The following is a 144179-nucleotide window of genomic DNA, read 5'->3' as shown; positions in this document are numbered from 1 at the left end:
TAAGCATTCTTAGGCTCTCTCCAGATAAACCGAATAGGTCTCTAACTTCCCCACAGCACAAGGGGTTCAAGTTGGGTCTAGGTACTGAAAAACACTTGACTTGTCCATTTTTATCCTCCCTTTCCTTCTTTCCTTTTTAGCCACCTCCTGCTACATCTGGTATGCCAAATCAGCTCTCTTGATACATTAGAAACTACTGACTGACAGACTTTTCCTTTCATGGTCTACTTTCTTTCTTTCTCCCTTTCCTTCCATTATCTTCTCCATAAATGGTAAGTTTCTCTTTCTTCTTCTCTTGTTCCATCCCCATTCTAACTTTCTCCCTGACTGGCACCAGGCTTGGCAACCTTCTCTGCCACGTGATGCCTGCCCCAGCTTTCTTTATCCAGCTCCTGTCACCTTTCTCCACTCAATAAGGTCTATTTGTGGTCCAACTGTATTTCTAGTTTCAGGCATTTTAGTCAGTTGGGTGTGCCTACCCCTTGAGTGAAATATGGGTTACTCCTACTTCACTCCTTTTCCTTGGGAGCCGAAACCAGAAAGCAACCGGATTTTAAATCCAGTCCTTTGTTCTCTCCTTGTGGGATGGTTTCTAGACTTGGTTCCATGGATTGAAAATTTTAGGTGTGCAAAGTCAAATTAAATCTTTCATACCTGTTGACATATACATCAACAGTGTCAACTTGATTGCCAAACCATTCATAATTCAGCAGAGAAAATGTTTTATTTCAGATACAAATTAATTTTCTTCTTAGTTAAAATGGGTTAGTGCCGATGCTACTCTGTATTTTATAATGTTTTTTACCAAGAGCATCAGTGGATGCCTCATCTCATTAGTCTTCCCGTAACCCTTGGGTAGTGAATAAATGGCCAGTGGAACTATGGTTGGATTAGTTCATTTAAGAAGAATTTTCCACAGGAATAATGACTTTTGCCAGTGACTGGAATTGTTTTCAATGGCCAAGCCACCATTTTCCACTGATGAACGTTTTTGGAAATTTCTTTAGATGCTCTCAGGAAAACCAAAAACTATTTCTGATCCAGAAAAAGGGATTGAATGTATAATTAAAATAGTCTTTGTATCCAAAATGATGCAAAGCCCATTTTAATTACATGTCATTGAGTCCTCTTTCTGGAATTGGAATGCCTTTAGTTATCCTTACAGAAGCTCTAAAGCTTACCCAAGGCCCTATCCCCACAATCCTACTTAGGCCCTTGCCCCTGTCCAGCTTGCCTGCTGAATCTCTTCACAAGTGAAAGTGATTTTTTTCCTGAATTACCTGGATAAGGCATTCAATATTCTGCATCACTTCAGCCTTGGTAGATAACATTCCTTTGAACCTGCTTAGTTCTTTAGCAAATTAAGACATCAACTTGATAAATCCACCGTTGATTAAACAACCTTTGGAATTAGTGAGAGGAGAAAAAAAAAGTGCAGATGATGCTTCTCTCCTGCCCTTTCAGAGCTGAAAATTGCTTCAAACTCTGATGGTGCAAAGTTTTGCCCAGTATTCTCAGTACCAGTCCCCAGAATGCACTTTATTCATTCAGTGATTCAGCTCTACTAACACAGCTCTCTGTTTTTCAAAATCACAGAATGATAGAAGCTGGAAAAGACTAGGAAGATCATTGACAAGTGAAATGTCCTGCCTTCACCTGTCTTTCTTTTCTTAAATGGATCTAGAGATGGAGCATCAGATGGTATTTTTTGGAAGATTGTCCCAGGGTTTTAGTAATTCAGCAATCCATAAATTCTTCCTTACGACCACTAAAATCTCTTTTGCTTTAACTTCAGTCAATTTCTTCTTATTGGGTGCTTTGTCCTTAAATAACCTCATGGAATTGAAGGAAGTAATTTAGTCCCTCCATAGTCTGGCTTTCTCCAAGCTAAATAACCCTAAATTTCTTTCACTGTTCCTTATGTAATTTCCTTTCCAACTTTTTTTTATCATTTTTGTGGCTCTCCTCTGGCTCATCTCCAGTTTCTCTAGTGGGTGGCAAAACTGGACAAGTGAGAGTCAGTCATTTAGGAGACTGCCAGTAAAGAGAGCTCTGGTCCAGGGGCCCTTGTCTGGGATAAAACATCCCAGCATACATGAACTGCACCCACTCTATTCTCTCTATTATGCCCAAGAACTTGAGTCATCTAGATAGAATGGAAAGAGCACAGGCCTGGGTGTCAGAAGACCTGCTTCTAATTTCACTTGCCTGCTGTGTGACCTTGGATAAGTCCCTGAACTTTGCTGTCCCTCAGTTTCCTCATCTGTAAAATGGGGATTCAATATCTATTCTCCTTCACCCTTAGATTTGGAGCCCCATGAGAGACAGAAACTGTGCCTGACATGATTGGCCCCTAATAATTGCTTAACGAATACCATTATCATTATTATTACTGCTGAACCATCACTCACCCCATTCCCTCATTCTGGAATGTTCCCCCTTCCCATTTGCTAAGCCGTATTTCTCCCATCCTTCCAAGGCCTGTTAAACACACACACACACCCCCAGCTTCAAACCCCCGAAGTCTTATTTAATGAATCCCCTATTATTCCAATCACATCACTCATCACAGCCCTCCTAACTGTTGAATCTGCATCTGTGCACTCACGTTACATGTTGTCCTCTCTAAACTCCAAACTCCCTGAGGGCAACGTCATGCCTTAGACCCCCTTATGTAAGCCCCCCCAGTGTCTAGTGCTGTCCATTGCCCAACTCCCTCCAGCACACTACAACTGCTCTCTATTAATCCCATACAGTCCTGGTGGGAGGCCACGAGCAGGAGATGATGGCTTTCCCCACACTTCCTCCTGCCTGGCCTTGCGCTGCCCTATGGATTTCCAGGGCTCCACGCACACTCCTACCTTGGGCCCTGTTCCAGCGGCCAACCCGGCTGTGGAAATGCACGACAGATAACGCCTCAGTGTTTTCAGTTTTTAGCTCTGTACTTCAGAGACCTCCAGCTTGTTTTAATTAGTGTCTTTGGGAAAGGACATATTTTAATTTTTTTTACAGGGAGTCCATTAGGATTTTCCACAGGGCCACCTGCAAGAGTTTGGAGCTTTGAGATGGCCAAATGGAGAGCTGAATATTTGATAAATTGCTTTGGCCTTCACAGACTGGGCAGCATTTTCAACCAAATGTCAAGTTAAAGTTTAATGATTGCGCCTATTTTTTTTCTCTACTTCCCCACCATCACCCACCCAGCTCCCTTCCCCTGAATATCTGGGAGGGGAGTGAATGTGTTTGTCGGGGTGAGGGGGGGAAAGGGTACAGTGGGGATACTGGAAATCTATTCTGAGCCAGCCTGGAAAACTCTTCTTCAAGGGAAACCCTTCTACCTTACAACCATCTGACACTGACAGTTACCAAGAGGAAGGGCAAATCAGATGCAGACTTCTACCATTTAAAGTTCTATATTGGGAGGTTTTTAACGTTCAAAGGTGCCGTAACCAATCTGTTCTTAATATTGGTTTTCCTTTCGAGAGTCCCATGCCAAACACTCCGTCAGCCAAAAAAGCATTTTCCTCTAATTTACAGGAAAAAGAGGAAGACAAAATCCCACCCATCCTTTTCTGGGCTGATTATTTTCCATGTGAAATTAATGACCTTCCCACAGTAGGGCCAATTCAGCCTGTTCAGATAATGAAATATTACGTTACCTCACAGACGGCAGTTAAAACGAACACTGAGTTTTGTGTGTTGCTGAAGGGTAGAAATGTCAGCGGTTGCTGGGTGGATGAGGCATATGTTCCACCTCAAAGTCATCTGGTCTGTCACTGGATGGGGGAGTTTTTGTAATATTTGTCCTGCACATTTTACCAGTTCACACGTTTCTCCTTGTTTAAAAGCTTTGAAACACTGGAACAATAATTCTATATTTCCTGAGTTCCTGTCAAACCCTTAATGAAATCAAATCTGTCACTTCCCAATAAGGAAGGCGTGACCCTCCATAAAGGGTGAATGTTAACTTTTGGGGAAGAGATGACTCGGCCCTGTTTTATCACCACCATCACCACTGTATCTTAAAAAATGACTCAAAACTGTTCAGGAACAGAATATTACCCAGGAGTAGTTGGTGGGGAAGAGAAATGGTAAGAGCCTAGTTTTCCAATGATAAATTAAAAATACAAGGATTCTTAACAGCTAAGAATATCATCTTGTTAGTTTCAATCCAGATTTAATAATTGAGTTTTTTATAGGGGCAGAGAAAGGCATTTTGTTTACTTTGTAAATCTGCTTTAAAGTAAATCTGATTTAGGATCCAAAGAAAAATGCAGTTTAGCTTCTGTTGGTAAAAGTCCTTCAAAATCTTCTTCAGTGGATGAAATCAGGCTGAGAGGCACTTGTTTATGATGGATGGAACATTGTGACATAGTCTCATTTCCTTATGCTAGTGTCATTGCTAAGAGAACAGAGAAAGCCTGCTGGAGGGGTTTGCTCATATGTTTTGACAGATTTTGACAGAGAGAGGTTACTTCATATAAGTTACTTGGCAAATGCAGTCTGTGTTTTGCTTATAAAAGTTATGGAAATATTAACACTTCTTAGAAACCAATATGGACTAAGCTTTAGACACAAACCCATTGTTTTGTGTGTTTTTTGTAGAGAACAATGGAAAATAGTATGGCTTACTGGAAAGAACAGAAGCCTGGGAGTCAGGGGACATGGGTTCTAATCCCAGCTCTACCATTTGTCTGCAGTGGGACCTTGGGTAATTAGTCAATCCATCAACCAATGGTATTATTGAGCACTTACAGTGTGCAGAGCACTGTACTAAGTGCTTGAGAGAGTGCAATGCAACAGAGTTGGTAGACATGTTCAGGGAGCTTGTCGCTTAGCTTCTCTGTGTCTCAGTTTCCTCATCTGTAAAATGGGGATAAAATATCTATTCTCCCTCCCGTCTTAGACTGTGAACCCCATGTGGAACAGGGACTGTTTCCTATCAGATAGCATTTTATCTACCCTAGCATTTAGTACAATGCCTGGCAAATAATAAGCCCTTAGCAAATAACATTTTTAAAAAATGAACAAATGATAGACTTTAAACTCACAGATACCCCTGCAATGGAGCAAATACAGATCTTCTTAAAGTTCCAGAATTGTGCACAAAGCTTCACTACACATTTTAAACCAAATTTCCCTGGCTCAGGAAGGTTTTGCAAATAAAGCAGCTCCCTAGTTTAAGCTGTTTCTTAGAATTTCCCTGATTTTTGTCACGCCAGCTTCACCCTTGTGTCTCCAGGGTCCATGTGATACCCCCAGAACAAATGTGTGGGCCTGTCTCAGGTGCCTCATGTGTAATCCTGCAGTAGGGGAAATCCTGCAGGTTTCCACTAGGCTGCCCTGGCAGAAGTGGAAGGAGAAGAAAGGAGGAAAAAGGGTGATTACTACTCTTTTCAAGGGTCTGGGAGTCAGCAGACCCAGGTTCTAATCCTGGCTCCACCTCTTGGGGGCTATATGAGCTTGTTCAAGTCACTTATCTTCTCTGTGCTTCATTTTCCTCATTTGTAAAATGGGGATTAAATACCTGTTCTCCCTCCCCTTTAGGTTATGAGCCACTTGAACAGCACTTACACCCATATACCCTGCCATCTCCCCTGTCTGTAATTAATTTCAATGTCTGTCATCTCCTCTCCTCTAGACTGTAAGCTCCTTGTACGCAGGAATCGTGTCTACCAACTCTACTGAACTGTACTCAAGGGCTTAGTACAGTGCTCTGCAAAAGGGAAGCACTCAAGAAATATCATTGATTTCTTGATTGATTAATCTTCTCCAGGACTTAGTATAGCATCTGGCACACAGTAAGTGCTTCTTAACAAATACCACTGTTATTATTATTGCTATTTTGACTATCACCCTTCTGTTTGCCCCGTCCCTCTGTTCTTCCTGTCTTGGCCACAGCCATAACTAATAACTGATTATGAGCTCCCCGAGGAGCAGGAACTATGTCTGATTCCCCCCTCTGTATTCTCTCCCAGAGCTTAGTACAGTGCTCTGCACACAGTAAGCATTTAATTAACACTATTATTACTACTATTAACTGAAAGCCTTTTACAGCCACACGCACATATGTGGTAGTCACCTAAGGCCCTGGACCAGGCTGGGTGAAGCCTGAGGAGTCCATATAGCTGATTCTGGCCCAGAAAATAAAATGATTCTTAGTTTTTGGAGTGTGCTGATGCCTAACCCCCTGGTGAATTAATCCTCTGTGACCAAGATTGTAGAAAAAATTCAGCCTTAATCACATGAATGGAAGACACGCCCCTCCAATTCAGGATCTCCTGGTTGGGTCAAACACAAACTTTAGTCAGTTCTCCTGTGAGGCATGCTTTCACTACATGTCTGGTTGGAAATATATTAGGCAATTAGGGAACATTCTTCCAACCCTGCATATCAATATATGCTGTTGGAAGAAATGGTTTTGATGTACAGGTGTGGTCTCAGTCAAAATGCACAAACAGCAGCACAGGCCTTCCTTAACATGGGTTTTATCAAGAATGGAACTCCTGCCTTAAGAGAATAGAATGCTTTTACCAGTAATTCCACCATTATTCCCAGAAAAAGATTCTCCCATTCCCACTGATGGCCTTTTTCTGAAGAGTAGCCTACTTCTTCCATGCAAAACTACCATCATTGTTATAAAGCTCACATTCATTTTATTACAGAAGAATCGGCAATAGTTTTCCAGGCTCCTTTGTCTTACAGGAACTAGGAAAGAAGAGAAACAACTGGGGACCCAGTGGGGTGAGGGGGTGAGGGGATCAGGGCAGGGGTGGTGGTGTCTTCTCAACAAGCTGGCAACTCAACCAAAGGGTTTCATGAGCTGAAGTTGGAAACCATTGAGGGTACACAACAACTTCTTAATCCCCTTGAAAATAAAAGGTTCCAGTCACCTTTTGTTACTTGGATTCCTTACCTCACAAAACGTGGTTTAAGATCTTCCTCTTCTGTCCTTTTTGCAGATTGGTTCCCTCGAATTGTTGGAAAAATCTGCTTGAGTACCTGCCACACCCCCTCCTCTGACCAGTCTGAGGATGGAAGGAGCCAAAGTGTACTTACAGGCATATAGGGAAGTTACACAATGTTTCAGTGCAGTGGCGGATCATTTAGCACTTGGCAAGGCTGTGAAAAAGGCCTGGGAGTGAATAAAAAAATAAATGGAAATTGGTTTCTCTCATTTTACACCTTGCTCTGTAAGGATGCTGATTACTAATGTTTTGCCAATGTCCATGGCTGTGTGATTAGGAACTCTTTAGGTTAGAAAAGTCAGTCACCTTTTAAATAGATTGGTGCCCCTCAAATGAGAACAATAATCCAGTTGTTTTAAAGCTGAAAACAAGCCATAATTTTGCACTGGAAGAGAAAACAGACCAACTTCTGTGCTTATATCAAAGGTCTTACTTATGTATGTCATCAGATAGCTAATCACTAAAGTATCAGTATAGGGCTCTACACAAAGTAAGCCCTCGATAAATACCAGTGCTTGACTAAATGATTCATCTTTGTTTACCATTCATGCACCCAACTGGGTGGCCCTACTTGCTAAATACATATTTAATTTCTGGAAATGAGCAGACTTTCCCTGATCAGTCTAGAATTTAAAATCTTTCCTAATTGTCATTGTAACCAAGAAAGCTAGTGATTTTTCTCAGGGAAACTCAGCAACACAAGTTGGAAAATTTAAATCAAGCTGGTTTGAGATTCTATACAGTGGGGAAGAGGGTGGAAGGGGTTGGAGGCTGACTGTTTGATATCCATCAGAAATGCCTATTTCTTAATGGTATTTGTTAAGCACTTACTCTGTGTCAAACATTGTTGTAAATTCTGGGGTAGATGCAAGTTAATTAGGTTGGACACAGTCCCTGTCCTGCATGGGACTCACAGTCTAAGTAGGAGGGAGAACAGGAGAACTGAGGCACAGAGAAGTTAAGTGATTTGCCCAAGGACACACGGTAAGCAGAACCAGGATTAGAACCCAGGTCCTCTGACTCCCAGTCCTGTGCTCTTTCCACTAGGCCATGTTGCATTTCATTGCACTGGAAGGATTCATGAAGGTTTAAGTGACTTTCTTTGGATGAAAAAAATTCATTTGGGGTGAAGAGGCAAATGTGAAAAACACAACTTCAAAAGACACATTTCAGAAATTTCTAAGCAAGTGAAAGCAGAGACTTCTACTGGAATGTCCACCTCAGCCTTAACTTTAATGTCTTCCCCACAACCCTGTAATTATCTCATAAACATAAGGCAAAGACAAACATTGACAACTGTCTTTTGCAGCAAACATATGGAAGTAATGTTTGCAGAGACTGGCGGAGTTCAGCTGCTGAGGCGGAGTTGGATTGCCATCTGCTGTTTCTGAGAAGTATTTCTTGGTGAGAAAATGTAATGACTCCTATCTCGTTTTGAGGGCTCTCCTGCATGAGGCGGTGGTTGAAGCAGTATGCTTTGGCAAAGGGGTCTCTTAACTTGCCACGGTCCAGTAATACTAAGCCTCCTAATGGCATGAAGATTCTCGGATGAACAGGTTGTGTCTACTATCGAAGCAGCGTGGCTCAGTGGAAAGAGCATGGGCTTGGGAGTCAGGGGTCATGGGTTTGAATCCCCACTCTGCCAATTGTCAGCTGTGTGACTGTGGGCAAGTCACTTAACTTCTTTGTGCCTCAGTTACCTCATCTGTAAAATGGGGATGAAGACTGTGACCCTCACGTGGGACAACCGGATTACCCTGTATCTATCCCAGCGCTTAGAACAGTGCTCAGCACATAGTAAGCGCTTAACAAATACCAACATTATTTCTACCCCATAATACTGGACAGAGAACGTGTCTTCCAACTGCGGTACATTGTACTCTACCAGATGCTTAGTACCGTGCTCTGCACACAGTAAGTGCTCATTAAATACCACGGCTTGTGATTAATTGATTGGGTGTACTAAAGGCAGGGATTTAGAGCCACAAGGAAGTATCTGTTCTGAATTGGCTTTTCTGTAAAAAGGGTTTGGAGATAATAGACTCAACTCATTCATCCCAGAATCTTCATGCAATCCTTTCCTTCCCCCTCCCAGGTTGTTTTGCAGATTTTGGCCTTTTCTGATTCCTCTCCCCCACCCCAAATTCCCCCCTGTATCTTCTCTGACTCCCCACACCCTGCTCTATTTAAAGTCTATGTTCGTAACTTCTATTTTCTTTTTCTATAGCTTCAGTGTGTAAGATTCATTCATTCATTCAATCATATCTATTGAGCATTTACTGGGAGCAGAATACTGTACTGAGTGCTCCAGAGAGTACAATACAATGATAAACAGACACATTCCCTTCCCACAACGACCTTACAGTCTAGAGGGATACAGGTTAAGCAGGTTGGACCGCATCTCTGTCTCACATGGGGCTCACACTCTTAATCCCCATTTTACAGATGAGGTAACTGAGTCCAAGAGAAGTTAAGTGACTTGCCCAAGGTCACAAAGCAGATATGTGGCAGAGACAGAATTAGAACCCAGGTCCTTCTGACTCCCAGGCCCATGTTCTATCCATTAAACCATGCTGCTTCCCCAGGGTCAATCGCCACCACCACCCCAGCCCACCCCCTGTGCCTAGATGTCCCAACCTCAATGGCCGCAAAACTGGGGCAGCCACGGGAGAACCAGAGTGGGACAGGTGAGAGGGAGGGATGGTGGAGGAGGGGGAAGGGGGTCCAAGGTTCTTCCCACCCCCAGGATTCTACTGAACCTAGCATCCCCCCATCCCTTGGGGATGCAAACCGGAAGCCCCAGCTAGATGGGGATGGAATGGGGACAGACAAGGTGGTGGTGTTAGTGGTGTAGGAAGAAAGGAGAATAAAGGAGAAATTGTGAGGCTCTTCCCTAACCTTTCTCCCTCTCAGCTGCATCATAAGAAAACTTCTCCCAACACATATGCCTCCACACCCAGCCTAGAACAATTGGGTTGAGGAGGCATCACTGTACCCCCAAAACCCAAACCTGCACTCTGCTGGCATAGTTGCATATGAAAGAAACCACCCCTCAATCCCACATAACGAGGAGGTTATGAACCTCTATCTAGCCCCTTCCTACCTGAGGTGTTCATTCAGGAGCCAGTTCAATATATACTATTACTCTGCAGATTCAAGGGTGAACTACCTTGACCCTGCTCTGCCCTTTTCTAACTTTTCTATGTCTTTCTGGAAAGAAGAGACCAAGGAGATCGCAAGACCATCATTCTGAAAACACCGAGATGAACCTTCCCTGTTGGCAGGATTTCTCTGGGCACAACACAAAGTTGAGCTTTTGGAGATGCCCCCAAAATCTCACTTAATTTTTGGTTAGCTTTGACCTTTTGACCTCTTAACTGCTTTCCAGCTTTCTCCATCCTGCTAAATCTGTGTTTCTGATTATTTTTCTCCAGATGGTTTAGTCTGTGTCTTCCCAGGTTGAATCTATTTTCTTATTTCTTGCCCATATATCTAAGTTCTCTAAGGCCCCTTGAATACTTTTTCTTTCCTCCCTAGTGTTCTTAACTCAATTTGGTGACATCTGTGAGTTTAATTAATGTTTTACTTGCCCATCCAGATTGCTAATGAAGATTTTAAATATCACTGGAAAAAATGCTAGAGTCCAAAGGAGATTATTGGTAGGGGGTCAATGGTCTAAGCATATGTGAAAGAAGGGAGGGGGAAAGAGGGAGAGAAAGAAATAGCCAGAAAGGGAGAGAGCAACTGAAAGATAGTCATTAGGTCAGGGGAGAAAGAGAGAGAAAGGGAAATAAATGGGGAAGAGGGAGAGAGAGAAATAAAGAGATGGGGAGAAAGAGAGATAGAAAAGCAGGTTCACAGGGGAGGGGTTAAGGCATACCCAGGAAGGAGAGGCACACAGGGTTACATACAAACAGAAAAGTCTGAGAGAGAGTCATTCACACAGAAAGTCAAATATGTAGAAACATAAGGAGTTAGGAAGATAGACACCAAAGCAAGAGGCAGAAAATGACAAATATATGTATATTGTATATATATATATATAGTAAGATAGACACAGACTGAGAAAGAGGCAGATGAGAAAGAGATACAACACAGAGAAACAAACTCATAGAGGCAGAGGCAGAGAGACAAAGACTTGGAGGAAGATTGGTGAAAATGTGTAACTCACTTGATGCATGAGAATAAATCAATCAATGGTATTTATTGAGTGCTTACTGTGTGCAGAGCACTGTACTAAGCATTTTGAGAGTACAACAGAGTCGGTAGACACATTCCTTGCCCTCCCAGTACTTTCGGTCTAGATGGGGAGATAGACCATAAATGAGTGAATATGTAGAGAGGGGAGAGAGGGAGAGAGTCTGTAGATGGTGAATGAGAGAGAGAGAGAGAGAGAGAGAGAGAGAGAGAGAGAATGAGTGGTATTTACTGAGCACTTGTGTGCAGAGCACTGTGCTATGCGCTTGGGAGAGTACAACAGTGTTGGTAGATCTATTCCCTGCCCTCCTGATTAGCTTGCATCTGCCCCAGCGCTTAGTATAATGCCTGGAACATAGGAAGTGCTTAACAAATGCCATTTTTTAAAAAAAGAAGATAAAGTCTGAGCTGAAAACTGCATAGGGCTGAAACCTGGAAAGAGAGGACTACATTGTTGGGGGCAGGTAGGTGGGGACACTGAAGGCCCCTGGGGAGGACAGGAAGTGGAACAAAGAGCAGTTTTGCAGACTGTATGCTTTTTGTCACAAAAGAGGTTTTAGAACTAACATAGATTTTGTCCTCCATGTTTAAGAAAGACATTTCTTTTTATGAAATAGCCTCCTGGATTTACATTTCCCAGAGCACAAAAACCTCTCAGAGGGAATGCTGCTTTATAGTGCAAATATTCCTTTATTTATTTATTTATTGTCAGTGTTTGTTCAGTTGCTTGCATGTCCCTTTCCATTTACATGTTTAATGCATCAATGTCTGCTTCGCTTCGTAAGCACCCAGAGAGGGTCTTTGTCTGTTTGACTTCCTTTGTAGAGGAAAAAGGACTTTGAATCTGTAGAGCAATTTATTTGCCCAAAGCACTTTTTACATATCTTGTTTCATTCTTTTATGGTATTTGTTAAGTGCTTACTCTGGGCCAGGCACTGTGCTAAGTGCAGGTTGAACACAGTCCATGTCACCTGTGGGGCTTACCATCTTAATCTCCATTTTACAGATGAGGTAATAACTGAGGCACAGAGAGGTTAAGTGACATCCTCAAAATCACACAGTGGACAAGTAATGGAGTCAGGACTAGAACCCAGGTTTTCTGACTCCCAGGCCCATGTTCTATAATAATGTTGGTATTTGTTAAGCGCTTACTATGTGCAGAGCACTGTTCTAAGCGCTAGGGTAGACACATCAGAATCAGGTTGTCCCACGTGGGGCTCACAGTCTTAATCCCCACTTTACAGATGAGGTAACTGAGGCACAGAGAAGTTAAGTGACTTGCCCACAGTCATACAGCTGACAAGTGGCAGAGCAGGGATTCGAACCCATGACCTCTGACTCCAAAGCCCGTGCTCTTTCCACTGAGCCACGCTGCTTCTCCACTAAGCCATGCTGTTTCAAAGGAAGCTTGGTGGAATGGGTCGCCTTTGGAGGTTTTTGAGGTGTGAGGGGATGTGGGCAGACAGAATGATGCTTCAGAAGAATGCTTCAGGCAGAGGAGTGAAGTAGAGAGTGGCGAAGGGAGAGATTGGAAACCAGCGAGTGGCAGAAGATTAGTTAGCTAGGAATGCAGCATCTGTCTTGGAGCAAAAGATCTCAGGAAGATTAGGGTACCGAGAGGGAGAGGGGCTCCAGTGTTTCCAGAGTTGAGGAGACTGGCCGTAGGTGATGGCCTGCTTCTCACATTCCCTTAAAACCAACTCTGGATGGGAGCTCCACTGAAGATATTTAACAGAAAGACTTATATAAGTAATTCAGCTCAGAACTACAGGTAGCCTTACTGTAAAGCTGCAAACCATGGGGATTAAAATATCTGCTCTTCTCTCTTAGACTCTGAGCCCACTGTGGGACAGGCTGGGTCCCACCCGAGTATCTCGAATCTACTCCAGTGCTTAGCACAGTGCTTGCCATGTTGTAAGCCCTAAACAAATAGTACTATTATTATTAAATCATGGACACCTTCTCAAGCAGTCAGACTTTCATGGAGCATTATACGTATTTCACCATTTTGAACCAGACACCATCCAAAGTTAAAATCTAATAACGAATCCAATCGTCACTCAAAATCCCCATTTTAGCCACGGCAAAATATTTTGAGCTTTTCATATTTGGAAAAATCATCATTTCTTGGATTTGGATAGAAGTCTCCAAAGCAAGTTGTTTAAAGATTCACAAGGCTTCTTGGACATCAAATAGCTCCTATAAAACAACACTGGGATGAGTCAAGGGAAATTGAATCAGAAACATAGGAATTAAATTCTCCTGTAAATACACATGAGCCTAAAAATTAAGGAAAAGAAAGCTTGGTAAAATGCATTTAGGGTTTTTCCAAAATAAAACTGTTTCAAAAGAAGTTTGAGATGTTCTACAGACTCCAACAACAGCTGCATTTTCTTGTGCCCTAAAAATACATTCAGTGCTTTTCTTCATCCTACTGACTGAATGATGGAGTTTTTTATTTTATTGAGTGTTACAGGGTGCTAAGCAATTATAGAGAGGACACATGGATCATCCTTATCTCCTGGAAGTTTACATTCTAGTTAAATGAGAGGAAAAGTTTCATCTCTGTTCCCTACTTCTGTCCACCACTCTCCTAACTCACTCCGAGTGGCTTCGTGATTCCTCCAAGTTTCAAGCAAATAAGGAGCCACTGTGAGCCAGGCACGAGGCCAGAAAAGCCTAGACAGGCACTGACTCACCAGGATTTTTCCATATCCTGGTAGACCAGTCTAATCCCAATTTGATATATCCTTGCATTTCTTTTCTTCCTTGCAGGCAGGGGATGTGTCTAGTGACTCTGTTACATTGTACTCTCCCAAGTGCATAGTATATGTGCTCAATAAATGTGACTGATTGATTCTTCCACCATCCTCAATATGCGTCTTTCATCCCCACCACCAAACAGTAAATTCAAAGCTATGTAATACTTTTTCTGGATCGAGGTGTCCGTTAGATCACTCCGTACCCAGGGGTAAAAAAGACCAGATATCCTGGATTAAGAAACTGGAGTGAATGGGAGAAGAGAGAGGATAAAATGCCGGAGATTACTGATTGAGTGCCTAAAAGTCACTGGCCATGAGTTTCTGCCAATTTCTGCCTTCTGGAGAGGGATGGGCTTCCAATGTAGATTTTTGAGGAGCGGGGAGAGGTGCATGGAACAGTCTTTCAGAAGCAGTATGAACTAGTGGAAAGAGTATGGGCCTGGAAGACAGAGGACATGGATCCTGATCCTGGCTCCATTACATGTCTGCTGTGTGACCTTGGGCAAGTCACTCAATTTCTCTGGGCCTCAGTTACCTCATCTGTAACATGGGGATTAAGACAGTAAGCCCCACATAGGACAGGTACTGTATCAACCTGGAATTGCTTAACTCTATCTCAGTGCTTAGTACAGTGCTGGGCACATACCAGATACAGAAAACAGAATGAAGTGTGGACTACAGAAGGGGGACAGTGGAGGCAGGGAAGTCAGCAAGCAGTTGCTGCAGTAATTAAACTGGGTTAAGACAAGGGGCTGAACTAGTGTGGGGGCTTTTTAAAATGGAAAGGAAGAAGGGGAACTCAGGAAATTTATGGAGGAAGAACTGAAAGAAATTGGCAATAGACTCAATTTAGGGATGTTGGGGGGCTTTTAGTGGTATTTATTACACTTTCATTCATTCATTCAATAGTATTTATTGAGCACTTACTATGTGCAGAGCACTATACTAAGTGCTTGGAATGTACAATTCAGCAACAGATAGAGACAATCCCTGCCCATTGATGGGCTTACAGTCTAATTGGGGGAGACAGGCAGACAAAAACAATAGCAATAAATAGAATCAAGGGGATGTACATCTCATTAATAAAATAAATAGGGTAATAAAAATATATACAAATAAGCAGATGAGCACAGTGCTGCGGGGAGGGGAAGGGAGAGGGGGAGGAGCAGACACTTATTATGTGTCGAGCACACTTCTAAGACCTAGGGCAGATACCAGTTAATCAGTTTGGAAACAATCCCTATTCCATATGGGACTCCCAGTCTAAAGAGGAGGAAGAACAGATATTTCATCTCCGTTTTACAGTTGAGGAAACTGAGGCGCAGGGAAGTTTAGTGACTTGCCTAAAGTCACATAGCAGACAGATGGCAGAGCTATGGGATTAGAATCCAGGTGCCCTGACTCTCAGGCTCATGCTTTTTCCACTAGGCCACGTAGAGAGGGAGGAGTTAAGGATAATTCCAAGGTTAAAGTCTTGAGAGACAGGGTGTTGTCAACTGTGATGGTAAAGTTAGCTGTTGATTAGACCCAGTCTAAACTGGAAATTCTGTCCCAAACTAGGATGCCATTCTCCCTCATTTAATAATAACAATTATTATTATGGTATTTGTTAAGCATTTACTATGTGCCAAGCACTGTTCTAAGCACTGGGGTAGATATAAGGTAATCAGGTTTTCCCACATGGGGCTCACAGTCTTAATCCCCATTTTACAGAAGAGGTAACTGAGGCACAGAGAAGTTAAGTGACTTGTCCTAAGTCACACGGCTGATAAGTGGCGAAGCCGGGATTAGAACCCATCACCTCCGATTCCCAAGCCTGTGCTCTTTCCACTTAGCCACGCTGCTTCTCTTCTCATTTGTGTCTAACTCTCAATGAAGGGACAGTTGAGTGAATTCCAAGCCACTTCCACAAATGATCCCAAGGCTGTGTCCACGTGGGCAGTCTATTTCTTTAAGATGCATTTTTGGAAAAGAATTCTTCTCCTTCAAATCTATGGAGCAAATCTGGGATAGAGGGGCAAATGTTATCTCCCAGATTGGCTGAGCACTGCAGTCTGGGGAGCTGTTTTCAGGAACGGATCATGCAAAAACCAACTACTGCCACCTTACAACTTAGAAAACGAGGTGCCACCGTTTAGACCGTCCTAGATTTTGCCTTGCCAGCCCGGCCCGCAAAGAATTTTCCATTCCTCTATCCTACTCTCACTAGCTTTCTTACAATTTTCTCCTTACATTTCAGCTTCTTAGTCTCTTACCAAGCTCTTAAAAAACAAAACCAACCAAACAACTTGTCCTCCTGCCTTAGCACATAAGTGCATTTATTAGCCCACTTGCCAGAACCCAAACACACAAAAAAATATGGCATTAATTAAAACAGGGCAGCAAATAGAAAAAAAGGAAGTTCCCGCAGGGCCCCAGCCTGCTCTCCCAAGAACATCCCCTCCAGCAGAGGCAAACCCTAAAAGGGACTAAAAACCAGATTTTTTTTTAAAAAAACGATCCTTTTTAGTGTAATGAAAACATTTATTGGTTCCAAAGAGCAAACCAGCGCAATATACTTAAGCACAAAACCCAACCTGTTGGAGGAAAACGATTCAGGCAGGAAATTAAGGAGACCTATTTGAGGACGTATACTCTATGAAAGGGAAAATACTGCACCTAATGAGGGCTGATCCATTTATGAATGCTTTTATTACTTACAATTTAAAGGACTACAACTGCACATTAAAATGACTGTTTTCTGCTCCACATAGCCCAAATATAGATCTAATCCTTTCATGAAAGAAATGTGTATTTTTGGAAATTATATTATTATGAATACTTGGGATAGCTGTCTTTTGGTTAGAAAATGTTGTGCGTGTGCTAATGCTATGAATTTATTATTCTTCTTGAATACTTGTTTTGTTGAGGCTTTTCTAAATTAGTACCTTTAAAATGAAAAACGAAGATTCTAAGTGCGGAACAATAACACGAAGCACCAAATACATCATTTTCTGCTTTAATATTTTTATAATCTGGTAGGGCACTCAACCCGAATTTACTGGATTTCTAAAAAAACAAAGCAGCTTTGCCTAGTGGATAGAGCAGGGACCTGGAGGTCAGAAGGACTTGCGTTATGGTTCTTGCTCTCCCACTTGTCTGCTGTGTGACCTTGGGCGAGTCACTTAACTTGCCCGTCTTTGGGCAGGGATTATTGCCGACTTGTACATCCCAAGCGCTTAGTACAGTGCTCTGCACATAGTAAAGCGCTCAATAAATACTATCGAACGAATGAATGAATGAACTTCTCTGTGCCTCACTTCCCTCAACTGTAAAATGGGGATTAAGACTGGAAGCCCCATATGGGACATGGACTGTGTCCAACCTGATTACCTCGTATCTACCCCAGCGCTTAGAACAGTGTCTGGCACGTAGTTAAGCGCTTAACAAATACCCTGAAAACAAACACACGCTCCATCTGTTACTAGGGAATTCAGCATTTTTGTAGTTCTTCGATATCCCCAGCAGAGGGCGCGCATGTAAACGAAAATAAAAAATTCATTCATTCATTCAATAGTATTTATTGAGCGCTTACTATGTGCAGAACACTGTACTAAGCGCTTGGAATATACAATTCGGCAACAGATAGAGACAATCCCTGCCCAATGACGGGCTTAAAGTCTAATCGGGGGAGACAGACGGACAAAAACAAGACAACATAATCACAATAAATAGAATCAAGGGGAGGTACATCTCATTAACAAATAAATAGGATAATAAAAATATATACAAAGAGCACAGTGCTGAAGGGAGAGGAAGGGAGGGGGGAGGAGCAGAGGAAAAGGGGGCTTAGCTGAGGGGAGGTGAAAGGGGAACGGGGAGGGAACAGAGGGCGGAGGGGGAGCAGAGGGGGAGCAGAGGGAAAAGGGGAAGCTCAGTCTGGGAAGGCCTCTTGGAGGAGGTGAGTTCTCAGTAGGGCTTTGAAGAGGGGAAGAGAGGCCTCCCCAATCACAGGGCCAGTGAAATCCTGTAAAACTGCTTTTTAGGTCAAAATAGGGATGCCCCCCTTCAGACTGGGGGACGTGGCAGTGTTGGTCGCCTTCATTACCACCTCCTTGGTGGTGTTGCTGGGCGGTTTAGCAAACTCCCTCCAAGAGCCTTTCCTGATCCCCCGCTCCCCTGCCTCCCAGGCAGCACCCTCTTTCTTGCCCTGAGCTTTCAGATCCCTTCCCAGCATGGCTTAATGGTTAGAGCCCGGGCTTGGGAGTCAGGAGGTGATAGGTTCCTTTCCCGGATCTGCCTCTTGGCTGCTATGTGACCTTAGGCAAGTCATTTCACTTCTCCAGCGCTTAGAACAGTGCTTGGCACTTAGTGCCTAACAAATGCCATCATTATTATTATCACTATTTGGAAAGGGAAGAGACAAACCGGCACCTTTCTTTTCATTCTGTCCCACCCTCGGAGAACGACAGGCAGATGGCCTGCTGGAAATACGACGTCTTGGGACGCTCTTGGGAATTTTCAGTTTTCCGTACTCTTCTGCCCCACAGACTTCGCTGGGTTTAGACGGTCCCTGAGAGAGTTGGTTGCTTGGGATGGGACAGTGATGGAGAGGTGATGGTGGGAATGCAAGGAGATTGTGAAAGTTAAAACTGTAGAAGCATCCACTCGTTGGGAGCAACACCTGGGAGAACAGGGACCATGGAGGGTAATGCAAAGGCTTTGGAGCAAAGAGGGTGGTTCAGGTCTCCCCTGAGAAACACTCTAGGACTAAGAGTTCAAATGGGCATCTGTGTGACACAGTGCAACACAATGTTTCATGTGTGCACGTGTGTAATGGTGAAATGATAATAATAATAATTGTGGTATTTGTTAAGCACTTACTGTGTACCAAGCACTGTCCTAGTCAGTTGGGTGGATACCAGCTAATCAGGTTGGATACAGTCCCTATCCCCCATGGGGCTCACAGTCTAGGGGGATGGGAGAATCAGAATTTAATCCTCATTTTACAGACGAGAAAACTGAGGCCTAGAGAATTTAAATAACTTGTCCAAGGTCACACAGGAGGCAAGTAGCAGAGGGAGATTAGGACCCTGACTCCCAGGGTCATGTTCTTTCCAAGATGGCTTTCCCACAGATAGAATATTCTTTCAATTCTTCTGGCTTTCTGACATACCCCAATTATAAACACCCCTGTTACCCTCAAGCCAGCAAGTTTAAGGCATTATAGGCTGCTGGAGGAGTCTCAAAATTTTGCAGAATTTAAATTAAAAATTGTGGTAAATAAGATTGGTTTTCACACTTTTAAAATCAAAATAAATTCACACAGCAAGAGTGGATTGGAACAGAGTATCATAGTCCCTTTAAGTTAAATAAAAGTGGCGATGCTCCAGTGAAAAGGAATAGATATATAATTTCATGCTTCAACTCAATTTGGTTTACTTGTGGATTTTTCTGGGTCAAACCCCAAATGAAACTCAGATTTTCCCTTCTTTGCAGGAACTCAACCTGCCAAAGCACAGTCATGTGCTTGCTCTGAATGGGGGCCATAGTGAAAAGAAAGATTAAAATAGCATGTGGTTCATTTTCTAAGCGTGTCCAGTGCCAGAGGTTATCATTATTTCTGATGATAGTATAAGTGATACCATTAACAGCCTTGTAAAGATGAAGTATAAAAAAGAGTTACCCCCTAACCTTCTCCATTCCTCCATGCTACAAGGCTGAACTACACCAATGAGAAAATAAATAAAATGGTCATCCTTTCCTGTTGGCTCACTATCAAGGTACTACTCTCCCTAGACTATCCCTCAGGCCACTAGAATCCCCGGGAAATGATTCTTGGCTGGGAGAGGTCACCCTGATTCAAAGACTACCTGTTCAACACCTTTTTTCTGTGGATTCGTCGATGATTTCCAAAACCAGTTTCCACCAGATAACAATAACTGTGGTATTTGTTAAGCACTTACTATGTGCCGAGCACTGTGCTAAGCCCTGGGGTAGAGTCAAAATAATCAGTTCCCACAGTCTAAGTAGGAGAGAGAACAGTTATGAATTCCCATTTTGCCTATGGGGGAACTGAGGAACTAATAATAATAATAATAATAATAATGTTGGTATTTGTTATGCGCTTACTATGTGCAGAGCACTGTTCTAAGCGCTGGGGTAAACACAGGGGAATCAGGTTGTCCCACGTGGGGCTCACAGTCTTCATCCCCATTTTACAGATGAGGGAACTGAGGCACAGAGAAGTGAAGTGACTTGCCCACAGTCACACAGCTGACAAGTGGCAGAGCTGAGATTCGAACTCATGAGCCCTGACTCCAAAGCCCATGCTCTTTCCACTGCGCCACGCTGCTTCTTAACTGAGAAGTTAATTGAGTTGCACGAGTGCACACAGCAGACAAGTGGCAGGGCTGGGATTAGAACCTGGATCCTCTGACTCCCATGCCCCTCCACTAGGCCACGCTGCTTTCCAGATCTCAGGGAAGAAAACAAAGCTGCAAGGTGCTGTCCTATCCACCTTTCACACAGTACCACCCAACTGAGCAATTTAATGATAAACAGCTCAATATCTTCCTAGCAGTCCCCTAAATCAACCAATTCTCTGTCAAAAGCTGATTCTAAACCCAGATAAGTGGGTTTGTATCACCCAGAACTACTAAAATACCAGTTTTTGTTTGCAGAATCTGATTGTCTAGGATTTGAAATATATCCAGCTAGGCAATTACCAGGGCAATGGAAATGTGGAAAAAAGAAGGGCAACTCTATGAAACACACATGGACGAATGGCAGAAAATGTGGCTCATGGTTAGGTAATCCCCGGTGATCCTATTTCCATGGAAAATAGCTTCCATTCTATTGTCTAGACGTTAGTATCAGTGGTCCTGGCATGTCTTGACAGCCGGCCATGCAAGGTGTTTTGCATTAGGGCCTCCAGACTCTTTTCCTGCCATCAGCTCCTTTAAAATCCACTTTGCTCTTATTTACCTCCATTACTGTTTTGAGAGGAGAGGGCTGCCTGCTTCCTCCTGTTTCTAGGTCTGAAACTAAGGTTTGGAAAATGCATCCCATTCCCCACCCCCACACACAAAAAAACAAACAGAAGAGGAGGTCCTTTGACCTTTGAGTAGGAAAATCACCAGCTCTAGTCTAATCTTCCTCCTCTCTGTCCCCCCATTCCCACTCCACCCCTAGTGCCCTGGGCAGTGGTGACTCTGGGAGTGGGGAAGGCCAGAGAGGATGGGAACTAGAGATACTGAGAGGCTTGCCATCGACGGTGGGGATGCAGGGGCAGCAATGTCCCATCTTAACCACACACAACATTTGTCAATATGGCTAGAGGCTGGATACCACTTCTTTAAACTTCTCCCTTGCCTTCCGCCGATGTTGTGCAGCAGATGGACTCTCAGGAGAGTCACTGCCACCAGGCATCAAGGCTGCAGTCCTGGCAGAAGGACAATTTCTCCCCTCACAATGGTTTGGGACATTCTAAGAGCCCCCAGAATTTTTTGGAATATTCTGTGAGAATACTGGCCCCTCACCCGATAGTGAGAGAGCGCTAATAATGATAATAATGATGGATTTGTTAAAGGACTTACTTTGCGCCAGGCACTGTACTAAGCACTGGGGTGAATACAAGCAAATCGAGTTGGATGCTGTCCCCATCCCACATGGGGCTCACAGTCTCAATCCCCATTTTACAAATGAGGTATCTGAGCACAGAGGAGTGAAGTGAGTTGCCCACTGGCTCACAGCAGACAAGTGACGCATCTAGGATTAGAACCCATGACCTTCTTCTGACTCCCAGGCCTACGTTATGCCATGCTGAGCTGTACCCCTCAGCTCCCCCAAATGGCCTTTCATTGGTCTTGCTCGGTAGCTGGGGCCTCCACAGAACTTTTGATTACATCCTGGTGGGAGTTTTTAAACCATAATGTCTTGGATAATGTCAAATAACAGTGGTCAGTAATTTTTAGCTTAGTTGGATGGTATTCAGCTGAACAGCACCAACTTTGATGCCCTGTTGGAGTCTCCCGGGGAGCCCCATCCCTTCTGAGAGTTGTAGCTGGTGTGCAGCTGTAGGAGGCGAGTTCAAGGAAAGGGATAGAGATGTGTGCCACAAAGCAAAAAACAAAACAAAAACTCTGGAGATTTGGGATCTTTTAAATAAATGAGCATAACTTTTGCCCTGTGAAGCAGAAAATTCTGGATGATTCCTTCTGCTCTGGCCATCACTTTAGGACACAGTGGCTCTAATGTTTTGTCATCTCGCTGGACCTTCCTCTGAAGCAGCAGTGATAGATCTGCAGGGGCACGGCTTTGGTGTTGAGGATCTCCTCATCTCCCTCAACTACCCATCTGCTATTTTGTCAGGGATAGTGGACAGAGAGGGGACACAGGTCATGAAGGCAGGACCAGGGACGGCAGAGGGCTAGGGCAGACTCCTGGGGAGCCATCCCTCGGCTTCCCCTACTTATTGCCTAAGAAGGGACCAGGATAAAAACACAATTAAGACATTGAGTTTGACCATTCATCCTGCCCCTCCTGAGGCTCCAGAGGGGGGAGGAAGCCCTCTCCTCCTCACTGTCCATGAGTCCATTTTCAGCAGGGTGACAGTACCCTGAGCTCTGGCACAATGCTATTTCTAATAATACCTTAGGTTTTTATAGCACTTCCATTTTTCTACATCATTTTCATATTACTTATCTCTTGTTCTCACAACATCCCTGTGAAGTAGGGAGAGGTTGAAATTGCTATCCTATTTTAAAGGTTAGGAAACTGAGGGCCAAAGTGGTGGGCAATCTTGTGGCCAAACTGGGATTAGAACCTAGCTCCCTGATTCCCAAAGCTACGCTCCTTCCAGTATGCTACACTGCTCATTGAAGTGGCCATTTTACAATAATAATAATGTTGGTATTTGTTAAGCGCTTACTATGTGCCGAGCACTGTTCTAAGCGCTGGGGTAGACATAGGGGAATCAGGTTGTCCCACATGGGGCTCACAGTCTTAATCCCCATTTTACAGATGAGGGAACTGAGGCACAGAGAAGTTAAGTGACTTGCCCACAGTCACACAGCCGACAAGTGGCAGAGCTGGGATTCGAACTCATGAGCCCTGACTCCAAAGCCCGTGCTCTTTCCACTGAGCCACGCTGCTTCTCCATAACCATACAAGTATGGTTAGGGATGCTAGTGGTAGAATTATTGCCAGGGTCCATCCCCTGCTCTGCTTCTGGCATAACCCCTGGGACATGCCCCAACTCACATGATACACTGGGTCTTTGGGTACACGCCTTGCACACAGATGCTGTGATCTTGTTCACGGGTCAGGTAGGTAATGCATTCTCCCTCGTATAAATTCAGAGAGGTGCCCTCTGCAGGCTTCCCGGAGGCTGTTCTCCACCTACACAGTGAGGAAAGTAGGCCTCGCATTAATATTTCTTGTTTTAAAACTTTAGGTGAGTGACAGTGACTTTAAAGTTCTTCAATTAGTTCAGATTTGTAAAAAATGTTCAAGGCAGTCAACCCCTTATGATTATTCACACATGGATTATCTACTTGGTGAGAAGCAGTATGGCCTAGTAGAAAGAACACAGGCCTGGGAATCAGAGGACCTGGGTTCTAATCCCACTTCACCATTTGCCTGTTGTGTGACTTTGGCCAAGTAATTGAACCGCTCAGTGCCTCAGTTTTCTCCTTCATGAAATGGGGATTCAATACCTGTTCTCCCTCCTACTAAGACTGTGGGACAGGGACTGTGTCCAAACTGATTATCTTGTACCTAACCCAGCACTTAGTACTGTGCTTGACACAGAGTAGGCACTTTACAAATACCACATTTATATTTTTCCTCTAGACTCTAAGCTCCTTGTAGACAGGGAACGTATCTGCCACTCTCTTGTATTGTACTCTCCTAAGAGCTTAGAATAGTGCTCTGCACACAATAGCACTCAATAACAGTAATAATAATAATGGTATTTGTTAAGCATTTACTAGGTGCCAAGCCCTGTTCTAAGCACTGGGTTAAATACAAGGTAATCAGGAGACACACACTCCCTGTCCCATATGGGGCTCACTGTTTTAATCCCCATTTTACAGATGAGGTAATTGAGGCCCAGAGAAGTGAAGCGATTTGCCCAAGGTCACACAGCAGACAAGCAGTAGAGCTGGGATTAGAACCCGTGATGTTCTGATTCCCAGGCTTGTGCTCTATCCACTACACATACTGCTTCTCACTGTTCAGGGAACACACCTACCAATTCTGCTGTAGTGTACTACCCTAATAAATACCCGTCCTCCCTCCTACTTAGGCAGTGAGCCCCATGTGGGAAAGGGACTATATCCAACTTGAATCTACTTTAGGGCAAAGTACTGTTCGTAACACCTTGTGAGCACTTCATAAATACCATAATGAATGAATTAATCCCCAAGCACTTTCTGCAATGTTTGCCACATAGTAGGCACCCAGTAAATATCATTGATTGATGAATTATTCACAACAGATTAAAAAAGAAAAACAAACTCAAGCCTGCCTTCCCCATCTGGAGCTGTACAAACCATGCCATGATCCCAACCTGCAACATTAACTCCCCAGTGGCTGCTGACTTGGGCACCTGGGTGGACTCCTGAGCTCATATCCCTTCCTGCCAGCCAGGACTTGAGCTCCCTCCTGTATTTTTGCATTAGAGTAGAAAACTGTTTATATGACTCTGGGTTATCTGTGCTACTTGTTTTCTGAACCAAGGCTAATTGGGATAATTGAAAAAAAGACTTGAGTACCTGAACCAAATTAAGTATTCCTCTTCCAGGGATAACATAATCCAATTAGGTTCAGTTATCTGAATTTTCAGTTAACTGGGGCAGTGGCTGTAGTTTGGCTAATTGTCTTTCTGGTGCTTTTATTGTTTTATATTTCTGTGTCACTATTTCTCTCCATTTTGTCAGCTGATTGAAAATGGGCTGTATTTGGTTTTTGAGAATCAAATTAAGGCATCTATAGCTTCTCTATCATTCTGCAGAGGAAATGTAAGTGGCAATTTACTTCTGGATGTTCTCTGATTTTTATATTGACATGCAAAAATAGTTTATTTGTTCTATGTGGTTCAATTGTTCTGCATTTATCTAATTGTATTCAGGAAAGCAAGTAAACTCAGAATTAGGGCTAGTCTTTAACTTCATCTCCTACATTTTACACATAAAGTTGCTCGTATTTTCCATTTCGCTGAGAAAGGAGGAAATGAAGTTAAAGAGAATATAAGGAACTTCATGATGAAATTGCTATCTCTTCCCTGGTTTTTCTCCCACCCCACTCTATAACAAGCACTTAGCTCTGTATGGTCAGTCAGTCAGTCGATCATATTTACTGAATGCTTACTGTGTGCAGTAGAGAACCAGCGCTTTCCCAGTAAAGAGCTTTGGAGGGTAAAGCACAACAATAAAACAGACTGGGGATGGAGTGCAGGAGGATGGCTTGGAGAGGGGCAAGGTGTGCATGAGACTGGAGTCTTGGACCTTCCAGAAAAGAGATTTCTTGTGCAGCTAGAAGCTGCAGAGAAAATCTGCGTTGCTGGTAGCAGGAGAAGCCAGCAGTTTCCAATAGAGTCACTCCTCCCATTTGGGTATTAATCTCATCCTGGAACACAGGGAAAACCAGGAGGTGGAGAAAATGAGGTTTCTTCTGGGCTCAGGAAATAGTCTGTCCCAGAAGACAGTAGGTAGAACTGAGCCAGTAAGCAATTCTGTGACCTACAATAAAAACAACAATAAGGATGGTATTTACTAAGCACTCACTCTGCTGGAGTAGCTATAAGGTAATTGGATCAGACAATTAATCAACCAATAGTATTTACTGAGCGCTTACTGTCTGCAGGGAACTGAACTAAGTGCTTGGGAAAGTACAATAAAATATAGTTGGTAGACATGACTAAAAGAAGACCATCCAGGTATTATATCTCCATTTTATGGATGAGCAAACTGAGACACGGAAAGGTTGAATGACTTGCCTAAGGTAACACAGCAGGCAAGTCGCGAAGCCAGGAAAAGAATTCCTGACCCCCAGGCCCTTGCTCTTCCCACTTCACCTCCTATGACCTCTGAGCAAAGGAGGACTTATCATTGATGGTGTGGGGAAGTGAGAGAAAGAAGACCTAGGGAAAGAAAAGTCAATGTTGTAGGGAGAAGAATGATTAAACAACAGAGGGACTCCCTGGTTCGGGCTCTTAACTGTGTCCATTCATTCAATTCATTCAATTGTATTTATTGAGCGCTTACTGTGTGCAGAGCATGGCACTAGCCGCTTGAGAAAGCACAATACAACACTAAACAGACATATTCCCTTCCCAAAATGAGCTGACGGCCTAAAGGAAACGTAATGGGAATTAAGTGCTTACTATGTGCCATGCACTGTTCTAAGCAGTTTGATGTCTTTCAGTGACTCCATGGTATTTTTTGAGCACTTACCACGTGCATGAGCACTGTACTAAGCATTTGGGAGAGTACACTACAACAGAGTTGGTAGACATGTTGCCTGCCTACTATGAGCTTTCCCTCCCAAACACTCAAAACATACTTTTGAGTTTCTTTCCGTCACAGGTTCTGATTTTGTAGGTATTCTTCTTTTAAACCCAAGGCAGCTAAGATCTTGGAAATGATTCGGTTGTGGGTATCCAGGTAGTAATAGCAAACTGACCTTGAAGGGTCTGGCTCTCCTTTCTATGAAGTCAGTTCTGTAAAGTCTGCCTTTGTTGGCGAATTATTGAACAGACCTTATGCTGTTGGAATATAGAATGAGATAAGTGTTTATTTTCTTTTTCTTTTGTAAATACATAATGGAAGGACACATTATGAAGAATCAGATATGCTAGAGTATGTTCTAAATTAACAACAGACCCCTGACTTGTAATAGCTGCTTAAGAACATTTATAGAGATCAGCTCCCCAATGAAATGTGAAATGAGAAGCTTGAACCATTTCCCCTGTAGAAAAATATAGAAATTTTATCTTGATCATTAGGAAATTACTGTGATTCCTCCATTATTGAGTCATTCATAACTTGCTATGTGTTGCAAAGAACAATGGAAAAACACTCTTGATTGCAACTGCAAAGGATACTTAGTTGGTTGGAAGTGATGTGGTGGAGGGGAAGAAGAAAAGTGATTAGGAGACAGGCCTGAAGTAAGTTGTTCAGTTCTCCCAGAGAAGACAGTTATGGAAGACCTTTTCCAGTTTCTCTACAGTGCTATATTTGCCTACTTCAGGGAGCAGAAAATCATATGCTGTTATGCACCAAAGAAAAGAAGAGTTTGAGGATATAAATTAGGTTAACTATATCCTAGCATGGCTCAGAATTGTATGCATTATGGTACTTGAATATTTTTCTCATTCTATAATTTCTTTGAATTGAAAACATGCAATTTTTCATCATCCAGGAAACTCTAATTAGATATAGGCACTCTTCTGCCTTCACTGTAATAATGAAAGAGAGGGAGTAATAGTGTTTTCAGAGACTTGGTCAATTTCTCAAGTAGAGCCTATTGTTTGGGCAGGAATTGTCACTATCTGTTGCCTAACTGTACTTTCCAAGCTCTTAGTACAGTGATCTGCACAGAGTAAGTGCTCAATAAATACGATTGAATGAATGAATGAATGAATGAATGAATGAATGAATGAATGAATGAATGAAAACTGCAGGAGCAAGTTACGGAAGCAGAAGTGACATGACTGAAAGGGTAAAGCCATTCGAATACTATTTCAGTCCAACTCTGATGCCTTTTTGAATATGAACCTGGAGATCTCAGAAAGGAGGTGATCAAACAAAACTAACAATAAAATAAACTATAAATTATATCTGAACATCAAGTGCTTCTTTTTTTTTTCCCCTTCATAATTCCAGTTCTTTGATGGCAAAAAACCAAACCTGCACCCATTTAAATGCTCCCAAAGATAAACATGCCAGATGCCCTCATCCAGAGCAGGTAGTGGAGACAATTAAAAGTTGGCCTGCTGTGAAGTCTCAGGGCCCCAGTGATTCCAGCTCATACTTTATAACATTTTTAAAGGGCAGTTGATTTTCCTGTTCCCTGGGCTGTTTATTAATCTACTGCTAAGGCGAGTTGATTGGCTGTTTCAATGGAAGGGGCCTAGATCTCAGTTCCCAAGCCTGACAAAACCCTGCTGCTACTCTTCCTTTAGTTTCTCTTCCCATAATTCTCCAGAGCTCAACAAAAATTTATGCCCGAAAAAGATTCTCTCCATCTCAGTGGATGCAAAAGGCTAAATACAACACAAATTCAGCTGCATTGTAATAAAAGCAGAGCCAACTTTAGGAAAAGATGAAACTTTAGGTTCTTATAGCAGTATCAACAGTGAATGGGCTCACTATTTTAAAATATATCTCATTTTTAAGAATGGATCAATAAAAATTACAACTTTTGTGTAACAAGGAAAAATTTATAGCTTTCAGAACTACTGCATTTCTTTGTTTATTCATTTAAAATTGACATTACCAACGTTGCACTGGAATCATCCTTGTACTGTTCTGTTGTTTTCACAAAAATATTGCAACAAAGCTCCTATTAGGTTTATATATGATTAAGTCTGTAGTTTATGAAACCTGCATGAAAGAACAGTGTTTATGTCTGGAAGAATACATCCTAAAAAAACCCCATATGTTTAGAATTCTTATGTTTAGAATTCCTTCTAAGGCGTCTGAAGAGGGTGATTATAACTTCCTCAAGCAAAACTCCCTCGGACAATATTGGTTGATAAAGTTACAAAAAAATGCAGCAACTGGAGTTTATTTGGGTGAAAATTAAAGAAATTCAATATGAATCTTTCAATGCACTCTACTGAAATCAGTTTTAGGGATATGAAGTCACTTGAAAAACTAACTGTGTCCATTATTAGAAAGCTATAAAAATAAAAAAGCTAAACCCTTATGGTACAATTATTAAAATGAACATTGACATGACCATTATGCTCATGTCACTATATTCTTAACCTTTGTGAATGAAAGCAGAGTATCATTTTACATGGCCTTTTTCATCTTTTGAAAATTGATTTATTAATTATCATTAGCCTATGAAATAAAGATTCTTGGGCCCATTTTAGAGACGGAGCAGCACTTAGTACAGTGCTCTGCACATGATAAGTGGTTAATGAATACAATTGATTGATTTAGGATAGGAACATCCTCTGCCAGCCAGCCAACCTAAACAATCCTCTGTGTTTCAAGAGGGCAGCTTTCTAGTCTGTTCACTGTGGACCTTCTTCTCCAACTCTTCCAAATGCCTTCTTCGATCCCATGTTACTGGAAGAACCCTCTGGGGCAGGTGGCTCACATTGTTGTCGTTTGGCAATTCCAGAGAGTTCAGGTGGGCCTAATTATTTCTTTCCCACTGGACGGAAGCTGAAGTGAAGTGTCGAAGTAGCGTGGCTCAGTGGAAAGAGCCTGGGCTTGGGAGTCAGAGGTCATGGGTTTGCCTCAGTGACTTCATCTGTAAAATGGGGATTAACTGTGAGCCTCACGTGGGACAACCTGATTACCCTGTATCTACCCCAGTGCTTAGAACAGTGCTCTGCACACAGTAAGTGCTTAACAAATACCAACATTATTATTATTATCATTATTATTATTCCCATAGAGCTGGACTTTCTTGTATCTCACCTGTGATATCTTGGTTTGGCCACCGAGTGGCAGCATGAAAAGCTTCAGTCAAACATCCCCTGTTACATTAACAAAATACCAACATTTTCCGAGGGAAGAACACAGTGCACTTTGCAATCATTAACTCGTTAACTGGACAGGAGTTGAGCTGATGTTGGTTTCTCTTGGAGGCCCTACGGTGAGGGGTTCTAAATCTTTTCATTCTATTTACTGGCTGTTTTGGAATCAGAAATGCCTCATCTGAAACCTGTGAATTTCAGATGGACATGGAGAGATCACCTTGCAATTAGCACTGTTTACTGGCTTTATAGTTCTTTATGGCTCAGATGTATAGTCAATCAACAAGAGCTAAATTCTGTTGGGTTAGTTGTCAAATACTAGTTTGAATAGCAGTAATTACTATAAAACTGAAATACTTCCAAGGAATAAGCCATGAGAGCCCATTCAGCACTTTTTATCTTCAGAATGCCTTTATAAATGTGAACTAATTAATTAAAATCAGCAAACCTGATACTTTTGAATAATCTTAACATATCCAGTTTGACCTCTTTATCCAGGCTGTGAGAATATAACTTTCCATTTTCAGTGTTCAGAGAAGCCAGCCCTATTCAGACAGAGATGGGAGGTGGAGCTTAAGCATTAATTAGAGCACAAAAATTAAAATTGACCTGCACCTTCACTTTCACATGGATTTTCATTTAAAAAATGCAAACAGGCAAATGTGGATGGCTTCCTCCTGGGCATGTGGCCCATTTTATGAATGGAAAGCATTCCAGTGCATTAACTTGGGCAAGTTGAACTTGCAGTACTATATGGGGTGTATGGGAACCCTTTGTATTGAATTATCAGGGATGTGCTGTCTGGCAATGATGATGAGACACTGAATGTGGTGTGGGGTGGGGAGAAGAACTGGACTGAACTCAGGAACATGGGCAGCCTTGGGGCAGTAATAATAGTAACAATTATGGTATTTGTTAAGTGTTTACTATGTGCCAGGCACTGGCGGAAGCGCTGGGGGAAATACAAGATAATCGGGTTGGACCCAGTTCCTGTCCCACATAGGGCTCGCAGTCTTAATCCCCATTTTACAGATGAGAGAACTGAGGCCCAGAGAAGTGAAGTGACTTGCTGCAGAGCCAGGATTAGAACCCATGACCTTCTGACTCCCAGGCCCATGTTCTATTCCCTAAGCCTTACTGCTGCTCAAGGCCAGCCACCCAAAAAGAGGTCGGAATGGGAAACCCTCGGAGGTGATAAGGGACTGGAGAATGGGGGATGCACGGCGGGAGAGAGTTTGAAGAACAGAAATTCTTTAAATTTCTGACTCATCACTCTTCTACCTGGAGCCAAATGGCTCTCTGACTCAGTGCCAATTAGAGCAGTGTGGAGGAAGTAAAGGAATTTCTAGCCCCATACTCAGCCCAGTGCTGCTGACCCTGGGGTCTGAAGCAACTGCCCAGGGTCCTTAGAGATGCAGGACCCAGAGTCGTCGATCCAACTCCCTAATGTCAATTTGGCCCTGATGGAGGAAAACATTGAGTTATTTTTCCAACGGGGGGTTGGAAAAATAATACTTCAAATTTTTAGAGCACTTTTATTTTTCCAAATCCCTTTAACATCAAATGAGCTCATTCTGTCCCAGCAAGTTCTCTGTGCAATAGAGGCAGGTATTATTACCCCATTTAATGGATGAGGAAATGGAGGCATTGACTTAATCAAGGTCAGTGACCCAGCTGGGACTAAGACACCAACCTTCCGAAGCCTAGACCCATATTCTTTCCATCAGTTCATTCGGCTAATATTCCCATTCAGGTCCATATCCCACACGTCTCTTCCAGAGTCAAAGCCTGAATGGATTTGAACAGAGACCTTCATGTGGGCATAGGTGACTTACGTAGTGTCAACGTTATTTGTCATATCCCATCTCAACTACTGCATCTGCCTCCCCACTGACCTCCCTGCCTCCCCCTCAAATCCATACCTCATCTGCTGCCCAGATAATTTTACTAAAAAACTGTTCTGCGTCCATCTCTCCACTCCACAAAAAACCTCCAGCGGTAGCCTCCACATCAAGCAGAAAGTCTTCATCATTAGCTTTAAGGTCCTCAATCAGTTCTCTCCCTAATACCTATCCTCACTCCTTACCAATTAGCACCCAGCCCACATATTTCGCTCCTCTAATACCACCCTACTCACTGTGGCTTTATATCATCTCTCTCGTCACTGACGCCTAACTCACATCCTCTCTTCCTCCCTGAAACCCCTTCCCACTTCATATCCAACAATCCACCACTCTCTCCATCTTCAAAGCCCCTACAATCTCATTTCATGACTAATCCCTCACCACCCCAACCTATTTTCTCTCCTTACTGTCACCCACTTAGTCCTACTCCCTAAAATCTTAGGTAATCACTCTATCCCCACCCACAGCACCTCATCAATCAATCATATTTACTGAGTACTTACTATAACTTCTAGATCACATGGCAAAGATACCTTTAGTTTACGGTTGATGAGGAATTTTTAAAATGGGGGCAATATATCATTTAATACTTGCAAGGAAATTCAAAATACTTTCAGGAAGCGGAGCCTAGTTGATAGAGCATGGGCCTGGGAGACAGAAGTACCTGGGTTCTAATCCTGCCTCTGCCACTTGTTTGCTGTGTGACCTTGGGCAAGTCACTTAACTTCTCCGTGCCTCGGTTACTTCACTTATTCAATGTGGATTAAGACTGTGAGCCCACGTGTCCAACCCAATTTGCTTGTATCCACCCCAGGGCTTAGTACAGTGTCTGACACATAGTAGGCATTTAACAAATACCACTAAAAAAATTAAAGCAAATCAACTATGGTTTTAGAGGTTTCACTTAAGTGTTTCCCAAGGCATAAAATAGTTGTTTCTCAGTCATGTTTTTTCTTACGATTTCCACCTAAGCACTAAATAGAACAGGGTTAATGCATATTATGAGCAGCATGGCTTAGTGGAAAGAGCACAGGACTGGGAATAAGAGGACCACAGTTCTAATCTCAGTTGTTCCAATTGCCTGCTGTGTGACCTTTGGCAAGTCAAATAACTTCTCTGGGCCTGGGTTTCCTTGAGACTGTAAGGTTCTTGTTGGCAGGACTGGATCTGCCAATTCTATTATATTCGCCCAAGCGCTTAGTACAGTGGTCTGCACACATTAAGTACTCAATACATGGATTGATTTTACAATGACAACCACTTTGAAAATATCACCCCTAAAGTGTCAGAAGAAATGGTTTGTCCACAAGACCGTACAGCTGGAATGAATAATATGGTGCAAGTTTTCCTTAACTTGGGATTTTGCAAGAACTTCTTTTTCTAACGTGGGGTTTTGCAAGAATGCAACCCTTGCATTGCAGAAAAACAGGGTATACACGTTCAAGGCCTCAAATAGATAGCCGATAGCTTTGTCAGCTCAACTACCATGATACCAAATAAAGTATAAATCCCTGTCTGAACGACACAGACACCCGCTTTCTAAAGAGTGTTTTTTAAGTATTTCTGTGTGCCAGGCACTGTACTAAGCACTGGGGTAGATACATGATAACCAGGTTAGACACAGTTCATGTCCCGCATGGGGCTCACGGTCTTAGTCCTCACTTTACAGATGAGTAACCAAGGCACAGAGACATTAAGTGCTTTGCTCAAGGTCACACAGCAAACAAGTAGCAGAGCTGGGATTTAGAATCCAGTTCCTACCGACTCCCAGGCCCATGCTCTATTCAGCAGGCCACGTTGCTTCTTGGAACTTTTTAAAGTATAAAGTTCTGACTCCAAATTTTGCCCTCAGAAGCTAGGCTCTCAAAAATGTAGTGCAATTTGGTTAAACCTGCTGATACTGTTATAATGACAGTAGGTTTATAGCCTTTCATCTGAGGAGCCTTACTGAAGCTTTGGGAGATCATTATGAGTGTTAATTTAATAATCCTCATAGCACACATATAATCCTCACTCACAGATGGCTGAAGAAAAATATGATTCTCCTAGAAAAGCAGTGTGGCTTAGTGGAAAGAGCACGGGCTCGGGAATCAGAGGACTTGGGTTCTCATCCCGGCTCCGCCACTTGTCTGCTGTGTGACCTTGGGTAAGTCACTTAACTTCTCTGTGCCTCAGTTCCCTCATCTGTAAAATGGGGATTAAGACTGTGAGCCCCATGTGGGACAACCTAATGACCTTGTATCTACTCCAGCACTTATAACAGTGCTTGGCACATAGGAAGTGCTTCACTAATACCATAATAATTACTATTATTCTTACATGCATGCCGATTGAGATGCAAGACAGGCAACGGTATTTAGAGATCATTGTTGTGGGCAGGGAACGTGTCTGCCAACTCTGTTGTACTGTACTCTCCCAAGCACTTAGTACAGTGCTCTGCACATAGTAAGTGCTCAATAAATACCATTGATGGATTGATATCTGTGGTTATATTTGCATAGGGCAAACATAATTGCAAATGGATAGAGAACCCATGTGTGTCTTCAAGAATTTATGGATAATGAATTGGCTCACTAATAAACCACAGAGAAATGAGTTAATATGATTTGTCAAAATTCATTATGGTAGGTTACATCCTAGGATTGATTAACGAGGGGGTGCTGGAATTGGACTGAGGCTTTGGGCAGAGCTCTTGATGGGCCAAAGAACCTGATTGACAGCTGCTACCTGCAGCTGCTCGTAGATCTGCACTTTCCTCTATCTTAACCCAACAGGCTCTGAGTGCTCTAGTCATCAAGGCAGCTGAAGGGTAAAGGAACAAGGCTAGGAGATAGATGGAAAAGTCAAAATGAAGTCTGTCAAGTAGGCAGATCTACAGACACCAAGCCTCCAGAGACAGATTCAGGTCCTGGAGTGGTGTGCCATCTTCTCTTTCTCTCTGCCTTCTCCCTTTATGTACAAAGCCATGGTGGGAATGGTAGGCACAAAAAATGAACTCACTCTTTTCCTTTAAGTCTGCCAACTATATATAATTTGTATGTGTTTGTTTCTCTGAATAACTGGGTAAAGAAATGCTCTGCCCAAAAAATTAAAGCCAAGAACCAACAGTATATGTAATGAAGCTCTTTTTACCACAAAACAACATATGGAAACATAATGCCCTTGTAATTGGGCTTTTAGTGGAGAGAGGCAGATTTTACTTTAAACAGTTCTGATGGTGTTCTTTAGGAGATGCAATCCCTGGCCAGCCAGCTGAGGAAACTAAAATAATGAGAATGGTTCTGATTTGTGGGAGAGAGTGTCTGTTCTGTGGCTGGTTTCATCCCAAGAAGACAACTGTTTTAGATTGAGAAATAGGTCTCTTCTGTAAGACACTAGGGGGAAAAAAAAGGAGGCAGGAAAGCAGATTCAGATATTAACAGCAGACAGGCCTCTGCTATGAAATACAAGAAGGCAGTTTAAATTGGAAACAGAGTTTGTTCTCTGGTCAGAGGGAAAAAATGTAGGAAGACACTTGGCAGAGGTAACTCAGAAGTTAGGAAAATGTTCATCATGCCCCAAATTGAAGCATTTATTGGAGAGAACCAATGATGCTTATGTCTATATTAGTCGATAAAAGTACAATACTGGAGAATGAAGAGTGAAATGTCACTGCTGTCTTCATTTGCCTTTTATTTCCTGAACAAAATTTGACTGAAAGCAGGACAAAAACAAAAAATGGTGGTTCAATTAATTGTTAAAGCCCAGGGAAAGTAGGAGGCAGGCGTGGATGCCATGTGACTAGAAGATTTCAAGTGCCGATTTATAGGTGCAGGGTTTTGCCCATTAGGCCTAAGTACGCGCTTTCCTGCCAGTCACTATGTAAACAAAAGGCTCTCATTGGCTGACAGTTGTAATACTCAAAAGAGGATGTGCTTGTTTGTTCTTGTGTGCATGTGTTGGGGGAAGAAACAGTGGTGTAAAGAAAGTGTAGGTGTTCAGGTGCTTGAGCAAGGAGGTATATTCATAGAGTGTCTCAAAGACAAAGTAGTATGTGGAAACTCCCTCATTTTGACTTGTTTGGTCAATATTCATTCATTCAATAGTATTTATTGAGCGCTTACTATGTGCAGAACACTGTACTAAGCGCTTGGGATGAACAAGTCGGCAACAGATAGAGACAGTCCCTGCCGTTTGACGGGCTTACAGTCTAATCGGGGGAGACAGACAGACAAGAACAATATGCCACTGAACAAGTATTTCCTAAATTCCCAAAGGGTTCAAAAGCCTTGTACTTTAAAAGATATATTCCATAATATAGTACTTAATTTGAAATGGTAAAATATGGTAAAAAAGCTGTTTTTAAACTATTTCAAAACCCTCGAATGGAAAAAAAAAACCTGTGTTTGTATCTGTCTCTTTTAGATTTTCCAGTCACATCTCATCTCTGTTAGACATTTTAGTTTGGAAGTCCCTCCGAGAGAGGAACTCCTCTTTACAATCTTGCTTTCTCCAATTCCCTGTACTTCTCTTCTCAGTCATCTGATGCAATGCTTTAATATTTGTAAATGCTCAAAACTATCAATTACTGATAACAATGATAATAATGGCAAACATCCATTTTCACTCACCTGGGGAGAGGTCATGTGAGAAATGGTCAAATCATGTGCCACCTCAGCAGAGTTACATAAAGTGGATATCCAAAGTGGCTACCCACCTGATCAAACCAAGGGATACACTCCATGACTACCCCTTATTTGATCAAGTGTTTGTTTCTCCAAAAGGAGATCTGTCATTCCTGAGAGAATATGGTTAAAATTCTATTCAGTCCAGGTTTTTGTTTTTTTTTAATTGAACATGAGTTACATAGAAAAGCAGTGTAGCCTAATGGCTAGAGTACCAGCCCGTGGGTCAGCGGACCTGAGCTCTAATCCTGATTGCCACTTGCCTGTTGTATGACCTTGAACAAGTCACTAACTTCTCTATGCCTCACTTACCTCACCTGTAAAATGGGGATTAAGAGTGTGAGCCTCATGTGGCATATGGACTATGTCCAACCTGAATAGCTTGTATTACCTCAGCACTTAGTATAGTGCCTGGCACATACTAAATGCTTAGCAAATACCAATAAAACCCCCCACCACTTGTTGAAAAATCAACTTTTTCCTTATTTTTCTTCCACTAATTTAGGTACTGAACCTTTGATAGGTTCATGACTGTGCTGTCAGAGTGTGGGGGAATATTAAATAGGAATGGTTCCTGGAGAATTTACAGTTTATAGAATGATAGGATGTATGGTTTCATGTTTTTGCTATTTAATTCATTATATTCCTTGCCAGGAACTTATTAAATATATAGGAGCCAGTACAAATCAACTTTTAATAAGTAAACTGAATGTTGGTATTTGTTAAGTGCTTACTCTGTGCAGAGCACTGTAAGTGAACAAGTTTTAATTTTTGAAAGTAGTAACATATTTGGGACATAACAGGGCCTAAAGAAGAATAGAAAAAGACTGAATGACTATAAAAGGTTCAGGAAAAAGCTCGGAAGAAACGGAGATTTGGTCGTAACCATATCTTACTAGTAAGCCTAAGGAATTCAGTTTTCATTAACTGTCTGACAAAGTGACGAGAACAAAACAGTCCTTTTGGTGCACTGGATCAGTATAAAGCAAAGCTTTCTGGGCCATGCAAAATCTAATGACAAAGCTAATACTCTGGCAGTGTGTATCTTAGGTAGAAAACATTAAAGGACACTTTAACCTAGAAGTCGAAAGTGGTACTATGGGAGTTTTCTCTTGCTAGATCCCTCCCCCAAAATACAGAATTCTCAAATACGAGGCATTTTTAATGTTCTAGTTCTGGAATGTATAACACCCTCTTCTTACATTTCCTCTTTAGTGTACTTTCAAAACGCTGCCAGCCCACGGGTTATACCAGAAGTATAGTTTAAGAGGAGGAGCAAAAAAAAAACCCAACAAGCCTTGACACAGCAATCTCCACTCTACCTTCCGTTGCCAGGGGGAAAACAATTTTTCCAGATAAAGAGAAAGCCACTTTCCAAGTTCTCCTGATTACACTGTAAATTCATTCAGCGGTGGGTTGATTATACTACTTTTGCATGTACGATGCTCTGCACACACAAATAATTCAATAACTGCTGTTGCTACTAATACTGATACTGAAGTTTGGGTGAAAGGAGATTTGGTCGATCAATCAAAACTATTTTCTTTAGTACTTACTTTGTGCAAAGTACTGTACTAAGCCCTTGGTTGAGCACAACAGACTCTATTTATCTTGACTCTATTGCCATTGCTCTTGTCTGTCTGTCTCCCCTGATTAGACTGTAAGCCCGTCAAACGGCAGGGACTGTCTCTATCTGTTGCCGACTTGTTCATTCCAAGCGCTTAGTACAGTGCTCTGCACATAGTAAGCGCTCAATAAATACTATTGAATGAATGAAAGTTAGTAGACATGATCCCCGCCCTCCAGGAGTTTACAGTCAAGCAAGGAAGACAATAAAATAAATTGGAGTAGAGAGAAGCAACAGAGTATAAAGACAAGTGGACAGAGTGCTACCCAAAGGGTAAGGCAATTTGAGTACCAAGTACTTGGGTGATGCAGAAGTGATGAAGTGACAATAGCCTCGGGGGATGGCGGACATAGGATGGGGCGTGGAGCGTGGAGAAATCCACTGGGGAAAGCATCCTAGAGGAGGTGTGATTTTAGAAGGGCCTTGACAACAGGGAGAGAAGAGGTCTGCCAGATGACACGAAAGAGGGAGTTCCAGGCAGAATCAGTTTACAGCTAGGCTGTAGCTGGACACCTCTCAGGAGGTGCCGGCAGCTGTAACTCCTGAGATACCCACATGCTGTCTAGCTTTCCTTTCCCCCAACTAAGCATCCATTTCCAGGGAGCTAATGGAGAGTAGAAAGATGCGGGAATGAGCTTTCTCGTGGGGTCCTCCAAGACCTTAATCTGGCTCTCTTTTCCCTGGGAAAATGAGAAACAATGTAACTGATATAAATGAGAAATCCTATAGTGTTGGTTCAAATTCTGCCTCCATCACTAGTTTGCTTTCTAAGAGGAGGGTTGCCGTCGGAGCATAACTTTCAGGATTGTTCAAGGAGAGGCTAGTCCAACCTGTTTGGGGAGAAGGGCCGGAGCATGACCGGAGAGTAGGAGAGGGAGTTTTACCTATGGGGGAAGGGATCTCTGGGGCTGTCCCAATCTGTTTTCTCTGTGATACTTCATCAGCCCAGGTCACTCTGCTGAATTCCAGGGACAGGAGGGTCAGGGGACCCCCTGTTGGGTCTTCAGTGGCCATTGCATTGGGCCAATTTTAATAATGGCACTGGGGGTCCTCATAGGCCTTTTTACGGTATCTGTTAAGTGCTTACAATGTACCACGCACGGCACTAAGCAATGGGGTAAATAGAGGATAATCAGGTTGGATCCAGTCCATGCTCCACATGGGGCTCACAATCTCAATCCCCATATTACAGATGAGGTCACTGAGGCCCAGAGAAGTGAAGTGACTTGCCCAAAGTCAACAGCAGACAAGTGGAGTCAGGATTAGAACCCAGGTCCTTCTGACTCCCAGGCCCATGCTCTAGCCACTAGGACATGTTGCTTCTCAGACTCTTGCAAGGCATCCTGCCCAGGCATGGTTGAAGGGTATCATCAATATGCTCTTGGCAATATTTCCAGAAATGCTTTGGTGTGCTAACAGTCAGTACCCCTAGGAGTTGGGCGTGATATTATGGACCACTAAGAGCAACCTCAAGCAGGGACCACATGGGTCCTGTTGTTAGGCCTTGCTGATCTAAGAAAGAATATTAACGGACTAAATGTGCAATGATGTGAATAATCATTAAAATTTCATTTTTGTCAGAATGTATCTATTTCTAACTAATAAAAAAAAACTTGATTCAAACGTGCTTGAAACTAAATGCAGCGTGGCTCAGTGGAAAGAGCATGGGCTTGTGAGTCAGAGGTCATGGATTCAAATCCCACTCTGCCATTTGTCAGCTTTGTGACTGTGGGAAAGTCACTTAACTTCTCTGTGCCTCAGTTACCTCATCTGTAAAATGGGGATTAAGACAGTGAGCCTCACGTGGGACAACTTGATTACCCTGTATCTACCCCAGCACTTAGAACAGTTTTCTGCACATAGTAAGTGTTTAACAAATACCAACATTATTATTATTATTATTTTTCTTCAGGCTAGATTGATCCCCAAGAAATGAATAGTTTATTTTAGCTGTTGTTAGAAACGCTCTCCAAACTTCTCAACTCTCAGTCCTATCTTCCACCCCTAGTTACATACTCTTTAGCTCCCAGATCCTTTCTTGTCTGAGGAAGTCTAAAGGGAACCATCTTCTTGACTTGTGGAGCAGTAGCAAAATCATAAGAGGATTATACATCCTCTTCTCGCATTGGATGATTCCTAATAAATCAGATTATTTACATTAAATAAATAGGTTCAACCAGAGGCACTCCCTTTACTACCTCGCCTCTCCCTATATAAGTGGAGAAATACATCAAGGACAAACCCCAAACTTGACCTATTTTTTTTATCCTTCCTGTAGCTCCAGCCGTGCTGTGGTATCGTATCCCATTTTGAATATTCCTCACATACTCCTCCCCCTGGCTGCTAGTCTCCTAACAGAAACTTTCCACTTACATAATAGAACGTTGAGCCTGCACAATCTGGCAGAATTTGGGAGTGATTGTTTTGCGAAGGGAAGGAGCATGCTGACATCAAAGGAAGAAAAAACAATCCTTATGAAGATATCTTCTCTCTCTCAAGAACCAAAAAAAGAGGAGCCTGTTTTCTTCGACAGTGAAGTCTATCACCTTTCAGATTATGTACAGATTTAAGAGTAGTGCTGATATTTTGCATCTTTATCTAGTTCGGTTCTGGGTTTTCACAGTTTACTAAGAGTTTACTAAGGGTGAGTGTGTAATGTGAAAGTACACCCTGGGGTGTTCAGGACAGCAAGAACTCTTGACTATACTGCTGAAAGGTATTTCTGGAGAATACTCTTTGACTGGAGCTCATAGTAGAAATTTTCAAAGATCCTTTAGCAGTGTAAAATGAGAGCCTTGCAGGAGATGGATTATTACAGTCCAACGTGGTCAGGGCCCCCGTCTAGTCTTCTCAAGTGGTGACATGTGACCTTGAGCATCTGGGCCTGGCTCATGTCTGAGCCAAACTGAAAGTGAGACTGGAAGAGATCATTTCTAGGTGGCACTCTGTGCATGCATGGCATATCCACGCATGCACAATTCTCCTGAAGGGCTGCTGGGAATTGCAGTTCCAACAGTTCACTGACACTGCTGCATGTATGTGAAAAGCCACATGGCAGCCTCCCCTCTGGCCAGAAACTGCCCTAAAAGGAAGAGCAGCGGGGGACTTGGGGGTTGTCTGAATTTGCCTTGTGCGGGGCTGAGTTTAGTTTTAGAGCAACTGACCTGGTTCCCTAGCTTGGGATCTGTGTGCTAGCCCAGTCTGAGCAGGCCTCTTGTGTAAACTGACAAATCTGAGGTTACGATGTATAGTCTTTATGAGTTTGGAGAGACTGCAATAAAGTAAATATAGTATTATCTTGATATTATAAGCCAGGTTTGCAGTATAATTTTTGACCAATCCATCATTTTAATCAACCTCCCTCCCCCTGGAAGTTTCCCATGAATAAATACAGCAATCTGGATTTTCTGGGCACTTGAGTGGAGGCTATATACAAGTGCATTGATACTTTTTTCAAGTTCCAATAGAATCAGTGTTCAGTGCAGCATTATTACTATTATTTACAGCTATAATTCTAAGAGATCTCGATGCGTTTTGGATAGAATATAGGTGGGGAGTTAGGGAACCTTCTTCTAACATTTCTCTGTTACTGTATGTGTTGTGGTGTCAGAAAAAGTAGTTGTGCACTAGTACATGGTGTGGGCACCCATCATATCCCAACTAGAGAGCAGGATCCGTCTCCTCAACTAGAGGTTATGGGGGTGGGAGAGAAAAAGAATATGATAGAGAAAGAAAAGGGAAGAAGATATGGGGGTGGGGGAGTTCTGATAGACCATAAGAAAGAAAATATGGGAGGGGAAACAATGATAGACCACCCTAAATCTAAACCCTTCTCCCAACTTCCCCATCTCTGTGGATGATCCCATCACCTACCGTACGGTAAGTCCACAACCTTGCTATCATCCCTGAAATCTCACTACCTTTCAACTCACATTCAAGCAACTGCTAAATCCTGCCAGTTCTTCCTACACTTTCCTGCCTCTGCCAATTCCTCTCCATCCAGGTTGCTACCACCCTGATGCAAGACTTTGTCATCTTTTTTTGTAATGGTATTTGCTAAGCACTTACTATGTGCCAGGTACTGCTCTAAGCGCTGGGGTAGATGCAAGGTAAACAGGTTAAACACAGTCCGTGTCCCACATGGGGCTCACAGTCTTAATCCCCATTTTACTAATGAGGTCACTGAGGCACAGAGCAGTTAAATGACTTGCTCAAGGTCACACAGCAGACGTGGCAGAGCCAGAACTGGAACTGGGTCCTTCTGACTCACGGGCCCATGCTCTATCCAGCAGGCCATGCTGCCTCTCCTCTGAGGCTAAACTGCTGTATCAACCTCCTCGTTGATCTCCCTGCATCCAGCCTCTCTCCTCTCCAAACTACAGCACGCACCATCTCCCCAAATGGCTTCCCATTTCCCTCTGCAGTATTTAAAAACTCCTCAGCTTTAAAGCTGTTCATCAGCTCTCTTCACCCACTCCTCTCTAATCCGTTCTCTTCATTCCTCCTAAGCCAACCTTCTAGTTGTACTTCACTTTTTGACTCTCCTGTCACCACCCCCTTGCTCACCCAGTTCCACCAGACTGGAATTCTTTCTCCCATCTGACAGGAAGACGACAGCTCTTCCTACCCTCAAAATACTCCTAAAATACCACCACCTCCAAAAACCCTCCGTCAACCCATCAGTCACCTCTAGCACTTACATATTTAGAGAAGCAGCGTGGTTTAGTGGAAAGAGCCCGGGCTTGGGAGTCAGAGGACATGGGTTCTGATCTCGACTCTGTCACTTGTCCGCCGTGTGACCTTGGGCAAGTCACTTCACTTCTCTGGGCCTCAGTGACCTCATCTGTAAAATGGGGATTAAAAGTGTGAGCCCCACATGGGACAACCTGGTTACCCTGTATCTACCCCAGTGCTTAGAACAGTGCTTGGCACATAGTAAGTGCTTAACAAATACCATTATTTGTGTGATAAAATTTACAATTTATTCTGATGATCCCATTTTTATGTAAAATAATGATGGCATTTCCTATGTCAACCCCATCAATCATGTGTGCTACTCGTTGGCAGGGAACCTATCTCGTTGTCTGTGCTGTACTTTTCCGGGTGTGTTGCACCAAGTGGGTGCTCAACAGATCCCTTTTTATGCTAGTCCATTAGACAATTTACCGAAATTAGACACTCTCTACATAAATGACTAAAACGATTTTGAGGAAACAGGTCCAATTACCGAAGGCCCCTAACAAGAGTGCAACTCAAATGGTCTCTGCGTCTTTTCTGAAGTAAAACTTGTTTGGTGAGAATGGGAAGTTAGGGTCTAAGTTACTTACAGAAAATTGGATCTTAAATTCCATCCTGGGACGTTTAAGCAGCGCCGAGCTGTATTTCTCTGGAGAAATGTGGCCTGACTGTACTTAGAGGTCTTTATTTTTTAATTTTCGAGAGATGAACTGGAGTTTCTCCAGAGTTGTAAGTGGCGGTGGGATTGGAGGAAGGGTGAGCTGACAATGGTGGCCAGGACCGGTTTGGGGGGTGTGGGCTCCCATTGCTCCATCTCGGCATTAAACGCCCATGTCGTGAAGACTATGAGCCCGTTACTGGGCAGGGATTGTCTCTATCTGTTGCCCAATTGTCCGTTCCAGGTGCTTAATACAGTGCCCTGCACACCGTAGGTGCTCAATAAAGAAGCAGCTCAATAGAGAAGCAGCGTGGCTCAGTGGCGAGAGCCCGGGCTTGGGAGTCAGAGATCGTGGGTTCTAATCCCCACCCCGCCACTGGTCAGCTGTGTGACTTTGGGCAAGTCACTTGACTTCTCTGGGCCTCAGTGGCCTCATCTGGAAAACGGGGGTTAAAACTGTGAGCCCCATGTGGGACAACCTGATGACCTTGTATGCATTCAATAGTATTTACTGAGCGCTTACTGTGTGCAGAGCGCTTGGAACGTACAATTCGGCAACAGACAGAGACCCTCCCTGACCAGTGACGGGCTCACAGGCTAAATGGGGGAATCTATCCCAGCGCTTAGAACAGTGCTTGGCACCTAGTAAGCGCTTAGAAAAAAAGATGGCATCTGCCAAGCACTTACTATGTGCGCTGGGGAGGATACAGATAGAGAAGCAGTGTGTCTTAGTGGAAAGAGCCCGGGCTTTGGAGTCAGAGGTCATGGGTTCGAATCCCAACTCTGCCACTTGGCAGCTGACTGTGGGCAAGTCACTTCACTTCTCGGTGCCTCAGTTACCTCATCTGTAAAATGGGGATTAACTGTGAGCCTCATGTGGGACAACCTGATGACCCTGTATCTATCCCAGTGCTTAGAACAGTGCTCTGCACATAGTAAGCGCTTAACAAATACCAACATTATTACGCCAGTGCTTAGAACAGTGCTCTGCACATAGTAAGCGCTTAATACCAACATTATTATTATTATTTCCCCAGTGCTTAGAACCGTGCTCTGCACATAGTAAGTGCTTAACAAATACCAACATTATTACCACCCCAGTGCTTAGAACAGTGCTCTGCACATAGTATGCGCTTAACAAATACTAACATTATCATTATTATTACCCCAGTGCTTAGAACATTGCTCTGCACATAAGCGCTTAACAAATACCAACATTATTATTATTACGCCAGTGCTTAGAACATTGCTCTGCACATAGTAAGCGCTTAACAAATACCAACATTATTATTATTACGCCAGTGCTTAGAACATTGCTCTGCACATAATAAGGGCTTAACAAATACTAACATTATTATTATTACGCCAGTGCTGAGAACATTGCTCTGCACACAGTAAGTGCTTAACAAATACCAACATTATTATTATTATTATTATTACAAGGTGCTCAGGTTGCCCCACGTGGGGCTCACAGTCTTCATGCCCCTTTTACAGAGGAGGGAACTGAGGCACAGAGAAGTGAAGTGATTTGCCCAAAGTCTTCGGCTGACGATATCATTATTATTTATTATTATTATTATTGTAACTACTATTGAATGGAGGTCAAGGGAGGTGGGGTCGCCCCTCCCTCGGGGGACCGAACTAGGCCCTGGCCGCTTCGCGCGCTTCCCTCCCGAAGAGGCCCAGCGCGCGCGCGAGGTGGGGGGGCGTCGAGCGCGAGACCGGAAGGAGCCGAAAGGCGAACGGCGAGGCCTACGGAAATGGCCGAGCCTTTCCGAAAGGCGGGGCGGAGATAGCCGAGGCCTATCGAAAGCGGCGTCGCGAGGAGGGAGGGAGGAGAAGAAGAGAGTGAAGAGGGGGCGGGAGAGAGAGAGAGGAAGAGGGGAGGGGGAGCGAGGAAGGGGAAGGAGGAAAGGGAAGGGGGGGGGGCGACGAGAAAGGAGGGGCGCGGCGGCGGCGGAAATAGCCGATGTGTTCCGAAGGCGGTGGCGTCCGAGTTGCCCGGATGTAGTTGGAGGAGCGGCGGTAGCGGCGGCGGGAGGAGGAGGAGGAGGCGGCGGGGGGAGGAGGAGGAGGAGGAAGAAGAAGAAGAAGAAGAAGAAACAGTCACGCTCCGCGGGGCCCAACCGGTCGCGTCATCTTCCCCCGCTCGCTGCTGCCGCTGTGTAGTCAGCGCCGCTGCCCCCGCTCCGTGTGTGTGTGTGTGTTTGGAAGGGTGTGTGTCTGTGAGAGAGAGAGTGCGAGAGTGGGGGGGCGCCGGTGGAGGGACATGGCCCGGCAGCGCTGGCGCCAGTAACGGAGCCGCGCCGACTCTCGCTGAGGTGGTGCCGCCGCCGCCGCCGCGGCTCCCGCCCGCCCCCCGCGGCCCCTCTCCCCCCGCCCCACGACACACACACACAGGCCGGGCATTGATGGTAATGTATGCGAGGAAACAGCAGAGACTCAGTGATGGGTAAATGTCGCTCTGTCTCCCCGCCGGGGCCGGAAGGTGTGTGTGTGTGTGGTGGGGGGGGTGGGGGTTCCTCCTCTCGGGCCAGCGCTGCCGAATCCGCCATTTTTGTTGTTAACCCCGATCCCGGCCGGGCGGAGGGGAAGAGGGCGGCGGCAGGGAGGGCCGCGGACGGGCCCCGTCGTCCCGGCTCCGTCCTCCCCGGGCCGCCGCCATCGCCGGGGGTTGGGGGGCCGTCGGGCCCGGGAGCGGGGAAGGCCGAGGCTGTGGTGGTGGTGGAGGGGGGGTGGGGGGGGCGTGGGGAAGCCCGTCGGCGGCGCCCAGCCTGCTCATATCGCCGTCCCTCTTCCTGTTTTTCAGCTGTCACGACCGGAGGGGCGACTCGCAACCGTACCAGGTACCGGCCGGGCCCCCCGCACCCCGCGGGAAGGGGCGAGGGGAGGGAGCGGGAGGGAGGAATGGAGGGAGGGAGGGTGAGGGACGACTACTCGAGCTCAGGCTTCGGCGGCCGCACTAGGCCCCAAACCAGCCCGGTCTCGTTCCGGCCCCGCTTTCCAGGCCGAGCCCCGAGCCCGCCGACATTTCGGCCCCACGTTTGCAGGCCCGGCCGGACACACTCGAGAACGGGGGCGCCGAGACGGGGCGGGGGGGATGCTTGAGGCCTGGACGTTTTAGGGGTTCGGCGACGGGGGGGGGGCACCGTGCACGCCCCCCCCCCCCCCCCATCCTAACCTCAGCCGCCAATGCTTCGACCACCATAAGGGCCGTCGCCCCAACCTCCCTCCCTCCCGCAAACGCTTTCAAAATAAGGGGATTTCGTTCCCTGGGCCACTCGGACACCTCCGTCGGCAGTCGGTTCTCACCCCGGCCCCGCCGCTTGTCAACTCTGTGTGACTTGGGGCAAGTGACTTGACTTCCCTCCTCCGTAAAACGGGGATGAAGACCGTGAGCCCCACGTGGGACCGCCTCTTTACCCCGTATCTACCCCCAGCGCTTAGAACAGTGCTCGGCACACAGCGCTTAACAAACACCAACATTATTACAAGGGTTACCCCGCGGGGTTGGGTGGCGGGTGCCTTGAAAATCTGATTTTTCTTTTTTTTTTGGAGTGTGCGTCGAGTTCACTCACTTTCTGTGGAGCAGGTATAGGTTGCCAAGTTAAGTATTAATGAAATTCCGAGTGAAGTGTTTTTCTGTTTCATCCCCTTTCTTTTGAATGGTGACTTTATAGAAGCAGAATCTGATAAGTGGAAGACAGCTGTCAGACGTCAGTTGCTGTGGAATAAATACTATCCAAATCTAGCTCTTAAAGAAAACGGGGAAAGAGCGAGTTTGTAGCCTGCTAATTCAATTCAGTGTGTGGTGGTCTTCTTTTGGGGTGTGTTTTTTGGTTTTGGTGGGGCGGGGGGGAGGGGGGCCTAGTAATAGTATTAGCATCTATTGAGCAACCACCTGGTGCCATACATTATACTAAACACTTGGGAAGAACAGAGTAACAAAGCCACGTGTTCTCTGCCCACCTGGAGCTTTCTACTGTAAGGAGGGTGGGAGAAACAAAAATTGTTACCCCTAAAGAGGGCACAAATAACATAAGTGTATATATATTTACACGCACACACACGCACAAGGGCTAAGCATGTAAGTGACTGTTTCTAAGTGCTAGGGTTACTTGAAGTGATCATTTGGCCTCTCCCAAGTTAAACACTTTATTGAAATTATCCTCTTCATTTTAGTTTACCTTTTACTAACTGTATTGCTTTTAAGCTATTTTTATAAATGCAAGGGAGAGTGGAGCTAGCCCAAAGTGTTTTCATTGAATGAAATACAATTCCAAATTTAGCAGTTGTCATGCCAAAATTGCTGGCAAAAACTTTTGCTCTGCAATTTTTCTGTGTTTTTGAAAAGACACCGCTGAATTGTAGATATCTCATTGTATTACCAAAAATAATGGAGTGGGTTGAAGGAAAGCTTTTTTCAGTGAGAACAGTGGTTGTCCAGGAGATGAAAATATTCAGAATGTCTTAAAACTATGTAATGTCCATTGAAGACAAAATATAGGTAGCTATTCTGAGGAACCGTATTCACAAAAGGTAAGTAACTGACTTGAAAAACAGTAGCAAACTGAGTTCATTGTATTGTAAACATTCAACCAATTTAGCAAAACGGTAAACTAGATGGTGATACAGTCGAAAGTAATAATTTGAGGTCAACGTGAAGGTTCTTTTTTTAATGATGTTTTACAGGCCCTTAAGTATTCATCAAAGAGTCACCCCAGTAGTGGTGATCACCGACATGAAAAGATGCGAGACGCTGCTGATCCTTCACCGCCAAATAAAATGTTGCGGCGATCTGATAGCCCCGAAAACAAATACAGTGACACGACGGGCCACAGTAAGGCAAAAAACGTGCATACTCAAAGAGTTAGAGAGAGGGATGGTGGTGAGTAATTTTAACTTTTTTCCTAGTTTTGCTCACTGAAACTTTGATTTATTAATGGACTCAATTTAACTGACCACTAACTAGTAATGATTTATTAAAAAAAAATTAACCAGAACAGTGACAGAAAGAAAACATTTTGACGAAGCCAATGTTTTTATTTCTTACTTTATTAATAATCAGGGTATTTGTGGACATTAAAAAAAAAAAAATTGGCTCATCAGAAGAGTTCTGAGTAGGGGCTTATTGGAACAGAAGGAGTGAGAAAGAAATAGGAAAGCTAACTTTTTTGTGTTTGAAATTCAAAAATTGGAGGGAAGATCCACTTTAATTTTAACTGCAAAATAAGAGATCAAGATCTTCAGTTATTTTGTAATCTTTATTTTGTTTATAATCTTTTGTTCAGCTGCCTTTTAATACATTTTGAAGGTAACATAGTCTCGACCTAAAATTCAGTCAAGTCTAACAAATGAAGATGTGGGCATTTGAAGAAAGTACTCATGGTATGGGTTCTGAAAACATTTCCTCATGTTGCTTCACATTATCTGGGTCCCTTGCCATTTCTTTTAAAAGTCTTAAAAAAAAAACTTATCTGGACACAGTTTAGTAAGTCTTAATGAACAGCAGGTCCCATTTATTCATTTATGTCTACCATTAGTTCAGTTTCTCTTTGAGTAGGAATTCAGTGATCCAGAAATCTGTGTTACCTGAATAATAGCCAGTTGGGGTAATCCAGGAAAATAAGGGTAGCTCAACAACTTGGATATGTGACTCTGTGAGGTTAGAGCTAAACCCAAGCATATACGGTTACCTGCATTTTTGATGACGTTCATTTAACTCTGTCCCTTTTTTAGTGTAGAATATTAACTTTCATAATTTTAGGTTTTTAATTGTTTCAGATGTTTCATAAGGGTCCCCTACTTAGGGACTTGTTTATGGCAGTGTGCAATAAACCCTGAATATATGCATAGAGCAGCTCATTTAAAGTTTAACCTTATATGTGTGAGGTTTTAAAGGAATCACCTGTTTTGTACTAAGGTGAAGGTTTGGGAGAGGCCACTAAATATATCCTCCATTTTTGTAGTGTTATGTTGTCTACCACAATTAAGATATTTAGCCTAGTGGAAAGAACATAGGCCTGGGATTCAGGGCATGTGGGCTCTAACCCCAGCTCTGCCACTTGTTTGGTATTCGTTCATTCAGTCGTATTTATTGAGCGCTTACTATGTGCAGAGCACTGGTATGTGACCTTGGGCAAATTACTGTGCCTCAGCTTCCTCATCTGTAAAATGGAGATTAAATACAATCAATCAGTGGTATCTACTGAACACAAACTGGGTGCAGAGCACTGTGCTAAGTGCTAGGGAGTGTACAGTACAATAGAGTTGGTAGACACATTCCCTATTCCTCTTGCTTAAACTGTGAGCTTCATATGGGACAGACAGGGACTCTTTCCGGCCTCATTGTCTTGTATCTTCTCAGTGCTTACTACAGTGTTAGGCATATAGTAAGTGCATCACAAGTACATTAGAAATGATTTCATAACAGAAAAAACTGAATAATTAGAACTGTTAATATTAGCACATTATTTTGTCAGACCATTTCACTTGCTTGAATCCTAGGGTAGACCCTTAGCAGAAAAAAACCCAAAAACCTGCCATCTTTGAGCATGGGTTCTTCATAAAGTAGCATTGGAGGCTCCAATGTTGGTGTCATTAATACTGAAATAAAATGTGGCTTAAGGACTTTATGTTCACCAGGAGGGATGGCTAGTCATCTTGAGTGTTCTCAGTTGGATTCTTCATTTCTTCACCTCAAAAAATAACAGAACCCCTTATCTTCCCACTCAAACCTCGTCTTTCCCCCACCTTTCCCCTCACTGTAGACAGTACCACTCTCCTCCCCGTCTCCAAGCCTGTAACCTTGACTCTTCTCTGTCTCATGCAACCCACCTATTTGATCTGTCACCAAATCCTGTCGATTCTGCCTTACAACATAGCTAAAAGCTGCCCTTTCCTCCCAGTCCAAACTGCTGCCTGCTCTGCCAGGACAAGCATTTATCCTATCCCACCAGTGGAAAGAGCATGGGCTTGGGAGTTAGAGGTCATGGGTTCTAATTCTGGCTCCTCCACTTGTCTGTGTGACCTTGGGCATGTCACTTAACCTCTCTGTGCCTCAGGTACCTCAACTGTAAAATGGGGATTGACTGTGAGCCCCACGTGGGACCACCTGATTACCTTGTATCTACCCCAGCGCTTAGAACGGCGTTTGGCACTTAACGCTGAACAAACACCATCATTATTATTGCTAACCTTCCAGTTTCTCTCTCCCCCCCGCCACCAACTCCAGTCCATACTTTGCTTCCAGATCATTTTTCTAAAACAAAAAAAATTCACTCCACGTCTCCCCACTCAAGAACCTCTGTTCATTGCCCATTCACTTCCACCTCACACCTTACCATCAGCTTTAAAGCACTCAGTCACCTTGCCCCCTCCTACCTTTTCTCACTGATCTTCTGCTACAGCCTACACTGCACACTTCGCTCTTCTGGCGCCAGTACACTCCATTGTACCTATCTCACCCCCAACCCCTTTCACAGTTCCTCCCTCTGGCCTGAAACTCCCTTCCCTTCCACATATGCCAGGCCACTGCTCTCCCCATTTTCAAAACCTTCACTAAGGTCATATATCCTCCAAGAGACCTTCCCTTATTAAGCCCTCTTTCCCTGACTCCCTTTCCCTTCCGATTTGCCTATACATTTGGATTTGTATCCTGTGGGCACTTGGTATCCACCTTTCCCTAAGCCCCCAGAGCACTCATGTGCCTTTTGGAAATTTTTGTATATTCAAACAGTGTTATTTATTAATTGCTTAGTGTGTGCAGAGCACTGAACTAAGCATTTGGGGGAGTAAAGTACAACAGTATTAGCAGGGACATTCCCTTGCCCATAACGAGTTTACAGTCCAGAGGAATTCTATTTCTCCTTATAAAACTCTAAGCTCCTAGTGGACAGGGAACATTTCTACCAACTCTATATTGTCCTCTCCTAAGTGCTTAGTACAGTGCTCTGAACACAGTAAGGTCTCAAATACCTTTGACTTAATAAATACATTTAATTAGGTTGGTAGTCTTCATGTGGAAGTAAACAGGTGGCTGTGAATACCTGGAAAGATCAATCTTTAATAGTGAAGGAAATCTTAGAGAAAATTACTTGAGCTAACTAGTTAAATCCTAAGGGAATACTTTGTTTTCCATTAAAAAAATGAACATGGTAGATTGTTCATTTAAATTGGTAATATTTTAATTTTGTAGGTGCATCATTTGTAGATATGAATAGATCTCTTGGCTGAGGACCCTATATTGGATTAATGTGTTGCAAATGCTACTTAAAGCAGAGTGGACAAGCATTTTGGCTTGAGGCCACATCTGGGTATGAAAGCCTGTGGTGGGCCAGGAATGCTCATAAAACTAGCAGAAGTTTCACTTCTCTTTCACCTGTCCTCTATTCCTGTGATGAGCGGGGTTTATAGCTCTGAAAGGGCATATACTCTGGACACCTCTCTCCTAGAGGTTGGGCAGTGTGTTTCACTTATGTGCTTTTAATGACTATCACGCACCTCCACTATAGTGCTTGGTGTTTATTACCGTGGATCTAACAAATGCCCATTGGGTCCAGGTGGTTTATTGAAATGCATGTGGTAGCTAATAAATCCTTCCTTCTGGTTTGGCAGCTCCAGTTCCTAGCATGCTGCTATGGCACTTGGGCGGGGCCAGGGGGAAGGTCTGGGGTGTGCATGTGCTCCTGGAAATGTTTTTTAAACTTTCTTGGTATACTAGTAATAATAATAATAATAATGTTGGTATTTGTTAAGCTCTTACTATGTGCCATGCCAAGCACTGTTCCAAGTGCTGGGATAGATACAAGGTAATCAGGTTGTCCCACTTAGGGCTCACAGTCCCCATTTTACAGGTGAGGTAACTAAGGCACAGAGAAGTTGTGACTTGCCCAAGGTCACACAGCTGACCAGCAGCGGAGCTGGGATTGGAACCCATGACCTCTGACTCCCAAGCCCGTGCTCTTTCCATTAAGCCATGCTGCTTCTCGTAGTACTAGTAAACAGAGGCCCTGTGGGCTGCATCACCCACTCTGGATTCCCAAGAAGTGGTGCCAGCCAGGAGGTCTGAATTATGTCAGGGACACATCCTTTTCCGGCCACTCCAGTAATGAAGACCTCGAGGGGTGATGCATCCTTTAGCTACAGGATGGTCATTCTTTCCCTCAGCCCCCTACTTCAGTTCAGTTGTTTGACTGCCCAAATGTTCAAGTTTGATCTGCCTTTTTTTTCCTCATGGCAGTAAATATTTGTAATGTCAATAACCTTAACTCAAGAGCACATTTTCTGAATGTACTACTTCAGATTTTTTGCGCTACTGAATTTAAGACATAAGGTAAAGTGTACTGCTCTTTGCCCTGAATTTAAATAGAAAGAACACTTCCACTGATCTTAGCAATCTAGTTATTGTGAAGTTCATAGGGGTGCCTACATCATGGGGGCAGTGAGGGTGATTGCTGATTCTCAGGGTCTGTCATCCAATTCTTTGTCAAAACTTGAGAGCTTCCAGTCAGGGCTGTTTAAAAACAAAAAAAAAACAACAAAAAAAACACCAAATGGTGGCTTTCTGGGCTACTGTGTCTTTGAAGCCCATCTTCCCCTGTAGTCCTCACCTCTCTTTTCACCCCTCCTCCTGCCCCTTTAAAATTTATATTTTCTTTTCTCCCTCTCTCACACAATGAAAAGTTTGACACCTGGTAAAGTTAATTTAGTTTAAAAGTTTTTTCTACATTTAAGGATTAAAGACAGTTACAAATCTGCTATTCAAGTTTTGGGACAGAGTTGCTGCTGTGTCTCTTCAGACACTTGAAGTGTCACAAGTCATCATAACATAATCCTAACAGTAGCCCACATGTGTGGTAGCCTCCTATCACCCTCCAAGCCACAGTGCATTGCAAGTGCTTTGATCTTTGTCTTCTAGAAGTTTATATTTTAAAACAAATGCCACAGTCTTGCACAAGACTGTACTTGGAGAAGATCGATAAACAGAATATATTAAATTGTCACTTGTAGTGCATCAGCTATTTATGCTTATGACATAGGAAGGATAAGGGTGGGCCCAGATCTTGCAAATACTTGGGGAAGCTTTGTGGAAGAGGTGAGGTTTCTGATTAAGAAGAAGGAGGAGTACTTAGGTGTTGAGATGGTTCATTTTTCTAATTGACCTAAGGCACTTAAGATTAATCAAGACATCAGTGTTTGGCTCATGTACATTGCCATTATGGTGCTAGATGAAAGGTTTAACTTAAAATTGTCTTAGAGAGTTACAGACTTTTGGGCTCTAGGAATTTACTCAAGTAAGGCAACTACTTGGTTGTAGGTATTTCTCAGGGTGGCTTTCTGCCTACTTTCCTAGATGCCATTTTGTAAACAAGGAGCCTAAATAAAAGGTAATTCAGGCAAATAATTACCTGTTATTTTCAGTAATTTCATTTAGTTTCTGAGCCTGCTTTGCAAAAAGGATAGGTATGGTGCTACTCTAAAAAAAAAAAAAATGAAAAAAAGTCCAGTGGATAAGCATTTAAAGCTACTGAAAATCATTGAGACTGTGTTTAGGCTCATTTGAGAACTCTAAATAAATTTAAACTATATAGTCCATGTGGATCTACATCTATTTCTAAAAGGCCAATTAATAAGTACATCCTGAAAGCACCAGAGATCTCTGCATTTTGAAAGCATTAACAATCCCTAAACATGGACAGGTATAGGCAGTTATGAATCTGGCCTTTTTTTCCTAAAACCTCAAGAGGAGATTGCACACCCTACTATCAAACTCATTCCACTGTTTTTTAAGAACTCTATCTTGAACTTCTTCCTTGTTTTGAATTGAATCTATCGTTCTGTAACATCAGCCATTTCCCCTTGATCTGGAGAAGAGCAATTGGTGGACCTTCTTTGTTTGATAACTATTTGAGTGTATTTCCTGAAGACCGTTCTGTCACTCCACAGTTTTCTCATATTCAAGCTAAATAATTAGTTTCTTTAGTCAAGATTTATGTTTTAACCATAACTGTCTGGCTCTCTAAATCCTGTCCACTTCTCTAATTGGTCATCTGTAAGTTCAGTAGTTCAGAACTGAATGCTCAGAGGAATCAGAGCCTGACTAGTGCTGAGTTAAATAGTGGCAATTACCTTATGTTCTTACTTTCTATGCACCTTTTAGAGAAAGCTTTAATTTTTTTTAATGTAATACTCCTGATTCAAATTTGGTAATTTGCCTTGTTTCTTAAGTGCAGCATTCCATTCAAGTAACTTAGTTGTAACGCCAGGTACACACTATACCTAATGGGGAAAAGTAAGAAGAAAAGTGGGAGGCATCAGGGAAAGTAGCATTTCAACAGTATAATGCCTTCTGGGAGCTAGCGGAAGCCTCCTTCCACCCACTGACCAGCAGCTCTGTTTCTTGGTCCCAAGTAGGCAGAACTCTGCTTCTGGCCTATTGACTACCTGAATCCCACAGTCAGAGAGATGGGACTAGAGTGGGCCTTTAGAAACATTTGGTCGCCCTTCTCTACCTTGAGGAAGGTTGTGGGGGTGGTGGTGGGAGTTACTGATGGATTTCAATTCAGGAGACCCTGGGTATGGTGGGGAATTTAGGAGTTCAAGCAGGTTAAGAGCCATCTTGTATAGGAATGTGGGGAGATAGAAGAGATAATTTGGACAGAATAAGTTGTCTTCCTCTTGCTTATGCCACACTTTCTAGAGTCAATCATACTCTTTAAGATTTATCTGAGATCTGACTTGTCATGGACAGACCTCTCAAGGTGATTGTTTTTTCTCCCTAGTTCCTTGAGGGCACTAAGAAGTACAAATTCTAGTTAAGCTGTAAATGAAATTGAGTTTTTTGCTTTGCACTGTTGATTGTAGTAATCTACATTTTTAACACCTGAACAGCTTCCTTTGTGGTGAGAAGCCTCTTTGAAGGTTGGTCATGTATGTATAAGCATGACAGAATTGACAGTGGAAAGGCAGGATAATGCTTATCTAAGTGGGGTACACCTATTTGGAAAGCCACTGATCAACCTCTGGTATTTCTCTTCCTTTTACTTCCCTTAACCACCCACCCCTCTCCTTTCAAATATGACCTGTAAGGTGCTTGGGGAGGACAGTTCAAGTTCAGTGTATTAAGTTAAAAGGTTTTGCCAAATCAGTGAAGTGGCAAATGGGTCTCTCATAGCCAAGGGGTAAGGCATTATGAGTCAGAAAACTGAAAGAATACTCTTTTACACTGCCCACAAACCTTGGAGCTATTTTTATTACCAGTTTATATGCTAGCAATTATGATTTCAATATAATTTATATATGTCTAGGTACCTCCAGGTAATGGGTGCATTTTTAATCAAATACTGTATATGCATTAATAACTACTTGTGTTGGTTTTGTTTCATGAAAGATTATGACCTTCCTGGTGGCAGTGTATTGTAACATGGACCAAGAGAGTATATGTAATTCAAGCACCTAAAAAATATATAGATATATATATATATATATACACGCGCACACACACATGCCTGCGTGCGTTCACTCTGTCATTTGATGCTGGGCCAGCTGTAGTGCCATTTGGCAACCTCAGTTTGCAGCTGTATTTTGGGAAAGGGTGTTAAGCTCTGGAGCATTCTGGATGGCTATTGAATCCATTCAGACAAATGATAGTAAGATGTAGAAGAGAGCACTGTCAAATCAGGTGGGTAATCAAGGCTGCATTATAAATATTAGTTGACTGGAATACTGTTCTCTTACAGAGATTTCAGTCTCAGAAAGTTAAATTATGAGCTACATCAGACAGTAGTATCTGAGTGTTTACTGTGTGCCAAACCCTATTCTAAGAGCTTGGGAGAGTGCAGTAGAGTTAGAACACGAGGTGTGTCATCAGAGATCTTACAGTCTAGCCGGGGACACAACCACAATATAAATTACGGAGAGAAGAGGAAGAAGAGAATGGAAAGGGATGTATGGATGAGTGTGTACATTGACACATGCAGAAGTGCTACTGCTGGTTGCAAGTGCATAAGCACAGAGGTTGTACCAAACCACTTACCTCATTTGAGGATATGGCCTGGGAAAAGAAAAATTATTAGGGAAAAATCTGGAGGAGGTGGGCCTTCAGATTTCCTTGGAAGAGGGGAAGATCTGTGGTCTGAGTGGATTTGAAAGGCTGGAGTTAGTGTTCCAGGCAAAAAGAGGCATCAGCAAGGCATCAGAGGTGGAAGAGATGAGAATGAGGCACAATAAATAGGTGAGCTTGAGAAGAACGGAGTATGTGAGTTGGGGTTTAGTGGAGGGAGAGAGTGGAAAATTCAGCTGAGAGAGCTGATGGAGCTCCTTAAAGCCTGTGGTGAGGAATGGGTAAGCATCTGGGGTTTTTGTGGCTTGGGAGATGTGCGGAATGATGTTTTTAGAAAAATGATCCCAGGCAGTTGAAGTATGAACTAGTGAGTGGAGAAATTGGAGGCAGGGGACAGTGATAAAGCCGATACAGTAGTCAGGTCAGTTAAATGACTTAAGCTAACTTGAGAATAAGTGTTAATGAATATCTAGCACTGCAAATTCTGCCCCTGTAGTCTTGTACTACTAGTGTTTGATAATCTGTTTTTGAACAGGTGATTGGTCTCTAATGAATGGGTAATTGTGTTTTAAATATAAACATATAATCCTTTTACCCTAAGGTCCTTTTAATACAAACACACTTCAGGTTACTGCATGATAATACATTCTGGAAATAAGGCCACTCTGGTTTTATAGTCTTTGTCAGGTTACAAAGGATATAACAGTCACTCCATGATAACAACTGGAGGATACAGCTTTTACGGCTTGATACACACCCCAGATTCTAGCCACCCCAGGTTATATTCGAGCTGGGGATACAGCTGATATTATTTGACACTTTAGTTAGTCCAGTACATCTTGCAAGATGCTGAACAGACCAAGAAGTTATCTCTCCACCCCAGCTAAAGTTTTAGGATTAAGAAGTTTTGAATCAACTTTAAAGAAAGGTGAACTTATTAAAACATGATAAAGTCAGGTAGAGGAAATCAGAGGTGTGAAGAGTGTTCACAATGAGTCAACCCGCTACCGGTAATTTAGGAGGACGGGATGGCTGTTATTAAGTCTAAATTGGACAAACAGTTTAATGATACTGAATGTAACAGTATGTAGAGCATAAAGGAACTTTGTATTTTTATTGAGGTTTTGGAATATTAATATTAAGCTTTGTAATTGGAAGCATTGGGTTACTAACATCTCTGTGAAGTTGGTGATTACTTGAGAAGTGAGATGAACAATATATGTGGAGAAACATGCCAAATATTTAGAAAAATAACTTAATATAAAAAATAAAAGGCATTATGCTTGAGATTAAAATAATGTTCAGAGATGAACAAAATCAGTAGAAATGGATTTGGGGCATATTGTAGATTAATATAAAATAATTAGTGAAATCAGGAGTCCCTACTTAGAAATCACATGGTTCGGGAGGTTGAGGGGGGGGCGAGGCATTTAATCTCAACATCCTCTCATCTGTTGTGGGCAGGTGGTATTGTCTTTGGCCTCAATTTTCCTAGCAGTTGCAGAATTTTGTTTCCAGTTAGAAGAACCACTTTCTCAGGCCCCGAGACCGTAGTGTCCATTGCTTACTGAGGTCATGGAAGAAGCCTTGAGCTGAAAGTGAATTTCAAACTGTTTATTTTTTCAGACAAAATTTATTCTAAAAAAAGAATTTTAACCTGAAAAATTTCACTCTTTCAAAACTGCATTTTTTTTTTATAGTAAATAGCTGACAGCTGGCAGGAACTTCTTAAAAATTCACTCCATGTTTTCAGTACTTTTAAATTAATACTGAAGTGAAACCATGGTGCTAATTAAGCAGTATCTTTAGTGATACTGGCATGATGTTCAGTGTTTACCCTATCAAGTTGGTCTTCATAAATGTTCTAAGTATCCATTATGGACTTAGTCATTTGTGGGAGAAGAAATCCACGCATTTTTTTTTGACTGAAACAATTGGTAGTTTGTTTGCCCTACTTTAGTATTCTGTCACGTGCTCACATTTCTTATAGTGGAACAAAAAATGGTGCTTGGCAGATATTACTACTTCATAATCATAATCATGGCTTCTGCTACATCAATGATACTTTTTGAGCACTTACTATGTAGAGAGCACTGTACTAAGTGCTTGGGAGAGTACAATAAAAGAGTTGTCAGGCACATTCCCTGCCCACGAGTTTACAGTCTGCACTAAATCTACTGAATGACTGGGCTTTGAGAGCTGTATCAGAAGGGGTAGGGTGGAGGTCTGGTACTGAGAGCCCTTCCCACCTTTTTTTTTCCCCCTTGGGCAATTGGAGCGCAGTGAACAGTGATGAATAGAGAGAATGGGGGCAGGAGGACCTGGGTTCTAATCCTGGCTCTGTCAGTTGTGTGACCTTGGAAAAACCACTTAACTTCTCTGTGCCTCAGTTACCTCATCTGTAAAATGGGGATTGAGACTGAGTCTCATGTGGGACAGGGACTGTGCCCAACCTGATTAGCTTGTATCAACCCCAGCGCTTAGTACAGTGCCTGGCACCTAGTAAGGGCATAAATACCAAGAAAAAAAAGGATGGAGAACCTGACGGTGGAAAAATCCCAAAGATCTAGTTGATTGTATGATTCTGGGCATTGGTCCTGTCACAGGAAATCCATGACCCCCAAAGATTTGGGGGATTCCAGGCTAGGTTGGGATTTTTCTAAGAAAACAGGTCTTTTTTTTCTTTTTTTCCTCTTTTCAGTGACCATGGCAATTGAAAACTGAATTGAATTTCTGGGACGATAAGATAATGAATCATACTCTAAGGGTGCCAAAAGTAACTATATCTCCTAAGATCTGGGACTCCGGAGGGGTGAGATTTCAAAAAGATTTTGAAGATGGTCTGGCAGGTTGTGATGGGAGAGGGAGTTTCTACTCAGACTGTGGACTCCATGTGGCACAGGCACTGTGTCCTCCCTGAGTATCCTGGATCTACCCCAGCACTGAGAACAGTACTTGACACAGAGTAAGTGCTTGACAAATAACATCATAATTATTTGTCAAGGGCATAACATCATAACTCCAGGCAGGAGGGAAGGCGTGAGTCAAGTCATAGGTGGAAGAATCAGGATAGGAAAGGAGGAGTGTTGTAAAGCTAATGGTCAGGAATTTCTCTCTGTAGTGAAAATTGAGTTTCCATTGGGTTTTTAGAGGAGTTGAGAAGTGTGAGTAGAACTGTATTTTAGAAAAGTACTAGAGAGTACTAAGGATGGCTTTTTTTTTTTTTTTTGTGCTTGCCACCTCAGCCCCCTACTGTGAGGGCATCTGCTTTAAATATGTGCAGGTACAGATGTCTCACAATACAACCAGGTTATTTTCCTTAAAAATGTGGCCCTCCACGACTGGTTGTGTTCTGGGGTACTCCTCCCAAAGAACCAGTCATAAAGACTGAGTCTTATGAGTAAGTAAAAGTTTGACTGTAAATCCCAACCCTTTCTCTATTCCTTGTGGCTTTTCTGGCTCTTAGCACCTTGGACATGGCTCCTTCTTTTCTTTTCTCACCAGTCCATGTCTCTTCCCTCTCTCTCTCATCCTGTAAATGCCACTGACCACTCATTCATTGAATCTGCCCTTCCTCTTCTTATTCCTGCATTGTAGCCCCATCTCCCTGCTCCAGCTGTTGATGATAAACTGGGAAAGAGAAGGGGCGGCATGACTTTCCTGTCAGCTGGTCCCAACAGCAACATTCCCAGAGTTGCCCTCATCCTGCTCTGGCCTGTCTCTGTTCCCCAGTTACTACAGTTGGGACTGGTTGGAAAGGAAGGAGCTGCTGTGTCTGTGGCTTGTACTGGGATAGTGCCAGTGTCAGATGTCACTGGCTTTAAAAAAAAAAAAAAAAAGCAAAGAATATGGTGGTGGGCATGCCGGGGAAGGGAAGGCCAAGTTAAAGGGAGAGGAAACGGAAAGGAAAACTGCTCAGAACAGTTTAAGATAAGCAGTGTGGCTTATTGGAAAAACCATGGGTCTGGGAGAGGACCTGGGTTCTATTCCCAGCTCTGTCGTTTGCCTGCTGTGACCTTGGGCAATTTATTTAATTTCTCTGTACCCTGGCTTTCTCACCTGATAATGGGCATTTTTTTAAAATTTTCATTTATATGCATCAAACACTGTTCTGAGTGCTGGGGTAGGAACAAATTAGACACAGTCCCTACCCTGCATGGGGCTCACAGTCTGAGTAGGTGGAAGAACAGGTATTGAATTCCATTTTAAAGTTGAGGAAACTGAGGCACAGAGAAGTTAAACGACTTGCCCAAGGTCACAGAGCAAGGATTTGGCAGATCCAGGATTAGAACCCAGGTCCTCTGACTCCCTGGCCCATGTTCTTTCCACTAGGCCAGGCTGCTGTAGTAGTAATAGTATTTATTACATGTTTACTGTGCGGAGTGCTGTGCCTTATAAGCACTGGGAGAGAATACTCTAGGTAGGAAGTAGATGCAGTCACTGTTCCTTAATGGGGCTCCCAATCTAAGAGTCCAAGTGAGGAGAAGGAATTGGAGGCAGACACATCAGGAATGATGAAACATTAAAACAACACAGATAAACAAGGTAGACTCAAAGTTCAGGGCAGGCTTCGAGCTGCCGCAGCCACTGTGTTAGCCATCAGTCTTCCCAGCATTTTGTGAAGGGCTTCTCCGATGGGTGCAAGAACGGTTACCACAGGTACTTTTCTCGGTAGGGCTGGAGGTGTCCGATAATGCATGCAGGAGCAGAGGGATCCTTGGTGGCCGGAGGGAAAGTGGTAATTGCCATGGTGTTTTTCTCGGCGGCAGTGGAAGAGTCTGAGAGCATATGGGAACAGCTTTTATTCCTGTCCTCCTGGGAAATTGCCCAGACCCATCAGGAATGATGAAACAATATAACACAACACAAATACACAAAATAAGAACAAAATCAGTAGGGTGCTGTGGCCAACAGCAAGATTTTGGGTTCCTTGGGGCTCAGAGTTCAGGACAGAGCAGCCACCAGTATTCCTGGGAGACCTCGTGCTGTGCCCTCCCGAGTGGCAGAGGCAGGATGGGATGGAGTCCCTTTGGCGCAGAGGAGGGGGATGGTCCTGGTTTCTGGGAAGGCAGCGTGTGCTGACCATCCCTTTGCAGGGCCCGGGCGGGGGAAAGGGGAGGGGATCCCGAAGTGCGTTGTGGCTGCTTTTCTCTTTCCTGCCGATTGGGTTGCCCTTAGTTTGCTCTGTTCTTTGTCAGCAAAATGCTTTTTGGCCATTTGGTCATCTTCAGGTATAAAGCATGAAAATGACAAACCACAGTTCAAACAGAGGAAAGGCAAATGAAGAAAGAGTACCATCTCTTCAAGAAATTTTAGTCATTTAAAATTTTGGTTGCTGTGTTTGAATATTGGTTGTATTCTCAAAGAAACTTGTTTACCAGTCAATATAGTGGCATATAGTGAGTGCTTTCTGTATGCATAGCATTGTGCTAAGTGTTAGGGAGCAAGCAAAAGGGTAATGTTACAGATACCTCATATTGTATTATTTTTGCCTTGGCATTTAATAACTGCATACTCTAATGAGGAGTATGTTATGTGAAGAGTTAGGGAGAATTCCTTATTAACAGTGTGGCCTGCTTTGAGTCAGGAGAGCTGGGTTCTGAGTTGTAGATTTTTGCCTCTGGCCTGCTCTTCAATCTTGGGCAAGTCACTCTTTGGGGCTCAGTTTTTTCATCTGTAAATGGGGATGAGATTGTGAGCTTCATGTGGAACGGGGCAGTGTCCGATCCATTAACCATGTATCTATTCCAGTTCTTGGCATGTAAAGTACTTAATGTAATTATCCCAAAAGTGTGATTGGAAAATAGTATTTGGAAGAACTGACTGTAGTTGAAGTGTTTAAACTTTACTGCTTTTCAGTTTTCATTATGGAATTGTCTGGTTACAGTTCATATGCCTAAATTGCTTTAATCTAAGAATCTCAATGTTTAATAATTTCCAAAGGGTGCAAGTCAAAGTCTTTCGTATTTCCAGCACAACACTATTTCACTATGATTGGCATCTGGACAACCTGATTGCCCTGTATCTACCCCAATGCTTAGAACAGTGCTCTGCACATAGTAAGCGCTTAACAAATACCAACATTATTATTAACATTATCTGGGCTTTGGTAGTAAGGTTGTAATTTAAGGGTTTTTTTTCAATTTTTTTTTAATAAGGTTAGTAGTCCAAGAGCTATCTTTTCTTATGACCCTTTCAAGTTAAAGTTATTTGAGCAAAGACCTGGCATGTTGGGTGGATTAAATCTCACTCTTGAGGTATTTGTTTTACTCTGATAAAGGCAAAAATCGTTATGCTTTATGTTGGAACCATTTAGTTTTTTATTTTGCCATCACTTCTTTGTATTTACTGTAAACTATTTAGGGCTTTTCCACTGGGGAAGCAGCATGGCATAGTGGATAGCATGGGTCTGGGAGTCCCAGTGACCTGGATTCTAATCCCTGCTTTGCCACTTGTCTGATGTGTGACCTTGGGCAAGTCACTTAACTTCTCTGAGACTTACATCATCTGTAAAATGGGGATTAGGACTGTGAGCCCCATATGGGACAGGGGCTGTGTCCAACCCAATTTGCTTTGTCCCAGAGCCTGTCACATAGTAAGTGCTTAACAAATACCACCCTTATTATTATTACGTGTTCCTGTAAAGATGTATGGTTTCCCCCTCAGTGTCAAAATAAAGAGAAATAGATAATTTCAGTTCTCCATCAGGTCAAATTAAAAGTTTGATAGTTGAGTAAAAAAGATAAAAATTATGGAGTGTTCATATTTTTATGATTTAAAAGTTTTCCTTTGGTAATCAGGCACCTGGAGTTATTTAGTGGCTCTATTTGTATCTATCAAATTTGTTATTCCTTCACATTTCATTTTTTGAGTTGAAATAGTTTTGGGGTGGGTACTTACCCAAGTTCAGGAAATTTTTCTGTAACCCAGTGAAGTGTAGGAGTATCCTGCATTCAAATTGCTTTGTAGCAAAAAGAGTAGCTGAGTATACTACTTTCAGAGATTCCACAGGTTGCAGGAAATTTTAAATCTTTGCTAAAGAGTATATCCTGCCAAGTGAATTAGCACTTGGATGGTGATAATAATAAACTTGTCCTTTGAATTTCATTCAGTATTTTCAACTCTTTGCTGGAACGAAGACATTGAGGCATTACAGTAGAGGAGTCTGTCACCTGGGATATGGCATGACTAACGGAGAGAAATGTGACCAAATGAGCAATTGGGGGGTGGGGGGGATTACTGTACTGGTGTGTGAATTGGGAGGCAAGGCTCTTTAGATGAAGGATGTGGGTATTTTATAAACTGAAGGGAAGCTACAGTGGGACACTGAGGCTTTTTTTCTTTTTTTCTTCATGGTATTTAAATGCTGTGTGCCAGGCACTGTACTATGTGCTGGAGTATATACAAGCTAATCAGATTGGAGACAATCCACATCCCACATGGACCTTTGAAGTCTTAATCCCCATTTTACAGTTGAGGTAATTTAGGCACTGAGTAGTTGTGACTTGCTCAGGTCACACAGCAGACAAGTGGCGGAGCCAGGGTTAGAACCCAGATCCTTCTGACTCCCAGGCCTGAGCTCTATGCACTAGGCCTTGCTGTTTCTCGGTGTTGATTGGAAATTCCTACACTATTAAATTTAAACGTAGGTTCCGAAAAGCAGTGGGGAAGAGCCTGCAGTGAATATTTTCTGGAAGGCGAGTGCTGGGGAAAGGAGCAAGGAATGGAAAGACTTGGGAGTTTACATTGGTAAATTTCAACTAGTGTAGCGTTCTCACTAAACAGCACTTTTCTTTTCAGGCAAAATATTGTTGACAGTCCGGATGATTGAAAAACTGCAGTGACACAACTAGTTTTATTAGTTAATACAGAGTTAAAAAAAAAAAGAGAGCACTGATGTTGACTCTCAAATGGCTTTATTTAATTGAAAAAGCTTGAATGAAAATATCTCTGGCTCAGTTCTGTTTGATAGTAATTTTAGACACTTTTTTCTAGTAAGGTTATTTTAAAATGGAGTGGAAGAATTTAACAAAAGTGTGCTCAGGTGATGTCACAACTCACCTTTCTTTTATCTTTTCAGCTTTTCCTGTTTGTGATGGAAGATAAAATAATTTATGTGCATGTTTCTGCTTTTAGGTTTGTGGTGTGAGGGCCTCCAATTCTTTACTCTTTATTGAAGACACTTGTGCCTATACAAATAGTCCCTCAACCAGCCATAAAGTGAATTTGATAATGAATCACATTGCAATTTCACCTCCTCAAATGGGGTGGAGAAGTGATCATCTTAGTCTTGTCATTGTGAGTACTTGGCTCTATGACTTGCTAATTTCGTTAAAATGGAAGATACCTACACTACTTTTTTGTCCCTTTAGTATTTACCAGGTCTTTAATCTTGATGGGGATTATGGGAGGAAAGAAAGCCTGAAAGGTTTTATATGTTTCTATAGGTGATTTCGTTTAGCTCTATTTGAATTACAGTTTGACTTGTGGTTAAATTCTGCTTACTTGCAGTTGGATATATAGAACCTGCACACTTCCTCTTAAAACTGCTGGATCAGAAGTTAGTTGCATTACTTTCAGTTCAAAGTAGGATGTTGCAAAGACTATCATAATCTTATTAAAAATGCACTTTCTAATTCACCCTAAGTGGTTTAACTTGGGAGCATTTTGTTGTGGAGAATTCTGATTTTAGAACAATAATAAAGTGGACTAAAAAAGTAAAAACAAAAATCTTTGATACGTTCTTTAAGAGCTGGCTGTTTTTTCCCCTTTACAGTTTAAAAATAACAAAAACCAACCCTTAAATCAGTGAGAAATTGAGCATACCCAGATATTTTCTCATTGTCCTCAATTTTCTCAGAATAAAAAACCTCAGTGTCAACTTAAATGTCACACATTCAATTTTGTTGTTTTTTCAGGGGGGTGTTACTTTTTTATCTAGTGTAGGTCACATTGGTGATTTCTGTGTTGTGGGTTTTTTTTAAAAATTTAGTGTAGGAAGAGCCCTGAAAGATACATACTGCTCATTTCATATTTTTTTTATTTGGAGACAAGGGCATGTTTCTTACTTGATCAGCTGTATTTAAGAAATGGCAAAAGCCATATCAAACCAAAAGTAATGTTGGTATTTAAGCGCTTACTATGCGGAGAGTACTGTTCTAAGCACTCGGGGAGATACAGGGAAATCAGGTTGTCCCGCATCAAAAGCTGCTTCCAGTTAGATTTATATGTAACGCAGTAGGTACAGAGGGCCTAGTGATGTATCATTTCATAGAAACTGGAAGCAGAAATGAAGACAGGGACCCCTTCTTCACCGTGTTGGCCAGTTTAAGGAGGATGACTGTTTGATCTTTACTGCTGATACTGCTGGCCTTCCTTCCACCACTCTTCCCTCCATTACCTTGCATGTGCTTCACACTTTTTCTGACCATTATATACTCTCTTCCTCATGTACTTTTGAGGATCATTTTGTGGAGGACAATTTGTGAGAAAATTGGCTTATTGGAAAAGTGATGGGATTGTCTTACGTGGATTTAGGAAGAACTGATTCAACTTTTCAGTTTTCGTTTGAACAGGTGCTTGAGTTTCTATATTTCCATCAATGGTATTTATTAAGCACTTTGTGTGCAGAGCCCTGATACTCTAGTGGCCTGTGCTACACCATCCAGCCTCCAATATCTTGTCTGTTTGGTTTTGGTAGCTCACATTGGTGAGGTGGGTAGAAAGAAGGGCACAATGTAAAAGCACATAGTAAGGAATGTGAGTATCTGGGAAGCAACATAGCGATTGCTAAGATGTGAAGTAATCAAAAAGAGTGGGGCTTACTGTCATATTGGCCTAAGGCAAAGCAACAGCCAATTGTGTAAATGTTCCTAGTTTTCCACCTCTATCTTTCTTATAAATTTGTGCCTTTCAGGGGTGAGGTGAAATTAGGAAATGTCAGGATCAAATGTTTCCCGTAGATATTTTGTATGACTTTCTACTCCCTTGGGTCCTTACATCAAGAATGGAAACTGCAAACTGCCTTGATGTTTGACAAAATATTAATGCTAAAATCATAGGCTAGTATAAATAATCATGGCATTTATTAATGCCTATATATACACACTGTGCAAAGCGCTGGGAAGAAACATAAGGACATTAAGTCAACAATTTTGTTCAATTGTGCATTCAATTATTTGACTTGATTATTTGTAAATATTTTTGCATCTCTCTCCATTAAAGTGTAAAGTACTAGTGGCCAGGAATCTTATCACTATTTTATTTTGTAGTAGCAAATGCCACCATTATTAAGCACATGCTATGTACTGAGCACTAGGGTGATAAATACAATATATGCAGATGATACACAGTCCCTGTTCTACATATGACACAGCTTAGTGGTGGGAGGAAGAATAGACATAGAATCGATCTTAAGACAGTTATTCTCCCCACATTGCGTCTTAATATGCCTCAGGAAAAGTGAAGGGAGAGAGCTGGCTCTTGGAAGTAGAGGGGAATTGGAAGGAAGAGGGGGGAGAGGCCATATCTCCAAGAGGCCTTCCCTAACTAAGGCCTCATTTTCTCTTTTCCTGTTCCCTTCTGTGTCATCCTGATTTGCCATTTATTCCCCCTCCCCTCATCCCTACAGCACTTAAAGGTTCATATCTTTAACGTATTTATTTTTATTAATGTCTCTTTCCCACTCTAGGCTGTGAGCTCATAATGGGCAAGTAATGTCTACCAACTCAGTTGTATTGTTTGCTCCCAAATGCTTAGTACAGGACTTTGCACACAGTAAGAGCTCAATAAATACAATTGATTGAGAAGTTAATGATTCTGCTATATGATCCTGATCCAGAGCCAGATTTAAATTCAGGATTTCTGAGACTCCCTGGAACATGCATTTCCACTAGCCCATGCTGCGTCATACAGTGCATTCCACCAAATGCACACTCAAATACTACTACTAGAGAAGCAGCATGACTCAATGGAAAGAACACAGGCTTAGGAGTCAGACGTCATGGGTTCTAATCCCAGCTCTGCCACCTGTCAGCTGTGTGACTTTGGGCAAATCACTTAACTTCTCTGGGCCTCAGTTACCTCATCTGTAAAATGGGGAGTCAGACTGAGTCTCACGTGGAACAACCTGATTACCCTGAATCTATCCCAGTGCTTAGAACAGTGCTTGGCACATAGTAAGCGCGTAACAAATACCAATATTATTATTATTATTACTGCTACAATAACACAATAAAAGACTGATGTGAGGAAGTAGTCCTTAGATCCTCATTGTGCCAATTAGCACTATCCTTGGTTCAGATTGTCATGCCCTGTCACAAGCTTCTTTACTAGACTGAATGAGCCTGCCCATTATATCTTCAGGTTTGTGGGTATTGAGATGGCTATTGTTGCTTTCCATAACAATTTCACCATGAAGTACTTTCAGACCAAAGATGTTTGGTGCAATTATTTTGATCAGTGTGTGAACATTGAGTTGTATAGTTGGGCAGGATTAAATTTTAACTCCACCAAATAAGTTGCATCGGTTCTGTTACTGATTAGTTAGATAAATTGCTTGTTTTTAGTGTAATGAATAAGATAAATTGTAAATTTATTTTCTCTATCGATATGTACGTGTTTACTTTGTGCAAAGTACTGGGGTCCATGCAAAGATAATCACATTAGGTAGCTAAACCCAAGAACTCATGGGTGAAGTTAAGTGCTTTCCCTTTCTAGCTTGGATTACCTTTGAAATAGCTTTCTATTTCAAATTTTGAATCTGATTCCAAAAACATTTTAATCTTATGAATATTAGTAGGTCCTAGTCTGCAGAAAATAGTGTAGCTTTAAGTTTGCAAAATATGTTTTGGACCAGTCTTTGTCAAACTGTATCCAGGGGTATTTTGGTTGCTGTCTGTGAGTCCCAAAGCTCCATATCTTGTTACTGTGGGGATTGGGCAGGAAAATGGCTCAACTTTGGGTGGATATACTAGAATAATTAAGGCGAACCCTTTGGTACTTTGCAAAGATCTGCCAAATCAGCTCTAACTCTCTCTTATCCAAAATTTGGAGAGCAGCTTGACTTGAAAAAATATTTTTGTGGTATTTAAGTGCTTACTATGTGTCAAGCACTGTACTAAGTGCTGGGTAGATACAAGATAGTCTGGACACAATCCATGTCTCACATAGGCTCACAGTCTAAAAAGGAAAGTGTAGGATTTAGTCCCCATATTACAGATGAGGAAACTGAGACCCAGAGAAGTTGTCATTTGCCTGAAGTAGCACAGCATTTGAGTGAGAGCTGGGATTTGAACTCAGGTCCTCTGCCTCCCAGGCCCATGCTCTTTCCACCAGACCACACTGATTCCTTTAAGTAGCATGACCTATTTAATATTTAAAAGATATCTAGTTTGTTTACATCAGAGACTTAATTTATAAAAGCCTTATTTTAAGTCATTTCTTCATGATGTGCATCTTTAAAGAGAAGCCAAAACAATGCTGAAGAATATTTTACTTGAAATTCATGTCTCAACAGCTTTGCTTGAAAGTTGAGCTCATTTTAAGTTCTATTAGTCAGCTTTGAACTGATGTCCATCTATCTGATGAACTAGGGCTTTTCACACTCACCCATACAAATAGATCCATGGTCTTCAGACACAAAAAAGTACAAAATATATGAGAAGCAGCATGGTGTGGTGGATAGAGGCCAGGCCTGGGAGTCAGAAAGTCATTGGTTCTAATTCCGGCTCCACCATGGGTCTGCTGTGTGACCTTGGACAAGTCACTTCACTTCTTTGTGCCTCAGTTACCTCATCTGTAAAATGGGGATTGAGACTGTGAGCTCCTCATGGGGCAGGGACTGTCTCCAACCCAATTAGCTTGTATCCACTTCAGCACATAGTATAGTGCCTGGCACATAGTAAGCGCTTAACAAATATAACTATTATATGTAGGATAGCAGTTTTTCCTGTTGTTTGCCCCTATATTAAATACATTTCTCCCTGTATTTTTAGCCATCTTCATTTGCATTCGTCCCTGGGTTTCAACAAGCAGTAAGCAAATCTGCTAGTTTACATTCCTCTTCTATCTTGTAAAAGCCTCCATCATGTTTTTCCCATTTTAAGTTCTTGGTGGGGGAAAGTTTTTAGGACTTGCTTTTTTGAAAGTGGCTTGTTTTGATCACAAGTTTGAGTTTCTCTGGATTACCAGAGTGGGTTATTGATTTTTCCATTTCTCCTGGTTCAATTGCTGAAGCAATTTTCAAGGACTTTTTAGTAGTACCATACCAATTTTTCTTAGTGGGACAACAGTAATAAGCAGCAAAGGAAAACTTTTAATAAATACCCCAAAGAACAGTCTGGGGTTGCATATACCCCTTTGCTGACTTGATCAATGATATATTTATTGAGCATTTATCTTGGGCAGAGCACTGTACCAAGGGCTTGGGAGAGTACCGTGCAACAAAGATAGTAGATATGTTCCCTGTCCACAGTGAGCTTACAGTCTAGAGGGACATATGTGCTTAGTACAGTGCTCTGCAGATAGTAAGCACTCAATAAATACTATTGAATGAATGAACATATCCCAGGATTTGTCAGTTGTCCCTAGTGTATCATCCAGTCACTGCAGGGAAATCAATTCCATCTGTCAGACTTGCTCTCCTTTCAGTTTCCCATGTTTTGAATGGCTTTTTTGTCTCCCAAACTCTGAACTTGTGACACACACTTTATATCCCCGCTCTCCAGGATTTTTAAACAAATGACTGAAATGATTTGTGGAAACCCTCCTTAAGATGCAGGGCCTTTTGCTGCCACTTACAGCTCCCTCAAATGGGGCTGCTTTGAGTGTGCCTTCTCCCACTCTTGTGCCAGGTATCATACTTAGCTCAGGTTCCCTCTTGCTGCATTCATATTCCATGCAGTTCCTCCTTATGGCGGCATTTCCCAACTCCCAATCTGCAAATGGAGAAGTAGTTAGTAATAGTAGATTGTTGAAGTATTTAAGTGAGATATGGTAACAGTGCTTGGATCAGGGTGGTAGCAGTTTGGATGGAGAGGAAAAGGTGGATTTTAGAGCTGTTGTGAAGGTAAAAACCGACAGTGTTTGGTGACAAATTGAATATACGGATTGAATGAGAGAGATTGTAGATTAATGCCATGGTTGTGGGCATATAAGACAGCATGGTGATGTCTACAATGATGGAAAAGTCATAGGGAGAAGAGTATTTGGGTGGGAAGATGGTTCTGTTTTGGACAGTCTAGAAAGTTCTAAATCGATTTTTCTGTTCATTATGGCCAAAGAGTAATCTTTCCACAGGACTTGTTTATTTCTGAGTGAATTATTTAAAAATTCTCATTTGAATGTGTGTTAAAAATGAAGTGAGTTCCCAGAATGCTGCACAGAATACATTAGAAATGAACTATGTCAAATAGCTTACTAAGAACATAGGTAATGCTATTACTGAGTGGTTTAACTGGTACAGCTTGATGATCTCTCTTCTTGTCACCCAGACAGGTTCTTAGAAGGATAGTGTGATACTGTTGGCCTGCACAATTTCTTGTTGAACAGTTTTTCTCTACCTTACTTACACAGCGAGCTCCTTATAGGACAAGGACCTATCCACACTAATTATCCTGCACCTACCCCAACATATACAGTGGTATTTAAATGCTCACATATACATTTAAAATAATTTTACCCCTTGTTACCCCCACTGTTTCTTCGAGTCCTGGTCCAGTTTCTCATGGACTCTGAGACCCGTGCTCTTTCCACCAAGTCATTCTGCTTCCCTAAAATTGTACAATATAGGCAAATTTGGGGGGAAAAACCCTTTAAGAACCATACTTCACTATAATTTTACATTTAAAAGAACTTGAATGTCTTCTGACCTTAAGCAGCGTGATCTAGTGGAAAGAGTATGAGCCTGGGAGTCAGAGGACTTGAGTTCTAATTCCAGCTCTGCTGCTTATCTGCTCTTGGGCATGCCGCTTAACTTCTCTGTGCTTCTGTAAAATGGAAATTAAGACTGAGCCCCATGTGGGTCATGGAGTGTGACGAACCTGATTAGCTTATATCTCCCCCAGGACTTACTACTGCATCTGGCACATAGTAAGCACTTAACACCGTTAAAAAATTTTCCCATAAATTCAGGCATCATTTATAAAAAGTCCAGAAATTAACTGGTTTTTCTAGTGCTTTCCAGTAAATTTTCTTTAAGCATTGCTAATTAGACAATGTATATGTACCCAGCAGATGCCTCCTGAAATTCTGTAGTATGGGTTGGCAAAACTGGCAAAGTTATCCTGCCACTCAAGCTTCTATACCCAACTTGGCTAAGGTCACTTAAAGCAGAGCTGTATAGGCTTGGTGTGGCACTAGTCAACTAGTCAAGCTCCAAAACTGTGGGGCCTAGGCTATTTAAAAAAAAAAAAGCCATACCAAAGTGTACCTGACCTCATTTGTCTCTTTGAGCCACTGGAATTAATCCTGTGAAGACAAATATTTTGTGAGGTAGCACAGTGGTGCCTCTAAATGGAACAGTTCCACCCTCTGTGAGCCCATTCCCTTAGGAAGATGTGAGGAAGACTTTTCCAAGTCAGGATCAGATTCAACCTAGTGTATTCATTCATTTGGCCTGGCTCAACCCAGAGCCGCTGCCTTCCACTAGAACCATCACTTTCAAACAATGGAACTTTGATGTGATAGCCGTAAACTTGTCACGCACCCAGATACTTCTTTCACTTTGACTGCCAATATCATCATTATCAATGGTATTTACTGAGCTATTGATATACAAAGTACTGGACTTTGGTTTGGGAAAATCAGATGTTACCTATCCACAGTGAGCTTCCAGTCTAGAGAAATATGGAAACAGAAAAAGATTACTGATATCTGTTCTAGGGAGTGATAGGTAAATTGAGGCATATGAGATCAAGATTTACCTTGGCAAATGTTTCACCTGCTACTACATGTCGTCGGAGACCTTAAGACTACAATTTCAGCCAGTTGCCCAGCTTCATTTACTTTGCTCAGGCAAGTTGAACCTTTAAACTAAAAGCCCTATAATGGATACCCAAAGCCATCCTGGCCCCACCTCTGATCCCTTTTAGGATCCTAGGGGAAGGAAGGAGAATTCAATCTAGAACTTTCTGCCTTGTCCAAAAGCCTACCGTGAGGCAAGCTGTATGTCAAATCCTGGCTTTGCTAATTGTCAGCTGTGTGAGTGTGGGCAAGTCACTTAACTTCTCTGCCTCAGTTACCTCATCTGTAAAATGGGGATTAACTGTGAGCTCACGTGGGACAACCTGATTACTCTGTATCTACCCCAGTGCTTAGAACAGTGCTCTGCACATAGTAAGCACTTAACAAATACCAACATTATTATTATTATTATATCTATCCCCCTCAGTGTCACTCTCTTATGGGCATTGATTCTCTCACCTCTGAAGATGGTGCCTAAAGATATGTGTGTCTGCCCGCCCTAAAAAGGGGGACATGCAGGAGAAATGATCTCCTGTCTCTGATAAATTGAAATGCCAGCACCTAATCTCCTACCTGTGCCTTTGCAGTGGTGAGTGAATTGTAAAAACTAGCAAGGCCTACTACTTATGTTCCCATAAGATAATTCCAGTCCTTCTTGGTATGAATTTAACTGTTGGATGCAGTGTTCTCTGAACCATGATACTTCTTTCATCATAACTCAAGAGTCTAACTAGTTTTCAAATATTAGGCTTATTAAAATTCTACTAGATCCAGAAAATTTGCATTTGTTTCTGAACTAATGTAGTAACATTATCTTTCAACTACAACATCAGTAAGCTAAGGCATCTGCCTGCAAAGAATGCCACCCACAGCTTCATGTAAAAATTAGATCCCAAAAGGAAATATAGATTATAAAGTACATACTTTAGGCCTGCTTTCTCTAGACTGTAATCTCATTATGGGCAGGGAATGTGCCTGCTAATTCTGTAGTACTCTGCCAAATGCTCAGTACAATACCCTGCACATAGTGCTCAATAAATACCACTGATTGACTTCTCTTAGGCTCACACAGATTTCTTCTGTGTAAAGAATACATTGTGATATGTGTTGGAGTATCTGTACCTTTTGCCACGAATGCAGAGTAACTCCACATCATATTTGTCACAAATACAAATTACATTGTGGAACTAAAACAGAAACCCAATGTCTCACTACCATTAATAAAAACCACAGCAATTTTTTCTGGCACTTACTGAATACATGTGACTATGATATGCATGTAAAGAGGAAGAGGACTTGGTGCTACTCTCTGTGTTTCCTCTCTTTATACCAACACATGATAGCACAAATCTTGTCCCTGATGTATATTACTACTTTAGTCATATAGTTCCATGCCAAATTGTTTTATAGTGATTTGTAATGAATGGTAGTTGTAGCTGTTTACAGTCACGCAGGCTGGAAGGTGAGAAGTATGTGGGCAGTCTACACAAAGTCCACCTTCTTTGTGCTGTTCATTATACCAGGATTCAAAAAGAGATGCATCTTCCTCCTATCTTCTATCTCAGTCTTTATTGAAAGTGCTGAGATGTCCACTTGAATTTTGACTACAGTAGGATGACCCTTGGGTTGAATTTCCTTTTTAATTTAAACAATGGAATTAGATTTGGGTCCATCTTCTGTTCATGAGATTAGAAAATTCAAGTGAGCATGTTTTTTCTTTTAGTAGTCATTGCTTTGCTTAAACAGGTGGGAGAACACCAAAATAGAGAGGAGTGCCCAAAGAGTATAAATAGCTAAAGCTGACAAGGCAACAATAGTGCTTTCTCTAACATAGAACAAAGCCAATAATCAGCAGGAACAGATGGATCTCTAAAACAAAAGTAGGGCGAGAGAGATGCTCAAAATGCAGCATTAAATTTAAGGTGGAAGTTTCCTCAAAGGTTTCCTTGGATTGTAGGTAGCTGTGTTTTGAAGTGCTCATTTTAGCATCTTAAATTTTCACAAACCTCATGCGTTTCACTTGTAAAATATCTATATGTTAGGTATTAAGGGAGAACTTTAGTGTTGTTTAAAAATTCAGGTTAAAATTGTGATTTTATTTTGTTTTCATTATAGTGATTGACATTTAGCACGATAAGCAAGTATTTCTTGGTAATCCTTTTTAGCATATCCAAATGATGTGAGTGACTAAGCAAGCATTTAATATCTCCATTGTTAACATACATAGCAATTGATTGCAATGCTTGTGATGATATTAAACTCTTACTATGTACCAAGCACTGGGGTAGATACAAGATAATCAGATCCACCAGAGTCCCTCTTCCACACATGGGCTCACTTTCTAAGAGGGAGGAGGAAACATTTATTTTCTCTCCATTTTTCAGATGAGGAATTTTTGGAAAGGTTAAGTGACTTGCCCAAGGTTGCACAGCTGTCAAGGGGCAGAGCCAGGACCATAACCTGGGTTTCCTGACTCCCAGCTCCCTTCTCTTGCCACTGGGCCAGAGAGCCCGAAATCTAACATCCAAATTTTGATTTTTGAGATGAGGCCTTGTTTTAGAGTGGAAAGAATTATTTTACTTGTACTACATATCAGCAAAAACTGGCCACAGGCTCCAAATATCCAAAGAAATACCAGGTTCTTTAGAAGGCAAAGAGACTGTGGGAATGTGATCGGAAAGGATGAAACTTTCCAAATATCACATTCAAAGAATAAATGTTGATTCTACTGACAATGGAAATGTTAACCTGAAAACAAATGAAGTGAATTGATTAATTGTGGTATGACTTATCCATCATAATTTGGCTTCTTGTAATTTGTTTTCTCTCATTTTCATGACCCAAATTGGTGTTACACAGGTCTAAAAACATAATACTTTTTTGGTCTATGATGCTTTAAAAAGTGAAAATGTATGTAAATTTAAATACAAAAATTGAGATTTTGTTTTTTCCTCTTTTAAAAAATGAGATTTATAAGAGAGGATTAAAATTAATTTAAGTGGGTAAACTGAAATAATCCAAATCCTATTTATAAAGGAATCGGGAGGATGGAGATAGGGTTGATTTGTCTTTTTTAACAAAAAATGCTACGAAGTATTGAAGACTTGGTCTGACTTTTTTTTTAACATTGCTAGTTGATGCTTATATTTTGAAATGCTGTTTGCATCTAAAAGGGATTTTGTAAGGGATTTTTTTTTTTGAGAGTAGGGTGGGGAAAACTTATTGGGCCTAAAGGGGGTGGCGATATTTTACTGTTCTTGACATTACAGGTGGAGCTCACAAAAATGCTTTAGCTGTTTTAGTTGGTATATAAATGAATGCTTAAAAATATTAGTCCATTTGTTTTGGTGGCAATTTAGATTATTTGGGAAAAATTGACTTTCTTTTGAACCTAATAAATCCCATATGGTTTAGATTTTTTTCTCTGTATCCCTTTTAGTGAAAATGGAAAATTATTTAGTTCACTCATGATAATTAGCCTCCTTAACATATTTGGAGGAAAATGAAGTAAATATTACTGGAATTCCATCATCTAAAATTTCCTCTCTTCTTTGACCCTCAGAACAGGATGTAAAATGTATGATTTTTCCTTCACTTGTCCAGGTTAGCATTAGTGTGCCTCTGGGAGAAGTGGCAGGAGAGAGCTGGCCCGTGGAAGTAGAGAATTAGAAGGAAGGGCAGGGAGAGATGCATCATCAGGAGACCTTCCCTGACTTAGCCATCATTTTCTCTTTTCCCACTCCTTTTTGGGTCACCCTGATTTGCTCCTTTTATTCACCGCCCCCCAGCTCCACAGGACTTATGAACATATCTGTAATTTATATTAATGTCTGTCTCCCTCTCTAGACTGTGAGCTCATTATGGGCAGGAAATGTCTACCACTCGGTACTCTCCCAAGTGCGTATTACAGTGCTCTGCACACAGTAAGCACTTAGTAAGTCGATTGAAACAAACACACACACACACACACACATCCTGAGTGTTCAAACTTCTACAGATGTTTGGGTAACATAGCAATGGATGTTAGTTGTATAATAGAGTAGCTTTTATTTTTAAGAACTTCTGTATTGTACCCGCTGCCTAAAACAACCCTAGATTTCATTACCTCATTTGTAGGTGGCTATGTCAGGATTCTTTGGGGGCCTGTTTTAAGACAGGAAATATTTTCAGAAGAGATTAACCCAGGCATACCGGTATGGACATGGGTAACTTAATATGGGATGCATTTATCATTTGATAGCACCTGATCAGTTCACATATACCATATCTGCAATGCTTTTTTTCTCCATCTAGAAAAGCAGTGTTGGCAGGTAACAGGGGACTGAAGATGCCTTTTTTCCAAGCCCTGTAGTATCTTTTGATAAATACTGTCACGTGTCCTATTAGTAAATGCATCTGTGGCACCTTGTGGCATCCCACTGTATGCAGATGGCTGTGTATTTGTAACACACACCTAAGAAGACATGCAGATATTGTAAACAGCTTTGTTTATGGGCTGATAAGCCTGAGGAACACTGAAGCAAAGTATCAAGCGGTACCAGAGAAGTAATAAAAAGACTAAAACTAAATGTTGGCCACATGGTGCTAAATACTGTCACATCATTTTGTTAGGCAGCACAGTGACTACCAATAGACAAATTAATAGAAATCGGAATCAAGAAGATCAGGCACATGCTTTGGGAGATGGTCAACAGTGTGGTGACTCTGTGGTATCAGAGTCCAGAGTGCTTGGGAGAGTACAATGGAGTAAATAGACGTGATCCTTGACTTCAGGGAACTCCCTGAGTAGTAGCTCTATCCAAATCTGTGTTCAGCTGTTAGATCTTCACTCCCCATAGGTGTTGCATCTGACTTTCTGAACAGTTGATTATTTTTGTTTTTTTGTCAGGATCACAAACCACAAAGTCATGGATTGAATTCAGTCTCCAAGCGCTGGGTGGGGCATATGAGGAGAATGGTTTTTCACTGTAAATCTTTTGTTAAGAGTCCCGTAAACTTCATTTCACATTTTTTTACAGAAAAATATCATTCTGATGCTGGGTGAAAGTCTTTTAAGCAAATGTAAAGTTTTAGATTGTTACATTTTTCTTAATTTACAAAAAACCCAGTATAAACTTAGCAATTAATTGAAACTTTGAAATGTGATTTATGTATTTTAGGGACCAGTTACTCTCCACAGGAAAATTCACATAACCACAGCGCTGTTCATAGCTCAAATTCACATTCTGCTAATCCAAGCAATAATCCAAGTAAAACTTCAGATGCTGTAAGTATTGTTTTATTTTTGTTTCTTTTGGGATTTCAATTTAGTGAAGAAAGTTATTGTCTTTTCACCCTTGTGAAAAAAATTATTTTAAAGTGCACCTCCTAAAGTATTGAATTGTCAAGAAATGAGTAGAATCGGTTAATTCAGAAAGAATAAATCCCTTGGATTAAATATTCCAGGCCTCCCACTATCCCCCAGCGCTATCTCCTGAACTTTCAGCAGGTTAAGAGATGAAATGAAATTTTTAAAATGTATATTAGAATTTTATTAGCCTCTGGGTCTTTGGATTAGAAGATTGTAAGATCCTTGAGGGCAGGGATCATTACCTACTCAATTGTTTTGCCATCCCAGGTGCTTAGTACAATGCTCTGCACACATAACCTGTCAAATACAATTGATTAAGAAAGCATGGGGCCAGTAATGCAACAAGTGTCCAGAATTGAGCCAGTCATTCCCCAAAAGTAAAAATTGTGATGAATCTTTTCCATTTCCATTCTATTCAACTATTTTGAGGAATCACTTCATTGAAAGAAATTAAAATCCCTATATGGGGAGGGAGCGTGGTCTAATGGAAGGAGCATGGGTCTAGGAGTTTGTAGGATCTGAAGTCTAGGCCCAACTCTGCTACTGTCTAGCTTTGTGAACTCAGGCACAGTACTTAACCTTTGTAGGCCTTAGTTTCCTCATCTGTAAAATGGGGATTATGTGAAGACAAAGGTGAGCAATGTAGTGGGAGCATGGTGACATAGTGGGAAGAGCACAGAACTGGACATCAGGTGACCTGGATTCTCATCCCAGCTCTGCCACTTGCCTCTTGGGAAGTCACTTCTCTGTGCCTCAGTTTCCTCATCTGTAAAATGGGGATGCAATACCTGTACTCCCTCCCTTTGACTGTATGTGCCTCATGTGGGACAGTGATTGTCTAATCTGATTCTCATATCTATCCCAGTGCTTAGTACAGTGCAAGTGCTTTAATACCATAATTATCATCACATCTATTATTCATATGGAAAGCAGTTTGGAAAATAAAATGTACCGTAAAAGATTCAGGGTATTATATAAATAAATCTGACATAAAATTGAGTTAAACTTGTGGACAACATCCCTCTTTTAACAACCCAGTCTTGGGGTTCAGATCCATTCCAGCAAGAGCACAGGGAAGCCTTGAGTCCTAAACCAAGCCAGATTTCTTAGAAGGCCCTTCCTTTTCTGGTTTCATTCTTCATCCTTGTTGTCCCATGCCTGTGCAATACCCTAAAGGGGGCATACCCTAAGGGTCTGAAAGGATTTGTCAGACAAGTAGGTTCTGAAGAAGGAATTCCAGTGATGCATAATTTTATAGTTAATGGGGAAATTATTTAATTACTATTTGGACTGAACTACTTATTTGTTTTTATTGAGCGCTTCCTGTGTGCAAAGCACTGTACTAAGCCTTTGGGGGATAGTACAATATAACATCAGACGCATTTCCTGCCCACAAGGAGCTCACAGAGCAATGGTAAATTAAAAAAAAAAAAAACCCCACTAAAATAGGTTTGAATCCAGTGACTGATGACCATAAAACTTAAAATGATTGTTTAGAATTAGTCAAATTAGACCAAAATCCGTAAAGAGGTTACTCTTAATCACATCTATCAGTTTTGTTAGAGTTCTAAAAATAACTAGAACTTTACTTTTCAGAAACTTTTTGGAAGGAAAGTAATGTTTTCGAAATAACTGATTTGCATTATTCAAGGATTTCCATTTTCTAACCTGAGAAACATTTTGGGGTGTTTTCCAAAAAAGTAGAGTTAAATTTAGCTGCACTCATTGATTCCAAGGGAATGAAGTCTACACATCTTGGTATGTAGTATGAAATTATATTGCATAAAATATCAAATGTTTTCTAACATTTTTTGAAATCTATTTTCAAGTCTTATGATTCTGCAGATGACTGGTCTGAACATATTAGTTCTTCGGGCAAAAAGTACTACTACAATTGTCGAACAGAAGTTTCACAGTGGGAAAAACCCAAAGAATGGCTTGAAAGGTATTTACTTCTGATCTGGGTTTTTGCTTTTTAACTTTGTGGGGGCAGGGGGTACTCCATTCGCCTGTACGGGCAATTCTTGTTTTAAATTACAAGTTAGGATGGGCACTTAAATTTCTTTTTATCTATTCCAGCATAACGCTTACCTACTCTCTGTGCCTTGATCTCATCCATTCCAGTGCAGACCCTTTGCCCACATTCTCCCTCTGGCCTGGAACTCCTTTCCCCTTGCTATTGGACAAATCTCCCTACTCTCCCAACTTTAAAAATTCTCCTAAAATCATATCTCCTCCAGGAGGCTTTCCCTGACTAGCCCTTCATTTCCCCTCTGTCACCTGTGCACTTGGATCTGCACCCCATAAACACTTGCTGTTCACCCCACCTCCACCTCATAGCACTTATGTACATATACTCTTTACACTCTGCCATTTCCCCTTTTTCTGATTTATTGTAATGTCTTTCTCCTCTAGATTGAGCTCACTGTGGGCAAAATTGTGTCTGCAAAGTTTATTGTATTGAACTTTACCAACGGCTTAGTAGAGTGCTCTGCACAGTAAACATTCAAATACCATACACTGATTGATCCATTTTAATTTTACCTACTTAGTAGTCTTTAACACATGGCTCTGGGTTTGGGTCAACACATGGGTGCTGAGGGGAATAGAAAAACAACCTTAAACTGTGGCGGGGAGAGCAAGCAGTTTAAGGAAGGAGTTGGGAATCGCTAATAGCAGGCAGAGTAACCAGGGACATTGATTGACATGTCCGTTTCACTTCTGAAGTAGATATTGGCTGTCCCATTGTGGAAAACTCTCTGAGTCAATATAAATATATTAATGTAACTATTACTCATCTATAATTGAGTTCTTAATTCTGTAAAACTTTTCTAAAAATAGGACATCTAACCAGTCCTCTTTAAGACGTTGTTCCTGAGAAAATATAAGGTTTCTACTTCAGTGTTGATAAAAGGACACAAATGTGTCTTAAGTGTGAGGACTGCACATTATTTGGATCACGTTTTTTGTGATAGGCAACAGAAATAATCCTTTGCGTGCCGTCTTTTAAGAGAATCAGCATGGCCTAGTGGATAGAGCACGGGGCCTGGGCGGTAGAAGGATGTAAATTCTAATCCTGGCTCTACCACTTGTCTGCTGTGTGACCTTGGGCAAGTCATCTAACTTCTCTGCCTCAGTTACATCTTTTTTCTTCTGTTTTTAAGGTATTTGTTGAGCTCTGTGCCAGGCACAGTTCTGAGTGCTAGGATAGGTACAAGTTAAACAGGTTGAACACAGTCCCTGTGCCATATGGGGCTCACAATACTAATCCCCATTTTACAGATGAGGTAGCTGAGGCCTAGGGAAGTGAAGTAACAGGCCCAAGGTGACACAGCTGACAAGTGGAAGAGTCAGGATTAGAACCAAGGTGCTTCTTACTCCCAGCCCCATGCTCTATTCGTTAGGCCACATTGCTTCTAATATGTAAAATGGGGATTAAGACTGTGAGCCCCAGGTGGGACATGGGACTTTGTCCAGCCTGAGTCACGCTTATCTACCCCAATACTTAGTACAGTGCCTGACACATAGCACTTAAATACAATTTAAAAAAAATCCAGGATAGGTATATTCCTTCACTGAGTTTCAGTGGATTTCCTTCTCCTTTGGTATCCGTATTTCCTTTTGTCAAGCGATAGAATAATCAGTGGTATTTACTGAGGACTTTGTGCAAAGCACTACTTCTACTCCAGGAAAGTACAATAGAACAGTGCATAGATATGATCCCTGCCCACAAGGACCTTACAGTCTATAGGGAGAGACAGACATTAAAATGGGTTAGGGCAAATAGAGTATAAGAATATTTTACATAAGAATAGTGGGATTGGGTGAGTATCATGGTGCTTATGGACTACCCAGTTCATAGTCAATGCAGAGGGGAGGGCGGATAGGAGAAATCAAGGACTTAGTCTGGGAAGGCCTCTTGGAGGAGGTGATTTAGGAGGGTCTTGAAGGTGGGGAGTGTGGACTGTCTGACATGAAGGGGGAGGAAGTTAAAGGCCCAAGGGAGAGTGTGGGCAAGGGGTCAGTGGCAGGATAGATGACATCAAGGTATAGAGAGGTTGGTGTTAGAGGAGTGAAGGTGCAGGTTGGGGTGTAGTAGGAAACCAGCAAAGTTAGGTGAGAGACCTGATTGAGTGCCATAAACCAAAGATGAGGACTTTCTCTTCAGCTTGGTGGTGGATGGACCTTCATTGGAGATTACTGAGTAGAGGGAGATATGAACTGAGTGGTTTTTCATAAAAGTAATCAGGGCACCAGAGCGAAGTTTGGACTGGAGAGTGAAGAGACGGAGTGCAGAGGTCAACGAGGAGGCTGATGAAGTAGTCAGGGTGGGATAGAATGGCAGGTTGGGAGAGGGAAGGGCAGATTGTAGAGATGTTATGAAGATGGAACTGATAGGTTGAATGAGAGAGATGAGTTGAGGATAATGTCAGGGTTACGGGCTTGTGAGAAAGGAGGGTGGTGGTACTGTCTACAGTGACAGGAAAGTCAGTGAGTGGGCAGGGTTTGGGTGGGAAAATATAAGGAGTTCTCTCATAGGCATGTTAAGTTTGAGGTGTTGGTGGAACATTGAAGTAGAGAGGTCCTGGAGTCAAGAAAAAATGGAATGCAGCAGAGAAGGAGGGAGGTCAGGACTAGAGAGGTAAATTTTGGGATCATCTGCATAGAGAATATAATTGAAACTGGGAGCAGTTGAGTGAATAATATGCACTTGACTAGGGAATTCCTATTTTCCTTATTCTAGGGACTAAAGGCAGTAAGGTCTTACTGTACCCGAAAGGAGTAAGGCTTCACCATTCCTTCTTTAGAGTAGTAGCATGATTCTACTTTGATCCTTACTAAAATGACTATCTAATTTAAAATGTTCAGAACCATGAAGAATGAATCAGGGCACACCCAGATTATATTTCTGAACCTAGGGTGGGGTGAGAAGACCATCCCCAGATGGAGCTGAAGGGAAAAGTAGGCACCCTCCAGCTCCCTTCTAGCATAGACTGGCAGGAAGTGGCGAGAGCCTGAGAGCTGCAGAGATCTATGCATGAATAGAACAAACATAGTTCCCCCCAAGGGGTTGTTTTTGGAGGAGAGAGAGGGAGGATCAGTTTTGCACAACGTATACCTTATTCTCTTTCACAAGTGTCTGTAGTAGTGCACCCTGGCATAACTGGGGATGGTGCCAGTGGGGCTGAAGTAGTGGAAGGGAGGGAAAGAAAGGTTTGCTTTTTGCAGGGACCTTAGGAGCAAAAGCTTACCCTGGCCACCCATTTTCACATTCCTGTTTTCATCTATCTCCAACCTCCCATTGAATAGAAGTATATAGAAACCCACCTCTACCCCCGGCCATCCTCTATAATCCCACAGGATCTTGATGCACAAATTACTGACCTTGAGGAAATGAATTTATTAAAAACAAATGTGACATCTATAATGTAGGAAGTTCCTGACTAGAATTAGTGCTTACTAATTGTTATGTATTTTTGCAGAGAGCAAAGACAAAAAGAAGCAAGTAAAATGGCAGTTAACAGCTTCCCAAAAGATAGGGATTACAGAAGAGAGGTGATGCAAGCAACAGCGGCCAGTGGGTTTGCCAGTGGAAGTAAGTATAATTTTTTGCAGCAGTACAATTAGTTAATTGGATTTCTTTTTGTGTTCCTCTTTAAAATTACATCAGTATAAATCAGTACAGATTTTCTCTAACTATTGAGCATATTCTTAGTTTCCTTTCTGATTTATTTCCAGGAAATTACACTCCCTCGAAGAGTACGGTACTTCTACATCCAGTCTCTAGAGTCAAAAGTAAAAGCCTTATTTCAGTCATTTTCCCAGGCTAGAAAAATCAATTACGATTTTACTTGATTCTCCTATAAAAGGCTAGAAAATATTTTAAAATGCTATCGCAGTATGCTGATTTAGTGATTATTTTGATTTTATTATTATTATCATCGTTTTTTCTATTACCTAATTCATGATTAGTGGTAAAGCTAAGTGCCTGTGAATTAAGGATAGAATTAAGAGTAGGAGGGTAATTTGGAGTCATCAGATATTGCTTGATAAGAAAAATATTTATGGCTTGTGGTTTATAATTGGCATTGTGGAATTTATCATGGCATAATATTTTAAGTTATAGCTCCTGTTGCTAGTGAATACTATGTTTCCAGTGAATTTACAGGCTACCAATAGCTCCATGCTGGGAAATGTAGTAGCTAATAAAATTCTGGTTTGATGCTCAAAGTGCCAAGTGTGTAACTTCAGTAATCTTTAGTGAATGTTGATGTAGTGCATGGCATTGTACTTTAGAATATATTCACATTAGAACACATTTGCTACAAATTAAAGTTTTTACAAATCCTTAATTCTCATTCTTGCAGGAGGTAGTTATGTTTTTTGATGGGATTTTACCAAGTATGTTTTTCATTTTTTGGCGTTAGAATTAAGTCACAATTGGGATACGTGTAGGAGAAGTGTATAATTTTAGGTGGAGGAAGTGAAAGCAATGTTGCATGATACTAAAAACATGAGAACTCAGAAAAATTGAGAGTTCTTTTAAGCATACATTAACAAAGTATAGGCATCTATCTTTCTCTAGAGAATTAATTGTAATTTGAATTTAGGTTTTTAAAATGGTATTTAAGTGCTGCTTATGAGTTAAGCACTGTTCTAAGCACTGGGATAGATATAAACCAATCAGGTCAGACATAGTCCCTGTCCTACAGGGGGCTCTCAGTCTAAGTAGGAGGGAGAATAGGTATTGAATCCCCATTTTACATTTGAGGTAACTGAGGCACATAGAAGTTAATGTCTTGCCCAAGGCCACACAGCAGGCAAGCAGTGGAGGTGGGATTAGAACCCAGGTCCTCCGACTCTTGGGCCCATACTCTTTCCACTATGCCACATTGCTTCCCAGTGTGGTTGGTCGGTTCTCAGCTATTCATATGAACTCTTGATAGCAAATAAAATGAATATAATTGTACACCCTTTTCCTCACTCAGCTTTCATAACTAAAAAGTAGTTTGAAATTGATCAGATGCCCAACATCTTGTCTAGATAATTTGTGTGCATTGCCACACAACAAATGGACTGTCTAGGAACAGTTTTTCACTGGAATACTATGCAGGGTCTTGTCTTTTCTCCATATAACTAATATTTTTCATCAATATAAATAGGTTAGAAGTCCTGACAAATTGTTCATACCTGGACAGTAATATAAAAAGATGGGTTCAGAAAATAACCAACAAACAGGACGACAGATGTGGGTTGAGGGTGGGGTTTTTTTTTGTTTCTTTTGTTTTTTGGGTTTTTTTTTAACTTCTGAATTCCATAGGAATGTCACTGAGGTAGTGATAGAAGTTAAGAATATAGTTCACTAATTTAAATAATAACTGTGATTCAGTAGGAAGAAAGTCCAAAGAGGAAACTAGGCTGGGGGTTAAGCACAGTATATGTCCTTGCTTTTCCTTATGTACCCAATTTGGAAAATTTGTCTCCTCTCTCTTGTACAGTGGGAAGGTTTGTATTAGGAAGATGACTTACAGATTTATTGTGTCCCCCTTATTATTTGTCTCCTAAGGTTGTCTAACCATCTCTTTGTGCTGAGTAGATACTTAGACATTTAATGTTCCTAGAAACTGCTCTAGTGGTATCTTTTGTCTGGTCTGTAAATTTCAGCTTAGTTAATACTACCATGAGCGGTTTCCTCCAAAATTAATAACTTCTGGGTGGAATAGAAATATTATAATGTCACTTTGTAAGTCCAGGACTAAATGACCAAATGTAGTGTTAATAAAATTTTTTTTAAGAGTTTACCATGTGCTAAGCACTGGGGTAGATAAAATAATCATTTTGGACACAGTTTGTGTCCTAAGTGGAGTTCACAGTTTAATAGGGAGGAAGAACAGCTATCTTGTCTCCATTTTACAGATGAGAAAACTGAGGCACAGAGATTAAGTAACTTGCCCCAGATCACACACACAGCCGGTAAGTGGCTGAGCCGGGACTAGAACCCTAATCTTCTGACTCCCAAGCCTGTGCTTTATCCATTAGGCCATGCAGTATTTAATATTGAGATACTTGCTTATACCCTCTGCCTCCAAATAGGCAGAATGTGTTTGCTTATTATTATAAATGTCAAAATTATCTGATAGTTGATGATTCAAACAAATTAAGTTGTGAATTATTTCCTATTAAAATTTCTCCATCCTAACGTGTTTTGAAAGACAGAGAGCGTGTCAGCAGGGAGATAGGTATTTTAGTTGAGAGGGTTTTGTGAACAGCTGACCTTAGAAAAAGTAACTGTAAATAGCGTTGGCTAGCTGTTTGAGTGACTTGTTTTCTTCTCCCTGATGGTCTCAAACTACTGTTCAGCTCCATCACCTTGAGTTTTAGCTCTCTGGTGTTCTGAACTTTTTATGGTATTCTGTATTGTGGTGAAACTTCACCTACCTCTTAACTTTTTGAAATTTAGTCATGCCATAGTGGGACAGGTTTGAAGACAAGATGAGTTAATTTAAATTCAGTTTGAAAGAATTTATAATAATGGTTTTAAATTGCTGAGAAGTTTGTTTTCTAGAATAGTGGGATCCATTGCATTTTTCTTGGTTGTGTTGGGATATGGGCTGTTTGGTACAGTATGTTTTAGGTAGAACCATTATTAATTTTAATGTAGCCATCCTGCATTCTCATGGGGTTAGCATGAAAGGAATATTTTAACAAATATTTAAAAAAAGATCGTCTCGATTGCTTTAATTGATTTTAGAAGTTGACTGAATCATTGTGGCTAGTTCAGTTTACCTCTGAGAAACCAAATATGTAGAAAACTATTTGGACTTTTTGTGTAATGCTTTCTATAAGGTAATAGGGCAAGTGCTTACATTAGAAAATAAATTAATATTTTCTAGAGGTAATGCTATAATTCTAGAACACTAATTTTTTGAGATTTGGCACCAAACTTCTGAATCAAAACATTGCAAACATGTTATAATCTAATTAAAGAGATTTAAGCTGAGTGTCTTTTGGGGTCATTTCATTCTGAATGTGAATGGTGAGCTACAGGACAGGCAGTTGAATGTCAGAGACTCAACTTAATGTAATTACCAGTATGATCATCAATGTTAAGGAAAGTTTTCTAATGATCTTTTTTTCCCCCTCATTCCAACGTTCCTTTGCAAACTGAACAAAAAGTGGAAGACAAGCATTCCAGTGATGCCAGTAGTATGCTCCCACAGAATATTTTGTCTCAAACAAGCAGACACAATGATAGAGACTACAGACTGCCAAGAGCAGAGACTCACAGTAGTTCTACGCCAGTACAGCACCCCATCAAACCAGTGGTTCATCCAACTGCTACCCCAAGCACTGTTTCTTCTAGCCCATTTGCCCTACAATCTGATCACCAGCCAAAGAAATCATTTGATGCTAATGGAGCGTCTACTTTATCAAAACTGCCTACGCCCACATCTTCCATCCCTGCACAGAAAACGGAGAGAAAAGGTATGCCAGGAATATGTTCTGTTATTCTATATTGTGTGTCTACCTAGAATTTCTTGTTGTATTCTTTAATTTCCATTGACTTGAAGGATTTTTTTTAGTGGAAATTCACGTTTTAAAAAAAATTGCCTTTTTAGATTTAGCGACTTATTTTTATTTGTCAAAAAAAGTAACCAACCATTAACTGGTCTAGTATCAATTATCCTTTTAAAATGCAATAAATTACATTAAAATGGTAGATAATGCCTTCTGCTAAAACAATGAATGATTCCTAATCATTTTTATCCTAAACATAGGTCGTTATTGCCTCTCTAACTCATGTTTGTATATTGTGTATATTCAGTTAGTGTAGAACACAGGGTAAGGGGTCATAAAGAAGGCAAAACTATGGGGTGAGAAAGAGAGGTAAGATATGACAATTAGCATTTAACTACTGTACTTTTAGAATTGCCTTTGCAGGTTTGTATTTAGCTCATTTTGCACAATTGGAGAAATTCACCCTGATTTTTGTGAATAAGTGAACATATGTAGATATCCTAAAAACTCTTGTCTAGTTTTCTGGAAATTGGTCTAATTCATTTGAATTATTGGAAATAACATTTGCTGTAGTAACACAGTAAGCAAAGCAGTATTTGTAAAAGTGCAGCATACCCACTTTGGGGAAATTAAGTGTAAATGACCTTGCTATGTAATCAGTCTGGGATCTCCGTCATCACTGTAGACAATACTATTATCCTCCTTGTCTTACAAGTCCATAGCCTTGACATTATCCTGATTCATCTCTTTCATTCAACTCACATAATGTTGGCATACTGTGCCCCATAAAGTAGTGAGGTTAGGGAAGACAGTAAGGCAAAATATGAGCTGAATGAAGGAGTGAATGTCCTTTGGTTTCATTTGTAAAATCAAAAAAGAAAGGGAAGAATATTTCTGGACCAAAAGGGAAGATGGAAATAATTTGAAAAAAGGAGCAAACCACGATAAACAGAGTGTAGAGTACTAATCTCCTAACTTAATCCCATTTGTTTTGTGGGTCCTTGGCCTGGAGTAAGGAAGTGTCTGGTGGTCAGTGTGCAGGCAAAATGGTACAATCTGCAAGGGGAGGTTAGTTATACCATGGAATGGAGCTGTCCGGTGAAAGGACAAAACCATAACTCTCCCTGAAGATTATAAATTTTAGGATTCTGGAGGCCTTGCCAGTGGGCTCCTCCAGAAGAAGCTATTTCCTCCTGGGATCCTGAGTCCCAGTCTTGGGGAGCCCTCAATGTAAGGAACCCATACCCTGATCTCCTGCCTACCTCCAACACCCCTTTCCTCACCCCAACCCTGAGAGACACACTCTCTCTCTCTTCCTTTTTTTTTTTTTTTTTTTTAAACTGCTGGACCTAGCTGGCTCCAATGCCTATTTCTCCCTTTGGATGGGAATGAGCAGCATAGGCAGCTACAATTTGATGGGATATTTTGGGAAGACATTTTAAAGACTGCCAGGCAAACTGACGAACTCTGAATAGTAACACCTGGTCTTGCTTCATCCACTCATCCCATTTCTCTTGCCTGCCTTGCTGACTGGCTTCGGTGGGAAAAGGCATAAGGTTTTTGTGTGTTTGACTGGCGTTTTGTGCTTATTTATATAAAAATATTTTAAAATGTAATTGCTGTGGGTGAATGTGATTTGGGAACAAGGAAGGTGTAAAGCTGCCCTTTGCTCCAATTTCTGCCCATACAACTGTTTTCAACCTGCCTATTTTTTACTTTAATATCCAGTTTGGTTTCAAGGAAGAACTAGAACTCTAGAACTGTCATGGTTCAGTACTTTATCTTAAGGTAGAGCCTGAAGGTGATTTGGAGCAATTGCTCATTTATTTGGGGAATGTTTTTGCCTAATATTAGGATTCTATTTTGGCTTTACTTTTATTATTCATATGAGATCATCCTTCCAAAATGGCAGTTTAGATATTTGGTTCTGTCAGTGTGTAAAAGCGTCAGTGGAGAGCACTCTTTTGCCTTTTTTTCCTGTTTCACTGAAGGTAGTTGATAAACTCACCCATATGCTAGCCAGCATAGATAATAATTGGTTAATTTTAACACTTGCTATACAAAGGCCATAACATAGATATAGTCTCCCAACTTTTGGAGTAATAATCCTTAGTCCTCACCAATCCAAGTAATTATCATTTTGACAGTTACCAGAGTTAGCTAAATTCTTAATAGGACATTTAGGGCATGCACTCAAAATATAAATGCATTTATTTTACACCACTGACTCATTCATCGTAGAAGTGCCAGAGTGTAATCTGGGAAGGAATTTATGTTCTGCTTCACCAAAGGTTGGGTTAGAGAAGCAGTTAAGCAGCAAATGTAAGGAGTTTGTTGAGAATTACTCTGTCAAAAGGATAGAAATTAATCAAATTATTATGGAATTTGTTAAGCACTTAGTGTCAAGCATTGCTCTGAGAACTGGGGCAGATGTAAGTATATCAGTTTGGACAGAGTCCCTGTCCCTGATGGGGCTCACGGTCTAAATAGGAGGGAGGAAAGATACTGAATCCTCATTTTACAGAAGAGGAAACTGAAGCACAGAGAAGTGCCCAGGGTCACACAGCTAGCAGTTTGCGGAGCCAGAATTAGAACCTAGGTCCTCTGACTCTCAGGCCTGTGCTCTTACTACTTGACCACAATGCTTCTCAGGTCAAACCAAATGTGGTTTTAAAAATCCTGTTTAATTCTTAAATTTAACATGAATAGTTGCAGAATTTATAGGAATAGAAGATAGGTAGCTAGATGGTTCTTATAAATAGAAATATGTTTAAGTGAAGGTCACATGGAATTTTGTTGGTGGTAAACCCAATGAAACAGAATACAGATATTTGCTTTTACTTTCTTTTAAATTGGTTTCATTTTGGTCAACAGTCAAGTTTTTACAGACTTGGCTACCTGTACTTTTGTGTTTAAAAAAAAAAAGTGCATAGTGGCTTCCATAGATTTTACTGGATTGTAATTTTGTTGAATCCATAAAAAATTCCTTTCAATTAAGGTCTGAGAACTAAACTTCTTAAAAGTTGCTCTTTTTTTTTGTCTTGTTCTTAAATTGATATGCAAACTGCTTGGGGCCAAATCTAAGGAGGCTATAGTAGCATTTTGAGGTATTGAACCTGAGTCAGAGGATCCCTGGGTCATTTTTTTGCCCAGACAAGTAGATTCCCTAATCCCAACACAGGGTCAAAAAAGGTATTAAAAGGAACCATCTCCGCCCCCAGAAGTGTGGACTAAAATTAGCCACCGACTATTCTGATCTATGACTTTCCGAAGGAGATGCAGCACCTGTGCTTTTTCCTTTTGTTTCCTAAGTAAGCTATTCCAGCAACTGAAATTGATCTTTCTGATATGATGTCAGTTTGCTGAGTGAAATGTAGTTTGGGAGACAGGCGTTAGACCTGGGTTTTTTCTTTCATTTCACTCAGTTGTATTTGAGTGCTTACTATGTGCAAAGCACTGTACTAAGCGCTTGGAAGAATATAATATAACAGTATTGTTGTATTTTTTCTCTGCACAGTAGTGTGGTAAAGCATATAAAATTATAAACCTAAAATGAAACAATATGTGAAAAGAATGAAGTTCCAAACCAGGGAAAGAATTCGATACTAAAGATGTGCAATTTTTGTTATATTAGTTTTAAGGACAGTCAGGTCCATACATCTTCCACATAATCGTTTTTATGAATGAAATTATCAGTGTCCCTTTAGGATGGTTAATATTTTTTTTCTAAGTAGAGATTAAAAAGCAAGTAATGGTTGTAGAACCAGAAGGCAAGAGTTGAGGTTTGAAAGATGATAGAAGAAAATACACTATTGCATATTTTTTCAAAACTTTTGAATTCCAGGTTGTCAGAGACTGATTTGTAACTTCTGATTTCTAGTGTTCAGCATAAGTAGCACTCTCAATTTCAGAAAAGCTGGGAAGGAAAATAACTCCAATCGTGAGTGATTTTTGGTATTCTTACTCCCCCTGCAGGCAAAACCCAGTAAGGTACAGTAACTCTTTGATTAGTGTCTAATCTGAGCTAGACTAGGTGTTCTCCACAGGTTGCAATTGCCCCAGTCAGGGATTGGCTTTTAATAATGATAATAATAATAAAAAAAATAAAAATGTTGGTTTTTGCTAAGTGCTTACTATGTGCAGAGCACTCTTCTAAGCACTGGGGTAGATACAGGGTAATCAGGTTGTCCCACGTGAAGCTCACAGTCTTGATCCCCATTTTACAGATGAGGTAACTGTGGGCAAGTCACTTAACTTCTCTGTGCCTCAGTCACGCTGCTGACAAGTGGCAGAGCCGGGATTCGAACCCATGACCTCTGACTCCCTAGCCCCTGCTCTTTTCACTGAGTCACGCTGCTCCTCTGTTATAGTCTGGATGCATGGCACCTCCTTTTTTATCCAAATGAAGAAATCATCTGACCCATTACAGTTATCATTTACTTTTCAACAGGTTAAGGCATCAAAATCGGGAGTTTAGGGGATAGGTTAGGGTGTCCTTTCCCATCAGTTATCTCTTTTCTTGGAAACACTCCCTATGAGAAGGAAAGAGTTGCCCTGCACGGGAGATGGATCTGAGGAATTGAACCATATGGGGAAAGGAATGCTTTTGACCATGGAGCAAATTTTGAGAAACAGCTATATTTGGTTTTCAGACTCCCACCGCTTCAATACTGAAGCACCGAATAAGAGAATGACCCTGGCTTAAGCAGTTTACAGTCTTTATGGTGGAGCTGGGGAGTTGGGAAGGAGAATGTGGCAGACACATATCTTTCTCAGCATTGTGGCTAAAAAGTATAAGGATAAATTGAATAATTTAGACTTGTCAAGAATATGCATAAGTACTAAGGGTGGCTGTTGGATGAGATGATGGACTTTAATCAGGTATGCTCCCTGAAAGAGATGAGATTTCAGGAGGGTTTTGAAGTTGGGGAGGTGGTTCCAAGCAAGAGGGTGAGAGGGCAAAGGGTTGTGGAGGCCAGAGAGTTGAATGTCCTGCAGAGTGACAAAAGTTCAGTGTTATCTGGGGTGTGGAATAGGGAGGGAGCTAATTAATTGCTTTAAAGCTAATGCTCATGGGTTTCTGCTTCAGGCAGAGAGTAATGAATAACATTTGCAGGTTTTACAAGAATGCTGAACAGGGTTTGAGGAAACTGATCTGGATAGCAGACTGAAATATGGACCGGAGAGGGAAGAGGCTGGAGACAGGGAAACCAGGGAGGAGGATGGTATAGGACTCCAGGCAGGATATGAAAGGACATGGACCAGGGTAGCAGTCATTTGGATTGAGAGGAAGGGGGAGAAATAGGGCTATCACTGGGTATTAAAAAACAATGTAAATGCTACTTTTTATGGTGTTTAAGTGCTTAGCAAGTGCTGGGTTAGTGAATTAGGTTGAACACAGTCCCTGTCCTGCACGGAGTTTACATTCTAAGTAGGAGGGAGAACTGAGGCACAGAGAAGTTGTGATTTACCCAGGATTACACAGCAACCATTAGGCAGAGCCAGGATTAGATCCCAGATCCTCTTGACTCCCAGACTTGTGCTCTTTCCACTAGACAACACTGCTTCTTATAGAATTTCTTCATTTTGTTACAATTTTCAATATATAACTTTGTGGAAATGACGATTAAGAAAACACACATCCTTTTTTGACTGTAAAATAGTTCAAATGCTGACTTGTTTTAATAAAATTCATTAGGCTAACTTGATCCAGTTAATAAGCATTTGGTCAGAAAAGTGCAAGAAGTTGGTCATAATGTCATTGGACTATTTTTGTTACTTAAGTTGAACTTGAATAGTATACTGCAGTGATGGCATGTCAAATTACATGCCAGAAAGTGTGTCTGAACTCAATTTCTCCATTTATCTATGAGACTCCTTTGAACGTCTTTTCTAGATCTTAAGCTCTATGAGGACAGGGACTGTCAACCTGTTCTATTGTACTCTCCCAAGATCTTAGTTCAGTGCTCACACACAGTAATTGCTCGATGAATTGCACTGACCAGTTTTTCTATCTTCTCTGTGGTGGTTTCCCACTCTATAAACTGAGAATATTTCTATCTCCCATTTAATTATGTATGAAAAGTGCTTTGAAAGTCTATGACATATCAAATTTTAAACTGTTCAGACCTGAATTCACCCAATTCTGCCAGAATGTCTGATTTCATTATGTTATGGTTAGAACATTATGAGAACATTAGAAAGCATTCATCCAACACCACAAATCTTTGGAAGGTTTGTGTGCTCACACGTGGCTTCAGGCACTATGAACACTCCAGATTTTGCAAGAATCCAGCTTCCACACCATAGTTTAGAAGTGGGTGTGATTAGTTGGTAGTTTGATATTGCAAAACAAACTTGGTTTTGGTAATGCTAAGTATTAGTTGTCTAAGGGGATCAGTGAGTGAGAAATTCTGGAAATGTCCAGGAAAGCAGGTGTCCGGCCTTTTCTTTGATGACTTCCCTCACAGTTGCCTGCTTCAGCTCTATGTTATCTCCTGATTTCTATTTTCCGTCGACAGTTCCTGATAGACTCTAGGCCCCTCTCCAATTTCGAACAGGAGATCTAGAGTTATTTCAAAATCATCGCTTTCCATCAGAGTGTGTCAGGGTAATGCTGAGTGAAGCGGGTGCAGTAGAGCTCTACTATCTGGAGCATACCCCCTTATTGAAGGCTAGAATCCAGGCTTTTCCCTACAACCTTGGAATTTTCACTTTTCTAACTTTGCCACATTAGAGTTTTTTTTCCCCTACCTGAAATGTTGAACACCCAGGTATTCTCAGGGCAGGAATTATGACACAGTACCACTAGCTTTCTTCCCCTTTAGATGACAGTAAGCAATTAAATATTATTATTTTGTGCCAGCACTGAAATAAGCACTGGTTCAGCTACACCATAAGCCAATTAGACATAATTCCCAACCCACATAAGGCTCAGTCTTCCAACTCACCCAGATTTTTAAAATATGCCCAAACTTTGATATTTTTATTTTCATCTTGGTGTCACATAATCTCAGTTGCTGAATCACATTAAGATGCTCAGAGCATCTAAATCTTCAGGCAACTTCATGAACTTGGAGCCCTCTTTTGGGAGGGGACATGAAGGAGGAAGGAAGAAACTGGCCTTGCATTGCCAAAATATCAAATAAGTAGCTTTGGTGAGTGAAAGATCTGTAGACGATAACATCATGCCACAGATGTTTTGCTTGAATTAACAGAAAACTAAAGCCTTGATATTTATTTTTTTAAAATAGGAATCATTCAAATCCTTGAATAGTGGAAATTGGAGCAACTGTTATGATAAGCTGGTAAAATTTTATTGGTGATTCTTACACTACCTTTTTCATTTAGAATCGGCATCGGGAGATAAGTCTGTATCCCATTCTTGCACAACTCCTTCCACATCCTCCGCCTCTGGATTGAACCCAACTTCTGCCCCTCCGTCATCTGCTTCAGCAGTTCCTGTTTCACCTGTCCCACAGTCACCAATACCCCCTTTACTTCAGGACCCAAATCTTCTTCGACAGCTGCTTCCTGCTTTGCAAGCCACTCTGCAGCTTAATAATTCTAATGTGGATATTTCCAAAATTAATGAAGGTAAGCCGAATAAACAAAAGCAAACTTGAGAAACAGAAGGCATTTAACTCTTCCTTTTTTCCTTCCCCTCAAGATGCATGCATGGTTAGTGTTTGTGTGTGTGCGTGCGCGCCCACGGCACATACATGCTCACACTTCCCTGCTGTCACTCCCACCCCCAAAACTTAGCTCTTATATTGCAATGTTCCATCATATACATTTTATAATGTAAAATCTTATGCTGGCTCTATTGTCTAAAGAAGTCAGTGTAGTTTGTGTTTTCCTAGAGCTTTTCAGCTCAGTTTTGTATTTCAAGATATAGCACGGGAAGCATGAAAGCATCCAAACTGCATTTGGTAACATCCAGAATTTTTATGTTTGAGGCACTAGGGAATTTGGTAGAGGAACTAGAATGCATCCCCTTATTTCCCATTGAAACAATAGTTCAAAAATGCTAGGCGACTTGTTAGAGGGGACTACTGGAAGTATACTCTTTGCTCCTATTCCATTGCATGTGAATGAGAATTTTTTCAAGAGGTAACAAATTGCAAGGTTTAAAAAATAGCAGCGGTTTGGCATTTTCATGTATCTTTTTATGAAATTAAAACGTTTTCATGAAAGCTTAGTGATGGAAGTTGCATGCACGTTCTGGTGTTTCTTTTGTTGTTGTTAATGGTATTTGTTATAACTTACTAGGTGTCAGGCCCTCTCCTAAGCAGTGGAGTAGGTACAAATTAATCAAGCTGGGCATAGTGCATTACCACAGAGCTTAGTTTTTTAATCCCCATTTTACACATGAGGTAACAGAGGCCCAGAGAATTTAACTTGTTAATGTTCACACAGTAGCAAAGTGACAGAGCCGGGATCAGAATCCTGGTCCTTCTGACTCCTAAGGCCTGTGCTCAGAAAATTCAGGATCTTTTGAAGAAGTAGTTTCGAGCAAGAGTACTGGGAGTATATTATATAGAGCTTTACTTTTATAAGCACTTAGTACTGCGCTTTTAAATGCTTAGTTCAGTGCTTTGCACACAGCAAGTGCTCAGTAAATATGATTAATAATAATTGCCTGGCTATGCGTTATTTACATAGATGTACTGCAGCGTAGCCTACTGAAAAAGTAATTGTGGTAGTTAAGCGCTTACTATGTGCCAAACACTGTAGTAAGCACTGGGGTAGATACAAAATCAGGTCCACATGGGGCTCAGTCTAAGTAGGAGAGAAAACAGGTATTGAATTGCCATTTTGCAGATGAGGCACAGAGAAGCTAAGTGACTTGCTCAAGGTCACACAGCAAGCACTTGGCAGAGCTGGAATTAGAACTCAAGTCCTCTGAATCCCAGGCCCATGCTCTTTTCACTAGGCCAGAGGAGCAGTGTGGCCTAGTGGCTAAAGCCCAGGTCTGGATTTAGAAGGTCATGGGTTCTAATCCCTACTCTGCCACATGCCTGCTGTGTGACCTTGGGCAAGTGACTTCACTTCTCTGGGCCTCAGTTCCCTCATATGCACACTGAGGATTGAGACTGTGAACCCCACGTGGGACAGGGACTGTGTCCAACCCAATTTGCTTGTATCCACCCCGGTGGGATGGGAAATACATGGGAAATAGTGCTTAATAAATACTATTTAAAAACAAACAAACATGGGACTGGGAACGGGAGGACATGGGTTCTAATCCCAGCTCTGCTACTTGCCTTCTGGGTACCTTGGGCAAGACACTTAACTTCTCTGAGCCTCAGTTTTTTCATCTGTAAAATGAGAGTTTAGTACCTAGTCTCCCTCATACAGACTGTGAGCCCCATGTGGGATAGGAACTTGGTCCAACCTAATCATGTTATAACTATCCCAGTGCTTAGAACAGTACTTGAAACCCACAGTAAGCACTTAACAAATTCCATTATTGTTAATTTAAGAATAGAAAAATGTTTATTAGAGTCAAAAGTTTATAACTGCTCTCTCAACCAAAAATTCAGTAGGTGGGTCCTTTCTGCTGACAGAATAGCAAATGGTTATATCATTAAGCAGCTGATCCATGTCAGCCTCCCTCTTTACCTGCCCATTTCCACTGGAGCCTGCCAGGAGCAGCAGAACATGTTACATCCTCTCCCAGACACAAGTCCTAGGCTGAGGATACCATAAGTGACTGTGAAGCTGATTAAATTCATTTTTACCAACAAATTCTTTTAATCGCAAATATTGATCATAAAAAATCAATTTTATGTATTTCAGTAGTGAATGAAGGGGAATATTTGAAAAGGGTACGGGGGAACACTTTATAAGACAGGGCAGAGACAAAGAACTTCCAGATGTTAATGGGCTTCTGTGGTTTCTGTAGGCTTCCCGATGTACATACCTCAAGAACTTAATAATGGCCTCACCAATTCTATGTAAAATGGCTTTTTTGTTCTGATGATATTTTCACTTAAATTCAAGAAATATAGGAAGAAATTCTGTTTTTAGTTCTTACAGCGGCTGTGACCCAAGCTTCACTGCAATCTATACTCCATAAGATTCTCACTGCTGGACCATCTGCTTTCAATATCACTTCTCTGATTTCTCAGGCTGCCCAGCTTTCTACACAAGGTATTTCAATTCTCACTGTTATGAAATTGAATGTTGTTATATTCCAAAATTAGTACTTTTATTGACTGTCCAGGCAAGTTGGCAGCGATAGCCTGGATTCAAGTTAAATCTAATGTTTTACATTTAGTGAATATTGCTATTGAGAAACTAGTGAATATGGAAATTCAGATTTGTTTTGAGCAATGCCCCCTAGAATGGAAAAATATAATGTTAAGAATGGAGTTTGAAGATAACTTATGTGTCTGTTTCTATATAGCTCAGCCATCCAATCAGTCTCCAATGTCTTTAACATCCGATGCCTCATCTCCAAGGTCATATGTGTCCCCCAGGATAAGCACGCCTCAGACTAACCCAGTCCCTATCAAACCTTTGATAAATACAACTTCTGTATCACAGCCAAAGGTATGTCGATTTAAGTTTTCATAAAAGCTTATGTTCTTTGAGCATATGGGGTTCGTGTCCCTTTTAATGCACTCTCCCAAGTGCAGTTCAGAGCTCTTTGCAGAGTAGAATTAGTACTAATGATATTTGAGGGACTGCAGAGAAATGCACCATCCTAAACTCTTGGAAGTACAACAGAAGCAGCAGAAATTTCCTGACTAAAGGGAGCCTATCCTCTGAAGGAGAAGGTTCTGGTAATATTTACAAGTAGTGGAATAAGAATGAATAAAATTGAAGGTTAGTTTGAATATATATACATATACCCTAGTTCTGAGGAGGCAACAAGTTGCAAGAAGCAACTGGAGAGTTGAAAAGGCTAGGGGATGCTGATTAGCCAGGATGGGCATGTTAGAAGCGATGGGCTTTGCAGGTGGGGAGAACTGAAGTCTGGTGGTTTTGGAAGAGACAGAGGAATCATTTCAGTCCCTGGGAATGTGTGCACAAGGGATCAGCTGGACAAGGTGAGCGGTGTGAACCCTGGAGGTGGGTTTGGGAGGGGTGAAGAATACAAGCAGGGGAATAACACTGACTGAGAAGAATTGCTAAGTAAGATAGAGTGAGATGATGGTAATCCTTGAAGCCAGTGATGAAAGGTCTTTGATATGGAGCCAGACAGGTAACTACTGGAGGATTTTGAGGCTGGGGAGGAGTAGTCTGAGTGCTGTGTGTTAGATGATCTGGGCAGTAATGTGGCGTATGAATAAAGTAGAGAAGAGTGGGGAGACAGTGGATCATCCAGGAAGCTAATGTGCTGGTCCAGTTATTATAAGTGCGTGCACCAAAGTATTGATTGTCTTGGGATGGAGCGGAAGACTTGAATCAATGAAATGTTTTAGCGGAATAACAGGTTTGAGCAATAGATTAGAAGAGAAAACAGATCGACAGTGAAGACTCATGGTTGTGGGCTTTGGTCACATTGGAGATGGTGAAGTTGATATGGGATCTTGAGAGGAGGGAAGATGAGGTCAGTTTTGAATATGTTGAGTTTGCAGTGGCAGCAGGGCATCCAAGCAAAGTTGGTCTGAAGGCAAGAAGAGATGGTGGGATTGGATATCGAGAAATTGGTTGGGAAAGATTTGGAAGTCGTGTGCATAGAGATGTCAGTTGAAACTTTGAAAGATCAGACTGGGAGAAGGAAATGAGTAACTCAGACTGTGGCCTTCAAATCCCTCATGGCTTTTTCTGGAATTCAGGTGCATCCCTAGTTTTGCCAGAGCTATTCCAAATTGGAACTTAGTTAATATATAGTAGGATTTAGAAAGGAATGGCCATCATCAGCTCCCTAGAAGAGCTTGAACTCCAAGTATAGTGGTACTGATGTTACCTCAAATGAGTAAGGTCTTTTTTTGTTTTGGGGCCTTTTTTATGGTATTTAGGTGCTTACTAGGTGCCAGGCACTGAATTAAGCCCGGGGTAGAGATCAGCTAATCACATTAGACATAGTCCATGACCCACATGGCGTTTTCAGTCTTAATCCCCATCTTATAGATGAGGTAACTGAGGCACAGAGAAGTTAAGTGATTTGCCCTAGGTCACACAGCAGACAAGTGACGAAGCCAGGAATAGAATCCAGGTCCTTCTGACTTGCAGGCCTATGCTCTATACACTGGGCCATGCTGCTCAGGTTGGGAGTCGTCACCCCCCTGCCATTTTACAAAAGGGGAGGCATACTATTGTCATTTGTGTCAATTGTAAAAAACTAAATTGGTGGCATGAAAATGAATGCCATCTAATTTCTCTTCAGTAATTATGAACTTGAATTTCTTGGGACCAAAGAAGGAAATCGTCACTTGATGTTTTTATTGCTTTCATTTGTCCAGAATTATTTGTTTACTTTCATTGTGTCATCAGGGAATTGTATTGAGTTCAGAGTTGTTTGTAAGTACACATGAACACGTATTTCTCTCCCTTCCCCCCATGTTTATATGAGTCTGTGTCTTAGTTAAACTAGAAATTGAAATCCTACTGATATTTGTAAAGTATAGGTAATAGCTGATCATTTTATGTGAGTTTTGGAGAAGAATCTTGACAAACTTCAGTTGTCATGATGATCCCCTTCATCTTTTCCCTTTAAAACTGAGTTGTTTCTGGACTTTGGAATTACAGGTTAGTACTCCTGGTGTTAAGCAAGGACCAGTTTCACAGTCGGCCTCTCAGCAGCCAGTAACTGCAGACAAACAACAAGGACATGAACCTGCCTCTCCTCGGAGTCTTCAGCGTTCAAGGTATGTGGTGGTAATTATGGTACTTATTTAAGTGCTTACTATGTGCTAAGCACTGTTCTAAGCACTGGGGTAGATACAAGTTAATCAGGTTGGACACAGTCCCTGTCCCACATAGGGCTCAAACACTTAATCTCCATTTTATAGATGAGGTAATTGAGAGCCAGAGAAGTGAAATGCCTTGCCCATAGTCACCCAGTAGGCATGTGGTTGCCCGTGGTCACACAGACGTGTGGCAGAGCTGGGATTAGAACACATGACCTTCTAACTCTCAGGCCTGTGCTCTATCCACTAAGCCATGCTGCTTATGTAAGCAGCAAACCATACCCAATGAAGTGGTTGAAGAAATTCAGGTACATTGAGTTCATAGTTGAAATTTGGCTTGAGAGTTGAGAACTTATTTTTTAAGCACTAAATCTCTAAACCTGGTTTTGAGCCTCAATTTGCATATAAATCATAAATTTTCTGTGAAATCTGCCATTAGGGTAAAATAATTTGAAAATAAATTTGAGACCACATTTTCATTTGAAGATCTCATTTAGGAGGCCAAGAACCTCTTTGAACGTGTATCACATAGAGACTATTTTTCTCTTCCAGTAGTCAGAGAAGTCCATCACCTGGTCCAAATCATACGTCTAGTAGCAGTACATCAAACACAACGGCTGTACCACAGAATTCATCTGCCCGACCTTCGTGTTCATTAACGCCTACATTAGCAGCACACTTCAATGAAAATCTTATAAAACATGTTCAAGGATGGCCAGCAGATCATGCAGAAAAGCAGGTATGTATGTGAGAACTATTGACTTTTTGGCTTATTGGCAAGTCATTTTTTCTACAAAAAGAATATGGTATTGTGGAATAGTTTGATGTGTTCATCTTTCATGCAGTATGTTTTCAGAGCCTATTAGTTATTGTACCCCAGGTTCTCCCCCTTTTAGGTTAGAAATGAAACCCAGAGAAGTGAAGAAACTTGCTCATAGGTCACAGATTGAGATTTATGACTTTATCCATAACTGCATATATAGGGTTAGTTCTTGGAATGAGTGCTCTTCGGGTCGAGTCCAAACTATCTAGTTGGTGTCTTGCTGGCATTACTTCTGAATTTTTCCAGTGGTGCATTGGAGTGAATTGATTCTGCTGGCTTCTGACTTTTTTTTTTTAAAGCCCCGGGCCCCCTTCTGCTTGTAGATCAATTTTATGTAAGCCTTTGTTTCTTCATCCCTGGTAAAACCTTAAACCTAGAACTTAGATTGTCACCTATTGAGTGAATTCTTCTGTGGCCCCAGCAGTTGTAATAAAATCCTCATTAGCCAGGACAACATTTTCATTTTTCAGTTCTTGTAGAATGGCATCACAATCCCTGCTCATCCCCCATGAATTGCCGTAAATTCTCCTTGAGGGAAAAGAGGGTGTTGTGAGAAAGCAAAGAGGGAAATTTCAAAGGGTTTAGTGAACAAATGTCAGATTCTGAAGAAAAGAAGAAACTGAAGAATTTGAACTATTAAGCAAGTTCTTCCAAGGATGAAGGCAAGAAAATTAAATGGAAAGACAAGTCCAATTATAGCAAGAAGCTGCAATATCATCATCGTCCTAGCGTTCAGAGACGGAAGAGTAAGACTATGGCTATTCCTCCTGAAGATTTTTTAACTCTTAGCATAAAAATAAAGCAGCCAAGATACTCTTAGAAAATGTGTGGAGAAATTGCGGATGAGACTGAGATGCCCTATATTCACAGAAGGGCATGCTTTCCTCACACTGTTTAGTGGTGAGGTCTGCCCAGCATGAACAGGAACAGGATCAATGACATTTGCTTTTACTTTTTCAAACTGGTTTACTCTTCTTGATGTTACCACCCAAGAAACACAGAGAAAGACAATTATACTTGTTAGAGTGCTCAGTGATCTTTTTTTCCACCGAATTTTGAAAGCAAGTACATTTTTGTTTCTAAGATGAGTGACTTTCCATTTAAAGGAAAGGCATTTTTTGCCTTTAATCTGAGCTGAAGAAATTTAGCATATATTTTTTTTAATTTTCGTTGATGCGAGGACTTTTATATTGAAGTTTAAAACCTACATGAAGGTTGGACTGTATGCAACAGGAAATAAATCTCAAGAAACAGTTCAGTGACAAATTGCGCCAAATAAAAGGAAACTGTTGTGACCATAGGCCAGTGTGTTTTTTTTTTTTTTTTTTGCTTTTGAGGTTTTTTGGGCAAAATCACTTTTTGGATTAAAAGTTGACCTTAATTGGGACTAAATACAAAATAAAAAATTCTGCTCAAGTTCCTTCACGCACGTTTGATTTTACTGAAGACTTTACCAATATATCTCAAGTTCCAGTAGAATAAAAAAAATCTTTGCCGTTCAAGCATATGTCACAACACTAAAATGAATGACAGCAGTGGACATCTCTGAAGCCTGGTGTTTAACATATGCAGCGCTACAAAAGAAGTCACTGATACATGAGACTACCATTTGTGTTGCTTACAAAATGGGTAGAACGACAGAGGTGGCCATTAGCTATTTATTTTCACTGTATAAACATCACCTGTATCCCTGCACTAGTTGTGTACACTCAAAATGTCCTGGATACAAAGATGGCAAGATAAAAGTTTTTTGTAAAGTCTATCCACAGAATTAATTGAGAAGCACCAAATGTCCTGAGGTTTATAGTTGGTATAATCCAAAAGATCTCAGGAAACGCATTTGCCTTCATCAGGGAATTGCCAAAGAGCACCCACGTCCATCACTCAAAGAACAGCCACGCCCATCACACAGAGGAAAATGCCAATCGTGCTCACGGAATAAGGACAGCAAGCAGTCAGCAAGATGTGACAAATGCAAGGCCTTTATTTGCAAGGTACCCATGACTGCCAATGTGCAAGACTGTGGAGACAGTGGAAGCGAGTGAAAAAATTTAAACCAGAAATAATCAGAATTGGAATCTTTTGGAAATTATCTAGTATTTTTAAAAAGAAACAAGACTGTAATTTAAGAATGAGGAACTCTCTAATGGATGTAATTAGAGTACACTCACTCAAAATGATCAGGACCGATATTACTTTAATTAATGGTTTTTTAAATATCTGAGGGTTGAGGGTGCCTAGACCCCATTTCTGATCCAGGAAGGACAACTCTGGGCCCTACCTATGGGTCAGGAACAGCACCTAGTTCCTTTTCCTGAAGCCCTTGTCTCCAGTGGGACAAGGGTCATTTTCAACTTCTCCACCTTCCACCGTGTTCAGAGTCCTAAGCTATAGGAAAAGAAGGGTACTGTAAACTCTTTTTAGGGCTGAAAAATTTTTGGATATCTGAAATAGCAAGTATCTAATATGTAAATTTGTGAGAATTTACTGTTTCATTTTCCCTAAATCTTAGAAGTGGGGAAAAGGAAATTCCAGTAGTCACATTGACACAAGGGAACTAATTGTTCCATTTTATTACAAAAAAAATTATGCTTCTGGAATCCTTTCAGCACATTATCATTTGGTTGTGTCACACTTATTCCTAATAGTGCAAGATTTGTGAAGATCTTGCCTACTGGAATTTGGGCTGGGCTGGGGAATTTTTTCAACCTTAGCTTCATAATATTTCTCATCATCGCTGTTTCTCTAGCTCTTCTGTTACCTTTTTAGCAAATTGTCTTTGGTAATATATTTTGAGGTAATGAGGCCATCCCTCTCATATTTAGAAGCCTGTTGTTCTCCTTTTACTTTGCAATGAACTTTTGGTAGGAAGAAAAATAAATGTAAATTTTTTGGCTTTAGAAATTTGCCTTTTATCCTTAGTTTTTTATGGTGACAATAGCTATATAAATTCTTATGAATCTGCCTAATTGCTTTACTAAAAGTCTCTCAAGTGGTTTGTCAGAATTTCAATTAGTCAGATACGGGGATTTGTTTTTGAGTGGTCTAAATGTTTTGGAAGAGCAAAACTGAACTTGAACTAACAAGATATCAGCCTTGATTATGGGAACACAGATTGGAGGGGCAAATCCATATTATAGAATGCCTTTTTTGTCTGTATTGTTGTCACAGGAAAGAGAAGTAAAAAAGTTTATCACCTGAGTCAGGTTGAAATTGGATTGGCCTGAAAGCTTTAGATGGTAATTGAATCCAACCAGTTGACCAAAAAAACCCTTTGGAGTTTGGGGGGGGGGGCAGGGTGCTATTATTTTGTTTAATTCTTTAAAGTCTTCGTCCTTGCAGGGAGGGTTATTAAAAAAAAAAAAAATCCCCAGGTCTACAGATCAGTGTGGAGCCCCACCCACCCTTTCCTAGTATTCTCCTGAACACTAAGATAAATTCAAAAAATGTACATGCCAAATGTGGTCCAACTCATGAACTGAAGAGCCATAAACTAAAATCTATATGTCTATCAGCTGCAGATCAGAACAGTGAGCAGGTGTTGTGGGAGGGGATGGGTGACAAGTGATTTAAAGCAGACATTTCACCGGGTGCTTGGAGCAGTGGGAAGCTGCAGTGAGCAAGAAAAAACAGCTGGGACTGGAATGGGGCCTGGAACTGCAGCCCACTGCTTCCCACCACCACCAGGATGAAATAATGGGTAATAAAGCGCCAAACTTTTCACCCAAACCTTCTAGCCCGAAGAAAGCCGCTTGTAGTTTTGAAATCATAGTTTAGCCATCCCTGGCATACATCTGTAGCTAAATTCACTTACTCTTCCTCCGCACCAGGAAATAAAACATCCCACTGGGAATGCAGGCACATGATGTTTGTCGTCTTTCAAAGAAACTTGACTTGGTCTTTACTTGGGAATTGAAGGGTTGCATTTAAGAGGGCTATAGGATTGTGCAGGAAAGACACTTTGACTTTTCCCCCTCCTCCTGGGATTGAGGCAAGAGAGAAGTTTTATTTGTCTTATCCCAGGATCTTGTACATTTGACTGGGGCTCTCTAGCTACTGGCTGAAATGCTGGATCAGCCCTGCACTCTTGGAATTGTGAGGTTATAAGGGAGTATTTATAGGAGCTCCCACAGCCCCAGGATAACTTGGAAATCTCCCCAGTGATCTGACTTCCAGTGCTGCAGAATCTAGTGTCTTTTGGGGCACTGCATTACTTCCCAGAGGGTCTGCTTGCACCAAAAATGATGAAATCATTTCCCAGGGCTGGGTTCCCTTCTGTTGATCCTGCGGTGTTTTTTGACCCTCTTGAAAAGACCTGGATAAAAATTACAAAATGGAAAATAATTTGCCTTTAAGGATTATTTGACAGTACTAGTGATAATGGTATTTATTCATTGAGCACCTGTGGGTGCCATTCACCAGTCTGAATGCCTGGGAAAATGCAGTAGAGGCAGAAGATGTCTCCAGCCCATAAGGAGCTTACAGTCATATTTTTATGTCTACTGATTTTTTTATATCTTTTTAGCTGAACTTTATCCCATTCCTTATGACAAATTTTAAAGAATTCTACTTTCTGAAGATTATAATAAATGGCTTTCCGGTTTTAGAGTAACACTGACTTGACTATTGCAGGCATCAAGATTACGAGAGGAAGCTCACAATATGGGGAGTGTTCATATGTCAGAAATTTGTACCGAATTAAAAAATTTAAGATCCTTAGTACGAGTATGTGAAATTCAAGCAACTTTGCGGGAGCAGAGGTAAGAGGGTTCTTCTTCACTTCCTTCTAAAACACTCTTCAACCTATTCATTTACATGCTTTGCACATACTAAGCACTCAGTAAATACGATTGAATGAATTTAAGTGTTTATAAGGTGAAACGTGTGTGCCAAGAATTGGGAAGACTACGTGGATATAAAGTTGAATATGGTTTCTGGCAAAAATGACGCTTCATAATCTAAGTCAGTGAGGAGTGAGGCGCAGATCAGTAGGGAGAATGGGTAAAACAGACCAATTTTAACAACCAAAAGGGTGCAGTATTTTATTGTATAATTTTCCAGCATCATCATAAGCAAAGTGTCCGGGATGGAAAAACTGCCACACTTTTCCTCAGTCTTCTAAAGATTGGGGAGTCTGGCTTCTGCCCGCTTTGGTGGTGGGCTGGGTCTTACTGCAACTGGGAACAGGGTAGGGCGCGGTCAGGTTGGGGCTGCTCTGGAAAAGCTAGGGCATGTTTCTTTTCCCCTCTCCTCCCTCCTTCTGGGAGTAAGTCTTCTACCTGCTGATGGTGGGTTATAGGGACCCTGGAGTCCTGATATTAGGGGGAATCTGGGCCATGTGGTGCTCTCATTAAACTGATTTATGAAATTTTAAACACTGCCTTTCAGTGAGCATAATTGCATTGATTCATTTGTCATCTTTTAAGCAAAATTTGTCATTTTATAAATTCTTGAATAATGTGTTTCAGATTGAGGAATCTGCTTTCTGTATAGTTGCATGCCTTCTAATGCTGCACGTATCTGAAATGTCACAAACCATTTCACTCTCCAGGGGGCTTTCTTGTCAAGGGAAAGCTGTAAAAGCCCCAGCTTGGGGTTGGAACAGTATGTTCATGTTGAGGTTACAGTCAAGCGACACTAAAGTTCTTCATTTATTAAAGGCTATCTGAAACCTTTGGTTGGCCACTTTCTGGTATAATGAACTTCATTTAGTTTCACCTAAACAATTGCTGGGTGGTAGAGGAAATGATTTTGAAAAGTAACACATAAGCATTTGGGCAGCTTTTGGGAGGGAATGTGTAATGCTTATGTACAAGTTAAAGTGCCTAGACAGGAATAAGATGTTAGATTTTGAGTACTTTGAAATTCTCCCTTCAAAATGTCCAAATATTCATAGCCTGGCAACAATAATAATTTGTTTAGCAGCAATTCTTTTGATAAATTAGTTGATTTACTGAGTAAACTAACTTAAATTGTGGTACTTTACATTATTAATGGTATATGAGCACTCTGTTGGGTGTTTCCCTCTGTAACTGACTCAGAGGTTCTTCAGCTGAGGAACTGAAGAAGCTTGATTGGAATTTGCAGTAAAACAAGAGTAGAGTAAGCTTTGTTTTCGGTCAAAAAATTTACTTTTTGGCATTCATAGTCTTTTATACCTACTCCAGGAGAGTTCAGAAATCAGCTTAATGGCCATTCGGAGGGCCTTAGTTGTTGTTAGCCAGGCTTCAGGTTTTAGGAATTCTCATTCATCATTGGGAAGCATATTTAATATCTACCCCTGTTTGGCAGTACCCTGCCAAATAAATTTTTAATAAACTAAGTTTGGGTTTGGGTTAATCTTTGAATATAAAACATTGATCATTCTAACTCTATAAAGTATTGTTTCCAAGGGAAAAAATTTGAAGTGCTTAAAAGAATGGAAGTAAAAACAGTTTGGGCGATTAAAACAGCTTTCTGTACGTTAACATCTTGGTTTTGCTCTTGTGAAGTTCTTGATGAAATGTTTTTAGAAGTTAATTTGCTAAAATTGTCATGATAATAGATACCTAATTTTGTCTTTCAGGATACTATTTTTGAGACAACAAATTAAAGAACTTGAAAAGCTAAAGAATCAGAATTCCTTCATGGTGTGAAGATGTGAATAATTGCACATGGTGGTTTGGAGTACAGTACAGGAACTGTAAACCTGGTTGCCTGGTCTTAACATTTTTGAGCTGCATTTGAGTAGACTTTGGACCGTTAAGCTGGGCAAGGAAATGACAAGGGGAAGGGGACATGAAAGTCAAATTCAGGGGAAAGATACAAGATTGATTTGTAAAACCCCCTGACATGTAGATTTCTTGTAGATGTAATCTTCACGTTGTAAATATGTTTTGTAGAGTGAAGCCATGGGAAGCCATGTGTATCAGAGCTTAGACATCCAAAACTAATCAATGCTGAGGTGGCTAAGTACCTAGCCTTTTACATGTAAACCTGTCTGCAAAATTAGCTTTCCTTTTTTTTTTTTTATTTTGGGGGTTAATTTATCATTCAAAAATCTTGCATTTCCAAAAGTTCAGTGCAAGCGCCAGGCGATCTGTGTCTAAGGCTGCAACAATTTGAAACAGTTTAGGCAGTGCTCAAAAAAAATCATGAAACAACTGTTTCCACACTTGCACCCAATCAAGAGCAGTGCTTCTCCATTTCTGTTTTGCAGAGAAATGTTTTTCATTTTCTGTGTTCCATTTCCCTCTGAAATCCTACACCTGATTTTATCCGTTTTTTTAATGCTTCTAATTTTCTCCTTAAGGCACTGTTGCTATGGCACTTTTTCTATAATCTTTTCATTCCTGTGTACAGTAGCTTAAAATTGCAGTGATTGAGCATAACCCACTTGTTTGTATAAATTATTGAAATGTATTTCCATTTGCACCCTGTAAGAATGGACTTAAAGTACTGCTGGGCATGTGTGCTGAAAGTACACTGATTGCTCAACTATAAGGAAATAGCCCAATGAACATGGTTGTGGGAGGGGAAAGAGGAGAAAAGCTAGTCAGATGTGAACTGTATCTGTTGTAATAAACATGTTAAAACAAACACCAAAAAAACTGGTTACTTTTCATTTCCTTCGGTCAGTGCATATTAAAATTTGGACTACTTGGGGATTCTTTATCAAAACTATTCTTGTTGAACATTTTGTACTTAATTAAAATTCCTCAGTGGAGGTTTAGTTTAAAGCTTGTAGACAAGATTGTGTATAAACTATTTAATGAATTATGAAATTCAACAAGAATGATTGACACTTCCCCAGTGGTTGACTTATGTTGAACCCTGGTCTTGCTATTATGGCATTTCATTTCGAAGGATGTCTGTGTTGTAGCTAACTGTTCAAGTCTGGTGCTGACTGCTGTTCTTAGCCATCACAAAACGCTAAATTTGTGTAATTGGAGCATTCCACTGTTAACCTGGAAATGGTGGGAAAGCTCAGCTTTGTATATTGTTTCCTAAAGTATATTAAAAATAAAAACAGAAACTATTGCTACTACAAAATCAACTTGGCTTTTTTTTCCTTTGCTAAAAATCTTCCATAGTCTTCACGTGGCATTAGCATGACACTGCCAGAAATGTATAACTCCCAAGGGTTTTTGTATGTGGTAAAATCTTTTATTTCAAAATCTAGCCTTGAAATCACTTTTCTCCTTAGAGAGATTTCTTCTGTTGAGGCGTACGCTCATGTGCTTTCACAACTGCCAGCACCAAGGGCTTATTTTACTATGTTCGACGTTGATGTAATGAAATTACATAATGGGATACTGAATTAAAATACCGGGGTTGCTTATTTTTCATACTTTACCAAGCATCTCTGAGAGGTTAAAATTCAGTCTTTTGACTACTGCAAAACATAAAATGTAAAGTACGTGGATGTTCACTAAAATGCAAACGAGATCCTAGTGTAATACGAATAAAAACTTGCACTGCATCTCTGGAGGATCCTTTGCCATTTCAGCACAAAGTAACTTTTATACTTGGTGCTGATCTTTTTCTCTCCCCACCCCCAACCGTCCCTCGTAAGTTAAAGTTCAGAATGTAATGGAAAAGAAAAAAATGTGAATATCTTTATGTAATGTTAGTGCTTGTGAGACTGTGGTAACATTTGCTAAACTTGGAAGGAGTACATGCAAATGTAACATTGAAAAGCTGTATTTTAGACCTGTAATAACTTACTCTTCCAGCACTGTGCCTTTCCTGGAAAGAAGTAGGCAATGAATTGTAATGTAAGCAAATGGTCTCGGAATTGGATGGCAATTTCACCTGTGAAATGAAAACTCTTTTAATCTTTGGTCCTTCCTTACCAAAAAAAAAAAGTATTGGTGCAGATATCCCAAATTAAATTCATTCTGTTTGCAGGAAATTATGTAATTTACAAGAACATCTCAAGTGTCAAACGAATTTTGAAATAGCCCTACATCTTAAATTGATTAACTTTTGATTTTTTTTGTGGCATTTCACTTTGAATCCTCAGTTCTTTATTTTAATATTTTTATGACTAATAAAGACATGGGGATCCACCAAGCTTCCTTTATGATGGAGGCAGGAACTACCTGACCTCTGGTAAAAGCCACAGTATCTTAGGTTGTCCCATAGCCAGCTGGTTTGCTGCACTCTGTAGTTGCCACCATGTATATTCCCTTTACTTGGGAATGAGTGGTCTGGCCTAGCTGAATGGTCGGGCTTCATCTTATTTTGGAGGGCACAGTGGCTGTCAATGATAACATGCTAACAAAATTGACACCAATGAGACCTTGAAATTAGTTTTATAATGGCACTTAAAGCAGTGTACATCTAAACGCCTTTTTAAAATGGCATGGGTTTAACAAAGTGAATTTTTTTATTGATGATCTGTCTTCTTTCACAGACGAACTCCCCCATTTTTCTGTAAGTGATCTAGCCTTTTGTTTTCAGGTAAACATCTAACTTTTAGTTTAAAAGCTTTAGACTAAATGCCAAATTAATCCTTTAGTTTGTAAGATTAACCCATCTAGTTGACATGATCAAGCCAGGGCCTGAGAACTATATAATACAGTATATGCCAAGCTACAATTGTAAAGCTCTTTCCCAGCACATTTTGCTTTTAAAATAGGATGGTGTCATTTTTCTAAGTTCTGCTTGACTGTAAATCTAATATTTGTTCCTCCTAGAAAATTTATAGCTTGTGACCACCTGTGAAATTCAGCTGTTTCAAAATTCTGCCTCTAAAACTTGGAATACACTTTGGGGGGGAGGAGGGTAAAGATCTATAAAGAATTTTGGGTTGGCCCTTTTTTTATAAAAATCAGTTTCTTGTTCTGCCTCTAGATGTACCCCTAACATAAAGGAACTATTTCTAGGGGTGAGAAGTACTTCACTCTGCATACCAGAACAATTATAATACAGGATTTAAAGCTACTGTTTTTAGACGTGGGGTTTGAATATGCTGATTTATTTTCAATTACCTGTAAATATGGCTATATTCTTGTATCTGTACTGGAGTGTACAAAAATTACACTAAAATAATAAATATGTTTTGACTATACTGTGCAATTATTTCAGACACCTTCATTGTATTGAACCTTCCTTAGAATTCCAAGTTTAGAAACTACTACCAAGTGACCAAGTACTAGCTATTGTAATTCAGCCTTCACTCCCACAACTCTTCTTGGGTTTGCAGAGCTTTCATTAGTACTTCCCATACTTTTTTCAGATTATCATGAGAATGCCTTGGATGGCAATGACCCTCCATAGTTTCAGAAATAATTATTTAGGAGGTGTGGGTGGTTCTCCCATTTTTATTAAAATAGTTACAGCTTGAATATGTTTTCTGGCTTTCCCAATTTCAGATTTAAGACCTTGTGGTTCTGTGATTCTTACTTGGATGTGATTTAGTGTTCCTGCCCACTCAAGCTCTAAAACTCAGAATGAGGACAATGGTAATTGTGGAAATGAAGTGCTCACTATGGGCCAAGCACTGGGGTGATCACCAGGCTGGACACTTATGTCCCACATGGGGTTCACTGTCTGCGTGGTCAAACACTTCACATGGGTTAATGTGTGGCAACTACCAATTCACTATTTGGCACCTTCTCTCTACCCAGGGTGTTTTCTGCTTCATAGCCGTTTGATCTGGGTTATCATCTATTTTGACCCTTCTGGCCGATATTTCTACTGCTTATGGTGGAAAAAAGAGTAGGAACTGGGAAGCACTGGATAATCTGATGATTTTAGTTACCTGCCCCACTGACTACTTTCCAGTGTTCACAAGCTCTTCGGTAATCTGGCTTCTGGGACTCCAAAGGTTTTCTATTTATCCACTGTCTTTAAGACACAAAGTCTAGAAGAAATCTTAGGCTCCCACAGCCTACGTTTCTAATATAAAGTTACTTGTTCCTCTAAATGAAGCCACAAGGTTATAATGCAACTTGAAATTTTTTTTTCTCTGCTTTCTTAAGCACCTTTGCAATCTATTATGGGCAAAGGGAGTGTGTGATTACTGACGAAAAGCTTAAAAAATCCTTTAATCCTTTGCATCCTCTAACAGCTTGGAGAAAGGCTGATAACCATGATAATGCTTTGAGTGATTCTCTAGGATGAGAATACTAGCTTTAGTCGGGGGAGCCTTAAAGAGTGGAAATGATAGTAAATGGGGACAGTTGCTTCTCACTATCAAGGATATTGCTTTATGTGGTGGGGAGTGTAAGGAAGAGAGATGATTGTATAAGCAAGTCTAAGTTCTTGCAGGTGAGATGTGTGATGGCTAAGATCACTTCAGTAGGAAAAAAAATCTAAGAAAAATGACAATGTTGAAGGAGACATGGTTAGGGAATTTAGAAAAGGTAGGAGAAAAGAATGAATTTTGCATTTTCTATGAGTAGCTCTAGTCAAAAGAATACTATGCACCATGGATTTATGTAAGAAAAGGAAGAAGGGCTTGGGAAATGCAGATTCTGGACCATTTCAATAAGGAAATTTTGAATGAGCCAGATTCTACCATACACATCTGCCTGCGGGACATAGCACTGGTGGTCAGTGCCTGCCCCTACTGCCTCCAGCTCTGCTTTAGTTGGTGTTCCGTTGTGTGCATCTGTAGCTACGGGCACTTCTGGTTCTGGTATGCACCTGCATGTCTGTTCCTTCTGTATTCCTGGGTATAGTTGGCTTCATGTACGAACTGAGTTTAGCCATACCTTCCTGCTGAATCTGATGCTCTGCCTCCTGAAATCTGGAGTGAAGAGGGATCAGTGCTACCCTAATTTCTTATTATTGTTACATATTACATATAATTATATTAACATTCTATAATATGTAATTATATTATACTTACAATTATTATTATAATGAAGTCATTTGTACTTCACTTACTCGTGAAGAATTTAGTACTTTATTTAGAATTAATTTAGAATTTAATACTTTAGATTGCATTTATTTATTTAGAATTTAGTACTTCTTTTTCACTTAAGCACTTCGGTATCCACCCTCCAGTAAGCCTTTGCATCTACATTAAACTCAGTTGCTTCCCCCTTACTTGTGACTTAGTTTAGGGTCTCCCCTGCCAGATTACAAAATCCCTGAAGGCTGCAATCAGCTCTGTCAACTCTCATGAACTGTTCAAAATGCTGAAGAGTACTGCACAATGCTACCAGAGTAAGAGCTCAATTAATATTATTGATAAATTGAGAGAATGTATTTTGTGCAGAATTTACTAAGTGCTCAGGAAAGTACAGCTGAATCCCTGCCCTCAAGGAGCAGGTCAACCTCTTCCCAACTGCTAAGGCTGTTATAGCAAACGTTGAGAACATGCTTAAGTGCTAAGGAAGCTGTTGGAGGGCAGCAGCCTGGGAGGGGAAACCTGGAGAGCCTCAATTGCAACGATCAGGGGTTTCTGTTTGATTCAGAAAGGAATGATTAAGCCATTGGAGGTGTTTAAAGTGAGGGAGAGGTGTGCAGAATGATGATTTAGAATGAAATGGCCTGCAGAGTGATGTACTTGAGTGGCTGGAGACGGAGGCAGGTGAGGAGGCTAGTATAGTAATCTAGCCCACATATGACTAGTGATTGGACCACTGTGATGGCCACTTGGAAGGAGAGGAAGATGCTGATCCATTATCTAGCAAAAGCCTGACTGGAAAGTGAAAGATAATAGTCAAGGTTAATACCAAGGCCGGAGACCTGGGAAATGATCGGTGGTGGTGTTGACTGTGATGAGGAAGTTATGTGGAGATGTGGGTTTGGGTGTGGGGAAGATGAGAAGTTAAGTTTGAAAATACATAGCTTGTGGTGCTGACGGGACAACTACTAGCTTGTAAACTCCTTGAGTGCCAAGTGAGAAAAATAGGGGTCCAGAACATAGATGTGAAGGGACCCCCGCAGTAAACACTGTTATACTATATTTTAATATACTGAAAATTTATACAACCGCTCTTGACACGACAAGTCACTGTGGCAAAAGACAGCTAATGATGTTAACCACCATCTGAGATTTCAATGTTATTAAATGTTTGAGTGAACTCATTTTAGTGAACCTAAGTCTGTGTTTGATAACCTGAAAACTGATTATTCTGGAAAGAGTATAGCGATGGAAATTTTTTTTTGAAAGGTAAAAATGACTGAATTAGTTATGGATTGTCCACATTTAATAATAATAACACTGATAACAATGGTATTCATTAAGCACTTACTAAGTGCCAAGCACTGTTCTAAGCACTTGGGTAGATACAAGTCATCAGGTTGTCCCACACGGGGCTTGCAGTCTTAATCCCCATTTTACAGGTGAGGTAACTGAGGTTCAGAGAAGTTAAGCGGCTTGCCCAAGGTCACACAGCAGACAAGGGGCGGATCTGGGATTGTTAGCACACTGCAAAACAATACAAAATATTTGCCAATCCACACCCCAAGAGCCAGCAATCAGCCTGGCCCCCTAAACCATGGAGACAACTGCAGCTTGCATTCTTATTTACTCCACCAACATACAATTTTACTAATTCTGGGCAAGTAGGCAAGTAACTATTTGCAAGGCGTTGGATCTAGAGGCTAGAATTGCTGGGGGATCTCTGGACACATCCACGATGGCACCATGCCATGTTTTGCTGGACGTGCCTTTACTTTTCAAATTAGTTTTCATTTTGTTTTCCATCCCCTTGGCTAGGAAGCAGACTTCCTGTCCCAATGGACTAGAAGAAACAACACTAGGGCAGACAAGCAGAAGCCTTTGAAGGAAAATGGGTGCAGCCCTCAGAGGGAGGATCGGATCAGCTCCAAAGCCAACGGAAATTGAGCCTCTAACAAACAACATCAACCCAAAGAGCAGATCAAAGATCTGAGTGCTCTATGAAACCCCTGCGTTGTCTGCAGCAACGACCAGCGCGAGCCGCCTCAGACAGCTTGGCACCTCCAGCTGGAACATCGTTTTTGCCTCTCCCCTGCCTCAGTCTTCTGGTTTCGGACTCCCTCCACCCTCAACTTTCCTGCCCGCACACCACTTGATCGAAAAGATGCTTTGATGAGAAGCAGCATGAGCTAAGTGCAAAGGGCTCAGTTATCTCATCTGTGAAACGGGGATTAAGAGTGTGAGCCCCACATGGGAAAGGGACTTTGTCCAACCCGATTATCTTGTATCTACCCCAGTGCTTAGAACAGTGCTTGGCACATAGTAAGTGCTAAAGAAGTATCATACTTGTTATAATTATTATTTTGTCCTCATTTGGCAGATGAAGAAACTGAGGCACGTAAAAAGTGACTTACCCAAGGTCACATGGCAGAGAAGTGGCAGAGCTGGGATTAGAACAGTTCCTTCTGACTCCTACGTCGGTGCTCTAGCCACTGAGCCATGCAGTTTTCTCATACTTCCTCCTCCCCATGGAGTCTGATCTGATTATCCTGTATCTACCTCAGCTCTTGACACATCGCAGCAATAGCGGGGTGAGCAGAAGCATAACCAGCTAGATCCTGGTTTGTAACAAGTGGCTACGGCACAGGGACTGCTGAGAAGGTGGTAGGGGAGAGGGGGGGGGGGATCTTGAACATCTCATCACTAATCTTGTCGACTGTCCTGACGATAGCCTGGAATGCCGTTTCCGATCGCCCAAGGCACACACCGGCTACAGATTGGGAATTATGTGCTTTATTTTTAGTGTGCTCCGTGTTGGCCAATCTAAGCTTCAGAGACCAAATTCCAGTTTGGGAGGAGGTCAATAAGCTGCTAAAACCACTAGGTGTCAGCGTTTGGTTAAATATTCAACAGGTTCTAACACCCAAGGAGAGGAAACGGGAGGGCAGGAGGAGCTGTGCTAAACACTTTAACTGCAGCCAGACCCACGGGGGGAACAAAACTACAAAATTAATTCAGAGCAGAGAACTCTCTGTAGAAAGAAGGCTGCTTTTATCTCGATTCCATTCTCTTTAACTCACTATGGACTACAAGCATTTCTGGGCAGATGTTGATTGGTGACTGGATTGGTTCTACCCCAAGCACTGAGCACAGCGTTTGGCACCTAATAAGTACTCAATACTTACTTGGAGAGGAACTCATTGGTTCCTCTCCAGGATTTTTTTGCTATTGGTACCCCTGCTCTCAGCCCGGAGGAGCTCATGATTGGGTGGTGGCTTTGACCACAACGAGTCTACAGTCTAGAGGAGGAGACAGACATAAAAAAATTTCAGATATATAAAGCTGTGGGGCTGGGAGACTGTGAGCCCGTTATTGGGCAGGGATTGTCTCTATCTATTGCCAAATTGTATATTCCAAGTGCTTAGTACAGTGCTCTGCACATAGTAAGCGCTCGATAAATGCTCTTGAGTGAATGAATGAATGTGGCAGCTGGTTGGTTGGGGTCTGACTGACAGGGCTCTCCCTCCAGTAGAGAAATAGGGCATGCACAGATTTCAAATCCCCAGTGCAGATCAACACCAACACCGCTTGCTAGTGGAACAGTATTCCTCCTCCCTGCTCCTTCCAGACACCCCTCCCCAAATCACCCACCAACCCTTGGCTCTAAATTCCCTCACTAGGCTGTAGACTTAAGGGAAGGGATGGCTGAACCAACTCTCATTTGTACTCCCCCACGCGCTTAGTACACTGTGCTACCCGCAGTAAGTGCTCAATAAATGCCACTAATGGATTGCTCACACACCCAGTAAGTGCTCAATAAATACCAAGAGTAATTGATTGATAGATGTTACAGGAAGGCTGCTACCTACCTTTCTCCTAGATGTTTCCATAACTTCCCCAGCTCAGTTCCTTTCTGTTACTTAGATCTGCACCTTTGGAATAACAATAATAGTTAATACTTGATATGGTATTTAGGTGCTTACGACGTGTCATGCAGTAGGGTAGATGCAAGATAATCAGATCGGATATATCCCTGTATCACGTGGGGTTCACAGTTTAAGTAGAGGGGAGAATAGGTATTGATTCCCCATTTTACAGGTGATGAAACTGAGGCACAGAGCAATTTACGTGACTCGCCCAAGTTCACCCAGAAGGCAAGAGGCAGAGCCGTGATTAGAACCCAGGTTCTCTGGCTACCAGGTCTGTGCTCTTTCCACTAGGCCACACTGCCTCCTCAACCCAAGTGGCATGAGGAAAAGGTCCTATGTGAGTCAGTTTGTTCACTCTGTCTCTGGGGAGCACCATGTCACGGACTGTAGAAGCAGCAAAAGTGTTCACCCTAACGCTGTCCAGAGGATCGCGCAAGAAATTCAATTGGCCTCACGCTACTGGAAGTAAAGAATGTTTTCTGCTGGCTTTCATTGCCTTAGATCATGCTGTTTTAACCTAAAGGCCCCAGGAAGCTCCGAGTAAATTTGAACACTGAGTCAAATAGGAAAAGTCTGTTTAAGTTAGGGTTCATAGTCCTGCTGAAGCTAAGGACGAGGCTAACATTCCATCCTGAGCTCGTGGTGTTGGAGGGGGCGAAGGGAGAGAGGGGAGAAAAGGACAGAGGTGGTGTCGGGCTTCACCTCACATTTTGTGACTTTTGTTATTTTAAATACCACTGAAGTTGTCATAACCCAACAGTTTAAGCAAAGGGAAGTTTGGGGGTGGGAAAAGCAAGCGTGAAAACATTTGGTTGGCTGCGGTTCTTCTTATAGGCTTGAGGGACTTGATTGTTCCTAAAAATTTCCAGATTTTTCCAAATGCGACCTCTCTTCCTTAATACATTCAATTTTTCTTAGTAAAATACTTTAACACATACTTGTTTAATTCATGATTTGGAAAAAAATTTTGAGCCCTTGTAATTGACAGTAACCTTAAATGGGCCCTGGGAGTCCTACCTCCTACTCGTCCCACTGCTGCCAGTCTGTGGAGGTCAAGAACTCATCCTGAGCACTTCCAGGTCTGCTCCCGTGTGTGAGGAGAAAGGTGGGGAGGGGAAAAGCCTAAATCTCTCTGGCCTGTGGATGGACTAATGTGAGGGTCTTTGGCATGGCTGGGAGGAGGGAGCGGGGCTGTTACCTTCCCTCATTTTATTCTGGCTAAATGGAATTACTATTGTTAATAATGATAATAAATAACAGTGTATTTGTTAAGTACCTTCTCTGTGCCAAGCACTGTGGTAGATATAATACAATTAGTTTGGACACAGTCCCTGTCCAACATGAGGTTCAGAGTCTAAGGTGAGGCAAGTCCAGGTACTTTATCCTCATTTTACAGATGAGGAAACGCAGGCACAGAGAAATTAAATGAGTTGCCTACAGTCAGCCAGAAATGGAATGGCTTTGGATTTATGGGAGGTCCAGAATGACAGTTTCAAAGGAAAATTTCCCACCGAAACCCACACTCTCCTCCTGCAGACAAGGTCTCAGTTTCTGCTTTGGAAGGAGACGACCTAGTGGTCCCCGCTGGGCCCAGGAGCAACAAACATCTTATTTGTGGGGTGGGTTCTGATGGAGGCAATTGAGCCGTGGCTTGATTTTTCCTTTATGCAGTGTAAACTGGGGACAAGTCAGCAGCGCCAAAGCTGAAAGGAGTTTAAAGAAGGGCACCTGGCCAGATGACCTTATTCCTTTTGTTGAATTCCATTATTTTATTAAACATAGCGCTGGGCTTGCCAAACTCCTCAAAGAAGTTTCCAAGGGCAAGGTAATGACCTGAACATAAACAACAAAGGGAAGAGTAGAACAGAGCTATTTCCAATTGAAAGTGAAAGCAAATAATTAGCAGTAGTCACACAGCAGACAAGCACCTTAACTTCTCTGTGCCTCAGTTATCTCATCTGTAAAATGGGGATTAAGACTGTGAACTCCACGTGGGACAACCTGATTACGCTGTATCTACACCAGTGCTTAGAATAGTGCTTGGCACATAGTAAGCCCTTAACAAATACCATAATTATTATTATCAATTAGTAGTAGTAGTACTTATTAAGCACTTATTGTGTACAGAGCAGACAATACAGGTGGAAATAACACACTGGTGGGAAACAGACAAGGTCCCAGTCTCTAGGCACCGGCGGGACGGTGGGGGGACTCTTACTCTTTAGATAGACATTCTGCCAAAGAGCTATTTCAGAGCAAAGTGGAGAGAGAGAGAAGAGAGAGAAAGAGGATTGGAAGGAATGGAAAGGAGGAGCAGAGAGAGGATAGAGGGAAATAAAAAAGGAGAGAGACAGAAAGGGGGGGAGGAGAGAGCGAGGGAGAAGAGAGAGAGAGACAGAGAAAGAGAAGAGAGAGGAGAGGGGAGAAGCAGGAAAGTGGCTCATAGGAAAGAGCATGGGTTTGGGAGTCAGAGGCCATGGTTGAATCCTGGCTCTGCCACTCGCCAGCTGTGTGACTTTGGGCAAGTCACTTTACTTCTCTGTGCCTCAGCTATCTCATCTGTAAAATGGGGATTAAGACTGTGAGCCCCATGTGGGCCAACCTGATCATCTTGTATCCCCCCAGCGTAGAAGAGTGCTTTGCACCGAGTAAGCGCTTAACAAATACCACCACCTTAGGGGCATGAGAGAAAGGAGGGGGAGAGATGGAAAAGAGAGAAGGAGAGAAGATGGGGGAAGGAGAGAGGAGGGGAGACAGATTGAGAAAGAGAGAGAGAGAAATGAGAGAGAAGAGAAAGAGAAGGGAGAGATGAAAATGAGACAGAGAGAGGACTTCAGAAGACAATGTTTCGAGCTTACTCTGATTATGCTTTCCTTTAGCAGCCATTGGACGTCCTGCCGGGGTGGTACGGTCTTTCTTCTTCCCACCAGAGGGCGGGAAAACCCCACAGCGGGATCCCGGCAGCTTCAACAGTTGCTGGGATCCGCTGCCTCCGAGAGGCCCGGAGTTCCCAGAGGTTCTCACAGGCCTCTGATTCACTGCTGAAGACAAGACATCGGATGCATCATTTTGCGGAAGGAAGGTCCCGCTCCAGCCCCGGTGTGAAACACTATATTGATCGGGCATTGATATCGTTTCTTTAAGGAACTCTAATGATATAGAAATTCTGAGCATTTCTGTGGAATCTAGGTAGTGATGTGATATTTGCTATGAGCCAGTCACTGTACTAAGGCCTGGGGTAAATACAAGTGAATCAGGTTAAACACAACCCCGGTCCCTTGTGGATCTGCTAGCAGTCTAAGGAGATGGGAGAACTGGTATTGAATCCCCATTTTACGGATGAGGAAACTGAGGCACAGAGACGTTAAGTGACTCGCCTAAGGTCACACAGCAGACAAGTGATGGAGCCAGGATTAGAACCTGGGTCCTCTGACACCCTGGCCCGTGCTCTAACTAGATCCCACTGCTTCCCTGGGGTCTCTCGGAGTGAGCACTCCCCGATTCATGTGATCTTACCTTTGTGAATTGAACCGACCGATGTTAATGCGTGGGAACTTGGGGCTCGAGGTAGATCCCCTAGCACCGGTTCTGCCATTCGGCTACTTAGTCTTCTGAGGTCAAATGAACGTATCGCAGCAGCGAAGGAGAAATGATCTAAGTGAAAGGGAGTGGCATTAAACGCTACATAACAGCAACCGGCGCTGAACCTCACGTGCACGGTCTGAAGTTGGCCACGTGCCTCTCTGGGCAACCCGTAAAATGCCGAGAATGACAGGACCAAGGTTCATCCGCTATTCGTGACAGGAGACCCTTTATAATCAGCTCAGCTGGGGTTCAGCAGCTCCTCCTGCCAAGTGGGCATGGTAATTAGCTCATAAGGAAGTTGGGCCATTTGAGCCATCTTTTCTTCTGTGTGCTGTAAGTGAGGTTCAGGCCAGGAATAAGGGTGAGAAAGAAAGAGAAGCAGCGTGGCCTAATGGAAAAAATGCACAGGCCCGGGAGTGAGAGGACTTGTGTTTCAGTTCGGCCAATTGGGCAAGACACTTAACTTCTCTGTGCCTCAGTTACCTCATCTGTAAAATGGGGATTCAGTGCCTCTTCACCCTCCCACTTAGACTGTGAGTCTCACAAGGGACAGGGACTGCATCCAACCCGATTAACTTCTGTCTCCCCCAGCACTTAGAACAGAGCTTGGCATCTAATAAGGGCTTAACATTTCCTTTAATAATATTAAGGAAAGGCAATTTAATACATTCTGACTGCCACTTAGGTGACAGTGCTGAGGGTTTCTCACTGTGTCCATCTACTGAATCGACAGAGTCTAAGAGCTTCGGTTTGATTCGGTGGAATCCCTGGGAGTAATGCCAGAGCGAAAGGCGCTGAAGAGCTTGTCCTTTCTGACTGAACTTCTTCTGGTTTTCGTTTTTTGGGCTTTTTTTTTTTTTTTTTGCTGAGCTTGTATAGTTGCAAATCCTCGGCAACGAGTACAATCAAGTTGCCTGGATCTCTGTCAATCAGATTTGGGACTTTGGTGTAGCCCAGAGTTCAGAGAACTGAACCGAGGATGTCATTTGAGAAGCAAAATTCCAGGCTGCTGTCATTGTCAATTATTTTCAGACATTTATTAATGGTCCCATTTTTTCCCTACTTCCTCAGTGGAGCCCATGTAAAGTCAGCTGGTAGAAACTGCCCAGGATTTCGGGGAAGACGAGGTAAATCTTCCTCTCAGGCCAAGATTATATCTGCATCTGTTCTCTGTCTTCGGCGGACCCCACAACTGTGATTAATAATAATGGTATCTGTGAAGTGCTTACTATGTGCCGAGCACTGCACTAAGCACTGGGATAGTTACAGTAAATTCAGATTGGACACAGTCCCTGTCCCAAATGGGGCTTACAAACCAAGAGAAGGTGAGAACAGGGACTTTATCCCATTTTATAGGTGAGATAACTGAGGCACAGAGAAATTACGTTACTTGCCCAAGATTACCCAGCAGACAACTGGCTGAGCTGGGATTGGAACCCAGGTTCCCTGACTCCCAGCTGCACACTCTTTCCAGTAGCCACACTGCTTCCCGGGCACTGAAGGCAGAGCAGGTTTAGGGTGCCAGAGCCTGGGACAGGACTGGAACAGAGAGGGCTGAGAGGCTAAGGAGGAAGGGGTTGAGGAAGAGGAGGAGAAGTTCTTTGAGTTCTGCTGTACCGCTTCTGTCCTATCTGGCTCTGGGCCAAAGCTGTGTAGGGACTCAGAGCCTGGCAGCAGAATGGCAGGACTGTGAAAGCTGAGGAATTTCGGTGAGCCCCTTGTGTTGACCCACACTGGAGCAGTAGAGCAATGCCCCCAGCCCTACCCCCGGGGGGGTTGGGGGGTGGTGGGGGGGGGCTCCTATGGATGAGGGGCCTGGAGCAGTTCTGATCAGGATGACCTTCCTGCCTTTTTCCACATCTACAGACAGATCTGAAGTCTATTTACTCTATTGTACTCTCCCAAGTGCTCAGTACAATCTTCTGCACACAGTAAGCACTCAATATATACCATTGATTGACTGGCTGAAGAGTGTTTATTTCCTTCCTTTCTGTTGTGCCTCCAGGGAGGTTTGACTTTTCTCACTGACATTAGGGAGGACCTCAAGGGACAGGAAACCAAGGACCTGGATTAGGGAATGGGCCCAAATCTTGATCATGTATACTAGGGTACATTTAGAGTTACACCTCCCTGAGATGGTCCAAATAATCAAGCAATTTGTCCTAGTGAACTGGAAATCAGGAGACCTGGGTTCTAATCCTAGCTCTACCACTTACCTGCTGTATAACCCTGGGCAAGTCATTTAACTTTTCTGTGCCTCAGTTTCCTCATATGTAAAATGGGGATTAAACACCTATTCTATATTCCCTTTAGACTGTGAGCCCCATATAGGACAAGCACTGTGTCTGATTTGATTGGACCGCATCTATCCCAGTGTTTAGTGCAGTGCCTGGCACAGGGTAAGAACTTAACAAATACCACAATTACCACTATCAAGGCATTTACAGTAACAGATTGATTACAGGAGCTAAGGCTGGAGTGGACTGATAGCTATAAAATAATCAATGTTCACAGCAGTGTAGGGATGATGTGGCTGAAAACCAGTTTTTTCTTCTTAGCTTGGAAGTTTTTTGAGTCAGTTGACCAAGAGTCCTGCATTAGGTGGGACTACAACTAATTTTGGCCAGCAGTGTTATCACCCCAAAGATGAGTGCAGGACTCATGGGGTTCTGCTCTTGGAGGGGCCACAGCATGGGGTTGCCAGGAATGGCAATAGCCAAAAGGGCACAAAATTCCTCTTCTCCTAAATTCTGGGTGCTCCAATGAGTAAGCTCACTTTCCCTGGTCTGATACAGCAAATTTCCACACTGTGCTTAGGCTGGTAATAAATGAAATGCCATTGTCCAACAGAGTGTGAGGGTTTGCCGTTGGCTTCTTTCTAGCGTCTGCCAAACAGCCCCTCTACTGGGCTGGGATTTGAGGCTGCAGGGCCCACTGCTGCTGGGGTCTGACTGTGCCCCCACCCCCGAGCCCCTTGGGGCAGGATAGCATCCTGAGTGGGAGTTGAGTCAGAAACCCGGTGCTGCAGGTGGCTTTGGGAATTTTAAGAGGTTGCCAGTTCTCCGGCTTTGCCCGGAGCCCCAGGTGCCCCGATCCACTAGTGGTTCATTAGAGCCCTGTCAGATACCAGTTTACCCTAGTCCCTGGCAGCATCCGGAAAAGTAATCATGGGCCTCCTTGCCAGAGCCGGGGCAGACACCCGCTGAGTTCTATGATGCCCCCCTGGGCCTGGAAGCTAGGGACACCTCTTCTGGACCAGTCTGCAGGGGAACAGAGGGCTGAGACTGATGAGTGGAAGTTGGGAAAATGTGGATGGGGCAGGCGTGGTGGGCCCTGTCGGAGGATGTGGGAGGCCCTGCAGGTGGTAGCCCTGGGGAACTGCTCTGTCTGAGGCTGCAGAGTCCTCTTCACAGAGAGAGGGACATCCTCCAAACCTTGGTACTGAAGCCCCCAATCTCTAATCCTGCCCCCATTCACTGTGCAGGTGGCAGCAGCTGGAACAGAAGGAAGAGGGTTTCTGACCTCAAAAATCTCCAGTCTACATTTGGTTTAGCCCTTCTTGGGGCATTTGCTCCCCTGGCTTAACCTTGCCATATCCAGGAGGTGCTAAATCAGGCTGACCAGCTACTGACCAGGAAGGGAATGGGATAAGGGGATGGGAACTGCAGAAAGTGAACCCAGGGAAAAAGCAGCCTCAGCTGGGGGTGGGGGTGGGGGGTGGAGGACGACAGGGAATAGAGCAGGGTCAGGGGGAGGGGTAGACAGCCGGAGCTGCAGACAGAGGCAGAGAGCCGGGGCTATGGGGCTCTTGCATGCGTGTTGCAAGGAGACAGGGATGTAGGAGACTCTTGTATGTGTGTGCATGTGTATGTCTCCGGCTCAAGCCTGAGTGATGTAAAGCAGAACTGGAACTGCTGGCGCCTCAGCGTCATTACCTTCAATTACAATAATTGTTGCCTCTCTCCAATGTTTGCATTTCCCCTGAGGGATCTCTCTTTCTTTTTCTCCCTTTCCTAAATCTCTCTCTCTTTCTCTGTCTCTCCTCTTCTTTCCCCAGTCTTACTCTTCTTTTTAGGTTGAGGTCTCCTTCTTTCCTTCCTCACCTCCCCATCTAATATGGATTGGGAGAACACTGTAAAGTTTATTCTCCAAGATTGTCCTTCATCACTTTCACTCCAATAAACTGGGAAGCAGAAAAATGTAGAAAGGGTTTTTTTTTCTGTTGTAATATTCAGAACCTGCCTGTCCTGCTTAAGGTCGCTCTCACTCTCCCCCTCTTAAGGATGCTGAGCACTTGCCTAAGAATCTTTTACTTCTAGTAGTAATGGCCTCCTAGGGGAAGCCACTAGTAGTAGTGGTCTCCTAGGGGACCACTGCTGAGCCACAGCTGATGGGTTAAAATGAAAGACCTGAGTCCCAGGTTCCTCTCAGACCAAGAGCCATCCATCCACCGCCTAAAGATGTCCATCTCCTCCATCTGCCAGTCCTAAGGGACATGGAGGAAAAGCTAGCTAAGAGCTTGGGTCCGATTTCCACTTTTCCAGCCCCACCCCCCAGCCCCACCTCTCCTGCACAATGAGAAAGTGCTGCTTAAATCAAGACTAGAAAGCTCAGGCAAAGGTGTCAAGGACTCTTCCATGCAGGATCAGGGTTTTCTTGGGAAATGTTCTTAACGGCTGGAAAATGGAGGTAGCCAGTGGGAATTTCTGAAATATTTGAACTATCGCTCAAACAATCAAGATGATTTATTGAACACTGTGCATAACCCTGTATTACGTGCTTGGGAGAGTATGATAGAGTCAGCACATACTATCAATTCCTGCCCTCAAGAATTTACATTAGCAGGGAAGATAAAACACTAAAATAAAATACAGGTAGGGGAAAGCAACAGTGTTTAAGATACATATATATTTATATATATATATATATACACACACATACATATATAAGTACTACGTTAGGACTGGATATGGCTTCAACAACCAAGAAAGCATCATCTCTAGGTAAAAAAAGCACCCCTATTTCCTGGACAGGGCCCAGGATTATGCACTGTGGCTCCTTAAGGTGTCATTTTTATTCCTGGCCCTCTTGAATTGTCACTTGAGTTAGGAAAACCTACCAATTTGTCTAGGCGGTCTCCTGGGTCACTGCCGCCAGCCGATACAAACCTAATTCTGTGGTTAAAAGGGGCACATCACCCAACTGCTCAAATCCTCAGCCCCTCTGGGGTTGGCAGCTCACTCCCTACTAATCTAGAAATCCTAAAACAGCTCCCAAAGGTTCTTATGTTGATAAAGAAAATAATTTAAGTTAAATTATTCGCTTCAGCCTGGGAGGATGTCAGTTGCAATTTCTCTGGGTTTGCTAGCCAGGGTACCCAGCAGCTCCTCCTTTTCCTCTCCAAATGTGAGGAATTGGAAAACGAACCCCACATCCTAAAATCACTGTTCGAGCTGTACTGGCTTCAGTTCTGGATTTGACAGGGTAGACACCACCTTTAGAATGGGACAATCTGGCACCCTCTACCCTTCTACTGTATTCACACCCCCAAATTTGTTTAGATAGGACAGTTCACTGTGGTAAAGTCCATTTTTTTTTGGTGTGGATGGGTAATATCCACATTTCCAAACTTTGGGACTTGGATTTCCAACTGGGTGGCAAGGTCCATTTTGGGGTTCTCTGCCCCAAATAAAATTAAAACATCCCAAGCACTCTGGTTGTTCTCTCATGGGCCAGAATCCTACTGAATTTCGGCTTTAGGGTCTCCATCCAGAAAAGTGGCTTTTAAACAAGTCATTCTATAGGATCCTGATTTTGGGGTGGCGGTCGGGGGGGGGGGGGTGGGTGTGTGTGTGTGTGTGCGCGCGCGCGCGCGTGTGGCCTTGCAAGTGCCCAAGGGAGGAAGAAGGGCATTTGGGTGTGCGGGTTGGGCTTCTGACATCTTGAATAAGGCTTTGGGCTACTCTTTTCCAAGGTGCTATCAGATTGCATCTGTTTCTGGAATCTTTATCTCCCATTCCATTTTGGTAGAAAAAAAGTTTCACTATAATTCCTTGAGGCTGAGAGGGTTAATCTTCCACCTTTGACCTTATTCTGATAGTACATTTTAGATCCCAAATTCCAGCTGCTTAGGAAGCTGTGGGATGGCTTAAGGCTGGAGAGGTGATGGGGATTTAGAGAGAATATGACTCTCTGTTACAAAGCTTGTCAAGTTTCGATTTGATGAAAGCTGCTGGAATACTGGGGTACTGTTAACTGGGGGAGCAATCCTAAGGAGCATCTATGGAATATTCTTATCAAATCATTTAACTAAAAAGTACCTTAAGCCAGGAGCAGCATGAATACAGTACCATCCGGGCCAGGGATGGTCACAAACAATCACAAACATCCCTGGCCACAAACAATTTAGGTGAATATTTATATTTCTTCCAGTGTGTAGATACATAGCTGAAGATACCAAAAAACACAAACATACAAGTCTAGTAGTCATAGATACATAATGACCTTGTATGGGGAGGGCTGCAATTTCCAAAATCCAAAAAAATCACAAAATGATTGTGTGATAATGTGGAAACATTTAAAAAAATGCACAATATGATGGGTTGTGGAGTTACAAGCCCCTAGGTTTAAAACCTACCTAGAACACCACTTAAGTAAATATTATTTAATGTCAATAAAGTACAGTAAACCATTACAATGCACTCAAATACATCAGCATTACAACATTCAGATTTCCCTTACCCAGTGATAACTTCAACCATTTCTGTTTCTAGGCTCTAACATATTCAACTAATTTCTTTTCAGAGTAGGAATGACTTTAGATCATTAGATACCATTGCTGGAATTTAAACAATCTTTAAGGGCCCACGTAGCTGATGGATTTTTCCTAACATACTTTTATTCAACCTACATATGGAAAAAGAGAACAAGAGGATTATATTAAAATGCAATGAAAATGAAATGATTAATAAAACTATTTTAACTTAGGGTAGAATCAGAGATCTGAAGATAATCATCCTACCCATCAATAAGGCTCTATCCTAGTTTTCATTTTTAGTATTGATTCAGATATGTCTGTTCCACAGTTTTTTAATTGCTAGTGTCGCCACTAATGCAGTTATATACGCACTGAAGTAATAAAGAAAGCACAATGTTTTTTTTTTCGGTAAGGGAAATATCTTCAGTAGTGCTCACTAAATATTGGTTTAGTTCACCAAACAGAGGTATCACTTACTAGCCAAGAAGCATATTTTACTATTACCATTCTAAAGCATACCATCATAGATGAGTAAAGAAATATATTTGTTGACCCTTGTTCCTAATCATTTACTTTGGGGCTTTTCAGCTCTAAAATTCACCAAATATCAACTTTTACTCTCCAGTTCCACTAAGCCAGAAATCACTATTTGAAGGGATCAATAAAAAACACTTGAGATAGAGTTAGGGTATAATATCTCTGGACTGAATACATTTGGCTTAAAAAGCAGAGAATATAAGATTAGTTAAAATGTAAGAAAGACTGCAAGCCAGTGTAAAAAGAATGTCCCCACCCTCGCTTTAATACATGGACAATCCATACCCACGACGATTCGCCTGGAGTTGGTTTCTGGGAGCCACAAATTGGCAAAACTACAATTTTCAGCTTTTTGATGAAAATATGATTCTCGAGGGTAGAGGCAGGGGGTTTCCATGAATGGCTGTATGTGAGAGCCCTTAAAACAACCGGAATTGAGTTAACTTGAAACAGAAACTGAAATAGAAAAAAAAATCCAACAAAAAGCCTCGCTCCCCAGTGGCAGCCCCTCCTGCCTACAATAGTTATGCCACTCAGGGCCCAGAAATCATTTTCTCTTTAGCTTTTCTGCACAAAATGATTCTGGTTTTTACATACCTTTTGAACGGCACCTCCCCTCCGAATGTGTTTTTAAGGGAAAAAAAAATGAGGTATTTTAGTAGAGGAAGACAATCGTTTGATCACTTTCAGTATTCCCCCCAAGTTTCTCCATTCAAGAACCGTAATTATTATTATGGCATTTGTGAAACGCTTATTAGGTGCCAAGCACTGTCCTGAGCCCTAGGGGAGATACCAGGTCATCCGGTTGTCCCACCCGGGGCTCAGGGTCTTCATCCCCATTTTACAGAGGAGGGAACCGAGGCACCGAGAAGTCAAGCGCCTTGCTCAAGGTCACGCAGCGGACAGGCGGCGGAGGCGGGATTAGAACCCACGTCCTCCCACTCCCCGGCCCGGGTCGCCCACCTGCCCGGGCCCCGGGGGCTGCAGGGCGGGGGGGCTCGGAAGCCCACCCCCCGCCTCCCCCCGGAGGGCCGCCGGGCTGGCTTCAGAGCCAGTCCTGAGAAATGAATTAGCATCCGAGGAAGGAGGAGAGCGCCTCGGGGCTGATATTGATCAGGCCGAGCCCGTGGGTTTGCCTGCCATTGTTTGCTGGGGGGGGGGGGGGATTGAGTGGCAGTCTCGGGCTGGGTCGCCTCGCTGGCGCCTGCCGCTTTTGGATTTGCTAATTTTCCTTAAGTGTCTCCCGCCGGCTGCTCCTACCGCATCTACCCGGCCAGGAGCCCTCCGGCCTCCTCCTGCTCAACAGGCCGGTCCTGCCGTCGGTCCTGCCGGCGGTCCTGCCGGCGGTCTGTCCCGGTTCCCGCGGAGGGAGGGGAAGGAAGTGGGGCCCCCCGGGGACCTTTCCCTTTTCCTCGCCGGGGGGCGGAGACAGACGGACAGACGGCCGGACGGACACCTGCCCCTCTCCGGGCTCTCCCCGTCCCCCCGGGGAAGGACGGAGGACCGGCCGCGGGGGCTTGGGGTGCAAGGGGGGGCCCGGCCTACACAGGGGGTCACAGCGTGCACGGGGGTCACGGCATGTAAAGGGGTCTCAGGGTGCACAGGGGTCCCGGTGTGCACGGGGGGGCACAGGGGGTCACGGCGTGTACGGGGTCACAGGGTGCACAGGGGTCCTGGTGTGCACGGGGGGGGGGTCACGGTGTGTATGGGGGTCACGGTGCACAGGGGGTCCGGCGTGTATGGGGGTCACAGGATGCACAGGGGTCCCGGCGTGTATGGGGGTCACAGGGTGCACGGGGTCCCGGCGTGTATGAGGATCACAGGATGCACAGGGGGTCACAGGGTGCATAGGGGTCCCGGTGTGCACGGGGGCGTCACGGGGTGTAGAGGGGGTCACAGCGTGCACGGGGGTCCCGGGGTGCATGGGGGTCGCAGGGTGCACAGGGGTCCCGGCGTGTATTCACTCAATAGTCCTTATTGAGCGCTTACTATGTGCAGAACACTGTGTATGGGGGTCCCGGCGTGTATGGGATTTTGGGGGTCACAGGGTGCACAGGGGTCCCGGCGTGTATTCACTCAGTAGTCCTTATTGAGCGCTTACTACGTGCAGAGCACGGTGTATGGGGGGTCACAGGGTGCACAGGGGTCCCGGCGTGCAGGGGGGGTCCCGTCGATGGCGGCGGCGCCGCCTCCGTCCTGAGCCGGGGACTCCAGCCTGAGCTGCCCGGGGCCGCCGAGCTGCTTCGGCGAGGGACGGCGCTCCAGGGAGGGAATCGGGCGGGGGGGGGGCGGGGGGGGCGGATGGCGAGGAGCGCCGAGCCGACCGGCGCCTCCCGCTGGAGCCTGGCAGCCCCCTCCCCCGCCCCCCGCCCTGTCTGCCGCCGGCCCCCGCCCGCCCGCCGCTGCCCAGCCGCGCCGCACGATTGGCAGGGCGGTGCAGCCAATCAGGGCGGGTGGGGGGCGGGCCGGGGGCGGGGCCTGCGCCCGGGGCCGCCGGCCTATATAAGGGCCGGGAGGAGTGACCGGTCGGGGGACAGGTCGAGGCCAAGTTACGGGGGAGGTTGGGGGCGGTGCGGTGCTTGCAGCTCACTCACCGGAGCGGGACTTCGTCGTCCGGTCCGGTCCTTGCAGCCGGGTCCGGTCCTCGCAGCCGGGTCCGGTCCTCGCAGCCCGGTCCGGTCCTCGCAGCCCGGTCCGGTCCTCGCAGTCGGGTCCGGTCCTCGCAGCCCGGTCCGGTCCTCGCAGCCCCGGTCCGGTCCTCGCAGCCCCGGTCCGGTCCTCGCAGCCCGGCGCTGTGGGCCGCCGCGCCCGGCCCATGCCACCGGGTCCTCCCTGCGCCGCGCCCCGGGGCGGAGGGTGGATGCGCCGCCCGGTCCGGGCGCTGAGGCTGCACTGACCCCCGGCCCGGGAGCCCCGAGGGGGGTCGTCAATGGACCGCAACTCCGGCTCCATCTTCATCTGGCTGCGACTCGAGCTCTGCGCCATGGCCGTCCTGCTCACCAAAGGTGAGGGCGGGCGGGGGGCGGCTGGCCCACCCCGGGACCCATCGCCCAGGGCGGGGGGCGGGCAGGAGGACAACTGTCGGCGACACAAGTCCCAACACGTTAGGCCGCCGTCGACCGCGGGCTCGCCCCTCTGTCTATCTGTTGCCGAACTGTCCTTTCCAAGCGCTCAGTACAGTGCTCTGCACACAGTAAGGGCCCAGCAAATACAACTGAATAAACGAACCCTCGCCCCACTAATCTGTTAAAAGCTGTCCCCGGTACTTTTTGAGCTTTCACTGTGCGCGGAACGCTGCCCTGAGTACTCGGGAGGGGTCAGCCCAACGAGAGTGAGGAAGCATTCATTTGATAGTACTGAGCGCCTATTCTGCACAGACCACTGTAGTAAGCGCTTGGAATGGACAATTCGGCAACAGATAGAGACCATCCCTCCCCAGTGACGGGCTCACAGTCTAACTGGGGGAGACAGACGGCAGAAAAAAGAACGAAATAGAAGAAAAAGCAACATTATCACGGTGAGGCAGGATCCCAGCCCACCAGTCTCCACCACCGCCGCGCACCTCGCTCGTTGCGTGCAGTTTAAGTCCCTAAGCGCTCAGCGTAGGTTAGTGGAAAGAGTCCGGACTTGGGAGTCAGAGGTCGTGGGTTCTAATCCCGGCTCTGCCGCTTGTCAGCTGTTTGACCCCAGGTAAGTCACTTCACTGGGCCTCAGTGACCTCCCCTGTAAAACGGGGATGAAGGTTGGGAGCCCCACGTAAGACAACCTGATGACCTTGTATCTACCCCAGCGCTTAGGACAGTGCTTGGCACATAGTGCTTAACAAATACCAACGTTATCATTGTTTAGCCTGCACACAAAAGGTGCTCCATAAGTACGGTGGCATGAATGAAGGAGTGACGGACCACTTTGGGGGTAAGTGGTGGTCGAAGGGGTCCCGGCGGCGTCGGGCCACCCCACCCGCCCCTGTCCACCCAGCCCGGCGGGGGAGACGAGACCCTCCCCACGCGTGGCCGTGGCCGGTGCCGGGGCGGGTCTCCCGGCCGCTCCCCTCTGCAAAGGGCTCAGGTCTGGGATGCTCCCAGTTCCTCCGAAGCACTCACACCACTTTATCCAAAGGCACCCACCCAATTTAACCTTCTGCAGTTTTCCCAACCTTCCCGATGGGGAGTCGGCCCGTTTGTATTCCTTGGGTTTTCCCCCACCCCCGTCTGACATGCAATCCACATGCAGTTCTGTGCCTAGAGGCCCCCCCCCCCTTTTAAACTGAGGAGTATTTGCCGTTTCCATCCCCCACTTTCTTCTAATTGCCATGTTCCCGGAGAAGGTTAAAGGATAAGCTAGGTCAGGGAGGATGATGTGCTAGAGTATTTATTTATTTTGGAAGGAAGGGTGTAATTAACCCTAAATAACAGCCCTTGCAGCCTGCAGTGGGAACCCTCCTCGCCCCATCAAAGGCAGGCAGAACAGGGAGTGACTGAGAGTGATGTGAAGTCACAGATACTGAAACTATGTGCCTGATAATGATATAATTAGGAGATCACAGACTTCTGGCTGCTGTTGACTTCAAAAGCTTTAAGAGAAGCCTGCAGTCTCTCCTGTAGCCATCTTGACTAAAAGCAGACATTTTTGCTTAATAGCTACATACAGTAACAAGAAAAGGGGGGGGGGGGGTGCGGCTAAGGCAAACAGAAGAGCATTGTTCCCTCTTTGAAAATACCAATACCCTCTCTGACCTGGTGCGTAGAGAAGGAAGAAACTGTATGAAATGATAGAAATGCAGTTTAAATGTGGCAATACAAATGTCCATTCTATTTGTAGAAAATGTGGCTTTCATTAAAAGGAGTCCTTACAAGCATGTGATTAGTCTGTCAGAATTCGTTTATTAGACTTTTTTGGGTCGATAAAAGTGTGGCATTAATAAGAGGGTCCCATAAATACCTAAATCAGCATCTCGTTTCTCCCCTTTATTTTGGACGGAGAGCTGACTCAGAGTGGCTCATGTTCTATATTATAATTGTTAATCATAAACATTTTCTTGGCCTAGAAGATAATGGAGAAATTTTTTTAAGCTATATTTCGAGGAAGATGGTCATAATACTTTCAATTTCATAGTCCTAAAAGAGCGGTAGTCATGAAACTAGGGGACAGGGAGCCCTAATGACCCAGAGGGACAGGAAAAGCACTGAGTGATTATTTGGAGGGCGCATGCAAACCAGAGGTCTTTTCGATTAATGTTAATCCTAATTGTTAAAAAGCAGCAGGGTGAGCAGTTGGCTTCTGCTGGAGCCGTGTGGCAGCAGGCTTATGGGGCAACCTGAGCTGAAACTCGGGGGCCACACGAAATGAGAAACTTTTCCCATTCATTCAGAGGACCCTATAAAGTGCCTGTAAATGAGCCTGAGGGAGGGGATAGGGAGAGAATGAGGTTTAAAGGGAAATCACTAGGATTTATTTCAGAGCTTAAATTTCAAGACACAGCTAGGTTTGGAAAGCTGGTGGAGTGGGAAGGAGGTGTATCCATTCCATGTGAAGTAGTCGGAGTCGAGTCCACACTTCTGCTACTGCATCTTCTAATGCCTGGAATCCTAAAGGCATCAATCTAGCAGCAGGACCTTTGAGTTTAATGCAGGAAGGGCTGTGGATCTTACGATGCCGGGGGACCTTGAGAAAAAGTGTGTGCAAGAGTCCTTTATGAAGGAAACTTTTTTTTTTAATCGCTTCCTACAGAAATTTTTGAGGTTTCCTGAGAAGATTTTTCAAACAGCCAGGGAAGTCTTTTTCAGCCTAAATGTTTCCCCCTTTGGGTCCCATGTTGGATTACATAGAAGACTGGAGGTTGGGGGGAGGGGAGGTGGGAGGAGATTTGAGCAATGCAGTTATGCCCCTTTTTATGACTTTCCATTTGGGTTGAAAGAAATTGACTTTGGCAAACAAACCACTAATTGTAAACTGCTCCTTCCTGTTTTACAATACTGACTAAAGAGGTCCTTTGCATGAAAAGATCTTTATAGGGAAAGTTGCCTTTTCTAGAAAGCCTGCAAAAGCTGCTCAGTTTCGTAGTTTGAAAATCTCCTGACTTGAGCAGTTTCTAGATTGTTATGATTCTAGTTAATAACTTTATAAGGTGCTAGGTAAAGCTCTTAAACTTTGGTACAGCCCTTAGAGGCAGTAAACAATTCAGCAGTTCCGATCAAATATTTGTTCTGACAAAATCAAAAAGGCCTAGTATTTTTGTTGGAGGGGGTCACGTGGGATTAAAATGAATAAACGTCATTTACCTTATCAGAGATGAATTTTGGTCTGTATCTGGCTGTACTGTGAAGTTGACTCTAAATTACGGCTACTACCTGGAACTGTGCCTTGCCTGTATTTCAAATCCCCATTTTTTCTAAAACGGATCCAAATTGCGGAGGTGTCGCCGTTCAGGTATTAGAGCCGTGCCTGTCCTGCCCTCTCGGGCAGACCACTGTGTAAAATGTGACATCGTGTTATTGAATCAAAGTTTTAACCCAGTTTTCCCTTCGCTTGCCATTTTTCAGGGGAAATCAGATGCTACTGTGATGCAGCCCACTGTGTGGCGACGGGCTACATGTGCAAGTCGGAGCTTAATGCCTGCTTCTCCAGGCTCCTTGACCCCCAGAACACAAATTCCCCACTTACTCATGGCTGCCTGGACTCTTTTGCAAGCACAGCAGATATCTGCCAAGCCAAACAGGCCCAAAACCACTCTGGCACCACCGTGCCCACACTGGAATGCTGTCATGAAGATATGTGCAATTACCGAGGCCTGCATGATGTTCTTTCTCCTCCCAAGGGGGAGACCTCAGGTAGGGAAAAGCAGTTTTTAACGAAATCACCAGCCTGATCTATAGGCTTGTGACAGCCAAGACCTTGTATGTCTGCTATTGATTTGGTTGCTAATGTAATTAGGGCTACCACAGGGACACGCATGCCTGGATGCAAAGATGCATCCTTATTTGAGTAGCTTTTATGTCTGCCTAAATGTTTAGAGATCTGTCTGCCTGCCTAATAGGCTTTGCCTGTTTTTCCAACATTTCCGTAGGGCTTAAGGACAACATTAAGTTACCGAGCAATTGCAGCTTGCGAATACTTGAAAACTCCTTTTGGTTTGACTTAAAGTTGGGGGGTGTGGGGGGGCGGAGAGAAAGACTCAGACTTTGTTACCCAATTCTACTCGGTTCCTGACTTGTATGCTCTGTTTTGTAACGTGGGGCTTAGGGCTCAGCAGGCTCAACAGTTAACAACGCTCTTCTCTGTGCAGGACAAGGTGGCAGGTACCAGCACGACAGCAGCAGGAATCTCATCACCAAGGTCCAGGAGCTGACTTCTTCAAGAGAATTGTGGTTCAGGGCTGCCGTCATTGCCGTCCCCATCGCTGGTGGGCTGATTCTAGTGCTGCTCATCATGTTGGCTCTGAGGATGCTTCGCAGTGAAAATAAAAGACTGCAGGACCAGCGGCAGCAGATGCTGTCCCGCTTGCACTACAGCTTTCACGGCCACCATTCCAGAAAGGGACAGGTGGCAAAGTTAGACTTGGAATGCATGGTGCCGGTTACCGGCCACGAGAACTGTTGTATGACCTGTGACAAAATGAGGCAGACAGACCTCAGCAATGACAAAATCCTCTCACTTGTCCACTGGGGGATGTACAGTGGGCACGGAAAGCTGGAATTTGTATGACCACGTTTTTCTGAGCTAAACTTGATGAAAACTCTTGAAGGAAGGCCTTTGGTTTCTGCTGGACAGGAGCACTTTATCTGAAGAAAAATAAAACTCAGTCATCCATCTTCGAGAGACAAGACTGACCTCTGCAAACAGAATCTTGGATATATCTTCTGAAGGATTCCAAAAGTTGTCTTATTTGCACAGATTAGAACACACTCAAATGTATTATTTGCTTTGAAGTTATAAAAGCAAAAAAGTAGAAGTTATACACACTGTCACCAGGGTTATTTGAGTTGTAAGGAGCTGATAATTGAGTATTGAAATAAACTGAACTCAGTAAGCAAGCTCCTATATGTTTCCTGATTTATTGTAAAGATTTTCTAAAAAATATATATATATATATTTTGTCTGAAATTTAGTGGTGTCTTTTTTAAAAATGCTATTTGGAAAGAAAGATAAGCAAGGCCCCAAAAGCAGAGCTGGTCTCTCTTCATACACCCCATTTCTCATTGTTTTAACCCCACTCAAGTACCATGTAATTTTCTACCCCACTTCTCTCTTCTACATAAAGGAAGTATGATTTAGTTATTCTTGAGCACCTCTAGTTCTGGTGACCTTTACAAAAAGGTTGCCACGTGGAGGTGGGGTAATTGAGATTCTTTATCCTTGTGTAGCTCTCATCACTTCTGTTAGTCCAACTGTTCTAGCTAGGTTTTGGCACTGATTACCCGTATTTTTAAGGAATTCAAAAAGCCCATTTCTCACTTAATATTAACTTGGCTGGGACAAGGCAGAATTTTTACCAGCTAGTTCTGGGTTTGTATTTTTTTGTAATTGTTACTATTGCATTGAAGTGCTTACTGTGTGTTAAGCACTGGGGTAGACACAGAGTTCATCAGGTCAGACAGTCCTTTTCCTACATAAGGCTCCCAGTCTAGGAGATAGAACACATATTTAAAACCAGTTTTATAGGTGAGGAAACTGAGGCACAGAAAAGTTGAGCGACTTGTCCGAGGCCTATGCTCTTTTGACCAAGTCGGCTTTTTCTCTGATTGTTTTCTTTGCTGATTGATGTCTTTCCTACTCTGAATTTCTAGTGCAGTACCCAAAAGTACTTGAGTGGAGTCAGCCTTGAGAAGGTTTATTTTACTGGAAAGATTCTTACATTGACCCCGGTGCACAGTGCAGAGAGAACCTGTGATATATACCATGCTACAGAGAGCTTGATTTAGCACCTTGCAAATTGGGGTAATGTTTTCACAATCAAGTACCATTAGTCCTGTCTCAGAAACCTCTTTAGATACTCTCAGCAAGTCAGTCAGTAGTATTTATTGAACACCTACTCGGTGCAAAGTGTTTGGGAGAGTGCAGTGAAGATAATAGGCAATAATTTCTACCCTCATAGGCCTTAAAATTTAGAAGGGGAGACACACTAAAATAAACACTAGATGGGCTCTACTTGGTTCCCAGCTAGTGCTCTGGCTTTACCAGTTCCAGACATTCCCTTTGCTCCATTTCTATTGTAGAGGGCTCAGCGTAGCCTCACAGAGTGGGACAACACTGGTGGTGGAGTGAGGTTGCCATCCTGCTGGTTGGGCTACTGGGATGTGAGACCAGGGATCTAAATTGCCAAGCTATATATTGATAGCCAATAGGAGCAGGAGTAAAAGAAGCTGCACCCATTCCTAACACACTTGTGACAATTCCTCCCCTCCAACCCTGCTGCTGTTCAGGCAAAGCTGTAGGAGTGGTATTGTTCAATGACTTCCTCCTGATACAACCCAGCGTAGCACTGGCTTTAAGTATCATCAAAGTCATTAGCCATGGTATTTATTGAACCCTTACTCTCTGCAGAGCACTGTTCTATGCACTTGGGAGAGTACAGTGCTACAGAGCTGGTAGACACATTCCCTGGCCACGAGCTTACTTACAGTCTAGAGCAGGAGACTGGTAGTGAGGAAATGGTGCCTCTACTTTTCTCCTTGGAGTGTTTGCAGTAACCCTGTGGTATGAATTTATCCCTGTTGGATTATTTGTGGGATCATCACTTCTGTTTTCATTATCTCTCATGGGGGCTCCTTACTATATTTGCAGCCTATGTGTTCCAGAATCTAGGATTTTTCTTACTCCAAAATGAAAAAAAGTATCAATTTCTCAGTCCACCTCTCCAGGATACCTTACTGCATCCATGTGCCAAATGCTTAGTACAGTGCTCTGCACATAGTAAACTCTCAATAGATACTATTGAATGGAATGAATTTGCTGAGCTTCTGAGGAGGAAATGTCGCCTTTGACTGCACAGATTTGGACTGATAATAGTGAATGCTAGCTCAGCCATACAAAGTTTACAGACCACAGGTCCAGAGCTTGGACAAAATTTGCTTTGGATTTTTTTTATTAAACGCAAATACAACTCAGTGCTGATTGTCACAGGAGCTGGTGAAAATTTCACAGGCATTGTGAACCCTAGGTTTTGTCGAAACTAATCAGCAAGGGCAGTCCAACTGGATGATTCTGCTTATTTTTTTTTCTCTTACAATTGGTGTAACTTCTGAGAGATCAAATTACAGTTTAGTCTCATGAAAATTTGTCGACCTTGGGCCTTCAGGCACAAGGTTCTCCATTCTAAACTTATCAGTCACATTGTGGCATCATTCATGTTTCTGATGGAGGCCCTTTAAGGGATTAGGCTGCTCAGCACATCTGTGACCCCAGATAGACTCGACCCTGAACTGACTGTTCAAGGCTTTAATTTCAGTTGCTGACATTTTGATTTCTGCTGAACTAACAGTTTTCCCCCTCTTGAATGTCAGCTTGCTAGTTTACCCAACATTGAACCAAACAGCCAATTTAAAGAGGTTCATTAATACTTAAATTATAGAAGAAGAAAAATGCTTTTTCTGCATTGGAGTCTGGATCGTTTTCTAACCCTCCGGAAACTCTGGTACAACGAGGCCTAAGTGACTCCACTTTCTTTGTTCTGGCCTACAGCTTGGGCATTTTATATCCTCTGGTTTCATTACCCTTTGGTCCTTCCCCTCTGAATTTATGAGCTGTTTACTCCAGGCCAGCTGGATGGGCTGCGGAGGGCTCAGGCACTGCAGGGTATTTGGAGACACTGAGGCTGATGACACTGCCTTCCGGAGTTAGTCTTCAAACTCAGTGACAAGGCCGTGTCTCCTGCACTAATGACTTGATTCCTGTACAGTGAGCTCCTACCCAGCATCTCTCTCTCCTCTCTATGCCAGTATTGCTCTTAGCCCTGGAGACTCCGTGACCTTCTCAGTTATACATGGAACTTGAGGCTTTTTACTATGAAAACACAACTCCAAATTTTCCCAAAACAACAACATGTTTTTAGGCTGTAGAAGACTAACATTGGCTCCATCTTTCGAGGTCTGTAATAGTGCTGGCATGGGGGTCTAGGGAAAATCTCCACCTCTGACCTCCCATCCACCTAGATGCATGGTAGAATCTCTCCAAAGGGCTTCTTCCCGGAATATTTCATTGATTCAGTGAGCTAGAGGATAGTAATGGGGTCTGACCATTAAAACTGAGTGTATGGCAAATGCCAAAGTGGAACTTTATTCTGCATTTTACCTTCAGAAGTATTTCCTGTACTAGACTGCCTTTGATACATGCAAACTTTTGTACTATAGGTGTGAAACCTCAATTCTTATGGGGAATCTTCCCTACATGAAGAAAAACTATCCTAAACTATTGGAAATGTAATATAGTCCCTTCAGCACTTCTCTCTTCACCTCCTTTTCAGATTACTTTGGCCCAAAGGTTGGGTCTTTTATTTTTTTCTCCTCTTGAAATGGTCTCAGCCTCCCTCGAGACTGGATGGGTCTTACCCTAACTTCAAGCTGAACTGATTCCATTAAAACACAGCACAATGCGGGGAGAGAGGGGTTTGACCTTCTAAAATACCAAACATGTCTGTTTTGGAAAATTGCAAAGCTTGTCCGCCTAAAGAGTCTGTAAATCTGGTTTCAATATTGGGTGATTTCAGGCTGGGATGTTGAGAGCCAAGAAGGATCTCTAATATCGGCTCACTGAGGGCTAGCTTTTTGCGAGCCAGAATAGCTTTCTGAATTCTCACAGATACCCCACTCCTCACCCCATTCGCTGAAGTTGAAACCAGTTTAAGATCTCAAGTGATTATGCGACCAGAGGATTGGGTAGTAATCACTGAGCACATAAGAACTGCCAGAAACTGACTGGCAAGGTAAGTAATATTCTATACATTTAAAGCAAGTTTATTTTCCCTTCTCTGGATGCTGGTTTAAGTTGCTTAATTTTTTTAAAAATTCATTTAATAGAACCTAGTGAGCATCTACCATGTCCAAGTACTCTCTGTACTAGGTATTGGGGAGGGAATAAGAAAAGTAAAATCAACACATTCTTTTCAGTTTGTGATCTTGATGGGATCATCCTTCTAGCCTATAAACTCCTTGTGGACAGGGAATGTGTCTGTTATATTGTTGTGTTATACTCTCCCAAGCGCTTGGTACAGTGTCCTGCCCTCAGTAAGCACTCAATAAATACAATTGATTGATCTTTGCCAATTTTCCAGTTGGTTGGCAATGGCTCAAAGGGCTGAAGAAAGACAAGTTCCAATTTCAAGCAGTGTGGCTGATCTTTTTTTAGCTAAAATGATTTTTTTTTAAGGGAATCCCAGTTTTGGTAGAAGCAGCATGGCCTAGTGGAAAAAGCACAGGCCTGGGTTGTCAGGGGCTCTGAGTTCTATTGTTGGCTCCATCACTTACCTACTTTGGGTAAGTCATTTACCTTCTCCGTGTCATAGTTTCCTCATCTGTAAAATGGCGATTCATTACCTGTTCTCCCTCTGATTATGAACCCCATGTGGACCAGGGACTCTGTCTCCTATCTTGCACCATTTAAATACCGTAACTAATTGTCATCACTCCTGTTTCTTAAATCCTCTAAGGAGTTTGGAATTTAGGAGACCCAGGTTCTAATCCTGGCTCCACCGCTTGTCTGCTGTCTCTCCTTGGACAAGTCACATGATTTTTTTATGCCTCAGTTACCTCATCTTTAAAATGGGATTAAATATCTGTTCTTCAACTCTCACAGTTGGGCATCCCCAACATCCCCCATGTGGGGCAAGGACTGCATCTGATCTGATTATACTGATCTACCCCAGGGCTTAGCACAGGGTAAGCACAAAACAAAAACCACAGTTATTATGAATTATTATTTGGAATGTAGCCTTAGAGTTGCAGGCAGGGCTCCCCATTCCAACATAAAAACGTTGTAGGATTGGTCACCCTAATGGATACTATAATGCAAAGAGAGGTGTTTCTTTTGGGAGCAAAATTAGTTAATTGAGGAAGCTGTGGTACCGAAATGGACCCAAAAGGAACAATGAGATGTGGTCAGTAAAAGTAAAGGTAAGAGGAAAGCCCAAAAACTCTACCCCCATTCCTGCCTATAAAACAGACAGGAGGGAAAACTGTGAGCTTTTCCTTTAACATCTCAGTGGCTGCACCGAAGTCTTGGTTTTTATTTCCTAAAGCCCTTCCCATCTCCCGGGGAAGGGATTTTACCCTCTGGGGCAGAGAAAGGTGCATTGGGAAGGGGAGGGATTAAGCAGGGGAATTCACTGCAGGAACCCATAAACAGCTGATTAGGAAGGAGGGTGTGGGTGAAGGTGAAGCAGAGTCTCCAGTCTCCAGCTCTCGGACTACAGGTTCCCCCAAATAAACAAACCTTGTCTTTCCCTTTTGTTCCCCCACAAGCCATTGTTTTTCAGCTTTATTATCGGCGAGGGGGAAAAAGCTAAAGCAAAACAAACGGCAGGTAAAGGGAGCAAAAGAGAGTGCATGTAAATGGCCTGCAAATTACTGAGGCATCAAAGGTCAGATTCCTTCGCCAACCTTTGCGGATACTTAAGGAGGACAATTCTCCGCGGCAAGAAGGTTTCAAGTTACTTTATTTTTTTACACATAACCCCCTCTTCGCTACTAAATGCTTTTTTTCCCTTTCTAATGGTAGTTATTAAGCGTTTACTATGTGCCAGGCACTTTACTAAATGCTGGGGTAGATACAAGCTAATCAGTTTGTATGCTAATCAGGTTGTGCATAGTCTCGTCCACATGGGACTCGCACTCTTAATCCCTGTTTGACAGATGAAGTAACTGGGGCCCAGAGAAGTTAATGTTGGTATTTGTTAAGCGCTTAATACGTGCCAATCACTGTTCTAAGCGCTGGGGAAGATACAAGGTAATCAGGTTGTCCCACGTGGGACTCACTGTCTTCATCCCCATTTTACAGATGAGGTAACTGAGGCCCAGTGAAGTGACTTGCCCATGATCACACAGTTGACAAGCGGCGGAGCCGGGATTAGAACACAAGACCTCTGACTCCCAAACCCAGGCTCTTTCCACTAAGCCACGCTGCTTCTAAGTGAAGTAACTTACCAAGGTCAACAGCAGATAAATGGCAGGGGTGCAATTAGAACCCAGGACCTTCTGACTCCCAAGGCCGTGCGCTATTCACTAGGCCACGGTGCTTCTCATCCTCAATTATTGCACTATCACGTTTACCTCGTGACCCGAGGCAAAATGAAGGAGCGAAGGATTCGGGGCTCGGGCAGGAAGAGAAGAGCAGTGGTGCAGTGGAAAGAGCATGGGCTTTGGAGTCAGGGCTCATGAGTTCAAATACCAGCTCTGCCACTTGTCAGCTGTGTGACTGTGGGCAAGTCACTTAACTTCTCTGTGCCTCAGTTCCCTCATCTGTAAAATGGGGATGAAGACTGTGAGCCCCACGTGGGACAACCTGCTTCCCCTGTGTTTACCCCAGCGCTTAGAACAGTGCTCTGCACATAGTAAGCGCTTAACAAATACCAACATTATTATTATTAGGAAAGGCCTGACCTGCTAAACTGGAAGCGCTCAGACTGTGAGCCCGTTGTTGGGCAGGGGTTGTCTCTGTTGCCGAACTGTACTTTCCAAGCGCTTAGTACAGTGTTCTGCACACACTGTAAGCCCGTCAAAGGGCCGGGATTGTCTCTATCTGTTGCCGATTTGTACATTCCAAGCGCTTAGTACAGTGCTCTGCACATAGTAAGCGCTCAACAAATACTATTGGATGGATGAATGAATGCACACAGTAAGTGCTCAAGAAATACCATTGAATGAATGAATGAATGACCCTCGGCGTCGCACGTGGGAGGCGCCCCGGGCAGCACATCCTGATTGGCTGTGGCCGCCAGCGGGCTCCCTATCAGGACGTTCTGATTGGCTGTTGCAAGCAGCGACCTGGGGAACATGTTCGCGCCCATGGACGTGCAAAGCAGCGGAGCTCTTGGACGGCGCCTTCTGCTCTTCTGGGTGCGTTATAAGGAGTTAAGAACAATAGTGATAATAGTATTTATTATTTATAATAATAATGGCATTTGTTAAGCGCGTACTATGCGCCAAGCGCTGTTCTACGCGCTGGAGGTATTTCTTAAGCACCTGTGACGTTGCAGGTTGCTAAGCGCTGGGGGTAGGCCCGCAGTAGCAGCAGGTCGGGCACAGATCCTATCCCGTTTGGGGTTCATAGTCAACCCTGTATTTTACAAATGAGAAAAGAGAAACCCAGGAAACTAAGTGACCTGCTCAGGATTGACCAGCAGGTCAGTGGTGGAGCTGGAGTCAGGGCCCAGGTCTCCTGAATCTCAGTCCTATCTTCTTAACACTGGTCCAGGTAGTAATAATTAAATGATTAATTAATAAGTAATAATAAGTAATAGTAATTCTGGTATTTGTTAGGCGCTTACTATGTGCCGGGCACTGTACTAAGCGCTGGGGCGGATACATGCAAATTGGGTTGGACACAGTTCTTAAACCACGTGGGGTGCGCAGTCTTGATCCGCATTTAACAGATGAGGAAACTGAGGCACAGAGAAGCGAAGTGAGGCACAGAGAAGCAAGGTCATACAGCAGACAGTGGCAGAGCTAGGATTAGAACCCATGATCTGATTCCTAGGCCCTTGCTCTACCCACTACACCAGTCTGCTTTTGGGTCCCTTATTGAAATTGAAGTTTGTTCCAAGAGCATTTCCACCTACCTCCAGGAGCTTTGGGGGCTATTGATGAGGATGGGGGGGAGGTGAATGGCCAGAGACACAGGGCTGCCTGCCTCTCTTCTTGCCTCTGGCCGATTTACCTTAAAACAGCTAAATCCAATTAGTCGCTGGCTCCATACTAGGCCCTAAGGGATTTACAAAGAAGATTAAAAGACACCCGCCCCTCCACCCCCCATCAGCCTCAACCCTCAAGGGGCTCATAGTCTAAAGGGGAGGAAGACCACCGCGAGGAGGAAAAAGGCAACCACTACAAAACAACAGGTCTGAATAGTGAAATTTATAAGAAGCAGCGCGTGGCTCAGTGGAAAGAGCACGGGCTTTGGAGTCAGAGGTCATGGGTTCGAATCCAGTCCCTGCCACTTGTCAGCTTTATGACTGTGGGCAAGTCACTTAACTTCTCTGTGCCTCAGTTACCTCATCTGTAAAATGGGGATTAAGACTGTGAGCCCCACGTGGGACAACCTGCTTCCCCTGTGTCTACCCCAGCGCTTAGAACAGTGCTCTGCACATAGTAAGCGCTTAACAAATACCAACATTATTATTATTATTATTATAAAACTAAGAAGAATGGACCAGGCTAAAAACAAAAGCAGCTGGACACTGATTTTCTACTGGAAATTGTTTAATGCTAATATGCAGCTTCATAGGGTTTGCTGGGCTTCTGCTTGCCCTGGTGGTGATTGGCCAAGCCCCTCAGGGCACTAGGATTTGGTGGTTGGGTTGTTGTTGACCAAGTACCAAGTGAAAGTATTATTATGACCTTCTCTGCCACTGCTCTTTACCTCACCAATCTAGGGCTGAGCTGCAGCAGTGACTCCTTCCAGTAGCTCTGCCTGGGCTGGAGTGGTCTCCAGTATTCCGTGGTGCGGGGCAAGTGGCAGGAGAACTGGGTTCTGGGTTCACTCAGCTCTGCAGTGCAAGCTCGCCCATCTGTCACTTTATCT

The 144179-nt window shown here is 42.6% G+C and overlaps 2 protein-coding genes across 11 annotated transcripts; both read left to right on the top strand.

The window, feature by feature from the left end:
• The first annotated feature begins 45580 nt into the window (after window positions 1–45580).
• On the top strand, window positions 45581–110852 carry WAC (WW domain containing adaptor with coiled-coil). 10 transcript variants are annotated; one of them, XM_029078040.2, is made up of 17 exons: window positions 45581–45669; window positions 46027–46063; window positions 47910–48105; window positions 77403–77509; window positions 79423–79538; window positions 83077–83189; window positions 83333–83389; window positions 86771–87079; window positions 90993–91052; window positions 94463–94708; window positions 97145–97267; window positions 97524–97669; window positions 99815–99933; window positions 100531–100714; window positions 102652–102792; window positions 105431–105558; window positions 107364–110852. In XM_029078040.2, the coding sequence occupies exons 1-17, from the start codon at window positions 45629–45631 to the stop codon at window positions 107431–107433; spliced, it is 2193 nt and encodes a 730-aa protein (XP_028933873.1). In that variant the 5' UTR covers window positions 45581–45628; the 3' UTR covers window positions 107434–110852. The 10 variants fall into 10 exon arrangements, with proteins under 10 accessions (XP_028933873.1, XP_039769854.1, XP_028933872.1 ...); XM_039913920.1 differs by lacking the exon at window positions 83333–83389 and adding an exon at window positions 85511–85567 and having other exon boundaries at window positions 45582–45669; window positions 100528–100714; XM_029078039.2 differs by having other exon boundaries at window positions 45582–45669; window positions 100528–100714.
• Window positions 110853–130284: 19432 nt separating this feature from the next.
• On the top strand, window positions 130285–135481 carry BAMBI (BMP and activin membrane bound inhibitor). Its single transcript, XM_001507264.5, has 3 exons — window positions 130285–130453; window positions 133991–134278; window positions 134734–135481. Exons 1-3 carry the CDS (start codon window positions 130378–130380, stop codon window positions 135150–135152), a joined length of 783 nt encoding a protein of 260 aa, XP_001507314.2. The 5' UTR covers window positions 130285–130377; the 3' UTR covers window positions 135153–135481.
• Window positions 135482–144179: the final 8698 nt, after the last annotated feature.

The sequence above is a fragment of the Ornithorhynchus anatinus genome, chromosome 13 (assembly GCF_004115215.2).
Source record: "Ornithorhynchus anatinus isolate Pmale09 chromosome 13, mOrnAna1.pri.v4, whole genome shotgun sequence".
Classification (NCBI taxonomy): Eukaryota; Metazoa; Chordata; class Mammalia; order Monotremata; family Ornithorhynchidae; genus Ornithorhynchus; species Ornithorhynchus anatinus.
Note: the sequence above shows the minus strand (reverse complement) of the source record. Positions and strands in the feature narration are given on the sequence as shown.

Bases quoted from the DNA above. Each gene is read 5' to 3' on its own strand.
- WAC (XM_039913920.1), top strand. From the start codon at position 45,629: ATGGTAATGTATGCGAGGAAACAGCAGAGACTCAGTGATGG. The intron at 94,709-97,144 runs GTAAGCCGAATA...TTCTGTTTTTAG, and splicing joins TATTTCCAAAATTAATGAAG to TTCTTACAGCGGCTGTGACC. The intron at 105,559-107,363 runs GTAAGAGGGTTC...TTTGTCTTTCAG, and splicing joins GCAACTTTGCGGGAGCAGAG to GATACTATTTTTGAGACAAC.
- BAMBI (XM_001507264.5), top strand. From the start codon at position 130,378: ATGGACCGCAACTCCGGCTCCATCTTCATCTGGCTGCGACTCGAGCTC. The intron at 130,454-133,990 runs GTGAGGGCGGGC...GCCATTTTTCAG, and splicing joins GGCCGTCCTGCTCACCAAAG to GGGAAATCAGATGCTACTGT. The intron at 134,279-134,733 runs GTAGGGAAAAGC...TTCTCTGTGCAG, and splicing joins TCCCAAGGGGGAGACCTCAG to GACAAGGTGGCAGGTACCAG.